Source organism: Leucoraja erinacea, chromosome 20 (genome assembly GCF_028641065.1).
Source record: "Leucoraja erinacea ecotype New England chromosome 20, Leri_hhj_1, whole genome shotgun sequence".
Taxonomy (NCBI): domain Eukaryota; kingdom Metazoa; phylum Chordata; class Chondrichthyes; order Rajiformes; family Rajidae; genus Leucoraja; species Leucoraja erinaceus.
In genome coordinates, this window is record NC_073396.1 from 27,308,913 (window position 1) to 27,452,431 (window position 143,519).

Below are 143,519 nucleotides of genomic sequence, written 5' to 3' on the forward strand. Positions count from 1 at the left end.
CCAGAGCTTGTCCTAGTTGCCTGCATTTGGCCAAAATCCCTCTAATTATTGTCTATACATGCACTTTCCATGTGTTTTAAATGTTGTAATTGCACCCACCTCTACCACTTCCTCTACAGTTCATTCCATGTGGGTGAGAATATAGAAGACATTATTAGTAACGTTACAGATGACACTAAAATGGGTGGTATCATAGCTAATAAAGATGGTCATCATAAATTACATTGGGATCTTGTTCAGTTGGGCAAGTGAGCTGAGGAATAATTAATTGAACCAGGTCCTTCGGTCCACTGAGTCCATGCCAACCATCAATCACCCGTTCACACTAGTTCTGTGTTACCCCACTAGTTCTGTGTTACCCCACTTTTTCATCTGCTCCTTCCCTACATACGAGGGGCAATTTACAGAGGTCAACTAACCGACAATCCCACAAACCTTTGAGATGTGGGAGGAAACTGGAGTGCCTAGAAGAAAGCTATGCAATCACAGAGAGACCATGCAAACTCCACACAAGCAGCACCCAAGGTCAGGATTGAAACCAGATCTCCGGTGCTGTGAGGCAGCAGCGCTACCAGCTGTGCCATTGTGCCATCCAGATGTTGAGAAATAGGTCTTGGCAGAACAGCTGATAAAGGTTTGAATATTTATCTGCAAAGGGGATCTGAAACTGGATCCACTAGTACAGGAACTATCACAATGTTTAAGAAGCAATTGGACAGGTCTATATAACTAAAAGTCTCATCTTAACCACTTCCTGTCTGCGCTGTATATTGATTTTAGAAAAAACGCTACCATATATCGCTATGATTTTTGGCCATCTTACTCACAGTCCTCCTCCGCTGAGGCAGCCCCGAGGATTTTTCCAATCGATGAATCATCACGATGAAGGTAACGCCCCTTCCAGGGGGGCAGGACTATAAAACCCCGGATGCCTGGACGTGAGTCGGTCACTCTGGAAGATCGCGAGGGAGAGTCCACAACTGTGATTCTAAGCTGTGAATTAACTCAACTGTGAGTCTGCAATGTACTTGCAATAAATAGTTTGTTAGCCCTTAATAACAATGCAATGAGTTGTTTGGCAATTTGGTGGCCTGCACTCTGCTTGAAAAGCTATGAAATTGAATTTGGTGGCCTGCACTCAGCTTGGAATGCTATGAAATTGAATTTGGTGGCCTGCACACTGCTTGAAATGGAATTTCAAGGAATTCTGTGAGTGAACTGCCAGCCCGCCAGCCCTGAGTAACTGAGCTGCCAGACCACCAACCCTGAGTGACTGAGCTACCAGCCCACCAGGCCTGAGTGACTGAGCTGTCAGCCCACCAGGCCTGAGTGACTGAGGTGCCAGCCCACCAGGCCTGAGTGACTGAGCTGCCAGCCCACCAGGCCTGAGTGACTGAGCTTCCAGCCCAAGGATCCATTTGGCCCACAATGTCCATATTAGCCCTCTGGAAACCACTCCATTCGGCCCACAACACCCATACTAGCACTCCAGAAAGCCCCCCCCCCCCCCCCCCCCCCCCCCCCCCCCCCCCCCAATAGAATTGGTGTAGAGGTGGAATATTGTTCAGGTTTGAAGGGATATGGGCTAAACGCAGGCAAGTGGTATTAGTGTAGATGGGACATGTTGGTCGGTGTGGACAAATTGGGGCAAAGGGCCTGTTTGCACACTGTATGATTATGACTATGACTCTAACAGTTAATTTTAGTCGTGAGATTGAATGAGCTTTAGTATGCAAAGCTTTTAAAGGATATGAGGAAAAGACAAGGCTATGCAGCTACATTTCAGAACAGCCGTGATCTCTTTGAATGGTGAAGCAGGCTCACAGGGCTAAATAGTCTATCTCCTGTTTGAGAGTTTAAGCAATCATACACTATTTGAATCACTGCTAATGTCCTAAATGTGCCCTGGCTGACATGCTCTCTATTGACTTTGCACTTGCTTAATCAATCCTTAGTCAAACATGCTGACTCTCCCTGGTGCGTTTAAAACATGCTGGGTTTATTCTTGATGTGATATTTTGTGTTTCTGTGGCGAATGTGGATTGTGAATATTTGCATAAAGTGGGATGAAATGAGCTCACCCCTCAGAGACTTGTAAATACCAGTTACGGTACCTGTACGTAGAACCAAGAAACACATCAACACCTTATCTAATGAAAAGGAACTGTAGATGCTGGTTCCTGACCCGAAACATCACCGATCCATGTTCTCCAGAGATACTGGCTGACCCACGGGGTTACTCCAGCATCTTCAACACCTTAACTAACTTACGCTATTCTACAATTAACATTTTATTTCTAGTGTAACAAATATTTGTATTCCCTTTACTTTCAAGCCATTTCAGTTACTGAAAAACATATTAAAATAAACTGAGGGCTTGAGCTATAGTGAGAGGTTGGGCAGGCTAGGATTCTATTCCTTGGAACGCAGGCGAATAAGGGGTGATCTTATAGAGGTGTACAATATCATGAGAGGAATAGATCGGGTAGACGTACAGATTCTCTTGCCCATTTGAGAGTCACAACCTCTCATTTATCCTTGCTTTTTTGACATGATAATTGTGTTTGCTGAGTCAGCAAAGTAAACCTCTCTCTGAAAATGGCCTCCTCGTTGCCATGGTTACAGCTGTCAGTACCCTGCCACTCTGCATTGGAGGAAGTAGAAAGTATGGGGGCTACAGCCTCCTCCTCAGCTGGCAATGTCATTGTTATCCTTGTGCTTTTAGATTTGACTGCTGCTTTTGACACAGTGGATCATGAAATATTGATCTCACGTTTGAAGCAGTGGGTAGGTATCAGGGGCATAGCACTGGAGTGGTTCAGGTCGTACCTGGCTGATCGAACTTTCTGTGTCAGCCTTGGGGACTCTGTATCCTCCTCTGCTCCTCTCTCATGTGGGGTCCCACAGGGCTCAGTTCTTGGCCCTCTCCTCTTCTCTCTCTATTTGCTGCCACTTGGTTCCATACTAAGGAAGCACGGAATTTCATTCCACTTTTATGCAGACGACAGTCAGATTTATGTGCCTCTTAAAAAGAAGGATGAACGCTTTGTCGGACTGTTACTTGAGTGTCTCAACGACATAAAGGCCTGGATGGCTCTGAACTTTTTTAAATTTTAACGATAAAAGGACGGAAGTAATTGTTTTTGGTGGCACCACTGGGGCCCCCCCCTGTAGATCTGGGCTCCCTGGCCCGGTATATCAGACCAAGCATCACAATCCTAGGGGCTAAAGTGGACCCTGAGCTTAAATTTGACAGTCAGATCAAGGCTGTTGTTAAATCAAGCTTTTTCCATTTGAGGCAGCTGGCCAAAATAAAGCCAATTCTGTCAAGGCAGCACTTTGAGACGGTAATCCACGTCTTTGTTACCACTCGGCTGGATTACTGCAATGCACTGTATGTGGGGGTTAGTGGGTCCTCCATCGCCCGTCTCCAGATGGTACAGAATGCAGCTGTACGTCTTTTAACTGGCACACGTAAACATGAGCACATTTTGCACATTTTAGCCTCACTCCACTGGTTGCCTATTCAGTTTAGGATCCATTTAAAAATTATTTTATTTGCTTTTAAATCCCTGAATGGTCTTGCCCCACCCTACCTATCTGAGCTTCTACACCCTTATACACCCGCCCGCTCTCTCAGGTCAGATAATCAGCTGCTCCTGAGTGGGCCTAAAACTAAGCTGAAGCTCAGAGGGGACCGTGCCTTTGCTGTGTCGGCACCCAAATTATGGAACGATCTGCCTCTCCACATTAAACAGGCCTCTTCTCTGTCTGTTTTTAAATCACTTCTTAAAACCCATCTCTTCTCCGTGGCCTTTGATACCCAGTAAGATGTCGACTTTATTTATTTACTTGAGTTAATTTCTTATTTTTTGATTGCTTTTATTCCGTGGTTATTATTTTTACTCATGTTTTATGTCTTTTAATTTATTGTTGTATTTCATATGTAATTTTTGCGCCTCATGTGAGCTGTTATGGTGTTTGTTTATGATGTCTTGTTTATTCTTCTGTACAGCACTTTGGTCAACATTGGCTGTTTTAAAGTGCTTAACAAATAAAGTTGGATTGGATTGGATTCAATAAAATTACAGCAGATTAAAACCCCTGTCCCACGGTACGAGTTCATTGCAAGAGTTCTCCCGAGTTTGCCCTGATTCGAACTCGGAGATTTACGGTAATGGCCACTCATCGGTACTCGGGGCTCTCGTGGACATTTTTCGACATGTTGAAAAATCTTCACCGAGTCTTCCCGTGCTTACCTGCCGTTAGCGAGTCTTCCCGAGTACCTGCCGTTAGCGTTACGAGCCACTAAGAGACATCCCCGAGCTCCGACGTACCCGTTACGTTCATTCTCCGTGCTTACCACGAGTTTGATTTTTTGTAAACTCGGGAGAGCTCTTGGAATGAACTCGTACCGTGGGACAGGGCTTTAATCCTCTATCGTGTTCACCTTCTTGACAGGTCCCCAAGTCCTTTTGGTCACTCAAAGCAGAGTAGTGCAGATTGTAGAACTTGTAGAGTCACCAAACACCCAGGTTCAATCCTGACCTCAGGTGCGATCTGTGACCACGTGGGTTTCCTCCAAGTGCTCCCGTTTCCCCCCACATCTCAAAGATGTGTTAATTGGCCGTGGTAAATTGCCCCTTGTGCGTAGGTGGCTAGTAGAATCTGACAATATGGAGAGAATATCCAGGGAGGCAGAGTGGCGCAGCAGTAGAGTTGCTGCCTTACAGCAGCAGAGACCCGGGTTCGATCCTGACTACAGGTGCTGTCTGTATGGTGTTTGTACATTGTCCCTGTGACCGTGTGGGTTTTCTCCGGGTGCCCCGGTTTTCTCCCACACGCCAAAGACATGCAGATTTGTAGTTTAAGTGGCGCCTGTAAATTGTAAATTGTCCCAAGCATGTAGGATAGTGCTCGTGTACGAGGTGATCGCTGGTTGGTGTGGACTTGGTGGGCCAAAGGGCCTGTTTCCACTCTGCATCTCTACAGTCTAAAGTCTAAAGCAAATAAAATCGGATTAGATTGCAGTAGAATTAGTGTAAATGGGTAGTTGATGGCCAGTGTGCACTCGTTGGACCAAAGGGCCTGTTTCCATGCTATATCCCTGCATTATCTATCATAGTGTTAATAATACATCCATCTTGACCTGGAATATTTCAGTGACTAGAAGCATCTGAGTGAAGGATTTTTTCCTTGTCTCAATCCTATGTAGCTAATGCTTGACCCTCTGTTCAATCGCTGCTCTCTAACACTCCTCTCATCGCCAGCATTAGTTCAGTGATCCTTTGTTGCATTCCTAGCAGGCAAGCACAGCTTTCTTGAGGAAAGGAGACGTTATTCTCAAAAATAGCAAAGTATCGTAAACCCTGTTCGAAAGAATGATTGGGAACCAAAGGGAAGCCATATTTCAATTGGTATGATCAAAGTTTATTCACAGCAGGTTCAAATATTACTTTGAGATAAGGCAGTGAATGTATGGTAAAAAATGCTGTTGCAAAAATAAATAAAGGGCTGTGTTAAGGTCACCTTTATGTTTGAAACCTGTTAGAATCAGCAATCTGAAAGAACAGCAGTGCGGAAAAAAACTTTAAATATTTACCTTTGGGGCGCATTGGGGCCAAAGTCTTATTAAAGGTAAATGCACTGCTACTTTAATTAGCTCCTCATCATAGTCAGCACTTTCATGGTTCAGTAAGTTTAATCCTTAAAAAAGAGACATAGTTTTTCGTTTTTTACGACCTATTTTGGGCCTGCCCAATGCATATTTTGGCATGGAAGATAGACACCAAGTGCTGGAGTCACTCAGCAGCACAGGCAGCATCTTTGGATAGAAAAAAATGGGTGACATTTCAGATCAAGACCCTTCTTCAGACTTAGCTTCAGTTTTGTCGCATGTTATCATTCTAGAAAACCTCCTCCCCAAAGATGAAACAATCCCCCCAAGTGGTGTTACGCTTGGCCACAGTAATCCAAGATTTTGGTGTCACAGATTGTAAAAAGAGCCAAACTGTTGTTGAACTGCGAGGGAAAAAAAGAGTGCCAGAGTACCAAATGAACAATCCAAATAATTGTACCTGGCCTGTACAAAGATAACTAGTTTAGTTTATTGTCACGTGTACCGAAGTGAGTGAAAGCTTTTGATGCATGCTAACCAGTCAGTGGAAAGACTATACATGATTGCAATCAAGCCACCCACAGTGTACACATACATGCTAAAGGGAATAACATTCAGTGTAAGATAAAGTCCAGTAAAGTCCAATTAAAAATAGTCCAAGGGTCTCCATTGAGGTGGATGGTAGCTTAGGGCCATTCTCTTGTTGTTGATAATTGATCAGTGTGAAGTTACTGATGTAAGGAAATACAAATTTGAGTTTGTGTCAGAAGGAACTGCAGATGCTGGTTTACACCGAAGATCGACACAAAATGTTGGAGTAACTCAGGGGGGTCAGGGAGCATCTCTGGAGAGAAGGAATAGGTAAAGTTTTGGGTCGAGACCCTTCGGGAACCTGGCGATATGAAATGGTCCTGACAAAATTAGAGCCAGCAACAATTACTCAGGAAAGGTGGAGCCCACAATGGTCCATTGTTGGCTGTAGAAGAGGTGATAATGAAGGGATACGAACAGTGGACCTAGCAAGACAACCAGCTTGGTATAAATGTAAAAGTTGTCCCTATTCTGTGTAGGATAGTGTTAATGTGCAGGGATCGCTGGTCGGTGTGGACTTGGTGGGCCTAAGGGCCTGTTTCTACCCTGTATCTCTAAACTGGAAAACTAAACAAGAACTTTTTAAGCAGTGAAAATAATTTACTATTCTAAATTAATCAAGCACTCCTTTTGAAACCGCAACCTTGAAAATAAATTAGAGATACGCTAAGAACGTTATAACAGCTTTGAGCTAAATTATATTCAATTTACAAGCATTGCACTCACCTTATTGATTTGTACATGAAAAAAAACATATACAATTTTTCATCTGGCATGTGCCAACCACGAAGAAAGGCAAAAATCAGACGTAAAATTAAAGAGAGAACACTTAAACATAAGAATAATTGTGCAAGTGCCAGCTCCATGGACTGTGTTTTCACAATGATCTTTCCAGCATTTCTTTGACATTAGTAACCTTGACCATTAGCAGGGTGCTTTCCTAACATTGACTGAACTTTATCACTTTATCACAAGAATACTATCAGGGCTGGAGTTTCTGCTAATATAGATGGTTAACCTAAGCACAAATGTTCGGTTGAAAGGGCAGTGCGTAGGAAAGAACTGCCAGACAAAATGTGTAGGAAAGAACTGAAGAAGGGTCTCGACCCGAACCATCACCTATTACTTTTCTCCAGACGTGCTGGCTTACTCCAGTTTTTTGTGTTGGATGAAATAGCTGTGCCTACATTCGTAAAATGGTCTTTTTGACCAGGTGTTACACAAAGGAATCAAAGCAAAATAAACACGTTATTATACAGCACGTTTCTTGTGTTCTGTGACTTTCGGAACATGGGCCAGTTTGGGCTATAACTGGTTCCACAAAATAGCACCAGAGTAGGTAGAGGTGAGGCAGAGGTTCACCTGCACCTCCTCCAACATCATCTACTGCATCCACTGTCATGGGTAACACCTTCTCTACATCGGCTAGACCAAGCGTAAGCTCACCGACCGCTTCGCCCAACACCTCCGCTCTGTCCGTACTAACCAACCTGATCTCCCGGTTGCCCAGCACTTCAACTCCCCCTGCCATTCTGAATCTGGCCTGTCTGTCCTGGGCCTCCTCCATTGCCAGAGTGAGGCCCAGCGTAAATTGGAGGAACAACACCTCATATTTCACTTGGGTAGTTTATACCCCAGCGGTATGAACATCGACTTCTCTAATTTCAGGAAGTCCTTGCTTTCTCCCTCCTTCCCTTCCCCCTTCTCCGCCTCTGCCTTTCTTTTTCCCACCACCCCACCCCCCGACATCAGTCTCAAAAAGGGTCTCGACCCGAAACGTCGCCTACTCCTTTTCTCCATAGATGCTGCCTCACCCGCTGAGTTTCTCCAGCATTTTCTGTCCACCCCAGAGTAAAGAGCAGATCATTTTGTTTTCGTGACAACAGCCGAGGAATACACGTTGACAGGCTTTTATGTGTCGGCCCTACTTTGAAATAATGTCTCTGTAACTTTTATGCCCACATGAAAAACCAAAGGACAGATAGGTATGGTAACAGCACAGTCTTTTACCCAGAGTAAATCTAGAATCAGAGAGCATAGGTTTAGGTGAGAGGGGAAAGATTTAATAGGAACCTGAGGGACAACTTTTTCTATGCAAAGCATGGTGGATACATGGAATGAGCTGCCACTCATATATTAACGTTATTATCCACATCTAAAGATGGCTAAATTGCTTCTGAAAATTACTCACTAGATAACACTTCAACATAACTAAATTTGATATCGCCTTACCTAAAATTGAAGAAGGGTCCTAACCCAAAACATCACCTATCCATGTCCTCCAGAAATGCTGCCTGACCTGCTGAGTTACTTCAGACACTTTTTGTCTGTTTTTCAAACCAGCATCTCCAGTTCCTTGTTTCTCCATTATCTTGAAAAGAGTTGGCGTAAAAAGTGAAGAACGTCACTTTTGAGAGCATCTTCATGGGAAACAAGTCATTGCAACCTTCTCAAGAGCGATCAGGGAGAGATACTAAATTCCAACCTTGCGAATGACACTCAAAACCCATTAATTTAGTGTGGCACAGTGATGAAGTGGTAGAGTTGCTGCCTCACAGCACCAGGGACCCGGGTTCGATCCTGACTACGGGTGCTGTCTGTATGGAGATTGCAGGTTCTCCCTGTGGCCATGTGGGCTTTCTCCGGGTGCTCCGGTTTCCTCCCACACTCCAGAGACATACAGGTTTGTAGGTCAATTGGCTTTGTTAAAACAATTCTAAATTGTCCCTAGTGTGTAGGATAGTGCTAGTGTACGGGGGAATCACCGGTTAGCCTGAGCTCAGTGGGCAAAAAGGCCTGTTTCTGCCCACAAGTCAAAACTAAAGTCTAAAGACAAATTAAAATTAAAAATCATATCAGGTATTATCACCATTGCCGTTATTACAATTTTTTTTTACAACATTCACTTTGGTGACAACTGGAGAGAAAACTGAAAGGTTGCAAAATTATTATGTGCATGCCAGCCACTGGTCTTATCGTTTTAATAAACTGAATGTACCCGACTTAATGAAGAATATTGCTGTGGCAGCAGGCTCCAATGTGGCTGCAAAGTAGCTAAATATTGCCTCATGTGGATGCTCTAAGTCAACACTATTGATTCTGTCCTTACTGTGTGTGTCAGGTATTTACTTTACTGCTGACCTTATTTTGGCTCATTGCCATCTGGCCATCAACACAGTCCACTGATCTGTGGGGGAGGTAAAAAAATTATGTATTAAGGAAAGAATGGGACATTTGGAATGCCATGTTGATCAACCAGTGGTCAGAAGATATCCCATGAAACCGAAGTTGTGTAGAATAATTTCTATTTGCCACTTCCACTATCCCATCTGGACACGAGACGATTCAGAAAATATTCGGTAGAAAAGGCTTCGTAACAAAATGTGCAGACCAGTGGGTAAGATGCTTATTTTGGTTGAAGGGTGGGGGAGGTGGCTAGAGTGGACAATAAGGAAGAGGTTAATCAATAGCAATTACTCAGGACTGCACGGTGGCACAGCGGTAGAGTTGCCAGAGAGACCCGGGTTCAATCCTGACTACGGGTGCTATCTGTACGAAGTCTGTATGTACACCCTGTGACCGCGTGGGGTTTCTCCGGATGCTCCGGTTTCATCCGACCCTCCAGAGACGTACAGGTTTGTAGGTTATTCAGCTTCAATAAAATTGTAAATTGTCCCTAGCGTGTGTGGACATCGCGTGGACTCGGTGGACCTGTGCCTGTTTCCATGCTCTATCTCCAAACTGAACTAAATGACTTGTTTTCAGGGCTATACGGTTACCACCGAGCATTACTTTACTGTGCACGAGTTTTTGTTTTTCTCTTCTATCCAGTGTTTCACAGTATTTGTCAAGGATAAAATTCCCACTGTAACACTGCCTTGTGAAGATCTCAAATGTTTAAAATGAAAGAGAGGGAAAAACTGTTTTTAAAAAAATGCTGTACTATTCACAGTTTAAGAGTCACTTCACAGATTTTTATTTTGACTCTGGAAACCAATTCAAATGAATAATTCCCACAGGAGTCCCACCATTTACTTTGGAGGTGATGCTTTGCTATTTATCTGAAAAAGTCCATCTTTATAAAAACTGTAATTACAAACAGGGTTTTTTAAATAGCCTGTGCAATGCTTTGAAAATGTTTTGGAACATTTCCCATACTTTTAATAAAGCTTTAGAGTATTTTACACGCTTTTACTTTCTGCATAGACTCAGCAAATATGTTTAATTTAGTGAGGTTTAGAGATACAACATGGAAACAGACCCGTCAGTCCACTGAGTCTGTGTCAATCAGCGATCCCCGCACACTTACACTATCCGACACACTCTAGAGCCATTTTACAATTATACCCAGAAAATTAACCTACAAACCTGCACGTCTTTGGAGTGTGAGAGGAAACCATAGCACCCCGCGAAAACCCACGTGCTCACGTGGAGAACGTACAAACTCCATACAGAGAAGCACCCATTGTCAGGATCGAACCCGTCTCTGGTTCTGTAAGGAAGCAACTCTATCGCTGCGCCACCGTGCCATCCCATCAAGGATTATGCATCGAAATATTTGAAATCATAAAACACATAATTTATCTAGTTGTGGTAATCAGTTAGCTTCCAACACGTGAAACTGCACCAGTCACAATATCACCCCATGAACATGTAAACGTAGGAGCCATTCGATGACAACACTATCTCACAGAACAGCAATGAGATGAATAGCCTGTTAATGCTTTACCCTTCAAACTATATTTTTTGATACTAATTCCCAAGATCATGAGATCTTAACATAGAAACATAGAAAATAAGTGTAGGAGGAGGCCACTTGGCCCTTCGAGCCTGCACCGCCATTCATTGTGATCATGGCTGATCCACAATCAGTAACTCGTGCCTGCCTTCTCCCCATATCCCTTGATTCCGCTAGTCCCTAGAGCTCTATCTAACTCTCTTTTAAATTCATCCAGTGAATTGGCCTCAACTGCCTTCTGTGGCAGAGAATTCCCCAAATTCACAACTCTCTGGGTGAAAAGGTTATTTCTCATCTCAGTTTTAAATGGCCTCCCCTTTATTCTTATACTGAGGCCCCTGGTTCTGGACTCCCCCATCATTGGGAACATTTTTTCCTGCATCTTGTGGGTGGCGAAGCTGGTAGAGCTGCTACCTCATAGCACCATAGACCTGGGCTCAATCTTGACCTCGGCTGCTCTGCGTGAAGTTTTGAAAATTCTCCTAGTGGGTTTCCTTCAGTGCTCCGCTTTCCTCCTGCATCTCAAAGTTCTACAGGTTTGTAGGTTGAGTGGCCTCTGTATAATTGCCCCTAGAATGGTTGCAAAATTGGGTTAACAGAGAACTAATGTGAACAGGTGATCAATGGTCGGCACAGACTTGGTGGGCCGAAGGGCCTGTTTCCATGCTGAATCTTTTAATCAATCAATTTAACATCCACCTAAACCGTTTCAATGGGACCTCAAGGATTAAATCAGTGTGTCATTCATTTTTATTACCATTTTTAAGGATCACAATGGCACTGATGGGACAATTTTTAATCTTAAATTGGATTTAATAAATCCAGTAAAGTCTCTTGATTTAAAAAAATATATCAATGGGAACTGAAAAATTAAAATAACTGTGGATTCTGTGGGCTTAAGGACCTGATTCCATGCTGTATCTCTAAAACCAGAATAATTAAGACTAAACCTATTCTTAGGCAGCAGAGTGGTGCAAGGGAGAGTTGTAGCCTTACGCCCCTGTCCCACGATGCGAGTTCACCCAAGAGCTCTCCCGAGTTTTTTAAAAAAATCACTCGTGGTATGTACGTAGCGGGTATGGAGGACCGCGTGGATGTCCCGTAGCGACTCGTAATGCTAAGGGCAGGTACTCGGGAAACGCGGTAACTCGTGAAATTTTTTCAACACTGTGAAAAATGTCCAAGAGTTACCGTGTTTCCTGAGTACCTGCCGTTTGCATTACGAGCCGCTACGGGACATCCACGCGGTCCTACGTACATTCTACGTACTTACCACGAGTTTGATTTTTTATTTTAACTCGGGAGAGCTCTTGGGTGAACTCGCATCGTGGGACAGGCCCTTTACAGCGCCAAAGACCTGAGTTCGATCCTGACTACAGGTCTGTCTGTACAGAGTTCTCCCTGTAACCATGTGGATTTTCTCCGGGTGCTCCAGTTTCCTTTCACATTGAAAGACATGCAGTTTTGTACGGTAAATGGCTTCTGTAAATTATCCTTTGTGTGTAGGATAGTGCTAGTGTGATCGCTGGTCGATGGGCCGAAGGGCCTGTTTCCACGCTGCATCTCTAAACTAAACTAAATAAAAATGCTGTGATTTTCAATTGTGGTATAAATAAGCTCTGTCTTCGAAGGAAAATTATTTTCAAACAGAAATGTTATTATAACTGCCTGATGGTAGTTAATTGTTTGGACATACAGGAAGCATTGTGATGGGAAAAGGTATCTCCAGTGGGACAATCATACCTTACCTGAGGTGAATTCAGAGATAGGTAGTTTAGTTTAGTTCATTGTCACATGTACTGAAGCACAGTGAAAAGCTTTTGTTCCATGGTTACCGCACAACAAAAGCTTTTCACTGTACCTCGGTACAAGAGACAATAAACTAAACTAAACTACCTATCTCTGAATTCATTTTATTGCTTCAGGATGTGTCGCAAGCCAACGTGGTGTTAAAACAACAAGACACATTGCACTATTGTACCTTAGCTGTACAAAGAGAGTTCTCCTGCCCCAGTAAATTTTAGTTTAGAGATACAGCACGGAAACAGGCCATTCGGCCCACTGGGTCCCCGCCGACCAGCGATCACCGCACATTTTAACCATCCTATACACACTAGGGACAATTTACATTTACACCCAGCCAATTAACCTACAAACCTGGACGTCTTTGGAGTGTGGGAGGAAACCGAAGATCTCGGAGAAAACCCACGCAGGTCATTGTAAACTCTATACAGACAGCACCCGTAGTCAGGATCGAACCCAGGTCTCTGGCGCTGCAAGCACTGTAAGGCAGCAACTCTACTGCTGCGCCACCATGACTGCCCTTAATTAGAAGTTCATTGTAAGGTCAATTGTAAGGTTCATTAGAAGGTCAGACAGCATCTCTGGAGAACATGAATAAGTGATGTTTCAAGTTGGGACCCTTATTCATACTGTGAAGAAACCCTTCTTGTGTCTGAAGAAGGGTCCTGACCTAAAACATCTATGTTCACCACAGATGCTGCCTGACCCGCTGAGTTAACCCAGCACTTTATATCTTTATTTGTTAACCAGCATTTGCAGTTCCTTCTATTCCATTGAATTAGTTGAATATTTCATAATTCTACTGGTGAATAGTTATTCTTTATTAATATCTAATGAAGAAGTTAATTATTTGTCTTATTTCAACCAAAGGGAATGAGAATATAAGAAGTTGTACACTCAGTTCACTGAGGTTTACGGGATTTCTTAGTAGCCAATCATTCCAAATCCCCTTCCCATTCTGACCTTTCTGTCCTGGGCCTCCTCCACAGAGAGTGAGGCCACATGCAAATTGGAAGGAACAGCACCTCATATTTCGCTTGGGCAACTTACAACCCAGCGGTATGAATGCTGAATTTGCTAATTTGCTAAGTAACGTCTACCCTGCCCTCTCCCCTCTCCCCCTTCCTCCCCCTAGTCATTTAACTAGTTCCTCAGCTCTCCACATTGTATCCCTCTTCAGATCTTACCTTCCCTGACCAACAATGAGCCCACCAGGGCACCACCCTGCCTGAGGTCATTTGGTTAGTTTAGTTTAGATACAGCGTGGAAACAGGCCCTTCAGCCCACTGAGTCTGCACCAACCAGCGACCCCCGCACATTAACACTATCCTATACACACTAGGGACAATTTTACACATACACCAAGCTAATTAACGTACAAACCTGTACGTCTTTGGAGTGTGGGAGGAAACCGAAGATCTCGGAGAAAACCCACGCGGTCACGGGGAGAATGTACAAATTCCGCACAGACAGCACCCGTAGTCGGGATTGAACCCGGGTCTCCCGCGCTACAAGCGCTGTAAGGCAGCAACTCTACTGCTGTGCCACCGTGCCGCCCTGATCTGTGTAGCTGGTCCTGATCTTTTCTCACCTCTTGCTCTTCACCCCCTCACCCCACCCTCCACCCCCTACGTTCAGTCTGAAGAAGGGTCTCGACCGAAAAAAGTCACCTATCCTTATTCGACAGCGATGTCGCCTGACCCACTGACTGGCTCTAGCACTTGGTGCCTATCTTTGGATGAGAATATAACATTGCATTTTTTTTTTTCAGAAACTTGCTTTGTCTTGGTTATTGCTTGTCTGAGATTCATTTCACCGCTGGGAACAAAATCAGAGTTACTACCAGAGGGGCAAACATATAACGAAAATGTCTCATGTCCTCGAATGTGCACCTGCATTTTTGATGACTACAGTGAAGAATTGAATGTCTATTGCAGTTCTCATAATCTTACCAGCATTCCCAAAGATGTACCGATTAACACCAAAACCATTTGGTTTGATTGCAACAACTTCACAGTTCTTCCATCCCATATGTTCAGAAACATGTCAAATCTGGACTTCCTGAACCTGGAGAAAGGCCATATCGTTACCATCGAGCCACACGCCTTCTACGGCCTGAACCATCTAGTTCACCTCCATTTAGAAAGGAACAAACTGAAAAGTCTGGCACCAAATGTGTTTCTTCACACTCCGTTTCTTGGCTCGCTTAGTCTGAACAACAACAATTTTGGCAAAATCGAGGAAGCATTATTTTCTGTCCTCGCCCATCTCTGGTACCTGAACCTGGGTTGGAATAACCTTGCTGTGCTGCCCACGGCAAGCTTTCATAACTTGTCCCAGTTAAAGGAGCTTATTTTGGCCGGAAATAGGTTGATTTACCTGCAGCCACAACTTTTTAGCAGCTTGACAGAACTGAAGGAACTTGACCTGTCTGGAAACTTGCTGAGGATCATAAAGAGGAACATCTTTGTGAAACTGCAAAAGCTTCAGAAACTTTATTTGAGCTACAATCAAATCAGCACCATCGTGCCCAGAGCTTTCATGGGGATGAAATCTCTCAGGTGGTTGGACTTGTCCCACAATCGCATTGCCATATTACACGAAGAAACATTCTCTGGGCTCCTAAACCTCCATGTGCTTCGAATGCTCAACAATTCCATCACAGGCTTAAAGCACAGGACATTCAAAGAACTCCAGTTTCTGCAGGAACTCCAATTTGGCTCCAACAAGATCAAAAGCCTTCCTGAAAATATATTTGATGGCCTGGTCCATTTGGAGATCCTCACACTGAATAACAATCAGATACAGGAGATTAAACCAGGGGCATTTGTTGGTCTTTGCGATGTAGCTGTACTTAATCTATCGAGCAACTCTCTAAGGAACTTACCAGAATATACCTTTAAAGGTCTGCCTCATCTTCATAGCTTGCATTTAGAAAATAATGCAATCACTAGAATTTTACCAAACACATTTTCTGGATTGATCAGCCTTCGAAGACTCTTCTTGCAAAAGAATCATATTTCAGTTATTGATAACCGGAGCCTCAGTGATCTACGAGAGCTTTTGGAACTGGATTTCAGGTACAATAAACTGATACAGCTCTCCCCCCATGCATTTACAGGAATATCAAAGCTGGAATATCTTCTGTTAAAGAGCAATAAACTTGCACACATTCCCGACGTCACCTTTCAGCCCCTCCAGCAACTCTCCTGGCTTGATTTATCGGAAAACTTTATTGAGTTTTTCTACAATCATACTTTTAAGCCTCTGACCAGGTTAAAATACCTGAACCTCGAGAGCAATTCTCTAAGGAACTTCTCCGTCCAATTTTTGAAACAGTCATCAGAACTCGAACAGTTGCTACTGGATGGAAACAAGTGGCATTGCGACTGCTTGCTGAAGTTTCTCAGGGATTACTGTTTGGAGAACCCCCAAGTGGTACCCCGCTACTTTCAATCAACCATAGAAAAAGATGAAAGTCATACAACGGTGTATACATACAATAACATCTCATGTGCAAGCCCGCAAGCTATTGCTAGTACAGACCTGAGAGACATCAGTGAGGACTATTTTGTTAACTGCTAACGTCAAGTGCACTATGTGAGCCTGCCTACAATTATTACACATATTATTCAAATAGCTATATCATGATTGCTGTATCTCTCACAAGCACATACTATATACTACTACAACAACAATAAATAAAATATTAGTTAAGGAATACATGCCAGACAATTCTGGCCAGTGCAATTTATTATCATGATAATATTTCTTTTTGGCTTGGCTCAGTGAACGAGTAAGTAAATAAGCTTAATATGATTGTTTCTGCAAATAATGTTTAGCTGGCTGGTCTAAAATAACAGTAAATGCACTGACTTGAACATTAAGCAAAATAAAAGAAGTACAAGTGCTACATAGTTTTCACAGTGATTAGGGAAATGATTTTACTTGTTAGGTGAACCAGAAACGGAATTGGAACTGGTGGATGTGTCAGTAGGAATGCAAGAAGAAGTGTTCTGCAAGGATCTGTGATGGGAACTCCGCTGAATAGAAGCATAGAAACATAGAAATTAGATGCAGGAGTAGGCCATTCGGCCCTTCGAGCCTGCACCGCCATTCAATATGATCATGGCTGATCATCCAACTCAGTATCCCGTACCTGCTTCTCTCCATACCCTCTGATCCCCTTGGCCACAAGGGCCACATCTAACTCCTTCTTAAATATAGCCAATGAACTGGCCTCAACTACCCTCTGTGGCAGAGAGTTCCAGAGATTCACCACTCTCTGTGTGAAAAAAGTTCTCCTCATCTCGGTTTAAAGGATTTTCCCCCTTATCCTTAAGTTGTGACCCCTTGTCCTGGACTTCCCCAACATCGGGAACAATCTTCCGGCATCTAGCCTGTCCAACCCCTTAAGAATTTTGTAAGTTTCTATAAGATCCCCTCTCAATCTCCTAAATTCTAGAGAGTATAAACCAAGTCCATCCAGTCTTTCTTCATAAGACAGTCCTGACATCCCAGGAATCAGTCTGGTGAACCTTCTCTGCACTCCCTCTATGGCAATAATGTCCTTCCTTAGATTTGGAGACCAAAACTGTACGCAATACTCCAGGTGTGGTCTCACCAAGACCCTGTACAACTGCAGTAGAAACTCCCTGCTCCTATACTCAAATCCTTTTGCTATGAAAGCCAACATACCATTCGCTTTCTTTGTTAAATATATCTAAATGACCTAGGCGTAAATGAAGATGGGTTTAGTTTAGTAAGTTGAGAGTTGTGCACGATTGTTAAGTATAGAGCGGGATATAGATTAGCTACAAAATGTGCGTAGAAATGGCAGATGGAGTTTAATCCAAGCAAATGCAAAGTATTGCACTTTAGGGGAAATTGTACAGGATAGGATAGGCTTGCAGTGATAGGGACCAAACGCAGGCATGTTGGCCAGTGTAGGCAAGTTGGGCCAGTGTGGGCAAGTATCACTCTATGGCTCAATGACTCAAGTTAAAGGCAAGACCCTTAACTGCATTGGTAAACAAAGGGATTTTGGGGTCCAAGTGCACAACTCCATGAAAGTGGCAACACAAGTAGATAGCGATGTAAAGAAGGCGCATGGCATATTTGCTGTCATAGATCAGGGCATTGAGTACAAGAGGCAGGAAGTCATGTTCCAGCTATATCTATATTACTAAAAGTCTGTTCTTGACCGGTTTTGGCCATCTGTGCTGCGATTTCCGAGAGAACGCCGCCACCTACGGCCGTCATTTTTGGCCACCTTGCTCAGAGCCCCCCTCCGCCGTATGTGTGCCGAGGATTTTTCCCGTCGATGAAAAATGACAGAGATATTAATGATTTTACAAAATTCCCCATTCTCTCTGCTGCCCCTGCTGGCGGCAGGGGGAGGGACTATAAAACCAGGAAGTGGTGTGCCTCCATCAGTGTCTGCAAGCTGGAGGAAGGCAGAGGGTCACGTTTCTCTGAGCTGTGAATAACACTGAACACATGTCTACTCAAATGTAAGTGTCCTTAGTGGTTCTAAAACGCTTGCAGAATGTGTCTATTGGTTCTAAAATGTTTGCAAAAAGTGTTTATTGGTTCTAAAATGTTTGCAAAAAGTGTTCTCTTTTGGTTCTACAATGTTTGCAGAATGTGTCTTTTTTTCTTCTAAAATGTTTTTTTTTTTCTCCCCCCCCTTTCCTCTCCCCCCCCCCCCCCCCTCCTCTCCCTCCCCCCCCCCCCCTCTCCCCCCCCCCTCCTCTCCCCCTCTCCTCCCCCCCCCTCTCCCCCTCCTCTCCCCCTCCTCCCCCCCCCCCCTCCCCCCCTCTCCTCTCCTCCCCTCCCCCCCCCCCCCCCCCCTCCCCTCCCCCCCCCCCCCCCCCCCCCCTCCCCCCCCCCCCCCCCCCCCCCCCCCCCCCCCCCTCCCCCCCCCCCCCCATCCCCCCCCCTCCACACCCCTACCCTCCCCTCCCTCCTCTCACACACCCTCTCTCTCCCCCTCCTCTTCCCCCTCTCTCCTCTGTATAGCTTATTGTGTACAATTATGGTCAGCCCTTACAGGAAGGATGTGGAGGCTTTGGAGAAGGTGCAGAAGAGGTTTTCCAGAATGCTGCCTGGATTCAAGGGTATCAGCTATAAAGAGCTATAAAGAGAGATTGGTCCGGCTTGCACTGTTTTATTCTGCAACATCAGAGGCTGAGGGAAGACTTGGAATGCTCCCAAATTATGGGGCCCCCCTAATCAGCACCCCTTTCCGCTCTCCCCCACTCTCACCCTCTCTCTCTCCTCCCCACCTTTCCCCCCTCACCACCCTCCCTCTTATTCCTGGAAAGTCTCCCCCCCCCTATCCCTCTACAATGCCCCTCTCTCTGTTTAGTCTCTGTCTCTCTCTCTGCCTCTGCCCCTTCTCTCTCTGCCCTCACTCTTTGCTAATTGCTAAATTGTTCTAATTATGAATCAAAATGCGTTACTAGATCAAAATACTGTGAAATACTAGAAACCTTAAATAAAAGGAGGAAGTGTTGGATGTGCTATGCATGTCAGAGAACATTTGTAGAATCATGGAGGCAACACTGCAGGATTTTGCCTTTTATTAACACTGGAAAACCTTAACTAAATGAGTTTTAAGATGCCGAGAAAGTCAAAAGAGTGGGTCAGTGGTAGGATGGCAGACGACTAAAAGAGCAGTATTGAGCAAAGAAAGAAAAGATCCATGGAAGTAATCTATGACATTCCCATGAAGTTGTAAATCAGAAATGAAATCATCGGTGATACTTAAGTTACTCCAAAACTAAACACACCTATTAGTGACACACAAAGGAAATTACACATTATTTCATTTTTAAAAATTCAGTTTTAAGCCTATACTTCCACTAAATCTAAAAGCAAATTTCAGCCGCATTACAAATTTAGATATCAAAATTATTTATTAAGTGGGGTTTTGTGAAAATTTTGAACAGAATTGTTATCTTTCACGTGTATGTGTAAAAAATATGTATGAGATCTTTGCTTTTTGACAAAGGGCCGTGCCGATTGCATTGGTCTTTGCTTCAATTTGGAAACAGAATAAAGCTCAGAATTTAATTAAAATCTAAATTCCCCATCCACTTACTGTTTTGCCTAATTTTTCCCATTTGTCGTCTTTTGGAAGTTCCAGATCGTTTGTAGTCTCATCCTTAACAGAGAGGTCCCAGAAATTAGATTATGGAGTAAGGTTTGAACATACTGAAAAATATACCAATACACCCATGGATCTTAACATCACTGCAACAAAAAAAATCAAGGGATAAGTTAAGAATGAGGAACAGCACATGCTGGCTTATCAAAGAAAGACATAGTGCCAGAGTTACTAAGTGGGTCAGGCAACATCTCTGGAGAATGGATAGATGATGTTTTGGGTCGGGACCCTTCCTCTGACTGATTGCAGAGTATAGGATAAAGTTGGAAGGGCAGTAATAGGGGAACACAGGCGAGGGAAAGGGGGTAGGGGGGTTGATGGACAGATTGTTGAAGGAAAGCCAGAGATTTAAAAAAAACAGATGTGAGCCAAACGGATAGAGTTGCAAATTGTGAAGCTCAAGGATAGAAAAGTTGCAAATTGTGAAGTTGGAGGAAGGAATGGGGAAGGTGGAAGGGGAGGCAGAACCACTACAAGATCATCCAGAGTTCAAGGAAGAGATATAAGGGATAATTTAACCTATTCAAGACCAATATTCTGCAGAAAAATAATAACACATATCTATATTACTAAAAGTCTGATTTTGACCGCTTTTGACTTACCGTGCTGTAATTTCCGAGAGAACGCCGCCATTTACAGCTGTCATTTTTGGCCACCTCACTCAGAGTACCCCTCCGCCGGACTGGACTGGAGAATTTTTCCCATCGATGAAAAATCAGGGAGCTATTAATGTTTTTTTTTTTAAATCGCCATTCTCTCTGCTGCCCCCGCTGGCGGCAGGGGGGAGGAATTATAAAACCCGGAAGTGTCGTGCCTCACTCAGTCTTTGCGAGATGGTGGAAGCGAGAGGGTCACAGCTCTCTGAGCTGCGAATAACACTGAACGCACATTTACTTCACGGTGAGTGCCCTTAATGTGGTTCTAAAATGCTCTGTCCCTGGTGAGTGTGTTTGTTGGACGTTATTTAAAGCACGGTTTTGCTTCATCACCAGCAACCTCTACAGGAGGCTTTAAATATTAATTTTACACACTGTATATTCAACACGTTCTGAAGTTACTTGGCATTTTAGTATTGGGTGAGTGTGGGTGAGTGAATGAGTCTGAGTGAGTGAGTGTGTGTGTGTGTGTGTTTGTGTGTATCTGTGTGTGTCTTTGTCTTTGTGTGCGTGTATCTGTGTCTTTGTGTTTCTGTGTGTGTGTGTGTGTGTGTGTATGTGCGTGTGTGTGCGTGTGAGTCTGTGTGTGTGTGTGTGTGTGTGTGTATGAGTCTGCGTGTGTATGAGTCTGTGCGTGTGTGTGTATGAGTCTGTGCGTGTGTGTGAGTGTGTGCGTGTGTGTGTGTGTGTGTGTTTGAGTGTGTGTGTGTGTGTGCGTGAGGGTGTGTGTGTGTGTGTGTGTGTGTATATGTGTGTGTGTGGAGATGTGTGTGCGTGAAAATGTGTGTGTGTGTGTGTATATTAGTCTGTGTGTGTGTGTGTATGAGTCTATGCGTGTGTGTGTGAATGAGTCTCTGTGTGTGTGACTGAGTCTGTGTGTGTGTGTGAATGACAAGGAGCAGAGTGGGGAGGGGGGGGTGAAGGGAGGAGGGGCGACTGAGTGAACTGCCAGCACACCAGCCGTAAGTGACAACTGCCAGCCCTCCCGTGTGATGCTGGGACCCAACGGGTCCCACTTAGTCTAGTCATTTTTACTTTTTAGTTGCAATCTAATTTCGATGGAAATTTGCATTGGAATTCAATGAGAAAAATCTTGTCTAAAGGGCCTGTCCCACTTTCACGACCTAATTCATGACCTTTGCCGAGTTTGCCCTCGACTCATAATAATAATAATAATAATAATTTTATTTATAGAGCACTTTAAAAACAAACAAAGCTGCAACAAAGTGCTGTACATCACTAATCATTGACAAAAAAGTTAATACACACCAAAAATAACAATCAAAAGAAATAGTAGGAAAAGACATGTAAAATAAAGAAACATCAAAAACACCACAAACAGAAGCAAAGCCTCAGGCATGGTCAAAAGCCAGGGAGTACAAAGGGAGTTTTAACACTGGATTTGAAGATGGACAGTGAGGGGGCCTGTCTGATGTGCAACGGCAGGGTGTTCCAGAGTGCCGGAGCAGCAACAGAGAAGGCTCTATCCCCTCTGAGCCTCCGATTAGACCTTGGTACCTCCAGGAGCAGCTGACCAGCTGACCTGAGGGACCGGGCAGGAGCGTATGGGTGGAGCAGCTCAGAGAGGTAAGGCGGGGCGAGCCCATTCAGAGATTTAAAAACAAATAACAGTATCTTAAAATGAACCCGAAAGTGCACCGGGAGCCAGTGTAGGGAGGCCAGAATTGGCGATATGTGCTCCCTCTTTCGAGTCCCTGTTAAAAGGCGAGCAGCAGCATTCTGAACCAACTGGAGACGAGCCAGTGAAGAACGAGCAACACCAAAATAGAGCGCGTTACAGTAATCCAGCCTAGATGTAATAAAGGCATGGATTACTGTCTCAAAATGCTGCCGCTCGAGAATGGGCTTCACCTTCGCCAGCTTCCTTAGGTGAAAGAAGCTGGACTTAACCACCGCGCATATTTGGCGATCTAATTTAAAGTCACTGTCCATCCTAAAACCCAGGTTCACAACTGTTGGCTTCACGTACCTTGACAATGGACCTAAATCAACAAATGGAGGTTCACGGCAGCCATTGGGATCAAATAAAATCACCTCTGTCTTCTTTTCATTAAATCCAAGAAAGTTTAGGGCCAACCAGGACTTAATGTCATCAAGACAAAACAGAAGCGATTTAACATACTCACAGCATGGTTGTCACGAGGTCGTAGGAGGTCGTAGGTAGGTCGCAACAGGCCCTGATGCTAGCCGTAGGTACTCATGGCATCAAGTAGGTCTGGAAGTTTTTTCGAGCCGGATGAAAAATGTCCTCGAGTAAAAAAGGTTGTGAATTAGGTCGTGAAAGTGGGACAGGCCCTATACACTATTGCAGAATTTCCTTTTTTCCTTGCATCTTAATACTTGGCCTCGATGAAAAATTGTTCCTTTGCTATGTCACCTCCAGTCCTTCTATGGAAGCTCCCCAATCTGCTGAGCATTTCCATCATTTCCTCTTTTTAATTTGAGATACCTCTTTTGTTGCTCAATTTTCATTCTTACTTTTTGCTTCTTCATTCACCGAGACATGAGAATGAATTTCAATGCCAAATCAAAGTTTTCTTCAATCCCACTCGAGGACTGCATAGGCCATTTATTTTCCTTCCTAGGGCGGTACAGTAGAGTTGCTGCTTTACAGCACCAGGGTTCGATCATGCTGTCTGTAAGGAGTTTGTATCTTCTTCCCGTGACTACGTGGGTTTCCTCCCGCACTCCAAACACATACAGGTTTGACATTGGTAAAAATTGTAAATTGTCCTTAATGTGTTGGATAATGCTAGTGCACAGGGATCACTGGTCGGCATGGATTTGGTGGGCTGAAGGGCCTGTTTCTGCACAGTATCTCTAAAATAAATTAAACTTCACTTTCAAATACATTAGCGTAAGTGCAGCAAAATATTCCTTCAAATGAAACCAGTTGAAAATGAGCCATAACTGGAACTCAACCTTCAAATCCTAATCAGTCATTCAGGGAATATGATGCCATAGTAGCTACATCTTCAATTCAATTCCATCACCGTCGATTCTACAGGTGCACCACAGAAAGCATTTTATCAGGATGCATTACAGCATGGTTTGGGAACAGCTCCATCCAAGACCGCAAGAAATTGCAGCAAATTGTAGATGCAGCCCAGACCATTATACAAACCAAAGTCCCTTCCATTGAGTCAATTTATACCTCACGCTGCCTTGGCAAGGCCAGTAGCATAATCAAGGACGAGTCGCACCCTGGCCTTTCCCCCTTCTCCCATCAGGCAAAGGTATAGAAGTGTATAAACGCACCTCCAGATTCAGGGAGTTTCTTCCCAGCTGTTATCAGGCAACTGAATCATCCTATCACAACCAGAGAACAGTCCTGAACTACCATCAATGTCATTGGTGACCCTTGGACTATCCTTGATTGGACTTTGCTGGCTTTACCTTGCACTAAATATTATTCCCTTATCACATATTGATACACTGTAAATGGCTCGATTGTAATCATATATTGCCTCACTTGGAAAGCTTGCTTGGGTCCTTGGATGGAGTCGAGGGAGGAGGTAAAGCGACAAGTGTAGCATTTCCTGTACCGGGGAGGGGGTTATTTGGGTGGGAAGGGATGAATTGACCAGGGAGTTACGGAGGGAGTGGTCTCTGCGGAAAGCCGAAAGGGGAGGAGATGGGAAGATGTGGTCAGTGGTGGGATCTTATTTTTTTTAATAAGAGATATGTACAATGTAGTCTACCAAATAACATGCTATTTTTACATATGCTTCAATCAAGGAAAGTTTTGAATATAGAAAGTGATATTAAATCTAACTTGAAAGCCTATTACGGATGCTCCTCGACAAGAGTTACGTCTCGTGGACCCTTGCGCAAGTCATGTTACGCAAGTCGAAATGGGAGTGGTACAGCGTACGCGTAAATTTACTATTTGTACTGTGTAGGCCCAGTGCAAGACCAAGGGGTGGGAAGAGCTCCGACGTGGAGACCACGATGGGAGCTCCAACACAGAGATCACTGGGGAAGCTCCAACGTGGAGACTACATACGAGTATCCACAAGACTGGCATGCGGAAACAGCTGCATGTGCAGTAGCGTGCTGCTACAGAGACCACCAAGGCACACAACTTGGAAATAAACCAGTGGGCTTAAAGAATTGCTTATGTGAGAGTTTACATTATGTCACCTATTATGTATGTCAGGGAGCGCCTGTAAAATAGAAATCAATTGTCATATAACTTTAATGCCCGATGTTTATATCAATTTAAAAATGCCATTTTGAAAAAGTTCAAATTGCTAGTTGAACCACTGTTCTACGCGATACACCTGATGTTAAAAATATCAGGCCAATTCTGCGCAAGCAGATAACTCCCAGATTTAGCCTCTCGTAGGGCAACACAGCTAAGCCTCGTGCACTTATGTTAGCACCTAGAACAGAATGTCTTGTAGTCTTTACCACAAAGCTCAAGTTACAGATCTTCAAGCATATTCATAAAATTAACTGGGTGCACAGCATTTATTTTTTAATATACATTTTCAGTCAGCATTACAAAGATATTTGTGTTCCAGTATTTATAAAACATATTTCCATTTCTGGAATAAATATTCATCATCATATTGCTATATCCCAGGAATGTTACCACATCCCAGGGAATCCAAATGCTTCTGCTCTCCAATCCTCCATTCATGCTGTCCAATAAAAATTTTACAAAGAACAATATTTGATATTTATTGCTAGTAAGGAATGATTGTATTCCCTGGAAGTTAAGAATGATGAGAAAACATGATTGTTTTCAAGATATTATTGGGGAATTGACCGATGTAGACAGACAAAAACTATTTCTGGTGACTTAAGAGTCAGGGACAGTCTAGAAAATTAAGGCAGTTCTTTCAAGTGTTAAGATATCCTTCTCCACTCAAAATATTATGGAGGTACAAAATCCTCCTCCACAAATGCCAACTGGCGACAAGTCAATTATTGATTTTAAATGCCGTGACAGATTTTGATACATTATCATGAGATTATTATCACGAGATTTTGGGCAAAGACATTAGCTCTCAAGTCAGCGATAGTTTCACTGAACTGTAGAACAAGCTTGAAAGCTTAAATGACAGATTCGTTTCTAGGTTCATGTAAAGACACAAAGTGCTGGAGTAACTCAGTGGGTCAGGCAGTTTATATGGAGAACATGGATAGGTGACGTTTCAGATTGGGATATTTCTTCAGACTGCACTGAAGTATGATGAAGGGTCCCGACCCAAAACGTCACCTATTCATGATCTCCAGAGATGCTGCCTAATCTGCTTGGTTACTCCAGCACTTTGTGTCTTTTTTGTAGTAAACCAGCATCTACAATTCTTTGTGTATTCATGTGTTGTGTGCAGAAAATTCATTATCATTGTTTAAAATCTTTGCCATTATTTTATTAATGGCATCAAAGGCTGCGCTCTTTGGAAAGGCTTGGATAAAATCTCGACCATCTTCCAGACTATGCGTCAGTTGTGGATCGAGAGGAACACACCCTGAGAAGAAGAAAATATATACATTGATATTTTAAGAATAAGAGGACATACATTAAATCAAATTCAATTTCTTCAATAAAGCAACATATACAGACATTGCTATTGACCATGAGAATAGCTGCAAATGAGGAGAGGGCATAGACTCTCCAACTTCAAAATTAAACTTAAAATTAATGGGTTTGAACATCCCGGGTGGGAGCTGCCCGTACAAATCTGAACTCACTAGGTCTTCATGTGATTATGTCCATATTTTTTTTAATGTCTGTTTCCATTAAAAGCTTTGAAATTCCCTGCAATTTCTCTCATCTCTGCATTTGTCTGTCAGTCCTATTCTGACTGAAACTTCTGAATGGTTGCTGGAGTGAAAAAGAAAAAGCAACAGAAACACAAGTGACTGCACGATGCAGTCTGACCCGCCGAGTTCTGATAGCTTTCTCTGGAACGCTGGAGATTGCAGGGGAACTTGATAAAAGTATATAAAATTATGGAGGCATAGAGAGGATAGACAGTCAGAACCTTTTACCTAGGATGGGAAATTCAAATACGAATAGCTTCATGGTGATACATTTAAAGGAGATGTGCAGCACAATTTGTTTTTAAACACACCGATCATGGTGAGTGCCTGTAACGTGCTGCTTGGGGTGGTGATTGAGGCAGATGTGATTGTGGCGTTTAAGAGACTTTTGGATAGGTATGTGGATATGCAGGAAACAGATTATGTGTGGGCAGATAATAGTTGGCCTTGGCATCATACTTGACACATAGTGGGTTGATGGGTCTGTTCTTGAGCTGTACTGTTCTGTGTTGTAATAATTAGACAACATTCTGTTTGGTTTTCCCATTTCTGTGAGTGGAGCACATGATGCAACTTAGATCTGGAAGTTTAGAGCATAAGAGTGATCGTTGCAGTGAACCAGATCATCACAAGGGATTAGTCTTAGAGTCATACAGCACGGAAACAGGCCCCCTCAGTCCGGCTTGCCATGCCGACCAAGGAGCCCCATCAGCACTAGTCCCCACCTGCCTGCGTTTGCCTCATATCCCTCTAAACCTTTCCTATCCATGTACCTGTCTGAATGTTAAGTCAAACCAGGGCAGAATTTAAACTGTAAATCATAGGATCCTGGAAAGGATGGCAAGGCAGAGTCCTAGAGGGATAGATACAAAGTTCCCTGGAAGTAATTGTATAGATAGACAGGGTGGGAAAGATGGTGTTTGGCACACTTGCCTTCATTGGTAAAGCTATTGAGTACAGGAGTTGGAACATCATGTTACAGCTGTAGAACACACCTACATTTTGAATATTATGCAGTTTTGTCACCCTGCTATAGGAAGGATGTCATTGAGCATTAAAAAATTAATTGGGATGTTACCAGTTCTCCACAGCTTGAGTTGTAAGGAGGGGCTGGATGGGCTCGGACTTTTTTTCACTGGAGCGTGGGGGGGCCGAGGAATGACCAAAGGGGTGTTCAAAACCATGAGAGGCACAGATAAAGTGAACAACCATATTCTTTCCCCAGGGTAAGGATGTCCAGAACATGAGGGCATAGGTTTAAGGTGAGAGGGGCAAGGTTTAATTGGAACCTCCAGTAGAAACCTTCTCATGCAGAGGCTGGTGGGTACAGTATATGGAAAAAGCTATCAAATAAAGTTTGAGGCAGGTACAATAACAATTTTAAAAGACATTTGGACAGGTACATGGATAGAAAAGGTTTGGACGAATATGTTCATAAATTCATTAGTCATAGGTGTAGAATTAGGCAATTTGGCCCATCAAGTCTATTCCACCATTCTATCGTGGCTGATCTATCTTCCCCTCTCAACTCCATTCTCCCGTCTTCTTCCCGTGACCTTTGACAATCTTACTAATCAAGAACTTGTCAATCTCTGCTTTAAAAATACCCAATGACTAGGCCTCCATAGCCATTAGTGGCAATGAATTCCACAGATTCACCACCCTCTGGCTAAAGAAATCCTCATCTCCTTTCTAAAGGTTTGTCCTTTTATTCTAATGGGTCAAATGTGAGTAAATGGGACCCGCTTAAATGGAACGTTTGGCCAAAGGGCTGTGTTTCCCGGCAGTATGACTTTATGACTCTATAACTATTAAACAGGTATGACATATGGACCTCAAGTCACAGAGCTCCAACACCCTTGGTTCAATGTGTAAGAAAGAGCTGCAGATGCTGGTTTAAATCAAAGGTAGACACAAAATGCTGGAGTAACTCAGTGGGACAGGCAGCATCTCTGGAGAAGGAACGGGTGATGCTTTGGGTTGAGACCCTTCTTCAGACTGAAGGAGGGTTTCGACCCGAAACGTCATCCGTTCTTTCTCTCCAGAGATGCTGCCTGTCCCACTGATTTACTCAAGCATTTTGTGTCTAACCTTGGTTCAATCTTGACCTTGGATTCTCCCTGTGGCCATGTTTGGGAGGACAGGGGATCAATTGCTGAGTATGCAGAAGAGAATAGGTTACAGGGGAAATAAGCAGCGGTTGCTCTGAGAGCCGGCAGAGACTTAATAGGACAAAATAAATAAGAAAATAAGACAGAAAATCGTATCAATTACAAAATGTATCTCTCTCAATGTTATTCCTTAAATCTATAGAAATTCTGACATGATTTAATTGCAAAGTTCTTAAAATGGATCTTATTTGCAAAGAAATCTACTTTTACATAAATATTATCAAGATAATTGGAGGAGATTAGACAAGAGATTAGACTTTAATGTTCACTTGGAGGCTCACCTAGAAAGGGGACCCCAGACTGCTCAGCAAGTGCTTCTCCACCTCCTTTGGAAAATACATTAGTGCATTCCTGAAAAGTAATTAGTTATTCAGTCAAGAATCTGAAGCAACTAAACAATATCCCTTTACAAGCCATGAAAGAGCAATAAAATAGTAAGATTAATCGAGAACTTACCAGTTTGAAGTTTGATCTGTATTTTACGAGGAGTTATGATGAGGGATTACGTGAGGAACCCGCTCAGCACGCATGCGCTGCATACTTCAAAGCAGCGGTGTGGAATCACAGATAGACACAGTTATTGAAGTAAACATAGTAAAGACAAGGAGACATCAGTTTATCCGTTTGACCCATATTATTGAGGGTGGGAGCGGAGGGCACGTAATCCCTCATCGTAACTCCTCGTAAAATACAGATCAAACTTCAAACTGGTAAGTTCTCGTTTAATCTTACTATTTTACTTCGGAGTCACGCGAGTGATTCCGTGAAGACTTCAAAGCTCTGTGATTTCAAACCGTGTAACAGTTATTACTTCACGCACTGCCGAAGTCCTTGAGGGAGGAAGTGTGTTATCGTAATCAACCAATGAATCTGTTTGTAGAAAAACACAATGGTATTTTTTAACAATAACAACAAAGAAATTAAATTGCTCCCCCGGGCTTAAATTAAATATTTGCAGTCTGTAAAATCTTTCCTGCAAATAAAACAGGTTTTGCCAACGGCTTATTATAAAATTTCTGAATGGTCTTTCCCCCGACCATCCTGCTGTAGCCAGGATGTGGTCTATAGGCAAGTCCATTCTTTTAGCCGTTGACGTGGATGCTGCCCTGGTGGAATAAAATTTGTAAATGTTAGTGTTTATCCAGCAGTTTTAGCACCTGCTTGAGCCATCTCGAAATGGTTTGGCTCGTCGCCCGACCATAAGGTTTTTTATCACTGACCCACAAGGCTTTTCATCTCCCTCGAATATTTTGGTTGTGTCTATGTAGGATAGTAGGTGGGTCATGGCACATAACCGTGGTTCTGGCGGGTAAGCCCGGAATTCCACGACTGGATTAGGTGTTCCTGGTCTGCTCCGTTTGATCAGTCCCTGGATAACGACAGAGATCTGGTCTGGAGCTGTGAGCATGCTGTCCAGTCGCAATAGGTGTAGTGACTGGACCCTCTGTGCAGATACAAGTGCCATCAACATGAGTGTTTTGAGCATAGATTGTTCTAGGTTGAGGGATCTGGCTGGTGGCCATCCCCTGAGGTATGTCAGGACCACACTGACATCCCATGTATGGGTGTACCTTGATCTAGGGGGTTAGAGTTGTAAATACCCTTCATTAGTTTGACCACCAGCGGGTGGGACCCCATGGCCTGTTGTCCTTTGGAATGTAGTTGTTTGGCAGTAACAACTGTTTCCATTTCGAAATGGATATACTCAACAAACATATTTAGTGAAGTCAATGATGATGCGACATCCACCATCTTGTTTGGGTTTAGTGAATATATTGCAAGGGTTCAGGTTTTCCCATGATACCCTTTGTAATTAGTCTCACCAGTTCAGCTTGTCCCTCTCGTTTCTTTAACGGAGAGGGGAAAATACCCTCTGGGGTGAATGTTGACCTGGTGGCAATTTTTCTACTATGAATTGTATTTGTATCCACTAATGCCATTGAGTATATACTTATCACTCACGATAGACTCCCGTGTGTTAGTATTACTCTATATGCTGGTAGGAACCAGACCCACCTACCTCCATGGTTATGGGTATTCTTTTGTTTCCTGCCGGTCCAACGAGTGTTGCACGTCGTCTGACGTGGCGGTGACGTTGAGGGGTCGCACATTTTCCATGGGGTCCGCTCTGGGCCCTGGTCTAAAGAAGACTTTCGGTGATAGAATGCAGACCCCGAGCTTTCATCAGTCCCATATGGTAGACGTCGACTGATGGACGCGATGGGGTGCTGCTGCTTATTGTTTTTGGTTATGCTCGTTCTCATGAGACCGAAAGCTTGTTAAGGCCTCACCATATCCTTCATGTGCTTTGTGAGGTTTTTGCCAGAGAGCAGTGGGTCTGGCTCAGTGGCTGGGGTTTTGCACAACCCCGCAAATTTAAGATTTTACGGCAGGTCTTATGATCTCCATATTGGTCCACGGAACAAGCAGACGATGTGATGGCTGACGTCATGAGCCTGAGGACCGCTGCAGTTTTAGCTCCTGGTTCCGAATGTTTGCCCCAACGTGCCCCCACTTTTGGCTGTTTACAGCCGGCACTTTAAGGGATTCACAGTTCTCTGGAGCTGTATACCTCATTGACCACCTCTCCTGTAGGGCCTTGAACTGCCTCCTGCACGTGGGGTTGCCACGTAGCGGTCCACCACACCTAGCAGCTCTTCCTGTTCCTGCACCCCTTGCATACTCCCGAGATCTTCAGCCTTCACCAGCCCAGTCCTGGTCACCAAAGCTACCCTCGGGTAAAGAGGAAGCAATGGACAGTGCAGAAGGCACTGTGGAGGGAGTGCCTGAACTCCCCCCTGCGAGAGCGCCCCTCACGAAGCGCGTCTCGCTGGAGCTCCTGTTCCAGGAGCCGCTCCAGCGGCTGTCTCTCCCCCGGGCGGGTGGAGAGACGTCCCCGTCCGACAAGTCGGAAGCCACCGGCCGGTCGCCTCTTCCATGGGTTTACTTCCAGCCCGTTGCTCAGGCGCTAGCGGGCTGGGCTCGGACGCGGTGTCGGAGAATCGCGGATCGCCCGGTAAACGGTCCTACCGCCTTGTTGCTGTCCCCCCCAGATGGAACGCTCCTCCGTGGAGTCGAGCGGGGGGCAAGTTTGACCAAGAGCATTTCTTCTCTGCCTGAAAGCAGAAGGCTCCCTGTGAAAGAAAAACCCGACCTCAGCTTACCTGACGGTCCGTTCTTTCACCTCCGTAGCGGGAGCGCCTGACTCCCGCTGCGCCGCTGTTGCTCTGCTGAATGTAATGCCGCGCATGCGTGCTGAGCGGGTTCTTCAAGGAATCACTCACGTGACTCCGAAGTAAAATTATCAACATATGTCATCTCTGCATCGTGATGTAAAGAGAATATTGGGGATTTCTACACGTTTCATAATCTAACTAGAAAATTGTGTCATTAACTCAACACTCTTCCCAGACAGTCATTGTTTTCCTTCCTTCCCTAAAGCAATTAAGGAGAATCAATTGAAAGGAAGAAACTGTCTGGCTTTCACAAACTATTCTTGATGGAAGGCATCTTCAAACTGTAATCATTTATTGCACAATTTTCTAAAGTGGTTCAAGTCCATTATTAGTGCGAGACAAACTTTGGTCCTAAAACATATTGTTTATGGGGTTGGAAGTCCTTCATGAACATATTAGAAGGTAACACATTTTAAAATGCTTTTTTCCCCCAAACATTGTGTGATATTTAAGCTACCATTTGAACCCTATAGGTTTTGTCTTTATTTTGCATTCTGTAAAATGTTTAAACTATCACAGTAGTAAAAGACAATGTTGCTTTCTTTCAGTCGAAGAAAATTACTGTAACATGACACAAATGGTTGTTCAACCAGCTTAATGGCAGCACTGATGCAGGATACCAAAGATTCTGTTAAAGCAATGACTGGCATTAAAGAATATTAGCAAAGAGAAATCCACAATGCAGAATTTGTTAACTCCTCGTGCCCAGCTTTGTTTGTTCCTTTCTGCTCACTGCAAAATTCAGGCCATCATCATTATTCAACATACAAGATCACAAAACGTGATCAATGTGGTATAATAAACCCACAGTTTCAATCTGAGCTCATACTCACAGAACAGTTTGGGCAGACAAAGCCACTCATGTTTTCAATTATTCCTATGACAGGTAAGCCAGTCTTCTTGCAGAATGTCAGTTCCCTTCTTACATCTCCTATGGACACTGCCTGTTAATGAAACAGAAACACTTCGAGAACATGGTAATATATAGTTTTGCACATAAAATAAAACATTATTTTTGGTCAATATTCATCACCAAAGTACTGATATGAATAAACCACATGATAAATACAGATTTATCACTGGTTATTGAATCACAATACAGGATGAACAGAATGTGTTTTTCCCCAACCAAATGAACTAGGTTAAAAAAAAAAGTTCATGATTAATTGGAACCAATCTTTCCAATTGGAAGTCTCCAGGTTTTAAGTAGGAGAGGGATTTCATTGCTTTAGGATTCTGTGAAGAAACAAACTAAGGAATGAAACTATGGTGCAAAAGTATGTGTCATGGAGAGTCTAATGAGGCATATTTAAAGCTGAGAGGTAATGCCTGAGGAGTACATGTTAGGTTAGATTTATCAAACTATGAGATATGTACTAAAATTATAATAACAAAGGCACAGAAGCGTGGAATTAAAAATGTGCATTAGTTCTAAGGGGCAGAAAAGGGTAGGTTCATTTCTGGGGTCAATTTAGCAGCACCAATTTTGAATTCATAAAAATTAGGAATAGAAACAACGTTGAATTGAAAGACTTGATCTCAATGTCAAATGTCACAGCCCTTAATGGAGGAAATTGAAATGATATTCCACACCATGTCATGATTCAATTATACTTTACTGTCACATGTACCTAGGTACAATGAAATGCTTTGTTTTGCATACAATCATGTAGTTGACCTCATCTAGACAGCACACAAGCATTGCCATGTTTTGGCACCGACAAAGTTCATCACTGAGAACTATCTACTACCATGCACCGCATGTAGCAAACCTCCCCCTCCCCCTCTGACGAGGGTAAATTGAAGGGAATGAGCCTTTCAATACTGGGTAAAATAACTTAACTTCCTACAAAAACTGTTACTGGAGAGAACGGAAAAACAGATATTGAATGTTTGCCCTGAATAGATTAAATTGCAAGACCAGATATGAGTGGAACTGATTTTATCAAATGAAAGGTAGTAAATCCAATACTGTAGTATTAAATTAGATGAAATTGGGATAGGTGACATTTCGAGTCACCTATCCATGTTCTCCAGTTATGCTGCCTGACGTGCTGTCTTACTCCAGCACATGGTGCCTTTTTCGAAATAGCACCAGCTTTGTGGAATTGTTATCATAATCATTGATGACACTAGAGGGCAGTTTCAGCAAAAACTGGAACCAAGGAGGTGCTGAGCGCCCGGTGAATCCCATTTAACAAATACACCCGATTACAGTGATACTCGGAAAAGTCCCAAATTCCTCAATGTCATAATCACTGATGAAGATGAAACACCATTGCATTATGTCACTTCAGTATATAATACAGGTTTAATTGCATAAATTGGAGAAAGACATAGGAAAACCCCAGAATAAAGAAGAAATTAGGATATTTCTGAAACAAGCAGCTAGCTTCAAACTAGAAAATGCTACATTTCCATGTTAATCGCACTACAATGGAAAACTAATTTTGACTATAATGCAGCCGTTTTTGGTTTATCTGGGGCGGCACAGTGGTAGAGTTGCTACCTTACAGTGCCAGAGACCCGGGTTTGATCCTGACTAACCTGATCCTAATCTAGCTCAAAGAGGAGAAACAGCTTGTGAAAGAGAATGGTTAAATCCCTTAATAAATTCACCTGAGGTGTCGTAACCAAGAGAGCTCCATCAGGTTTATGCTGGCGAAGGGCCTCCACCACCGAGATATGTTCATCAGAGGTTCCAGGAGGAGTGTCTACAATCAGATAGTCAAGTTCGCCCCATGCCACATCCGAAATAAATTGCTTGATAAGAGCTAAATGGAACAATCACACAATTATTTATACATTTAGAGGACATTCAAAGCAGCTCAATTAGTCCTATGTTCTATCCAGCATTAATCTTCCAATCATTTCACATTCCATTACAATGCAGGTGACCATTCGCCCATCAGCTCTCGAGCAATCCCATTTCCCAATTATTTCCAAGTAATCCCATTTCCCAATATTTTCTTGTAACCTTCTCACACAGGCCCATTAACACCACCCATTCTCCTACCACCCACATACACTAGGAGCCATTTACAGTGGCCAATTAATTTAACACCTTTCACATCTTTGTTTAAAGTTTAAAGATATAGCGTAGAACAGGCCCCTTGGCTCATCAAGTCCAGGCTGAACATTGATCAACATAGTTCTGATTTATCCAACTTTCTGCCCCATTCCCTACACTTCAGAGGCAATTTACATAGTTCAATTAATCTGCAAACCCGCACATCATTGGGATGTGGGAGGAAACCGGAGCAAAACCACACGGTCATTGAGACAACGTGCAAACTCCACACAGGCAGCACACGAGGTCAGGATGGAACTCGGGACTACGGCGCTGTGAGGCAGCAGTTCTACCAACGGCACCACTGTGTTGTTGCCCTTCGTGATGTGGGAGAAAACAGCTGGTAGCAGAATCGAATGTAGGTCGCAGGAGCTGAGAGAGGTAATCACATACCACCTACCGTACCACTGAGGCCAGGCTTCAGCGTCTGCAGTCACTTGTGTCTACAGAATTTCAATATTTCTCTGCATTTCTCATAATAAATTTTAATATGTTGCAATTTAGTAATAAGATCATAACAGCAAACAATTCATTATGCATTGCGTTACTGAGTTACAGCTTCATTAAACTTGGATAATTTTATGTCTGTACAGAACACAAGATCTATAAAGGGTTACTTGCTCTTGAACACAATTTGTGAGCTGGCAAGCATTTATGAATTGCTGGCTCTCGGTCAAAAAAGTAAAGTTATGAATTAATCCTTTACAGACTGAATACTCTCAAGTGCTACGTTTGAAGTGCAACTGTAGATCTCTCATTTAAACATCTAATAATGGAAATGTCAGTTTGAAGAGATGCTTTGATTGAATTCCAAGTATTGAGATCCTTGATTGAATTCTATTCCAGTCATTTCATGACACAGGTCCGCCACCGATTTTCCGGCATCCTTGATACCAGAGCCTTGGGGGATTTATCTGCTTTGCCGGACCCGCAGAGGCTACGGCCTTCGTGGGCTGAGATACCGGCCCACAAAGTCGACTATGGGAACAGATCTGCCAGCTCCGGTGAGGTCAGAGTTCCAGAGCCCTGACTGAAGGGGGCAAATTCAACCTGACGATTGGCTGCCTTATCTGGCCTAAGAGACACGTTTTCAAGGGGACCACTGGGGGGGGGGGGGGGTAATTCTGTCCAGATAAAAGCTGCCGGACCACCAGTTGCCGGAAAATCGGTGGTGGTCCTGTATTACCTGTATGACCAAAAAATTAATTTCTAATCAAAATCAATGGTGTACTGATCAAAAAGGTCATAGCCGTAGATGTATACAGCATGGAAACAAGCCCATTTGGCCAACCGAGTCCACGCTGATCATCAATCACCCCTTTAATCCTGCGCTAATCTAATACAACTTTATTGTTTCCAGATTTACATAAATTTCCTCCAGATTCTACCATTCATCTACCACAAGGGGCAATGAGATGTGTGGGGATCCCGAACACCTGGTGGAAACCCACACGGTCAAAGGAAAAACATGCAAGTTCCACACAGATAGCACAATGGGCTAAGAGTTCGGCTGGCGACCGGAAGGTAGCCGGTTCAAATCCCGCTTGGAGTGCATACTGTCGTTGTGTCCTTGGGCAAGACACTTCACCCACCTTTGCCTGTGTGTAATGGAATGTAATTACGGCGGCAGGCGCGGGCACACCGCGACGCCCTGTGTCTCCCTTTCAAGGGAGATGCTAAAAATGCATTTCGTTGTCTCTGTACTGTACACTGACAATGACAATTAATTGAATCATTTCAATCACATGGTTAAGATTGAAGTTGGGTCTCTGGCGCTGTGAGGTAGTGGCTCTGCCAGCTGTGTCGCAGGTCTGACAGCTTCCACTCAGCATGGTATCAACTTGCTGAGGGAAAGTTCCAAACAGGTATAAATCACTTCTAAGTAATCATTGATTACTGGGCCACAGACCAAGATTGTTTTGTTATGTTGCAATGTAATACGAGATCACCTGTTTTCTTTGGCCCTCTCCAAATCACAGCATCATCTGGACTCTCCAAGAGAAAGCCTATTGACATCAAGCACATTGTTTTATCGCTGTCTACGTAAACTGGTACCCATCCAGCATCACATTGGTGCACGGCACTATGGAGAACATTCAGCATCCGCGGGATGCTGGGACCACATAGATCAATGTCCAGAATTCCAACCTACAATAAAACACAATCAACAAAATTTAAATGAGAAACTGAGAGAACTTGGAAACGCTGATTAATTAAACTAAAGATTTCAGGTTGTAAATTTATGCAAGATTTCTGGTTAAAAACTGTTTCTGATTCAGATCTGGCTCAGAATAAAAAGACGGCAGTTGTGCCTCCCTCCTCCCATCACCAAAGAAAACGAATTTTACAAGTATTTGAAAATGGAAACTTATATAAATAATTAGATCTAATCTACCAACATTTTTTTTTTAAAATGACTTGGCTTCAGTCATCTGGAAGTATTTCATGTCAGAAAACTATCCAGTCGCACAGTGGAATCCAGGAACAAAGAGTAGCCTTAAATGCCCTGTTCAACAGTGAAGTCCTTGTTTCAATCAAACTGGCCATGAGATGTGCAGTAGTTTTGCTTATGCACTGGCAGATTGTTCAAGAGCATCACAAATAAATTTTTGAGAACCAGTTGTCTGCCAACTGGCTATAGAATAAAGAATAAAAAGAGGAGAGGACCACACATTATTTAAGCATATTCTATCATTCAATAAGGTACAGATTACCTCTGAGTAACTCGGGTCTGAAGATGAATCCTGACCCGAAACATCACCCATCCTTTTTCTTCAGATATGCTGCCTGACCTGCTGAGTTACTCCTGCACTTTGTGTCTATCTTAGGTGCAGATTAGCCTTCTACCTCAACTTGACCTTCCCAGATATCCCAATATCCTCTAATTCCCTTAGCATTCAATTATTTATATTTGATTGAATATATTCAAAAGCTGAGCAAAATAGAACTTTCATGGCATTGGCCATTCAGCCTATCGAGTCGATACTGAATCTTTGTAGAACAACCCTATTCCCTTCATTCTGTTTCCATCAATTGTAAGACTTTCGGAGTATAAATATTTTTCATATATTGTCCCTTGTTATCTCTTGCTCTAAATTTTAAACCTGTTCTAGAACCATCTGGCAATAGGAAGTAGTTTCCCTAAAAAAGCTTTGGAATTCCCCTAATTTCACGTGTGTGAGATCCAGTAAAAAGATTTTTGAAAGTTACCTTTTACTGACACTTAATCAACTGATCAACTTAAGACATGGTATTATGACCGTTTTTAGCTCTGTAAAAACGCTCTCAATTGCAAATCTTAAAAATGTATCGACATATAAGAAATGTAAGAAATTTAAAGTAACTGCATTCCAAGAATCAACATTTAGGTCGGTTCATGGAGAGGGCATGGAGACATGAAATCTCACAAAAAGGGTGCAATTTAATTAAAAAAGAAAGCATACAAATAACATACAATTAGACATAAAAAGAAAATGCTGTAAACACTTAGCAAGTCAGGCAACATTAATGGAAAGAGAAAGAGTTAATATTTCAGGTCAGCGATCCTTCGTCAGAACCATGAAGCAAAAATACATTAAACTTTAAGATCAAGATGGGTGAGGGATGAGATGTGGATGGGGGATGAGAGGAGGGGGAGGTGGAGGGGAGAAGGTGGGGGGGTGAGGGAGGAGAAAAGGGGGGGGAAGAACACAAATAAATGAACATGCTATTTTTCCTTACCTTCTTCCCTGCATGCCTCAACGCCAGGGCCAATTCTGTTGTTATGGTGCTTTTTCCTACTCCTCCTTTGCCAGATAGAACCAGCAGAATATGATCAACAGAAGCCAGATTATCTTTGCAAAAAAAAGTAAAGTCCTTAAAGATTGCAGAAACCTAAACAATCAAGACAGTCCAGTTTGCAGGACAAACTGTCTGCAATAAATCGAGTGTCTTACAAACATTTAGCCCCAAGCATAAAGTGCCACACTTTAACTAAGGAATCTCCCTCTTCTCAGTGAAAACTTGCATAGATCTATATCCCAATATATTCATTAAATATGTAGTGTAGAGCCTAATGTTGTATCTTGATGTTTAAGAAGGAACTGCAGATGCTGGAAAATCGAAGATAGACAAAAGTGCTGGAGAAACTGAGCGGGTGCGGCAGCATCTATGGAGTGAAGGAAATAGGCAACGTTTCGGGCTGAAGAAGGGTTTCGCCCAAAATGTTGCCTATTTCCTTCGCTCCATAGATGCTGCCGTACCCGCTCAGTTTCTCCAGCACTTTTGTCTACCTTGTATCTTGATGTTCAGCTGACAATTTGCCAATGTACAAGATAGCGACTGTCATAACAGAATTTTTATAATTCAACGATATAAAGGTTTGTATAAAGGAATATGAAATGGGGTAATCCAAGGCTTTGAATTTGTCGTCTAAATCAAAGCCCCGCATTGCCTTAAGGAGTTTGGCAAAATACGAATAGTAAAACTAAAACTCCAATGATTACTTCCAATACATTGTTTCTATGAGATGATTTTGGTGTCAATGTAATTTTTGGTTTTCTTCCTTTCCAAACAATATTACACTGAAGAACAGTTCCAATCCAAAATGTCACTGATCCATGTCGTCCACAGATACTGCCTAACCCGCTGAGTTACTCCTGCACTTTTTGTTTTCCTCAAGATTCCACCATCTGTAATTCCTTGCCTCGCCATTAGTAATTAATCTACCTTTTAAAATAAAGATTGTGCACCTTTAAATGGTAAAAGAAAATTATGATTAAATGATTCTTTTCTGACCACTTTAGATTATCTCTAAGTTGCTGACTGCATCATTCCCTTGCAGAACTCAATTAACTTCAACAAACTTTTCTAGATTCACATAATTTCAGCAAGAGAATGACTAGTCAACAATCAAAACACGGAAAGTAGATCCCATCTATTTCCCTGTCAAGGAGAGTGGGTGCGGCTGAAGTGCTCTCTGCCCCAACGGAGATCAGTGCAACTCAGACGATCTTCTGACATCTTAAACAATCAAAGTAGAAAATGATGGGAAATATTGCCAGATTCACAATAACTGTTTTTTCCCACAGAGAGTGGTGAATCTCTGGAACTCTCTGCCACAGAGGGTAGTTGAGGCCAGTTCATTGGCTATATTTAAGAGGGAGTTAGATGTGGCCCTTGTGGCTAAGGGGATCAGGGGGTATGGAGAGAAGGCAGGTACGGGATACTGAGTTGGATGATCAGCCATGATCATATTGAAAGGGCGGTGCAGGCTCGAAGGGCCGAATGGCCTACTCCTGCACCTAATTTCTATGTTTCTATGTTTTCTAACTGTAGACTCTTGAATAAAAATCGACCATACCTCCATAACATTTAAAATAATACAGATGAACATGCCCTATATCAGCAACACAAATGATGGGATAGGATAGGATAGGGTTAAAAAAACAGATATTTCAAACCATGTGAGAAGTTAATGGGCAAGATTGCACGGGATAGTGTGAGGAATATAGATCTTCCGGAGTAATCCAGCCTCAACAGGGCTAAAGAAATGTGCAGGATAGTGATAGCAAGTGGGGATCAGTGGTTGGTGTGGAATTGGTAGTCCAAAGGGCCTTTTTGGGCACTGTATCGCTAAACTATACTAAATACATGGATGCTAGAATCTGAAACAAATACACTGGAACAACAGCCAGTCAAGCAGCAGAAATGTGTAGGAAGGAACTGCAGATGCTGGTTTAAACCAAAGACAGACACAAAAAGCTGGAGTAACTCAGCAGGACAGACCCTTCTTCAGTGATGTACACTCACTGACCATGTCAACATTTGATCTAAATCCAACAATAAAATTTTCATGGTGATTTTATAGGACAACAGTGTGGATTAGAAAACACTACAGCACTTCTTCTTGAAAAGAAAATGAGATTACCATCAAATTACTAAATTAAGCTTTCAATTGTTCAGGAGTTCAATTGCCACTAATCTTGAAAGATGATGTGAGCCTCTTTGTTGCAGCACAAAAGGAATTGGAATTGTATTTGAGAGGAGTAGAGACAAAGTTCAAGCTATTTTGCACTATGGCCTCAGGTACACACAATTCCACGATCAGGACACGGCCTTAAGTTGCACGCTTAACTGGCCAGAAATTCCCAAACTACAGCGTACATTTCTCATTTTGCTTAGCCCAATGCATACACAATTTTACATTCAGTTGTAATCCATAGAAACAGGTGAAGGGTGGCACTGACTTGTATTATATAGCTACTAAGTCTGTATAGGAAGGAACTGCAGATGCTGGTTACACACCGAAGATAGACACAAAATGCTGGAGCAACTCAGTAGGACAGGAAGCATCTCTGGAGAGAAGGAATGGGTGATAATAGACAATAGGTGCAGGAGTAGGCCATTCAGCCCTTCGAGCCAGCACCGCCATTTAATGTGATCAGGGCTGATCATCCCCAATCAGTACCCCATTCCTGCCTTCTCCCCATATCCCCTGACTCCGCTATTTTTAAGAGCCCTATCTAGCTCTCTCTTGAAAGCATTCAGAGGACCCGCCTCCACTGCCCTCTGAGGCAGAGAATTCCACAGACTCACCACTCTCTGTGAGAAAAAATGTTTCCGTTCCGTTCTAAATGGCTTACTCCTTATTCTTAAACTGTGGCCCCTGGTTCTGGACTCCCCCAACATTGGGAACATGTTTCCTGCCTCTAGCGTATCCAAGCCCTTAACAGTCGCATATGTTTCAATGAGATTCCCTCTCATCCTTCTTAACTCCAGAGTGTACAAGCCCAGCTACTCCATTCTCTCAGCATATGACAATCCCGCAATCCCGGGAATTAACCTTGTAAACCTACGCTGCACTCCCTCAATAGCAAGAATGTCCTTCCTCAAATTAGGGGACCAAAACTGCACACAATACTCCAGATGTGGTCTCACTAGGGCTCTGTCTAACTACAGAGCCCTACGTGATGTTTCGGGTCAAGTCCTTTCTTCAAACATGTTCAGTTTTTAGTGCTGATGTCTTATGATTACAATTAAAATACAAAGTACTTGTGCTATAAACGTTCAACCAAAAAAACAAAAGCTGTACTGCTCTGAACTGCTTAAACACACCTATGCTAATGACAACATCTAACTACTTATGGAATAATAACCTCTCCTCCTCTCAATTGCTGCAGCCATTCACTTCAAGACCTGGTTATGCTGCCAAGTATACCGACCCTGAGAAAGTCTAGTCTTACATCCTGACAAAATATGCCTCAACGTTGCCACCTCTGAACACAGGGACACGTCAGGTCTCCACCTACCCACTGTTTGAGGTTCTGTGGTGATGGTAGCATCATCATAAATAGTGCCTATAAGGGAACTTACATGACCCACCTACATGCACCAAAGGTCCCTCCAGCTAAATATCCTCTTATCTACTTTCCCTGTTCATCCACTGTCCTTGCTTGACCTGAGCCACTACACTGTCTTTAGATAGTCTAAATAAGATTTTTTTTTACATCAACCAATGTAAAATTGCTTAAAAAGATTGAGTTCCCATTTTGACAACCATCACGTTGGTCTGCGTGTGTATGTATGCACATGGGTCTTCACTCACCCATTCATGTTCATAAGTTACAGGAGCAGAATTAGGCCATTTTGGCCACTCGAGTCGACTCCACCATTCAATCATGGCTGATCTCAACCCCATTCTCCTGCCTTCACCCCATAACCCCTGACATAACCACCATTGCAGCAGAGCAAAAAGCTTGCAAGGGGTCACGTAGTATGGAAACAGGCCTTTCGGCCCACGTCCATGCTGACCAAGATACCCAAATGTAGTTCCACCCCCCACCACGTTCGACCCACTAACCCCTCTTAGCCAGTCGACAACAATGATCAAACGCAACACGTCTCCCTTTTTTTCTGTCAGTGACCTGCAGTCTCTCATATGCAGATAGATAAAGTGCTGGAGTAACTCAGTGGGTCAGTCAGCATCTCTGGAGAGAAGGAACGGGTAAAGTTTCGCTGCCTAGCCCGCTGACTTACTCCACGATTGTGTGTCTATCTTCGGTGTTAACCAGCATCTGCAGTTCCTTCCTACACGTCTCTCCCCTGACCTTGAATCCCCCCTCCCTCCTCCTCACGACGCCGGGCCGAAGGGACGAGGTTTCTCTTTACCTTCCGCCATCTCCATGTCGCCCGCTTGCTCAGCGCGACGACGGGAACGTGCGCGGTCCCGACGGACCCGTACGTCACAGCGTGCGCGGGCGCGGCCCCAACGGCCCATGGACGTCATCACGCGGCTGCGTGCGTTCGCCACCTCCTCCTCAAAACCCAACCCGACGGTCCACCAACGTCATCACGCGCTGGCGTGCACGTTCACGCGTCACCCCCCCACCCCCAACCCAACGGTCTGTCCACGTCACGAGCGCGCGCGCTGGCCCGCAACGTCACGGCGCCGGCGTCAAAACCGGCAACTGGACGCCCGTCGGCGCCGGGGATGGGCGGGTCCCTGAGTGATTGACGCGCCTGCCGTCCACTCACAGGGCGGGGCGCTGTGACGTCGGGCCCTGACGGACGTATCGGAGGGCGGCTGGGCGCGTGACCGGGGCGGGCGTTGAAGTTGGGTTGAGAAGCTTCGCTCGGTGCACAATAAACAAACACAGCGGCCCCGACCCGACAATACGACCCCCGCCCTTAGCGGCTGCTGCAATATTAATTCCACATTCGCAAGGCGGCGAAAGTTCACCTCCTTGACCCAGGTGGGTGAGTCAGTCAGTCAGTCACGGGCGGCTGCTGGGGGAAGTTTGTGGTGATGGCGGTGCTTCGGGCCTGCGGATCCGGGGCCGCCCCTCCTCTCACCTCCGCCCCGCACCCCCGGGTGCATCTCCCACTCATCGCCTTTCCGCGGCCACCCGTCGCACTACCCTCCCCCCAGCTCTCCCTCCAGTCTCCACCCATCGCCTCCCCAACACCACTCCCCGTCCCGCGTTTCCACTTCACCACCTAAAACGACCCCTCCTTCTCCCCCATCCCCACATCCCCATCGCCCGGCTATCCCTCTCACGTCCGCTTGTCCTTCTTTCCTGCGGCCAGCCAGCTGCTTGTCACAACGTCCCCGTCCCCCTCTTCCACTCCACAACCCACGGCAGCTTCATACAAGCTGCAGTCATTGGGATTCACCCTCCTGATCAACTCGGGATAAATGCACCGCCCACCATTTAATTTGGAGGAGAGAAAGAGAGGTGTTTGGATCCTTTGCTGAGTTTTTGTTTACAAGGCAGAGTCAGTCACCAGTGAACAAATGCATAATGAACTTGCGCAACGTAATTGTAATAATGGATACTTGGCCTTTCTAATCGAATGCTTGGAGGCAGAGTGTTGTCCTTATTTTTTAGTCTCTAAATAATGATCAAAAAACCACCGATCTCCCTTTTTACTTTAAATTACAATAGCTGCACATTTCATGTCTTCATAATGTAGCGAGGACTTGTCCCAACCCTGCTAGGTGACGAGGGCACGGCAATAGTTGGTGAAGATTGCCCTTTTTTTTTGTTTCAGATGAGCAGCATCCTTATTTTGCCAATATGTTTGTGAAGTTGATGATAATGGTTCAAATAAAACGCAGATCTGTTTATCAGCTTGAGGGTGTAATTCAGAATTTTCTTGAATTTCATTGTACTACATAACATATAAGCAACTGATGGCAAACATGGTCTTTATCTAGATATGATTTTTATTTTGCTTTTGAACTTTTATTATTCCCTTCTTTGTGAAGTTATATCACTAAAATGAAACACTACTTGGTCTTCTGACCCTTCATGATATTATTCTCCATCAAATCTCCTTGCAGCTTCCTCTATTCCAATTTCATCTGCCACTTATTTATTACTATCCACCTTGCAATTTATTGCATCATATTTCATTATGCATTCATTTTTCATCTATAAATTTGAACCCTGTATACTCAAGTACAAATTATTAACATGTAAGGAGACCACTAATTGAGGAGACATAAAGAAAATAGGAAGCTATAAATCATATCAATGGAATATAATGTGGAAATATTTGGTGCATAGAATGGAAGGTGGATTATATTGCTAAATGGTTAGTTTTTGGGTAATGTTTGGATGATGTTCAAAGGGGCTTACTTGTTCTTGTACACAAAAAGACGTTTGGACAACAAGCAAAAAGAAAAAAAATGCTGGTTTGAACATTATTATTGAATATTTGACTATCTCGCTGTAATGAATTTCAGAACAAAGGGCCAAATAGCCTTCTATTTCTTATGTAAGCCTGGCACCTGTAGTAGGAAATTTCTGCAATCTATTAAAATTATTACCTTGGCAATAAACAATTGGATAAGTTAATTTGGACGTGTGGGCCTTTAAATTAGACCTTCAACAAGTTGCTACAGGTATTGGGTTGGACTGCACATTGTCAGGGTATTCTATAAATTGTGGGTTGAGGATTAGTTAAAGGACATTTGGAATAATGTGATATTTTTAGATTGGCTGTGATTAATAGGGTGTTGCAGGGCTTGATGCTGGGCCCTCATCTGTTCACAATGTGTTTCAGTGATTGCGATATAGAGGTCAAATGTAATATATCCAACATTGTTGCTGGTACAAAGCTAATGGTAGCGTGGGCTGTGAAGGAAATGCAGAGCAGCTTCAAGGCATATAGATGGCTTAAAGGAATGGGAGAGGTTATGACGTGGAAAATTAATGTCATTAATTTTGGAAGGACAAAATAGAAGTGCAAGTATTTTTAAATGATGAGTGATTGAAAAGTTTTGCTGTACCCAAGACACTGAAGGATAACGTGTGGAAAGGATCTGTATATGCTAGTTTGTACTGAAGATGGACACAAAGTTCTGGAGTAACTCAGCAGGTCAGGCAAGCATTCCTGGAGAAAGAAGATGGGTGACATCTCTGGTTGGGACCCTTCTTCAGACAACCCATGAACGTTTACATACAGATAAAGTTTTTAGAAAGTCTAAACAGTGTATTGTCCTTATTTCAAACTTTAAGAGATCTGGTAAGTCCAAGGATATCTACACTGCACTTCTTATCTAGTCTGATGATACAATCCTAATATTCCCTGTATTTGACCGATGTGTTTAATCCTTTTATTCCAACACATTAGATCTTGAAGTCGACTTCATTTTGTGTCGCCTTTATCAAAATGCCTTTTTGGAAGTCCATACACAATCTGCATTTCTCTCTAACTCATTGTAACTGCATTAAAAAATAAAATTAAAGTGTGATGGAATACTCTCCAATTGCCTGGATAAGTTCAGCCTCAACAAGACAAGGAGCTTGACAACATACAGAACTTGGAAGCTGCTTGATATAGGTACTCTGTCCACAACCATTCGCTTAGTCATAGCGGTTTGTACCGTCTACAGGATGCACTGAATTCATTTGTCACTGGGTAAATTTTGCCTTGGAGCTCCCTCTTCAACACCAATTGGGTATACTCACAGCTGAAGGACTGCAACGGTTCAAAAAAGCATATCACCACCTTCTCAAGGGCAATTAGGGATGTACAATGAAAGGCTGGCTCAGCCTGCACCACCCACATCCCTTGAATGAATAAATGATCCATTGACAAATCTATGCTGGCATCTCCAATAAATCAACACTTGGTTAAAGTGACCTCTAATTCTGTCCCTGACTATTCCTTTAAGAACGTTTCCCACCATTGGAGGCAAACTTGCTAATATGTAGTTAAAGGTTCATCCATAAACTCTTATGTTTTTGCCAGATTTCCAGTCCTGAAATATTACCACTGAATCTGCAGATGTAAAGAAGATTATGGCCAGAGTGTCTGTTCCTTACTTCCCTCAATGTATCTACACTGTGGATGGCTCAATTGTAATTGTATATTGTCTTTACGCTGACTGGTTAGCGTGCAGCAAAAGGAAGGGGAGGGCTGGTCCCCCAATGCAATATTCCACCTCTCCACCAATTCCAATATTGGTGGCCAGTGGGGTGGTGGCTTTCTGGAGCGCTAGTATGGGCGTTGTGGGTTGAAGGGACTGGTTTCCAAAGGACTAGTATGGACATTGTGGGTCAAATGGATTCATGGGGTGGCAGCTTAGTCACTCAAGCCTGATGTGGGCTGGTCACGGCTGGTGGGCTGGCAGTTGACTCACGGCTATTCCTTAAAATTCCATTTCAAGCAGGGTGCAAGGCCACCAAATTCAAGTGCAGTTTCATACCACTTCAAGCAGTGTGCATGGCCACTGAATTTAAGTGCAGTTTCATACCACTTCAAGCAGGGTGCAAGGCCAACAAATTCAAGTGTAGTTTCAGTAGTTTCATACCACTTCAAGCAGGGTGCAAGCCCAACAAATTCAAGTGCAGCTTCGTACCACTCCAAGCAGGGTGCAAGGCCACCAAATTCAAATGCAGTTTCATACCATTTCATGCAGGGTGCAAGGTCACTAAATTCAAATGCAGTTTCAGACCATTTCATGCCGGGTGCAAGGCCACTAAATTCAAATGCAGTTTCAGACCATTTCATGCCAGGTGCAAGGCCACCACATTCAAATGCAGTTTCATACCATTTCATGCCGGGTGAAACCACCATAAAACCACCCAAAACACCACATAAACACCACACTCACAGTTCAGTAGACATTCAGTGTGTTCAGTTGATTCACAGCTCAGACAGAGTCGTGACCGCTCCCTCCCCCATCTTGCAGAGACTGAGCCACACCCATACTTCCGGGTTTTATAATCCTTCCACGGGAAGGGGTGTGGCCTTCATGGCATGATTGACAGGAGAGAGATTCTCAACATTTTTTAAACACTAATAGCACTTATTTTTCATTGATGGGAAGAATCCTCTGCACCTCATGAGCGGAGGGCGACTGAGTAAGATGGCCAAAAATCACAGCCGTAAGTGGTATTCGGGGCTCTTGTGGACATTTATCGACATGTTGAAAAGTCTTCCCGAGCTTACCTCGTTTCCCGAGTACCTGCCATTAGCGTTATGAACCGCTAAGAGACCTTCCGAGCTCTGACAAACCCGTTATGTACATTGTGGCTGCCTTGCAGCTGCGGCTCGCCTGCAGTCCGTTTGTCTTTTCTGTTTTTTGTTTTCTTTTGTTCCGTTTTTACAGTTTATTTTGGTTTATTTGTTTGTGTATGTGTTGGGGGATGGGTGTAACATGTTTTATGACTCTTCCTTCGATGGGGGGTGGGGTGCGACCTTTCCTGCCGTATCCCCCGTCTCCGTGTCCGTCTGCGCTGAGGCCTATCGCGGAGCTGGCGGCCTCCAACTGCGACCGACCGACCTCGAGGCTGCGGAGGCAGAGCCAGGACTTACCAACGCGAGGCTGGCCAACTTCGGGGCTGTAGTGGTGGCGGTGACCCGACTTTGGAGGCTCGGTTGTGGGCCAGTGGACGACATCATCGGGAGCTCGAATTTTCCGGAGCTCCCGCAACTACAGCTGCGTCCTCTGGACTGGAGGATGGCAGCTTCGACCGCCCCGGGCCGCAGAGTTTGAACCGGCCCGTTTGCTGAGCTCGGATTCAGCCGCGGGACTTACCATCACTCGGCGGGGTCACAACATCGGAGGCTTGGATTGCCTCAGCGCAGAAGGAGGGCAAGGAGGGAAGAGACAATGACTTTGGGACTTTAAACTGTGTTGAGTGTTTGTTATTTATTCTATGTTATGACTGCAGGCTAAACCATTTTGTTGCACTGAAAAGTGCAATGACAATAAATTGAATCAAACCAAATCTACGTGCTTACCACGAGTTTTTTTTTTTTTTTAACTCAGGAGAGCCCTTGAATGAGCTTCTACAATGGGACAGCCCCATATCTGGCCCATAATGCCTTGGCTTCTCCCTGTCTTGTTTCATGTTTCTCCTTCAAATCTAAACTTCATCCCCAAAACACTAGCACATAGCTTAGTGACATCAGTTACCTGAATACTTAAGATGTCAATTTTAATGTCAGGATACATTGGTGGATATTGTTAACCTTAATCTTTTGATGTACTGATATCAGCTTGTTTACATAGTTTTATTTATCGTTCTTGGTTTCTTGGTCCTCCAAAATATTCCACATGGAATTTAAATTGGAGGTGGTGGAGGGAGGACTTCAGCCTGAAAGGGTTATTGGGAAGAAAGAGCTACCTTAAAGTTAGTTGCATCTGGTTAGGTAACTATAGTAGGGTGGAGATTATTCCATGCTTTAATTGTGCGGGGGAAGAACGAATTGCAGTACACATCTGCAATGGTAGCTGGAATCACAAATTGGATCGAATGCAATCGTTGAAATACCATGAAACGATGAATCTTGTCATATGATCTTAAAGACACAAATTAGATATGCAATGCATTATGAAGGCGTTATTACATAGAAGGTTAATATTTTGTTCTTTCATTTAACTTTTATTCAAAATCTGAACAATGTTTTAAACAATTTACTATTATTTGGTGAAATGCCTTGATTTGTTTTGGGATCAGACCCTAATTGGATCTATCCCAGGTTTTGAGAGAGGCAAGAAAGGAGATTGAGGGAGCACTGAGAAGATCTTTGTAACCTCTCTAGCCACAGGCGAGGTCCTGGACAATGACCAATATTTATTTGTTTAAGGGAAGTAGAGATAATCTGGGGAATTATAGGCTGGTAAACCTCATGTCGGCGATAGGGATGCCATGGAGAGCTATTCTTCGAGAGGTGATTTACTTGCACTTCAGAGAAAATGGGATCGTTATGGTCAGCCAGCATGGCTTTGCCCAAGGCATTCCGTGTCATACTAACTTAATTGAGGTTTTTCAGAAGGAGAAAATAGTGATTGATGGGCAGTGAATGCTGTATATGGGGATTATAGTAAGGCATTTGATGGTCCCTCATGGTAGGCCAGAAGATTTAAATACATGGGATGGACAGTAATTTGGTAGTTTGGATTCTGAACTGGCTTACCCATGGAACAGGGGTCTCCAAACTATGGCCCGCGGGCCACATCTGGCCCACCATGAGATTTTATCCGGCCCGCAGCAAGCTCTTAACACGTTCCGTGCTGCGGGCTATTTAGCGGGTTCTGTGGTAGCGCAGGTTTAGAGATACAGCGTGGAAACAGGCCCTTCGGCCCATCGAAGCGATGCCCTTACGCACTAGCACTATGTTGCACACACTCGGGACAAACTCAATTAACCTGCAAACGTGGAGTAGGAGGAATCCATAGCACCCGGAGAAAACCTACGCAGGTACAAACTCTGTACAGACAGCATCCGTAGTCAGGATGGAACCTGGGTTTCTGGCACTGTGAGGCAGTGGCTTTGAATTGTAATTGTACCCTAACTTCTGCTCCGTGTACAGTGGCAACAGAAAGTATTTCATCAAAACAGCACAATTGGATGGTTTTAGAAACAAGAAACTGCACTTGCTGGTTTACAAAAAGGGACACAAATTACTGAAGTAATTCAGCGGGTCAGGCAGTATTTTTGGCAAACATGGACAGGTAACATTTCGGGTACCCCCCTTACAATCAGTCTGAAGAGTCCCGATCCGAAACGTTGCTTATCAATGTTCTCCAGAGATGCTGTCCAACGTGCTGACTTTTTCCACCATCTTGTGTCCACAATTGGATGGTTGTTTACCTTGACATTTTTTAAAAAATTTACTTTTTTGAAATGCATAAAAACTGTCCAGCACTTGGCTAACCTATTGTACATTTCTCATTACAGAGCAAATTTTAAGAAAACATGTCACGGAGTAACAGAAATAATCGTGCCTGGCGGTATGTGTACAGTGGTGTTCGAGAAGCTGATACTGTGGCAGTGGTATTGCCCGAAGGTTCAGCAGGTCCTAACCCTGGCTATGACTCGGATGGTCAGGTAAGTCAATAAAATACAATCTTGTTCCCTGTTTCCCATCAGTATGCAGCAGATGTTGGAAATCTGAAATAGCAGCAAAATGCTGGAGATTCTCAACATGTCACGCAATCAATGGGGAGAAAGAAGGCATTGTATTCTTGTCCAGAAAGAAACTAAAATGACACGTGTACCTTGACCGGAAATAGACTAGTAGTATTGAATATCATCATTTTGGTCTCGGTTAATTTTGGTTTTGTGGTACCAAATCACGGTGCAACACATATAATTAAAAAATATATTTTTGCCCTTTGCAAATTTCAGATGTTTCTGTAATGGGTGTAATTAAGAGGTGCCTTATTTATCAACTGGAGCAATGAAAAGCATAGTAAAAATTATTTCATTCAATCTATATTTAATATTTTTATGCCTTTTTTTTCTTTTGTGCCCATCTTTTGAACATTAGTAGTAAAGTAAGTAAAGTAAAGTATCCTTTATTGTCATTCAGACCTTCCGATCTGAAGTAAATTTTGTGCCTTGCAGTCATACTTATAATAAAATAACAAAAACCCCAAATAAACACAAATTTAACATCCACCACAGTGTTCACCAGGCACCTCCTCACTGTGCTGGAAGACAAAAGTCTTAAAGTCTTTGTCTCTTCCCTCCTTGTTCTCCCTCTGCTCGGAGGCGATCCAGGCTTCTGATGCTGTGACCCCGCCGGGTGATGGTTAGTAAAGATTTATTTATTGAAATCATATTCTATGTCGCTCTTCCAGGGAGATGCTAACTGCATTTCGTTGTCTCTGTACTGTACACTGACATTGACAATTAAAGTTGAATCTGAATCTGAAGTCAGTCCCGCGGCTGAATCCGAGCTCCGCGAACGGGCCGGTTCAAAATCCACGGCCTGGGGCGGTCTAAGCTGCCACCCTCCAGTTTAGCGGACGAAGTTGTTGGCGCGGGAGCTCCGGAAAAACAGTTCATCAACCTGTGACCTGCGAGCTCCCGACGATGTCGTCCACTGGGCCCGCGGCTGATCCTCCGAGGCGCCGAAGTTGGGCCGCCGCCGCCACAGCCTCGAAGTCGGGTCGCCAACGCCGCCACAGCCCCAAAGCCGGAATTCTACCACAGTCTCGAAGTCGGTCAGCCTCGCGCTGATAAGTCCCAGCTGGCTCTGCCTCCGGAGCCTCGAGGTCGGTCCCAGTTGGAGGCCGCCAGTTCCGCCATTAGGTCTCAGCGCAGACGGAGACGGGTGATACGACAAGAAAAGGTTGCATTCCCCCGAAGGAAGAGACTAAAACAAGTTTCTCCCACCCCCTCCCCGCACACACATACACAACCTAATAAACTAAAATTTACTAACTAAAACAAGACAAGAAAAACAACAAAAAAAGAAAAAAACAGACGGACTACAGGCAAGCCGCAGCTGCTAGGGCAGCGCCGCCACTTCCGGGCGATTAGTCTATTAGTTTAGACAAGTTCAGTCTGTAGATTAGTGCGCAAGAGCTGATCATCGCAGTAATATACAAGTTGTTCATTTCAATATTGTAGAACAACACTGAGAAGCCTGGGCTGCATTTTTCAAATTGTGTATTCTTGGTCAAAAAATTATTTTTCAGTTGCCCTCTTGATTCTACTCCTTTGAAGCTAAGCTTTTGTTTTTGCAAGTGAGCAATTCATTTTGTTTTACAATGTTGTTTGAAGTGGATTTTTATTTTCATCTCTTAAAGCACAGTGATTCTGATTCTGAGCCAGAATTCCACTTGCCGCCATCAATACCAACAGCATTACCGGTGACAGGGGAATCGTACTGTGGCTGTGTAAGCCAAAATGACACCAGATACTGCAGGAGCATGCGCAGTTTTCATCGTATGAAAGATTGTCACTGTGGAGAAAAAGATGAATGTAAGTTTCATTTGCTGTCATCTCTTTTGTTGGATTGCAGATTATTTAAGGATGCATAGTAAAAACTGATAATCCAGCACTTCAGGGTTTTCGGTTCTAGACTAGCAGATTCTTTGGACTACAGGTCCTCCCAGGATACCACTTGCTTCCATCCATAAGAAATATTCACAACAGAAGATACCTGCAGAGATGGGTTGTTCCGTTGGACTCTTTTTTTACTTCACTCTATCAGTTGTACTTGAGTTTGGCTTGGTTATATTTATGTATAGTATCATCTGATTTACTCAGATAGCATGCTAAGCTTTTCCCTGTACCTCATTACAAGCAACATTAATAAACCTACATCCTAAGATACACTTTAAATCTCATTTAGCTATTGTTAATAATAAAGCTGATAACAAATAGCCTGAATTTGTCTTGGGCTAATAATGATATTTTAAAAGAGTACACTTCAGTCATTGATGTAAAAGGTTTTGAAAGGACTCTGATGCTGGTCTGTATGTGTGTTTTTTTACTCTGCAAGCTTTTTGCCCTTGTACATTTTCACCATCTTTCCTGTGTTATTGTGCAAGAAATCTAAATTTATTGCCATTTATTTTTGCTCTGTTTACTTTATTAGCCATTTATAAGATCTGCACAATCTTATTATGCCTTAATTGCACTCAAACTGAAGAACCTGCAATGATTTAGAAACTAAATTGTAGAAACACGGAATTGAAGATGCTGGTTTACACAAAATGTCAGAACGTGTTGGAGAAACTCCAAGGGTCAGGCAGCATGGTGCTGGAGTAACTCAGCAAGTCTGAAGAAGTGTCCTGACCCAAAAAACCACCTATCCATGTTCTTCAGAGGTGCCGTCTGACCCGCTGAGTTACTCCTGCAATAATTGTTATATAGCCACCGTAGGTTTTTCATATTTAAATCAAAAGAATGCAAATGAAGAATTGTGTGGTAATTTAAAAGAACTTAAATGTTGTTCTATTATCTGCGCCACCCTAAATGGCACAGTGGTAGAGCTGCCGTCTCACAGCATCGGACGGAGGTTCGATCATGACTATGGATGCAATTTGTGCGTTCTCCCTGTGTCCACGTGTGTTTTCTTCAGGTGCACCAGTTTCTTCCCTCATTCCCAAGACGTACATGTTTGTTGGTTAATTGGCTTCTAGTTGCTCCTAGTGTGTAGAATGCGAAAGTGGGACAACATAGAACTAGTGTACAGGTGGTCGATGGTCGGCATGAACTCGATGGGCAGAAGGAACTCTTTCCATGCTGCACCTCTAACCTAAACTAAAATAACTCTTGATTATTTTCTAGCTGTGGGGAACTACATGCATCACATCTATTGTATATCTTTATTGTCATTTCCTGAGTATTCACATACCCAGAGGAAACAAAAAAACGTTGCTCAACCAGTGTCCATTCAGTGTGCATTAAAAATAAATAGAAATAAAAATACATATATCATGAACAAATTAACACTCTACTAAACATCAACAGGCGTTCCGATCGGCAGCGGCACGACAGTGGCTCTGCTGCAGTGTGTCCAGGTTGGTGGTTGGTGCGCGATACTTTGGCAGGGGGCAAAGTCCGTTTAGCAGTCTTATAGCCTGCGGGAAGAAGTTGAGGAACATCCTGCTGGTTTTGTAGCTAATGCTCCTGTACCTCTTCCCAGATGGCAGGATGGAGAATATGTGATGCGATGGGTGGTAGGGATCTTTGATGATGGAGATGGCTCTGCTGATACATCTCTTCCTGTATATGTCCAGCAGGAAAGGGAGTGGAGCACCAATAATCCTGCTGGCGGTCTTCACAATCCTGTCTAGTTGGTGCCGTTCGTACGCCTTGCAGCTCCCGAACCAGGAAGTGATGCCGTAGGTTAATGTGCTCTCGATTGACCCCCTATAAAAAGTTCGTAGGTGTGTAGTGGGGAGACCTGCTTTACGTAGTCTTCGGAGAGGGTGTAGTCGCTGCTGGGCTCTCTTGACCAGTGCTGTGATGTTGGTCGTGGACGTCAGGTCATCTGACAGGTGGAGTCCTAGGAACTTCACGCTGCTGACCCTTTCCACATCAGCTCCATCGATGTGCAGAGGTGTATGGTGTTGTTAGGCTTTCAACAGGTTCTTCAGCATGAGCGTAATCAAATCATTAATAGATCTCACTGAACCTCTTTGTGTGTATTGTAACAAAGGCAAATGTGGGTAAACGGGTCTGATTTGCTGCAAGTAATGTCAGCTCCAGTAAAATATGACTGTTATTTGTTATCTTAAGTTTAAAAACAAGTCCTCCCTGCAGATTTTGAATGGATGTGGGATGATTCAACCAAGTCTTCTAACACACTGTTGAGCTGTGAGAACAGGGAAGTGAATTTCCACATGGATTACAGTTGTGGAACTGCAGCTGTTCGTGGAGACAAGGAAATGAGTGAGGGACAGCACTTTTGGGAAATAAAAATGACCTCTCCAGTATATGGTACAGACATGGTAGGTATAGTAAAATGGCTATAATGGGATGAGGTGTGTGTTGGTATGTGTATATATAGTAAGCCCCCTCTATAACGGACCTCTATATAGCAGATCTCGGTTATAGTGGACCGAGGCTCCTGTTGCACCCGACCTCGACGAGTTGGCGTCACGTGGCGTACTTCCTGTTGCGGGAACGGAGAGAGTGAGCAGCATGAAGGCGCGTGAGTAACAGACCCATCCCTGGAGCACCGCTTGTGGGCTCTGCAGCTCCCGGACCTTTGAATTCCTGCTTGTTTAAACCCCACCCATTACGTTGCTTATCTGTCCTCCCGGCCTTGTGTTAAACTTTACCCCCCTCACTTGGTTATAGCTCACAATCAGCAATAACATCATCGTCTTCTCTCTCTCCCCCCCTGTGATCTGTTATTGTGAGGGTTTACTGTGTATGTGTGTGTGTGTGTGTGTTTATTGGCACAGTACCCTCCATAATGTTTGGGACAAAGACCCATCATTTATTTATTTGCCTCTACTCCACAATTTGAGATTTGTAATAGAAAAAAATCACATGTGGTTAAAGTGCACATTGTCAGAATTTAATAAAGGACATTTTTAAACATTTTGGTTTCACCATGCAGAAATTACAGTAGTGTTTATACATAGTCTCCCCATTTCAGGGCACCATAATGTTTGGGACACTGCAATGTCATGTGAATGAAAGTAGTCATGTTTAGTATTTTGTTGCATATCCTTTGCATGCAATGACTGCTTGAAGTCTGCGATTCATGGATATCACCAGTTACTGAATGTCTTCTCTGGTGATGCTCTGCCAGGCCTGTATTGCAGCCATCTTTAGCTTATGCTTGTTTTGGGGGCTAGTCCCCTTCAGTTTTCTCTTCAGCATATAAAAGGCATGCTCAATTGGGTTCAGATCAGGTGATTGACTTTGGCCACTCAAGAATTTACCATTTTTTAAGTTTTGAAAAACTCTTTTGTTGTTTCAGCAGTATGTTTGGGATCGTTGTCTTGCTGTAGAATGAACCGCCAGCCAATTAGTTTTTTTGTTTGAACTTGAGCAGATAGAATAGGATACACTTCAGAATTAATTAAGCTACTACCTTCAGCAGCCACACATGCCCAGGCCATAACACCTCCACCACCGTGTTTCACAGATGAGGTGGTATGCTTTGCATCTTGGGCAGTTCTTCTCTCCTCCATACTTTGCTCTTGCCATCCCTCTGATATAAGTTAATCTTTGGCTCATCTGTCCACAAGATCTTTTTCCAAAGCAGTCGTTGCTCTTTTAAGTACTTCTTGGCAAACTGTAACCCGGCCATCCTATTTTTGTGGCTAATCAGTGGTTTTCATCTGGCAGTGTAGCCTCTGTATTTCTGTTCATGAAGTCTTCTGCAGACATTGACAAATCCACACCTGACTCCTGAAGAGTGTTTCTGATCTGTCGGACAGGTGTTTGGGGATTTTTCTTTATTATAGAGATAATTCGTCTGTCATCAGCTGTGGAGGTCTTCCTTGGCCTGCCAGTCCCTTTGTGCTTGATTGCAGTTGATTTTGGTAAGCCTAAGGTTTGGATGATGTATCCAACAGTTTTATTCTTGTTTCTTAGTCTCATATTTACTTCTTTGACTTTCATTGGCACAACTTTGGTCCTCATGTTGATAAACAGCGATAAAAGTTTCCAAGGTGATTGAAAGACTGGAGGAAGGACAAGTTGCAGAGAGCTCTCTTATACCTCCATTAAGGAGGCAATTAAACACACCTGAGTAATTACAAACACCTATGAAGCCATGTGTCCCAAACATGGTGCCATGAAATGGGGGACTATGTATAAACACAGCTGTGAAACCACAGCTGTTCATGGTGAAACCAAAATGTATAAAAAATGGCCTTTAATAAAATGTGACAATGTGCACTTAAACCACATGTGATTCTTTTCTATTACAAATCTCAAATTGTGGAGTACAGAGGCAAATAAATAAATGATGGGTCTTTGTCCCAAACATTATGGAGGGCACTGTATGTGTGTATATAAATATATATTTTAATCAAATTGTAATAATATTTGCATCAGTCTTGACATTAGTTATCATAATATAGTTAGTTAAAATGAATGTTCAATTTCAACTTGTAAGCTAAAGTTCTATATTGCACGGCCAATTTATCAACATCAGAAGGTTATAATATTCTACCTTCAGTCCAAGATTTATCAGAACTGAATTTAACACTGAATTAGTGTTGAAAGGTCTTTGGCTGCCCAGTAATACACATTTGGTCAAATAAAACAATCCAATTTGAACTTAAATCTGGAATCTACTCAAATAATTGAATATATTTGTAAGCAGTGAGAGATATCAAGTTGTTATTTAACATTTGTGGAAAACTAACATCAAGTTGAAATGTTTTTGATATTGAGTGACTCAACTTGGATCTTTAAGGTTCAATAAAATGTTAATTTAAAAAAAGTGAATCTAAAGTTCCATTGATGTTAATGTTATTCTCTTGATGTTTTGGCTGCCTTTTATTAAGTTTTTATTAAGCCTTTGCACATAAGAAATTTTAAGGGAATTTTCTGCAATTAATCCCTGTTCATGTTTGTCATTTGTCTGAATTTCCCCTCTTTATCCCGACTCTGAAAGTAGCTGCATTTTAGCTTTTCCACCCCAAGTTGTTCGTTAAAATCGACCTCCTCTAATCAAGCCTTTGGTCAATTTTTAATATTGTCAAATGTTTGCGTGTGTTAAGATTGTAATATTTGGTTGCAATAAATTTGTTTGCAATTGTTATTGTATCAAATAAATTATGGTTTCTGTTAAAGAAAGATGCAGGAAAATGATGTTTTAATGATTGCTGTGACAATGTTTTCAATTGCATTCTTTGAGTACCTCCAACCATAGCAACTTGAATATTTGTTAGTTTGCCTAACCTCTCATTTTTGTGCACCATTTAGATGGTAGGAATAGGAACAACTGATGTCAAACTGGACAAATTTCGCCACACCTTTTGCAGCTTATTGGGAAAGGATGAAAATAGTTGGGGTCTCTCCTATACAGGTACTATTATGATCAGTCTGACGAAGGGTCTCTGCCCCAAACGTCACCCATTCCTTCTCTCCAGAGATGCTGCCTGTCCCGCTGAGTTACTCTAGCATTTTGTCTACCTACTGTTATGGAAAACTTTGTCCGTTTTCAAATGGAGAATACCAGTCCCCCATTTTATATTTAAAATGGCGTATCTTTAGAGAATTAGAATACACACTGGTGTTGACTCATTGACATGTTAACTCTTACCTGTGCCTACTGTTACAAAGCCATATAGGTTATTGCTCTTCAAGTGCTAAAGCAGTTGTCATTTAAATGTGATGACCTTTTCAGGCAGAATTGTTAAACCGTTTTTAATAATATTTTAATTATTAATATTTTAAATTAAAAACATTTCAATTGGCACTGTTCCGTCTAATTATTATATAAATTATGGATGGGCAACATGGGATAATTAGCAAGGAGCTATTTCTCATAGATGAGTAGTGAATCACTCAGGCTATCCCTCGGTGATTCACTAACTACTCTTTAGACTTTAGAGAGGCAGCGTGGGAACAAGCGTTTCAGAGCACCCAAGTCCGCGCTGACCAGCGATCACCCTATATACTAGCGCTATCCTACATTCTAGGGACAATTTATCATTTTTCCGAAGCCATTTAACCTACATACCTGTACGTCTTTGGAGTGTGGGTGGAAGCCATAGCACCCGGAGAAAACTCATGTGGTCATAGGGAGAACATGCAAACTGTGTACAGACAGCACCCGTAGACAGTATTAAACCCGGGTCTCTGGCACAGTAAAGCAGCAGCTCTACCGCTGCGCCATCGTGCCACCACTACTCATCTGTGGGGGGAAAGATCCTTGCTATTTACATCATATTAGCCACATCATCTTATGCCTTGATTATATCTCCTTTATTATTGTAATTAACGAACACCAGCTTAGACTAAACGCTTTTTAAATTTGCCAACATCTTGCAACCATCTCTTTCTGTTTGTGATACTATAATCAAAACAAATGTAATTAAGTAAAATAGTTCATTATTTGATATCAGCGTGACCTCCCTACGGTTATTCCAATGTCCCTTTTGATAAAGCATCCTGTAACTTGCCTGAAGCCATCAATGTCATCCATTAGCCCTGCCTTCTAAAGAGATTTGCCAACATGTACATCTCTTGTTTTCGGTTCCTTGATAAGTCTCAGTTTCAAATCATGTGCGATGTATTCTTTCAACATACTTGCCCTAACCAGATGCCTTTTCTTCAGGTTTGAATTCCATTTGTTGCTCACCTGACTAATCTATTTCAATCTTCTAGTTGTGCAAATTGTTTCCACTGTCAGCACACTCGGAGTCCAACTGTGAAAGGAATCATCTGAGCACTGATAAAGCTATATTCTAAGAATAGTGTTCTTTTGACAAAACTCACATTTGAGATTACAATGAATTGGAATCGTGCTCTTACAAGATAAATTATCTGCCCAAAATATGTATGTCCCCATTCTCTGGTAACTCTTAAACATCCTTGAGAAAAGGACCAAATTTTCTTATATCGAACCCACACTAAAGAAAATCTGAAACCTCTACATTTTGAGCATAGTTAAGATCCACAGGTTTTTTTTAAATGCCGCGAATTATCATTGCAATATATTACGTGTAATATTTATTTAACCATCTTGTGTTTGATCATTTTGAAAAATATCTAAGCTTCTTGGATTTTTAAAAAAACATGTACATTTTTTTGTAGGTGTTCTACATCACAAAGGTGCTAAGAGTCACTTCTCAACAAGATTCGGTCAGGGCTCCATCATAGGTATTCATCTGGATACGTGGCATGGTGTCTTGACGTTCTTCAAAAACAGGAAATGCATAGGTATGACCTAGCTTTATGTAGCTTAATTTTACATGGCCTGAATCTTAAATGAAATAATAAATACTGGTGTAGGAAAGAACTGCAGATGCTGGTTTAAATCGAAGGTAGACACAAAATGCTGGAGTAACTCAGCGGGACAGTCAGCTTCTCTGGAGAGAAGGAATGGATAACGTTTCGGGTCGAGACCCTTCTTCAGACGGATAAATGCTGACGAGTAAATACTGGTGTTATCTATTGTTATTATCAGGTGCTCTAGGATGCTGACCTATTGGAATGGTTGATCAAAAACATAAATTTTGATTCAAAAATGTAAAATAATGAAGTACTTGCCGTTAGAGATTTAAATTATATACTCTGTAATCGCCAAAGGCAACAGGAATGAGATAGGCTTTGATACATTTGTTTCTGTAATATACAATCCAAGTGGCCTGGATAACTGATGAACTTGCAAAAGATTAAATGTTCACATGGAATCCCTTATATTGCTGGAGACCTGAAAACAAACCAACTGAACAGCTTTGACAATTGCACTTTAAAATGTAATGTATGGTGAAAACAATAAATTGGTGGGTGGTACCACTTTAGATACTTCCAAAAGTGCAGCTCTCCATATTAAAAAAAAAATAAAATTAAGTTTTCTAAATGTATGTATTATGTAAAGGACGATAGTTTTTTCAGATTTTGGGAGTAAATGTTCAGTTTTGCTTGCAGATTTTTAAAGTTTTGAAAACATTTTTGATCACATGTTATTTCTTTATTCTGTTGAAAATCTTATTTATCCTTTCAAAGTTTCATATTATGTGGCAAACTGCCTGATTGTTTATGGAGAAAATTATGAATTTGGCAATATTTGCATTTTTTTTTTTTTTAATTTGGAGACTTCCTGGCAAAATCTTAACTGCGAGCATTTCAATGACTTGCACTTTCAGTAATCTCAAATATTTGATGTATTGTTAAATATTGTATAATAATAGTATCTGTGCACTTAGCTGGCATTAATAGATTTTTTTCTCTTTATAAAGGAATGGCAGCCACCAAACTGCAAAACAAAAAGTTTTTTCCAATGGTTTGTTCAACTGCAGCAAGAAGTAGTATGAAGGTGATACGTTCATGTTTCTCCCCGACTTCTCTCCAGTATCTTTGCTGTCTGCGGCTCCAACAGCTCGTGCCTGAACACATTGACAAATTGGAGGTTCTTCCGCTACCCCCAGGTCTGAAGCGCATGCTCCGCAATCAGTTGGGTTGGGTTCTCTCAATGAATCAAGAAAGCAGTGGCAATGAGACTGCAAACAACTCATCGGGAAGCGATTCTGACAGCTCTTCCACAGCAGACGCGGAAACTTGCCAACGGAAAAAATGTCGATGGACTTAACACATCTGGGTTGATTCCTTTTTAAATCATGACTATTGCATGTATGGCAGTTCAAATTGTATTTAGTGTGGACCTGGACCATTGCTGCTATACATGAGATGTGTAAAGTTCCCAACTTCATTTTCAATTGTTCTAGCTCCTTGCAGCAAACTAACGAGGACTGTGTTACTTGTGAACTCAGATTGGCAGACGTGTAAGATGATGGTTTAAGATGCTGTTCTTCTCAATAAAGTTACCTGTGTACAAATTTTATTTCCTCAATCTGCACTCTTTTTGTAGGGTATTTCGTGCTTTCACTTAAAAATATTAAATGATCATCTTGTCCAAAATATTTCTAGCATCTCTATCTTATTTCTTTTAAAAAAATCTCTACCTCGTTGGTTGAGTCTTTATCCAAGTGGACCAGGTAGATCATTTGGTTGTTGCTTCTGTGCTGCTTGTTCTTGGCTTGGACAAAGCATGCTCTGTCAATCATGTTAAACTTGCATCAGGCGAGGGGAAAAATGCATTGATTATCATTTGCAATAAAGAAGCAATGCTTAAAATATATATAAATATGTGAGGATCAGGTCAAGTTATTGGACAAACGACAGTAGTTTGGGGTTGCACTTGTTATAACATAGATGATCTGAAGTAAGTCGTATTGTTCTGAAACTGACCCTTCAGGATAGAGTGAGATGAAATGGATACTATTGTAAATGTTATATTAGTAGAAAATAGTTGTCAATGTCAATTTTAGATCTGATCTAAACCTATTTTTTGTATTATAGAAACAGATATACTTGTGTTTGTTGATACATGCAATAGATGTGTCTACTATCCAAGCAACCTAAAATCATTAATTGAGTAAACAAGTATGTTAATGGCTTTCATGTGAGGTTTAACATTTATAAACACAGAACGTTTTCCTATTTCAGGCATCTGCAGTTCCTTCCTACACATTTTGGCTGCTCCACTGCAAAGTCTCCTCAAGATATGCCTATTTTGAAGAAGTTCTCCTCTCTAAGTTCTGCAACACCCTCACCCACTGCTCCCCCTCTGTGCATATCTTTAGTTTCCCTCTCCCCTGACTCAGTCTGAAGAAGGGTCATGGCCCAAAACATCACATATTCCTTTTCTCCAGAGTTGCTGCCTGACCTACTGAGCTACTCCAACATTTTGTGTCTTTCTTTGGGCAGATTTCTAATGTTAGTTGGTATTTTATTATGTTAAATTTGCATGCAGAATGCTTATCAACTGTGTGACATACTTGATATTAGTTAGTGGTCACTAAAGATATAATCATGCAAGTAATTGCTGGCAACCTCCAGTTCCATTTGAATAGTTGGCCTTGCATTCTGAATTGTTCCTTTGAATCCTATCCCAACATCGGTACACATTTGGCTTTGGAGACACAGGAACTACAGGTGATGGAAGCTTTGGCTTTAGTGGGTTATTTGGTTGTAAGAATCCACTTTGCCTAAAATAGAAATGAGCACACCTATTGCACAATCTGCTCTACTTTATCCCCATTAAAATGTATAAACAAATCTGGAAGGATGCACATTCAAATATCCATTCTGCGTGTGCTAGGAACACAAGTATGTTATGTTTCCCGACTATAGTCTTTTCTGCCTTCTTGGTGCAAGATGGATTGAATGGTAATTGAAGTGTGTGTGTGTGTGCTTTTAAAATGGGATTTTGATATTAGTAAGAAAAATGACATGTATATTAAAATCTATACTTCACAGAAGCTGTGCCATATTCTACCTTTTCTGAACAAATTAATTTAGGTGATTTTGTTTCCTAGCTTTATAATCTCTGTGTCTCACAGTCTAGCATCCTGTCCTTGTGTTTTATAATGACTTGCTTAAAAGTGAGATTTTTGATTGCTTGATTGAAAGATACAGCATGAGGACAGGCCCTTTGGCCCACTAAGTCCACACCAACCATCCATTCCCACTAGTTCTATGTTATTTTTGCATCCACAATAGGACACAAGAAACAATAAGAGCAATTTACAGATGCCAATTAACCTACAAACCCGCTCTTTGTCAGGATGTGGAAGGAAACCGGACCACCCGGAGGAAACCCAGTCAGTCGCAGGAGAACATGCAAGCAGCACCCGTGGTCAGGATTACGCCCGGATCTCTGACGCTGTGAGGCAGCAGCTCTACCAGATGCACCACTGTATGTGCACTGTAAATGTAACTACACTTTCTTCACAGTCAGGCTGTGATATCTATAACTCAGAGATTCTGGCATAGCAATGAAGCAAACATGGCATCATGTGGCAACTTAAACCTTGTTTTGTACCCGATCCCCTAATAATATTTGAATTGATGCAACACGTTGCACATCACATAACTCTTTATTTGGCCACATCCAATAATACAAAGATAATACATTTTGTCAAGCTATCACAAATCTTAATCTCATTTTTTCAAGTTTACAATGATATGCTACAAACTTTTGTCAGTACAGAGTAATAACCATTTTGTGCTCTCGGATGGATTTTAGTAGTTAAAACCATGTAAAAGCATTCTGTGTAATGCCTTAGACTCTGATTTGTGCTTCTCAAGCTTGTTTGTAATGTACCTTCTGTCTGTTCCGCTGTGTGACACTCAATTCTTCCTTGTGCTTAGCCTAAAATTGATACTCTAACTGTAAGTCCGGTGTGTAATATTTTATCAAAGCTGAATGTTTGTTCAATGTGAAATCTTTATATAATCAAAGTTATAATAATAATTAAAGGTATATAATAATACCTTTAATCTTGAAGTGGTAGTTGTAATTTAGTGACAATCTAATCTGTCCATCTTTAGCGGAATCTGCAAGTTATTTTTTATTGTCCCAATTTATTTTTTTCTGAGACAAAGAATTTGATTTTATTCTCCTTGATTGTATTAGTTAACTATCACTATCAAGTTTCCATTACCTCTTTCTGGTACTAATATCAATCAAAATACTTTAAAGTATAAGATTTGCTATAATTGCTAGAAATCGCCTTTTTTTCTCATTCTAGGAAACATTCTTCCAGCATATGTTGCAAAATATCTTTAACTCGATTACACCTTGACTATTCTAAATCAGTTCATCGACTCATCACACACATATTTGATTGTTATGCATACAAATACGAACTGGTCAAATGTAAAATAAAATAATATACATTTCATAGAAATATCACACAATATTGAAAATATGGTATCATGTCACTAAATGGCAGTTTAACACCAGTCAAAATGTCCTATACTATTAGCAAACTTTCTGGCGTCTTGTAGCTATAGGGTTTGTCTGTGATAATTTTAGTATTAAACAATTCCTGTAATTTGTTTAGGTCAGAGTAAATTATAGATGGAGGCTGAAAGACATTCACAACACCTGAACATTTTACCCTCTAAGAAACCTGGCACCTTTAAAAATGAGGATTTCCTCATTTTTTTCATTAATCGTTCACTTTTCTCTGAGCTATCTATTTTCTTGGAACAATCTTTAAAGGTAATTTTTTTTCAATTAATATCAGTGGGATTTGTTGTACTTCATAAAGTTTCCACTTTGTCTTTTTTGTTCCCTCCAGTTCATGCTTTAAATCATGAGGAACTGGGTTCTTCACTTGAATTTTATTTATAACCTTCTCAGCTGTTATCATTCCTTCCCGGGACCCCAATGTTTCATAAATCCCAAGAATTGAGACTGGCCGCTTAACCAGACCTGCTTCAGATTATGTCTTGGGTTCAGGTCAAGTTGATAGAACAGACAAAAAAATGAAGTCAAATTCATTGACTGGCTGTGTTTGGTATGGATCAGAGTTAATTTTAAACCCAAATAAATCTAAACTAAAAACAGTTTTGAGATTAACATCATGGTTTGTTTTTCTCTCATCGCATTGCCTGTGTGTATACTTGATCCTGGTCTATTTAAAACCTATAGCTATTTATTAGCACTCCACAGTAAGCAGCTCAATTTTAAAATAATTGTTAGCACATCTTTAAACAACTACCAATCAACTGGTACCTGAATTGTCCTTTGACTTCTAGTCTCCTTTGTTGGGATGAAAATGAATACATCGCTGAATGTCATTGTAACTTTTATAACTCGTCCTTCCTAACAAACAATTCCATGCTGATTCACCTCCATCACATGTAATCCTTATTTTTTAATCCTTATCCAAATTTGGTTTTCCAAGCCTAACTGAAGTATTTGGACAGCAATTTAGTTAATGAATCAGTAGAGTAGAAGTAGGCCATTTGACCCAATTGTTATTCTATAGACAAATGTGTTTAGTCAAGTTTGTTCTCCTATTCATTTTTTTTTTTTAATTTAATTTACTCTTTTAAACTTTAAATCTGAGGACATGATTTTTCACTCTGTCTAAACCACTAGTCTATGAGATTAAATTATGTTTAAAACTACACATAGTTTATCAATTTACCTTTGAGGGGTTTTACAGAAGTGCTTAGTTTAAGTTTTTAACATGGTGTCGTATAATTTCCATGGAGGATTAAAGTTTTTTTTTTACTGAAAAGTATTGTCCATGTATCTATCAAGACCTCCAGTTATTAACTTTGTGATGATTCTTTGCTACTTTTGCTACCTGCTAGTGACTTACAATTTATAGTTGATTAGCTTTCCCCTCCCTTGTGCTCTACTGGGTGGTAATAAAGCAACTTCCTTGTATACTTTGACTTGGAAGAATTCAAAGATGCCGTCCAATGATTCCTTACATGTTTCATAAGCATAAATCTCATCTGCAATTCAAATTCATCAACTTTGTCCTGCCCCCACCTCTCTTTTTCCCCGCCATAATCAGTCTGAAGAAGGGTCCTGATCTGAAACTTTGCCAATCCATTCCCTCCACAAATGCTACTTGACTCGCTGCGTTACTCCGGCATTTTGTGTTTTGTTCGTGGGTCCTATTTGTTGGTAATTAGCTACTGAATAAGTACTTTGCATGATGCATTAGCAAGGTTAACCTGGCTGTGTTTTGTGTTCAGGCTAGTGAGCTGTTCCCCGGAACTGTTGCAATCCTCGTAAGGGTACTTCCATGGCACTACAGGGAATGAGCCCTGGACTGAAAGGAACAGTGATGGCTCCATCACTGGAACGGAGACGAGGAAACACTTTTTCTCACAGAGAGTGGTGAGTCTGTGGAATTCTCTGCCTCAGAGGACAGTGGAGGCGGGTTCGCTGGACGCTTTCAAGAGAGAGCTAGATAATGCCCCTGTCCCACTTAGGAAACCTGAACGGTAACATCTGGAGACTTTGCGCCCCACCCAAGGTTTCCGTGAGGTTCCCGGAGGTTGCAGGTGGTTTCCAGAGGTTGCAGGTAGTGGAAGCAGGTAGGGTGACTGACAAAAATCTCCGGGAACCGCACGGAAACCTTGGGTGGGGCGCAAAGTCTCCAGAGGTTTCCGTTCAAGTTTCTTAAGTGGGACAGGGGCATAAGGCTCTTAAAAATAGCGGAGTCAGGGGATATGGGGAGAAGGCAGGAACGGGGTACTGATTGGGGATGATCAGCCATGATCACATTGAAGGGCCTAAGGGCCTGGACCTATTGTCTATTGTCCATGTTGGGATTGTGTGTGACTTTGATCTTTCAGGAATTTTCCACATACCTTTGCAGGCAAAAGGTTTCAGGTAAAGGTCGTACATTTGGCAGTAGCCTGGGTGAGTGACTGAAGTGTATTTTTGTGTTAAATGTAGAAGAAATGAATATTTGTGGTGTTGGAATTGGCTACAGAAATTCCAGATTGCTGTGTTGTAGATGGTGCTGGGCTGACTGTGTTTCTGATGTTGCACTCCTCCAGACAGGTGGCAAAATGATGTCACACCACTGACGTGCTTCATAGGAAGACTTTGTGGTGTCACAAGGTGAATTGCTTCTGCAGGATACCCAGCCTCGTATAGCCATGGTATTTATACCTACGTCACCTGGTTTTCAACAACCTTTCAGACTCTGAAGGGTTTCGGCCCAAAACGCTGCCTATTTCCTTCGCTCCATAGATGCTGCTGCACCTGCTGAGTTTCTCCAACACTTTTGCCTACCTCAGACTCTTTCTATACCCAGCTTCTGACATGCTCTGGTAGCCATATTACATTCATAAGTCACAGGAGAATTACCCGTCGAGCATACTCTGCCATTCGATAACGGCTTCATTCAATCATGGGTGATCTCTTTTTCCGTCTCAACCCCATTCTCCTGCCTTCTCCCTGTAGCCTTTGACACTCTTACTAATCAAGAACTTGTCAATCTCCACTTCAAAAATACCCAATGGCCTCCACAGCAACCTGTGGCAATGAATTCCACAGATTTACCACTGTGGCTAAAGAAATTCTCCCTCGTCTCCTTTCTAAAGGTATGTATTTTCTATTCTGAGGTTGTGCCTCTAAACTGCAGCAAGTACAGGCCCTGAGCCATCAGTTGTCCACCATACGTTAAGCCAATTGCACCCCAGGACCATTCTCATGAACCACCTCTGGACCCTCTCCAATGCCAGCACATCCTTATTCGGTTTAGCTTATTCAACTGACTTTATGATGACTTTCCTCCCCCCCCCCCCCCCTTTTCCTCCCCATCGCTTCAGATGTTAGGAGAACTTGGCACTCTTTATGGCATTGAATGTCAAGAGTAAGTGGGTAGACTCTTGTTGGAGGTAGTCATTGCCTAATGTGAATGCTACTTGCCACTGTTGAGCCCATGGCTGAATGTTACCTCCGTTAAACTGCACACAATCTGGAAATGCGTCAGTAGCTGAAGGTGAAGAGTTGCAAATAAAAATGAACAGTGTGTAAGCATTTGGTGAATATCCCTACATCGGACCCTTTGATGGAAAAGATGAGCTGCTGAAAATGGTTGAACCTACACACTGATCTAAGGAACATTGATATTGTGAGCCTGGAATAATCACAACCTTCAATGTGCGCTGGCTAATTTATAAATGATCATTGCAAATGACCCATTCGATCAAACTGCAACGTTTGGCTGCATCATGTCACCATTCTGCTCATTTCCTATTAAAGACTTTTGATCACAGTGTTTCAATGGTATTCTATTTATCTACCATAAATTTTGACTTTTCTAATCATTTAACTGGCAATTATTTTATCCTTATCACATTCTGCTGAACCTGAACTTTGTGAAAATACAGTAAACCCTTGTTATTGCAGACCTCTTCATAACGGATTTCAGTTCTAGTGGGTGGTGCATCTCCACAATAATCAGACACCGCTGTCTCTTTGAGAAAGCAGGTTGCTGGTTACAATGCAATGATGAATGACACAACGTGCTGGAGTCATTCAGCGGGCTCGGCAGCATCTCTGGAGAGTATGGATAGGTGGCGTTTCAGATTCGGACCCACCGCTGGATTGCGCCGTGCACCTGGCTGCCACAATACCCCAGACCCGCAGCGGCACTCGGAGACGCAGTGCCAACATTCACCTGGTCTCTCTGAGGCCAGGACCACCGAAGCTGGCGCCAATCCTCACCCCCGCCCCAGCTGCTTCCAGACCAGTCCCACCAACCTTCACAGCCAGGTTGGACTGCCGAAGCCAAACCCGGCCCGCACTGCCTCCCCGCCGCCTCCCAGGCCGGACCTACTGACGCCACTGCCGGCCCACTCAGCCTCCTCGGCCGCTTCCAGGCCACGCTTACCGCTGCCACCACCACTGCCAACCCACACCTGTCCGGCTGCCCACACCCCGCGACCAATGACTCCGCCGATCCTCACTTCTCCCTCGGCCGCCAGCTCACTGAGAGTCTGAACAAGGGTCTCGACGTGAAACATCACCTATCCATGTTCTCTAGAGACAGTGCCTGACCTGCTGAGTTAATCCACTACTCCAGCGCTTTTGTGTATTAACCAGCATCTGCAGTTTTTTGTTTCTAGTTCTCGTGCAATGATACTCTTGCTCGGTAATCCTTTACTCTGTTATAGCGGTCAATCGGCAGTAACGGACACCATCCCCCCCTCCCCATGGTCAGTTATAACGAGGGTTTACCATATTATTCGAGAGTTGTAACTTACTTTAAAATACAACGTATTTTCTTTCCATTATATAATCTTGCATGTGGCCATTTGTGTTTGGAATATAGAATGAGCAGAAAAACCTGATTGTTTTAAAAACTGGTTAGTGTTGACATCCTGCTCATAGTTGTTAACCCATTACATGAAATAGTGAATTAAGACTAATTTTGGTTTAATAACAATCAGTTCCGAGCTCACACAAACTGTAACAGCAACTCTGACGCTGAACTGTTTCAAATTCAGCCAAACTTTGTTCATGTGTGTTTCTTTGTGTTAAATCATAAAGGCAAATGGTAAAATGTCGCAAGTTTTCATCTCAGTTTACCCACTTTTATCCAAGACTATGTCAGCATTTTCTGAAGTCATGAAAATATACAACCTGCGAGATATGTCTGGTCCAACGCGTCGATCCACACGTTTTCCTCCAGCTTGTACTTTCACCTCTGATAGCAGATTCTGCTTCTCCCACTCTGTCGTACAATGTCTATAAGCCTTAAAATGCAGAATGTTAAGGCACGTCTGTGAATGTTTGCTTTTTGGACAGCAGTAATAGCTGCTTTTCAGCTTTATTCACACGTTACAATTAAAAATGATGGGTCACAAAAGTGATTGTAAAACAAACAGTTTATATGCTTGGGGGAAGGAACAGGGGGACTGTTCAAGGTTAACAAGGAATTAAGAAACAGCAGGACTAAAATAATGGGTGACGAGCTATCTAATGAGTTAATGGATGCAGCTAAATGTGATGGAATGTTTCCCGTCCAAGAATGCTTGCTATCTTCAAATATTTGCTTTTTGTTTCACACCACTGTTTCTTCTTATTCTAGAAGTGTGTGACATGAGCATTGAAATATCCAACATTGTGATTGTGGATAAATGGCCTTGCTATTTGTTTAATTAGAAACACTCAATGAGTGAACTAAAATTAAATGCCACTGAACAAATCAGTGAATCCTGATTATTCTCTATGCAAGTAAATGTATTCTTTAAAGTTGAGAAAAGTTAAAATTGAGAAAATCATTTTTTACACAGAGAGTGGTGAATCTGTGGAATTCTCTGCCACAGAAGGTAGTTGAGGCCAGTTCATTGGCTACATTTAAGAGGGAGTTAGATGTGGCCCTTGTGGCTAAAGGGATCAGGGGGTATGGAGAGAAGGCAGGGATGGGATACTGAGTTGGATGATCAGCCATGATCATATTGAATGACAGTGCAGGCTCGAATGCACCTATTTTCTATGTTTCTATATTTCTATGTAAGTGTGCTAAAAAAGATCAATAAAGATTTGGAACAAATTTGCAATAGGCTGGCAGCATTTCAAAGACAATGGCAAAAGTTCCCAATTATGGCTGTAATTACAGCAACAAAAAAAGCAAGTAGATTTTTGAAGAAAGTGTCTTGAGATCAGTGGTGTGTGGATGTGGAACTCTAACTCTTCATAGGAGGTCGGGTGAATTTTCCAGTAGCCTTTACCCTGAATTAGATTCTGATTTTTCTGTTTCATTTCTTTGGTTTTCTCTATTTGTGTACTTTATCGTGGACCCCGAACATTCAATGGTTTTGGGGACTGAGAGTTCAAGCTGCCGGCGCTATGAATCAACGATTGATTTGATAATTTTCTGTTTGTTTTGTATTACTGTTGAAACTCCTGAAGTAAACGCAAATTTCCTTTGATCAGTATGACATTTAGAACGGGAGAGACTCAACACATATTGAGGGAAAGCTGGATAAAAATAGGTCTTTCAGAACTTCAGACAGGTTCCGACCCCGAAACGTCACCTAGTCCTTTTCTCCATAAATCTTACTCTTGGAGCAGTTTAAGGATCAAACTGAAACTATTGTGTTTAGAGAGAAGACTTGGCTGGGTAGAGCATGATGCATTTTCATAATTGCAAAGAGAAGATTGGGATATTGTGTTTGTCAATGCAGTATATTGTTATTCACTGTATCCCTTACAAGAAATAATGAGAGAAGAAACTAGGGAATGATATTCGGTTATTATTTCCCTCCGAGAACTTGCACAGATTCAGTGGGTTGAGTGGCAAAAAGGATATATGTTTCCCCCCCAAGTCACCCTGCAGTAAATGGGTTCCTTTCTGTGCTAATGGATCAACTTCTCCCGTTACATCTGATGCACTGACAAAGTAAAACAAGGTATTAATTATAGCAGAAGCGTCCACGTCACAGGGCTGGAAACTGGAAGTATCCTGAGCTGATTCTGCTACCACCACCATCTTTTGCAATAAGTGATGGCTCCCACTGAATGTCGCCGGTAGCTTGCGTCCTTTTCAGGATGGACAATGACAGCGATGTCAACATTTGAAACGTGGAAGATGGACACCAAAGAAGAAGAATTGCTTGTATTTTAAAACTAACGCTAATTCCATTTGCACACCACCTCCACTATCGCAAAACATACTAAAACATTTCACAGTAGTAGTAAAAAAAATTAATTAAAATGAGGTATGTATGGAGATATTAAAAGAGACATTTTATAAGCAAAGTCACTGAGGAAAGTGAAGTTAAAGAAATAGAAGGGAATTCCTGATCTTCAGACATAGGTAGCTGAAGACACTACTAAGGAAGTTATTGGGATGCTTCACAGCATGGGTTTGGAAACAGCTCCACCCAAGATCGCAAGAAATTGCAGTGAATTCTGGACGCATCCCAAGACCATCATGCAACCAACTTCCCTTCCATTGACTCCATCTGCACTTCACGCTGCCTCGGCAAGGCCAGCAGCATAATCAAGGACGGTCATCCTGGTCACCCCCTCTTCTCCCATCAGGCAAGAGTACAGAAGTGTGAGAGCTTAGTTCTGGATTGTGGGACAGTTTCTTCCCAGCTGTTATCATGCATGAAAACCATCCTGTCACCAACCAGAGAGCAATCCTGAACTACATCATTGGAGATTCTCGGACTATATTTAATCGGACTTTGCTGGTCTTTATCCTGCACTTAAAGTTATTCCCTTTATCCTGCATCTGTAGTCTGTGGACAGCTTGATTGTAATCATGTATAGTCTCTCTGCTGACTGGATAGGACAAAACAAAAAAGCTGTTTGCTGTACACGTGACATTAAACTAAACTAAACTAAAAAAAAGTGGTTACAGCCGATAGAACCCAGAAGCAGAGCAGCATTGATATGAGAGTTACATAAAGATATATCTGAAAATTGAGGTAAAGAGGAAGAACACAAAGGAAATTTAAAGTAAGGATGAGAGTTGAACAACGGGGTATTTCTTAACTTAAAGCTAATAAAGTCAGCAAAGTGAAACTGGGCGACCAGAATTTCATGTGCATTTGAAGTAAGAGGCAAGCGATTTGGATGACTGCTTTTTTGAAGCATTGTTATTGAAGCTTGCAAAGCAGACACAGTAGAACCTCGATTATCCCCCTAAAAAGACAATGTCCCAAATGAATGAGGGAGTATTTGCCCGGAAAAATGCCACGGCTGCCCACGTCCCTTTCTATTATCAATCCCACACCACCATGGCCACACACTCATTTCATTCCTGCCATCAGGAAGAAGGTAGCCGGATAACTGTAACATGTAGGTTCAAGAACAGCTGCTTCCCTACAACCAGTGGCGGACTGGCCAGGGTGTCAGCTTGCCCGATGGCAAGTGGGTCCCCTATATCAAGTGGGCCCCTGATGAAGTGGGCCCCCTTTGTCTCCTGGCAACCAATATTTTCAGACATTTGGGGACATTTGCTTTGTTTTTTTACACTATTATTGTTTGTTTATTTTTATGTATATGTATATGTGTGTGTATATCTATTTATTTTATATATATATATATATATATATATATACACACACTTATCAATTATTATATTGTTTACAGAGTACCATGTTTGCATATTCTGTTGTACTTAATTTAATTGGGACTCATGACAATTAAACTCTTCACTCTTGAGATATATTGCGATAATAATTGAACTGTTAACTAATCCTTGAGAAACAATTAAAATGCAAATGGATTCAAGTCCCCTTAGCCCCAGCTTAGTTTCTATTTTATGATTTATCTTTTTTTAATCTTATCCACTTTCTAGTATGTTTAGATGTCAACACTTCATTTTTTTTTAATGATACATTCTAAGGTATTTGCTTCCTGCCAATTCCTTGTTAGTTTTTTAAGTTAAACACAGGGGAAGCATGGAAATTTAGCAGCTATCTGGCTGGCTGAAGGAAGAACCCAATGACCAAGAGGGAACCAGTTTTTTTTTAACTTAATGTTTTGGCTACAAGTCTTGCTGGTCACCTGGTTTGCATGGAAACCGTGGCAGGTGATAAAAAGACTACAGATAATCAAGGTTTCACTGTTTGTTAATGACACAGCAAGATGAATAGTGGAATCTATTAAGATGGATGGAAAGTGTCAGCGTAGATGTGAATGAGAACAAATGGCAGATATGTACAGGTAGCTGCCATTACCCGCTGGAGGAGCTGTGGTGTGGGGTAGGCTTGTGCTATTGCCATGGCCACTGGCTGGGTGATCCTGTTGAGTTGCTGGAGCTGCTTTTTCCACAATTTCAGGAGCCCCTTTCCATCCTTATCCACTTTCACACCAGTGGACCATGTTCCATCAGGGCAGAAGGAGAAGGTCATTCTCTCACTTTGCTTTCTAAACAGAATTATTTTCACAAGAACGTCTTGTCAAAAGAAGGTTCGTTTTTTTTTGGCTTTGTAAACACATTCCTTCAATCACCATCTTAGACATGCAAAGGCCAATGCCAAATGCTGTGCACCTTGAATAAATAGTATAAATAAGTATCTTGTATGAAGAATTGAAATAATGTCAAGCCATGAACACAATGTATTGTGACCATGGAAGACAATGGTTCACCCAGCCAAACGCATGCAAGATGCAACCCCACCGATGCTTATTATCCGGTCTCGTAGGAAAACTGAATTGGTTGTGTTGCTGCATTAACGGTTATCAGGAGGAATACTTTATTCAATCAACTGCAGAATGTTATGGAAGTAAACCAGGATTCATGTATCGATATAAACCAAACAAGGGTTAACGTTGCATGTATAAGACTGACGTGTGTACATTTCCTCCCTCAGAGTATTGCAGTCAGACTAAAGATTCCACTAAAGACATGTGATGTCGTAGTAGTAAGGCTGTCTAAAAGAAAAACCCACCAGAGCCAACTCTATAACAGTGAATTGATGGCTATCTAACCAATCTATGGCTTTGGAGATAAACCTTACAGTAACATCACCTCATAAATGAAAATGAGTTGTAGCAGGCATTTGCTAAAAAAAAATGTACTATATCAGGTTTTAATTTGTACCCGACAGGAAAAAATTAATTTTCTGGATCAATTTTTAAAAGTTCATTTTTCTGCTGCATGGGTATGCACTGTAGTTTGACTTACTTGAACGGGGATCGAGCTATTGCCTTTGTAAGAGTTGCAATGTGATCAGCAAATTGTTGCCAGTTCTCCAAGAACCAAACTGTTGTGTGTGTTTGCAGCTGCAACGCAACCTGGACCTGGACACAAACCAGCAAGAAGTGAGCCGGAGCCAGAGTAAGACAGTACAACCTGCTGACATTTACCAATTCTATCCACTGAAGTAACATGCACTGGGAAATTGCACATGCTTTGCAAATGTAAACGCCTCTATTTACCTCTGGAGGACTGATTCATTTAAGTAGCAAGGCCTCCAGAATGTAAAAGATAGAAACAAAATGCAAAATGGAACTGATTGTGGATGGTCAGCCATGATCCTATTGAATGGCGGTGCTGGCTCAAAGGGCTGAATGGCCCACTCCATCATCTATTTTCTATGTTACTCAGCGGGTCAGGCAGCATCTCTGGAGAAAAGGAATAGGTGACGTTTCAGGTCGGGGGGGTGGCGGTGGGAACTAGATGTATGAGAAAGGTTTTGACCCGAAACGTCACCTATTCCTTTCCTCCAGAAATGCTGCCTGATCCGCTGCGTTACTCCAGTATTTTGTGTCTATCCTTGGTGTAAACCGGCATCTGTATGTTTCTTACTCCAGAATATAAATCTACTTTTTATTCAAGAAAAGGGCTGGTCATAGAATCTTAGAATTGTTAAGGCACCAAATGGAGGCCATTTAGCCCCATGAGCCTGCCTCACTTTTACCAGTCCAATCTCATCAGTCTCATTCCCCATAGGCTTATCCAGGTCCGTTTTGAAGGCACTGGTTGATTCAGCCACCGCCGGTAAATCTAAGAACACAAAAGGACAAAGTGCTGGAGTAACTCAGCGGGCCAGGCAGCATTAATGGAGAACACGGATCGGTGATGTTTCAGGATGGGAACCTTCTTCATTCTCCCACTTATGACTTTTGCCCAAAATACTTATTCTTCAAAGTGGATTGTCAACCAAGTTTGAAGCTCAGAGAAACCAACTAATAGAGAAAAGCAACACAGACCTCGTCCAAATCTGCACAGGTCAAGCCAAGCTCTTTGCTAACCCATGACTCAGAATCTTCATCCCTGGTGTTTTCTGAATTCAGCTGTCGTTTCACTGGACTATAAAGCCCTTTCTCCCTAAATGATTTAAGGAGACAATTACCTTTCTTCGTAAAGGACCAAAACAATGAATATGCACAATTCACATGAAAATTGATACCAGTGGTGGTTTTAGCATCACATCAATTCAATGTGCTTGATATCTTCAAAATATACTCAGCCAGCAAAACATGGTGAAAATAACATTTTCTATGGAAAAGGAATGCCTCCTTATTGCCATAGTAAGAAAAGCCCCAAACCTTTAGTGTTCCACCAGTGGTGGTTTTAGCATCACATCATTTCAAGGATTCAAAGACACTTTAGGGCTTGTCCCACTTTTGGGCGACTACAGGCGACTGCCGCAACATTTTCAACATGTTGAAAACTTTTCGTCGACAGTGGCGACAGTTTTTGCTGTCGTACGTTGACGCCAGGTGTCGCGGGTGAATTCCATTAAAACTAGTTCCTGGCAGTCGCCTAAAGAGTCACCAAAGTGGGACAGGTCCTTTACAATGAATCAATGGGGTGCGGTAATGTTTCTATCCACTGGAGAGGAAAACAGACAACATCAACCTTTATCTCACTAATTATACAAGTGGAAGTTGAAGAAGTTACAAAGAGGTTCTCAACATTTCTGATCACCACATCTATTCTGGTGTAAGACTGAAATGAGACCAGGACTCTGGCAAATACCAGCAATAAAACCAAGAGCTCACACTCACCTTGTGTAAGTATCCAATCCAATGACAGCCAATGTAGCTTTTCTGTAAAACTGCTTGCCCAGAACTCTCATTATAAAACTGTCAAAGTTTTCACAAATGTCTTCCATGAAAACGCCTTTCATTTTCTGTCAAGCAAAGAAATAATTTAAACTGATGCCATTGATTTGCTAACATAGGAGTCATAGAATCATATAGCATAGATACAGGCCCTATGGCCCATCATACGTTCATAAGTCATGGGAGCAGAATTAGGCCATTCAGCCCATTGAGTCTACTCCACCACTCAAGCATGGCTGATCTATCTTTTCCTCTCAACCCCATTCTCCCGACTTTTCCCCACAACCCTTAACACTCTTATTGATCAAGAACCTATCAATCTATGCCTTAAAAATACCCAACGACTTGGCCTCCACAGCCATCTGTGGCAATGAATTGCATAGATTCAGCACTCTCTGACTAAAGAAATTCCTCTTTGTCTCTTTTCTACAGGTACATCCTTTTATTCTGAGAATAAAAGAATTACAACAGAGCCCACCATGTCTATTCTGACCATAATTATCCATCTATTACTTGTCCCATTTATCCACACTTGGTCTGAAGCATTTCCATGGTAATCCATGTGCACAACTTCAATGTTCTGAGAGTATCATAAGAGATTTTTGTTTTTTTTAATTAATAGGGAGGGAGAGAGTTAGGGAGGGAAATACACAAAAAAAAGGAATCCCAAAAGATTGGTCTGCTTCCTAAACACAAGCAGTAAAACAAATAAAAAGGCAAAGAAAGAATGAGAGGAGAAAGGGAACCCCTGGTTCAGGTGGAAAGGATTTGCAGCTTTTCACAAGAGAGATACCAGGAGGATGGAGCCGGCAACAGCGCTGGACGTGACGGGTGAGGAGTGAGGCCGGTAGGAGAGGAGACAGAACCGGGGTCTGGCCTACCCCCACCCTCGAGGTCGGTCGGCTGTGGGGGGCTCCCTCAGGACACAAAGGTGGAGGGGCGAGGAGAAGAACATCACTTGTCAAAGAAGGCAATGGCTGGAGGCCCCGCAACAGCTGGAGGCCCCACAACAGCTGGAGGTCCTGCAACAGCCGGAGGCCCTGCAACAGCTGGAGGGCCCACAACAGCTGGAGGCCCTGCAACAGCTGGAGGTCCTGCAACAGCCGGAGGTCCTGCAACAGCTGGAGGCCCCGCAACAGCTGGAGGCCCTGCAACAGCTGGAGGCCCCGCAACAGCTGGAGGCCCCGCAACAGCCGGAGGCCCCGCAACAGCTGGAGGCCCCGCAACAGCTGGAGGCCCCGCAACAGCTGGAGGCCCTGCAACAGCTGGAGGCCCTGCAACAGCTGGAGGGCCCGCAACAGCCGGAGGCCCCGCAACAGCCGGAGGCCCTGCAACAGCTGGAGGCCCTGCAACAGCTGGAGGCCCCGCAACAGCTGGAGGCCCCGCAACAGCTGGAGGCCCCGCAACAGCTGGAGGCCCCGCAACAGCTGGAGGCCCCGCAACAGCTGGAGGCCCCGCAACAGCTGGAGGCCCCGCAACAGCTGGAGGCCCCGCAACAGCTGGAGGGCCCGCAACAGCCGGAGGCCCCGCAACAGCCTGGAGGCCCCGCAACAGCTGGAGGCCCCTGCAACAGCTGGAGGCCCTGCAACAGCTGGAGGCCCCTGGGGCTGGTGCAGATCATCATCGCTCAATAAGATCTTTGTTGATCTTTGACCTCAGCACCACTTTCCATCACTAACCCCCATCCCTTGCTTCCCTTAATATCTGAAACATGTTGGCTAAATATTCTGCTCTTTGCCAGTCCAGTGCATGGTTTTTCCTATATGTCCATGTTAGTTTCTTCCCTTCCCTCCCCCATCTCCACCTCCCCCCTCCGCACCAATCCCTCAACTACTCTCCCTCCCTCCCTCCTCTCTATCCACTAAGCAAAATATCATGCAGGCCAAACACCTGAGGTTGATCGTTACCTGTTTATGCAACCACACCATGTTAAGGAAATAATTTGGTGAAAGTAGCACCAGAATTTGATTTTCTTCCTTAGATTTGTATAAATGTTTACTCTGAAAGCACAAATCAATATTAACAAATAAACAGCATTTCAAATACAACGAAATGATGCATCAATTGGCTAATTATTTCAGGCTTTCAAGTTTTTTCTAATTTCTTACCTCGACGGAGATCCGATTTTTTTCCGTATCGTATCTCCATCCTCACTGCGGCCTAACATCGAGGAGTTGGCGCGTTTGCTGGAGACCGCCTTCGAGAAGCTCCACCGCGGAGCTTGCGGACTTACCATCGCGGATCGACCTCGGAGCTCCAACCGTGGGTGGTTGTGGACTTTAACATCACGGAGCCCGTGGTCTCTGCTCAGAGACCGACTTCGGGGACTCCAAGCCGCAGGAGCTTCCATTGGCCTAACACGGGAGCTTCGACCGCCGGCTGCGGGAGCTTCGATCGCCCCGGCGGATGGTTGGACTGCCCCGACCGCGGCAGAATAACGAGGAAGAAGATTGGACTTTTTTGCCTTCCATCACAGTGAGGAATGTGGGGAATCCACAGTGGTAGATGTTTATGTGAACTTTTATGGAGGTGTGTCTAGTTGCTTTTTTTCCGTATGGCTGTATGGTAATTTGCATATCACTGTACCTTAATTGGTACATGTGACAATAAAAGACCTTTGAAACCTTTGAAATACACTTGAGTTTGGCTTGATTGTAATTATAGAGTCATACAGCATGGAAACAGGCCCTTCAGCACCACCGACCAATATGCCCCACTAGTCCCACCTGCCATGTATGGCCCATATCCTCCTAACCCTATCCTATCCATGTACCTGTCCAAATGTTTTTTAATTGTTATGATAGTACCTGCCTCAATTACCTCCTCTGGAAGCTCGTTCCATATACCCACCGCCTATTGGGAAAAAAGGTTGCCCCTCAGGTTCATATTAAATCTTTTCCCCCTTCACCTTAAATCAATGTCCTCTGGTTCTGGATTCCCCTACTCTGGATAATAAATTCTGTGAGTGTACCCTATCAATTCCTCTCATGATCTTATACACGTCTATAAGATCACCGCTTGTCCACCTCCTCTGCTCCAAGGAATAAAGTCCAACCCTACTCAGCCTCTCCCAATGGCTCAGACCGTTCGAGTTCTGGCAACATTCTCGTAAGTTCTCTGCACCCTTTCCAGCTTAATCTTTCCCATAACCGAGTGGCCCCAACTGAATACAATACTCTATATGTGGTCTCACCAATGTCTTGTACAACTGTAGCTTAACCTCCCAACTTCTATTGTCAATAGGACCGATCAAGGCCAATGTTCTGTAAGCCACTTTCAAGGCTTCACACTTTCCTCCACTTCCTCATCCACGGACCACAGTCTGCTCGAATTGGCAGAAATACTTCATCTTCAGTAACAATCAGTATGGTAGCACCTCAAGGCTGCGTGCTCAGCCCCCTGCTATAGTCACTCTATACCCATGACTGTGCAGCCGGACACAGTGCGAACACCATCATCAAGTTCACCGATGACACCACTGTTGTTGGACAAATTACAGATGGTGATGAGTCAGAGTATCGAAGTGAGATCGACTGATTGACCAAATGGTGCCAGCACAACAACCTGGCTCTCAACACCAGTAAAACCGAGGAACTGATTGTGGACTTTGGAAGGGGAAGGATGAGGACTCACAATCCTGTTTATATCAACGGATCGATGGTGGAGAGGGTCAAGAGCTTCAAATTCCTGGATGTGCATATTTCCGAAGATCTTTCCTGGACCCAGCACACTGATGCAATTATAAAGAAGGCACATCAGCGCCTCTACTTCCTGAGAAGATGACGGAGATTCAGTATGTCAAAGAGGATTCTCTTGAGCTTCTACAGGTGCACAGTAGAGCACACAGACTGGTTGCATCGTGGCCTGGTTCAGCAACTTGAACGTCCAGGAGTGGAAAAGACTGCAGAAAGTTGTGACCACTGCCCAGTTCATCACCGGCTCTGACCTCCCCACCACCGAAGGGATCTATCGAAGTCGCTGCCTCAAAAAGGCAGCCAACATCAGCAAAGACCCACACCATCCTGGCCACACACTCAATTCACCATTGCCATCGGGAAGAAGGTACAGGAGTCTGAAAACTGTAACGTCCAGGTTCAGGAACAGCTTCTTCCCTACAGCCAACAGCCAAACACAACAACAAATAAGCTCTGAACTACAACAGATTATTATTATTATTGCACTATATTTGTCTATCTATTGAGTATGTGTGCATGTGCATACATACACACACTGAACTTTTTTTCTCGCGTTATGTAATATGTTTACATATTCTGTTGTACTGCAGTGAGTAAGAATTTGATTGTTCTATCTGAGACATATGACAATAAAACACTCTTGACTCTTGACTTGAAATGCATAGTATTATGTAGAGCATTATCTGATCTGCTTGGATAACATGCAGAACAAAGCTTTTCACTTGTCACATTACAATAATAAACCTAAAGATATTTCTGAACCTAAACCAATGTCCCTGTGCCCTCTGAGCACAGATTCATCCAAACTCCGCACATGCAGCACCCGTGTAAGGATAGAACCCGTGTCTCAGGTGCTCGGAGGCAGCAGCTCTTGTGTAGAAAGGAACTATAGATGCTGGCAAAGGTAGACACAAAGTGCTGATGTAGTTCAGCGGGTCAGGCAACATTTCTCGAGAGAGAGGATGGGTGACGTGTCGGGCTGGAACTGAAAGTAGAGGGGAAGGAACTTGAGGTCAGAAAAAGGCCAGGACAGCTCTGTTGCTGCGCTTTTGTGCTGCCCCTAAAATCCAAAATAATAAAGCTGTACTCCAGAGATCGATGGAAAGAGAGAACTCATCCCATCTGCCTACCTCCTCAGAAAGCTGGTCCAAGATGACCTGAGGCAGTTGTCTTCTCCATGTAATGGTGGAGGGGACTGACTGCGGCTCAATGCTATATTCCGATTCCAACGAGTTCAAAACGTCCAGCAGCACATATCCACCGGGCTCCTGCAGAATAGCTGGGGAAGGATCAATGCAAGATCAGGTCAATGCAGAATTCACCCATCCACAACCGGGGGCATGTAAAACAATACACAAACAGTTTCAGTAAAGTCTCACCACATGAAAAATCTGTCACAAAAAACTGCAACTTATTGATTGCTTCCAAAAGTAAACCTTATCTACTACATCCTGTTATGACACCAAGTGCTGGAGTAACTCAGCGGGTCAGGCAGATCTCTGGAGAAGGACACAAGGTGCTGGAGTAACTCAGCGGGTCAGGCAGCATCCTTTTTCTCCACAGATGCTGCCAGACCCGCTGAGTTACTCCAGCACTTTGTGTCTATCTTTGGTATAAACCAGCATCTGCATTTCTTTGTTTCTACAGATCTCTGGAGAACATGGATAGGAGATCTTTCAGGGTGATGCCCTTCTTCAGGCTTGATCTGTGACATTTTGGGTTGAGACCATTCTTCAGACAACCTGCTGTGCTGCTGCTGTAAGTAAGAATGTCATTGTTCTGTTGCAGGCATATGACAATAAAACACTCTTAAATTGACTCTTGACTCTCTCGAACTCTCTCCAGAATTTGCAAGCCCCATACACTCTTACACAAAGTAACCCTCTACTTTGAAACTCATAAAGTTATCGAACAAAAGTAAAACAATGGAAGTAAAAGGTACTACAGATGCTGGGATCTTGAGCAAAACACAAAGTGGTGGAGTAACTCAGCATGTCAGGCAGCATCTCTGGAGAACATAGATAGGTGACGTAGAGGGTCGGGACCCTTCTTCATGCTGTGGTAGGAAAAGGTCAGATAATATTTAGAGTGGAGATCTCTCCACTAAAGCAAAACGCTGTCAATATGAAACAGCAACACAGCTAAACCTCCCGTTGGAACTTTCCTCCTGGAGAGTTGTTTCTCTCTCCACAGGTGCTGCCCGACCTGTTGAGTATTTCCAGCTTTCTCAGTCTTTGTTATAGTGTCTGACCTCGTGTGTGTGTGTGTTTGAATTTTTTGGCCAAATGAAAGAGCTGTAGAAACAAAGAACAAAACTTAATGTACAAAAGGACACAAAGTGTTGGAGTAACTCAGCAAGTCAGGCAGCATCGCTGGAGAACATGGATACATATTTCACATGGGCAGCTTATAACCCAGTGGTATGAATATTGATTTCTCTAACTTCAAGCACCCCTGCATTCCTTCTCTCTCTCCATCCCTCCCCCACCCGAGTCATACCAGCTTCAAAGTGGTCCTGTTGAATCTCATTGTCTGTAACTCGTTCTCATCAAACACAAAGTTCGCAACGGCCTGTTTCCTTTATCATCGTTACATTTTTTTGCATATTTTTCATTCATTTGTTCAATAACTCTCTACATCATCGTCTATATCTCTCTCATTTCACTTTCCTCTGAAGAAGGATCTCGACCCTAAAACGCCACCTATTCCTTCTCTCCACAGATGCTGCCTGTCCCGCTGTTACTCCAGCTTTTTTACGTCTATCTACGGTTTAAACCAGCGTCTGCGGTTCCTTCCTGCTAGAGTCTGGACCCTATCCGTGTTCTCCAGAGATGCTGCCTGACCTGCTGAGTTACAGCAGCACTTTGTGATAAGGTCATAAGGAATAAGAGTAGAATTAGGCCATTCGGCCCATTCGGCCCATTCCAGATTGTGTCCTCAGATGTCAGAGCTTACCTGTATCCACACACACTCTGATGTACTTCAGGCAGTGGTCAGCGCGGATGTATTTGAGGGCGATGTCAGCCGCCAGTCGCTCCAGTCTATCTTGCATCTCCACCTCCCTGGCAGTTTCCCTGTCGCGTTGGAGGATCTCGGAGCCCCATCTGGCCAGGTGTACTTGCTCCGGCCCGCTGCCTGCCCTCTTGCCGGGGCTGGAGTCGGGGCTGGAGCCGGGGCCGGGGCTTGCTGCTCCGCTGCTCCCCGCGGCTGCCGAGCCCAGCTCGCCCCGGCTGCCCTGCTGTGGAGGTACCTGGACGATGGGCAAGAGAGGGGCAAGGAGCGGCCCGCTGCCGGCCTCGGAGCTGTACAGCTCCAACTCACCCAGGGGGGCCTTCCAAGCCACGGGAGCCCAGTAGAAAGACCCCAGCGCCGGGTACATGTTCCCCTCTCTCTGTCCCAGCCCGGGACAGCACAGCGCTGGATCCGAGCGATCAATGCAACGGTGCTCCTGGATGGCGAGATTGTGGATTGTGAATAACAAACATTGCGGGAGAACGGAATCAATCCCAGGCTGGGCACAAAGCTCTTCTGCTGAGCTGCGAGCCCTGCCCCATCGCTGGAGACAAAGAACACGGGCTCTATTCCAGCCTGTGGCTCGAATAGCTCAAGCCATTTCCATGCAGCCCCTTTTGCCAGGGCTCCACACCCCGAGCTGTCCCGCTCCGCCTTCAATCCGACCAGGTAGCCGAGCCCCAGACAAACAATTCCCTCTGCTGCTGAGACCAGACAAACACTGCACTCGCCTCGGCGTTAGCTGCAGCAGCGTAACCCAGTCGCTCGTAAACCACCCTTCAAATTCCAGTACGAAATATGGGACCAATTTCTCTAGCGGGCGGCGCAATTAATCCCTTTCCTTTCCTCATTTCCCCAATTTCACTGCTTCACCTTGTTTTTGGTTTAAACCAAAAAAATAGATTTAATCAAGTATTTACAATAATATTTGCAATACGAAATAATTCAAAACAAACCCACCACCACAATACAATAAGTAAAACAAATTTTCCTTAAACAACCATTTTCCCCATCCTTATTAATACTTTGATATCAAAAACAGGAAGGCAGATTACTATCTAAATGGTGTCAAGTTGGGGAAAGGGGAAGTACAACGGGATCTGGGGGTCCTTGTTCATCAGTCTATGAAAGTAAGCATGCAGGTACAGCAGGCAGTGAAGGAAGCGAATGGCATGTGGGCCTTTATAACAAGAGGAGTCGAGTATAGGAGCAAAGAGGTCCATCTGCAGTTGTACAGGACCCTGGTGAGACCACACCTGGAGTATTGTGTGCAGTTTTGGTCCCCTAATTTGAGGAAGGACATTCTTGCTATTGAGAGAGTGCAGCGTAGATTTACAAGGTTAATTCCCGGGATGGCGGGACTGTCATATGCTGAGAGAATGGAGCGGCTGGGCTTGTACACTATGGAGTTTCGAAGGATGAGAGGATATCTTATTGAAACATATAAGATTGTTAAGGCTTTGGGCACGCTAGAGGCAGAGAACATGTTCCCGATGTTGGGGGAGTCCAGAACCAGGGGCCACAGTTTAAGAATAAGGGGTAAGCCATTTAGAACTGCGACAAGGAAACACTTTTTCTCACAGAGAGTGAGTGTGGAATTCTCTGCCTCAGAGGGCAGTGGAGGCTGGTTCTCTGGATGCTTTCAATAGAGAGCTAGACAGAGCTCTTAAAGATAGCTGAGTCAGGGGATACGGGGGAAGGCAAGAACGGGGTACTGATTGAGGATGATCAGCCATGCACATTGAATGGCGGTGCTGGCTCATAGGGCCAAATGGCCTAGTCCTGCACATATTGTCTAAAACATGAATTATGCATAATTTACACTGAAAATTTCTCAAAGAAAGACGATTGTGCGAATAAACAAAATATTCGTGCAAAAACGCTATTTAAAATAAAATAATCTAACAGTTCCATTATCTGTGTCAGAAGGAACTGCAGATGCTGGATAACATTGAAGATAGACACACAAAATGATGGAGTAACTCAGCGGGTCAGGCAGCATCTCTGGGAGGAAAGCGTGACGTTTCAGGTCAAGACCCTTCTTTAGACTCAGAGTTGATGTTTCAGGTGGAGACCCATCTTCACTTCCATTACCTGACTGGGCATATCACCGTGCTATAATGAATTATAACCCAACACCATTACTAACGAAGAATCTGTCCATCTCTGCCTCCACCACCGTCTGTGGCAATGAATACATACAGATTCACCACTCTCTTGCTGAAGAAATTCCCCCGCATCTCCTTTCGAAATGTATATCCTTTTATTCTGAGGCTGGACCCTCTGTTCCAGGTTTGTAGGTCAATTGGCTCCTGTAAATTGTAAATTGTCCCTAGTGTGTAGGATAGTGCTAGTGTACGGGGTGATCACTGGTTGGCGCTGACTCGGTGGGAGGTAGGGCTTGCTTCCAACGCTGTATCTCTAAAGTGTAAAGTCTAAAGACATCATGTGGGATAAAAGTTATTTGTGTCCATTTTGAAAACTTATACTTTTCATATCTTGACAAAAGAGAACTTGATACATATATATACATCATTTTATTCAGTACAACATAATTTACATGTGACAGGCAAAGATATGTATTCCCACCATCTGGCAAATAAATGGGCATTTATTTCTCAAAATTTAACGATACATGTATATGGAGCAAAAGTAAGTAAAATGCAGAATGTGGTATGAAACTGACATCAGCAGATTCAGTCAAAGGAAAACAAGCATTACAATTACTATTTAATAATTAAAATATTATTCAGTATACCATTCTACTAATATTTTAGCATGAAAATTAATTGAACATTTGTTTAGACATTCAGATCAAGCATAATAAAATATTTAGTGATGTATTAGTACATTTATCACATGTTGCTGTTATTTTCATATTTGTATTTATTTTAATGAGACAGTTGGCAGCTGGTTGCTCTAGATAGATAGAAATATTTAGGCTGTATCTTATAACTGCATCTGTATGGAGCATTTCCTTTTCACTGTGTAAAATTTAGGTCAGAAATGGAAGCAGACTTTTCAAAAATCTCATGGTCAAATATCAGTGAAATACTGGCTGGTTTAATATGTTCTCTGTCGGTCACTGATTTGGAGGAAAAAGTTTCAAGGAAGGCTTTCAGGTTGACTAGTTTAGATATATCTGGCATTCGGATGACATATCACACCATTTTTATTATCAGCCCCATTGGGTGTTGCAAATGTCACTTACAAAATGTTTGACCTCTACAATGCCATTTCCTTTACTTTATTTCAATGGGATAGTCAGTAGCCGATGGCGCAAGAAAGAAAATATATAGGATGTATATTTCAAGACAGACACAAAATTGTTGGAACTTGCGGTACAGATTTCATCGGAAATTCGACCTGCACATAACACGGGAATGTTGAATTGTTACATATATAGATATTTATGTCTTCAATGTGTCTTACCATGATATTTGGATGACTCTTTAAAGACATATTGACATATTTAAAGCATCATATAATTAAGCAGCAGTTTTTTTCCTCTAGCTTTATAGCAAATATTCACATGTTAAAATCATGACAGTTAACAAACAGGGCGAATAAAGAAAAGGACAACACTTGTTGGATTGACACGAAAACTGTGTGTGTGGTTTGAAGTCAGAAAGGCAACGAGCTGCTTGTCAAAAACATTATAGATATTGTACCCAAGAGAACAGTCCTCAATGTGCAGAGGAGATAAGCTCAATGTGAAGGATCTGGCTTCGCCCAGATCAGCCGTGTTGAGGTAGGCGAGAGCAAATTGTCCATGAGATAGCTTCCTCTTCCACAGTTGGAAATCTTGATCCTACAAGTAAGAGTTAAGGCTTTAAATCAACTTTCACTATTAAAAGGCACAGGGTTAGAACAATACAATAAAAAAAACAGATAATTCTGGCCAGAGAGTGAAAGGCATTGGTTTGCTGTACAAATCTTCACAGAGCTGGTCCATGGTCTCATGGGTCATGACTAAAGTAGGTGAGAAGGGGGAATATAGTTGTCTTTAGTCAGAGGGTGGTGAATCTGTGGAATCCATTGCCACAGACGTCTCCGGAGGCCAAGTCAATGGATATATTTGTGAAGATTGACAGATTCTTGATTAGTAAGGGTGTCGGGGGTTATGGGGAGAAGGCAGGAGAATGGGGTTGAGAGGGAAAGATAGATCAGCCATGATTGAATGGCGGAGTAGACTTGATGGGCCAAATTACCTAATTCTGCTTCTCAAATTTATATGAATTTATGAGATAAACTACAGGATAATTAATCTTCCTCACTTCCTAAAGGCAAGGGTGGCAAGGTCAGGTTGTTTGCTAAATTTCCCAACAAGGAATGATGGGATAAAAGATGAGGAGATAGTGGGAACAACCTGGCTGGAACATATGAATGAATTAGATCAGTGGAAAATTTGAGTCATTAGATGAATTGTGATGAATTACGATCATAAGCATGGTTAATGTATAACAGTTCCACCATTGAGGTTTACTGTGCTTTGTCCATATTTATTATTATTTTTTTTTAACTCAACATTTATTGACATAACAAAATACATATACAGACCAAACAAAAAGACACACAAAGGACAATCGCAAAATGACAAAATACAAATCACCTAACCTCTATTAGCATCGCATCAGATCCTCTTAACATTCTATCATAAAAGCATCTTATTCACAGGCACCAGAGCAAGCTCATCAATTCATATCTTTAATCAATCTTGGCATTTGTAATTGTACCGGTTTCCATATAATATTAAAGGCATCAGTCCCCAACTGGAGTTTAGCCGTTATACTTTCCATCAAGTATACATTTTTCAATCTTTCCCTCCACTATTGGACATTTGGTGGCATTTCCTTTCTCCATAGCACTGTTATCATCTTTTTAGCACTCAACAGCATCACCCCAAGCAGATATTTCTGATTTTGAATATCTGTCGCTGCTGGAGTATCTCCTAATGTGAAACAAGCTGGTTCCAAAGGTAGATCCACTCCCAGAATTAATTGAATCTCTACCTGGATGTCTCTCCAGTATTGGTACAATTTGGGATAATCCCCCAAAATATGTGTGTTATTATTGGAAGGACTTGATAACCTGGTTTCACATTTCCTTCATGTGGCCAAATTTTATCTAACGACTAATAACGATAGCTTTGTATAATTTATTCTCAGGGGCCTTCCACCTCAAACAAATCTCAATTCATCATTCTCATTGCCATTTTCAATCCCTGAATTCAACTAGAATACTGCCTGGATTAGAGGGTTTCACCAGCAGGGAGAGGTAGATTATATGAAATAGTATTGTGATTCCCCCTTTACCACAAGCTTCTTAACATATAAATGGAAACAAAATTATGGTTACCTTCTTAATTCTAACACCCTGTTGTCCTAGTTTGTCCTGATCTATATGGATGAGCAACTTGTTTTGCAGAAGGGTCCTGGCATCATCAGAGATTGTACGAAGATCATTGCTCATAAAAAATGGTGCCGCCAATATAGCCCAGATGGCTAGCTGTGCTTTAGACTGGTCTTGACTCAGGCCAAAGTTACCAACTATCAACTGTAAACAACAAAATCATTAAAGGTCAGTCAGGCATGTTGAAATGTTAGATCTAAATCCATATCCTCAATCGCTCAATCAGTTATCCATATCCCCATGAGGCCTCTTTGCATCCTCTACCATATTCACAAACCCACCGAGCTTTCCATCATTAGTGTATTTTGTTACACTAGAAATAAGCTATTTGTTCCTCTCAGCAAAGCCTGAAGAATAACTGGGGCCCAGGCACTAATTCCTAATATACCCAGATTATTCATCACCTGCCAAACTAAAATGGATTTCTTTATTCAATTCAATTTTCTCTCCGATAGCCAATTCTCAGTACATGACAGTATATAACCCCCTATTTAATTTAGTTTAGTTTAGTTTATAGATTCAGCATGGAAAAAGGCCCTTTGGCCTACTGAATCCTCGCTGACCATCAATCACCCATTCACACCAGTTCTACGTTAGCCGACTTTCTCATCCGTTCCCTACGCACTATCCACAATTTTACTGAGGCCAATTGACCTTCAAGCCCGCATGTCCTTGAGAGGTGGGAGAAAACTGGAGTGCCTGGAAGAAATCTATGCATGCACAGAAAGAACATGCAAACTCCACAGAGGCAGCACTCGAGGTCAGGATCAAACCTGGGTCTCTGGCATTGTGAGGGAGCAGCTCTACCAGCTTCACCACTGTGTCGGCCATTTCCTTGTGTTCTAAGCTTGTTGATGAACCTCCATTGTGGGACCTCATCGAATGCCTTCCAAAATAATTTACACATACCTCTTTCTGTCCCCACACTAATCACATTCTAAAAGAATATCAAAGATTTCTCAAAGCATATTGGTTAAACGTGACCTTCCTTTCACGTCCATGTTCACTCTGCTGAATCATCTTATTCTACTGCACCTTATTTACAAATACCCCCTGCCTGCCACTGAATTAATTCTTATTGTAGTAGGTTGCATCGGTAACATTTTGTAGCCATGTAATGTTGACTTATACAGTGGCTTGCAAAAGTTTTCATACCCCTTGAACTTTTCCACAATTTGTCACGTTACAACCACAAACATAAATGTATTTTATTGGGATTTTATGTGATAGACCAACACAAAGTGGCGCATAATTGTGAAGTGGAAGGAAAATGATACATGGTTTTCAAATTTTTTTACAAATAAAAAACTGAAAAGTGTGGCGTGCAAAAGTATTCAGCCCCCTTTACTCTTATACCCCTAAATAAAATCCAGTGCAACCAATTGCCTTCAGAAGTCACCTAATTAGTAAATAGAGTCCACTTGTGTGTAATCTAATCTCAGTATAAATACAGCTGTTCTGTGATGGCCTCAGAGGTTTGTTAGAGAACATTAGTGAGCAAACAGCATCATGAAGCCCAAGGATCACACCAGACAGGTCAGGGATAAAGTTGTGGAGAAGTTTAAAGCAGGGTTAGGTTATAACAAAATATCCCAAGCTTTGAACATCTCACGGAGCACTGTTAAATCCATCATCCGAAAATAGAAAGAGTATGGCACAACTGCCAACCTACCAAGACATGGCCATCCACCTAAACTGACAGGCCGGGCAAGGAGAGCATTGATCAAAGAAGCAGCCAAGAGGCCCATGGTAACTCTGGAAGAGCTGCAGAGATCCACAGATCAGGTGGGAGAATCTGTCCACAGGACAACTATTAGTTGTGCACTCCACAAATCTGGACTTTCTGGAAGAGTGGCAAGAAGAAAGCCATTGTTGAAAAAAAGCCATAAGAGGTCCTGTTTGTAGTTTGCCACAAGCCATGTGGGGGACACAGCAAACATGTGGAGGAAGGTGCTCTGGTCAGATGAGACCAAAATTGAAGTTTTTGGCGTAAATGCAAAACTAACACTGCACATCACCCTGAACACACCATCCCCATTGTGAAACATGGTGGGGGCAGCATCATGCTGTGGGGATGCTTTTCTTCAGCAGGGACAGGGAAGCTGGTCAGAGTTGATGGGAAGATGGATGGAGCCAAATACAGGGCAATCTTGGAAGACAACCTGTTAGAGTCTGCAAAAGACTTGAGACTGGGGCGGAGGTTCACCTTCCAGCAGGACAACAACCCTAAACATACAGCTAGAGCTACAATGGAATGGTTTAGATCAAAGCATATTCATGTGTTAGAATGGCCCAGTCAAAGTCCAGACCTAAATCCAATTGAGAATCTCTGGCAAGACTTGAAAATTGCTGTTCACAGACGCTCTCCATCCAATCTGACTGAGTTTGAGCTATTTTGCAAAGAAGAATGGGCAGAATTTTCATTCTCTAGATGTGCAAAGCTGGTAGAGACATACCCCAAAAGACTTGCAGCTGTAATTGCAGCGAAAGGTGGTTCTACAAAGTATTGACTCAGGGGGGCTGAATACTTTTGCACGCCACTCTTTTCAGTTTTTTATTTGTAAAAAAAATTTGAAAACCATGTATCATTTTCCTTCCACTTCACAATTATGCACCACTTTGTGTTGGTCTATCACATAAAATCCCAATAAAATACATTTACGTTTGTGGTCGTAACGTGACAAAATGTGGAAAAGTTCAAGGGGTATGAAAACTTTTGCAAGCCACTGTAGTAAGCCCCTCTCTTGCGCAATTGTCCACTGTGTTCCACTTGCCACAAACAGTGATACCCCAACAGATGTGCAGGAAGGAACTGCAGATGCTGGTTTAAACCAAAGATAGACACAAAAAGCTGGCGTAACTCAGCGGGACAGACTGCATCTTTGGAGAGAAGGAATAGGTGACGATGGAAGGTCTCGGCCCGAAACGTCACTTATTCCTTTTTCGCCAGAGATGCTGCCTGTCCCGTTGAGCTACTCCAGCTTTTTGTGTCTATACCACAACAGATGACAGATAGCTAAATTGTAGCAAAATGTGCATGTATGTTGTACCATATCTGGATCATTCCATCTTCCTGGACCTGCAGCTGGTTGCAAATCTTCCTGGTGGTCTCCAAACCAATTTATAATGGCCTTCACTTTATCCCACGAGTCATTGATATCATCATAATTTCTCCAAAGGTTGCAGAGTTGCCCAATTAGAGTGTAATTCACCTGAAGGGAAGTAGTATACAAAAATCATGGTATATGTATCATGGTATATGGCCACATTTATCTGTTTTGTAGTAAATGCCTACTATTTTCTGTGTGCTTAAGCAAAGCAAGAATTTCATTGTCCTATACAGGGACACATGACAATAAACTCACTTGAACTTGAACTTGAACTTGAAAATATTTAGCATATAATATATATTTAGTATATAATATATTATTTATATAATGTATTATAATATAAAATAATAATATAAAATAATAGTATAAATATATTATGATATAATATATAATGTAAAAGGATATTTGGTGTATCATTATATATTATGATATCATGTTTTTTAATACATTTTATAACATGTTTTATAATACAATATATTTATAGATATAATATAATATATTATATATGTTATTATAACATAATACATGATTATATAGCATATGATATTGCATATAGTATATATAATTATATACTAAATTATATATTATATTCATTATTATTATTATAATATAGTATATAATTTAGCATATAATTATATATTATTTAGTATGTATTGATATAGTGTATAAGGAAAAGTGTTTAGCACAATAATAAGTAGTTAACAGCAACACAACTATGGAAGCTTTAGTGTAAAATCAAACGTAAATTCTTTGAAGCAAAGGAGAAATATAGAAACAGTGCGGCTACGGGTCAGAAATTGAGAGCTAGAGACCAACACAACGTGAGGCAGGGATGTGCTTGTGGAGTGAGACATGCCGGAGATGTGCAAGAGGCTGTACAGATTATGGCAACTGGGAAGTGTGAAGCCGTGGAGTGACTTCCAAACAAGAAACAAGCAGACTATTGCCAGACCAGCAACCAATGCAGACTCATGGGCACTGGGTGACGGGTGAAGGGGGCTGGGTTTAAATAAAGACACAAGCTGCAAGTCAACGTAGTTGATGGGACATTTCCTACCATTGCATCACAATGCAGATTTGCCTCTGGAATTAGGAGACATTATGAACAGCACAACAATGCTGCACAGAAGATAAACGCCTGGAAATTCCTCCTTCTCTAACCCTCACCCCCCCCCCCCCCCCCCCCCCCCCCCCCCCCCCCCCCCCCCCCCCCACCCCCCCCCCCCCCACCCCCCCCCCCCCCCCCCCCCCCACCACCCACCTTCTGTAGAATTGAAGGCTACGTGTTACAGTCTAATTCTCATTGTACTAACTTATTCCACTGATATCGTCTGAAGAAGGATCTCGACCCAAAACATCACCCATTCCTTCACTCCAGAGATGCTGCCTGTCCCGCTGAGTTACTCCAGCATTTTGTGTCGATCGATGGCATGAATATTGGAGGACACTTGCGATATGCTCTAGTTATTATATAATAGCACCATCTATCTGGAGCAAAGTACGAGGCGATTAACGCTAATGGTGGCACGGTGGCACAGCGATAGAGTTGCTGCCTTACAGCGCCAGAAACCCAGGTTCAATCCTGACTACAGGTGCTGTCTGTACGGAGTTTGCACGTTCTCCCCGTAACCATGTGGGTTTTCTCTGTGTGCTCTCGTTTCCTCCCACACTCTACAGATGTACAGGTTTGTAGGTTAATTGGCTTCGGTAAAATTGTAAATTGTCCCTGGTATGTAAGATAGTGCTAGTGTTACGTGGTGGTCGCTGGTCAGCGCGGACTCGATGGGCTGAAGGGCCTGTTTCGGCACTTTATCTCTAAACTAAACTAAACTAAACTAAAAGGCCTCATGACTGCTAATTAAAAGAGCCTAAAACTTGAGCACTAAATCGTTGTGAAGATGAGATGCCCCAAAGCTCACTGAGTTTGGGATATTTTAAACAATGTGAGAAAGAAGGTGAAATATAGACACACAGTGCTGTAGTGACTCAGCAGGTCAGGGAGCATCTCTGGAGAACATGGAAAGGCGATGTTTCAGGTTGGGACCTTTCTTCAGCACGCTGTGTCTTTTTTTGTAAGCCAGCAACTGCAGTTCCATGTGTCTGAAACGTAGGCACATTTGACAGCTAAATGGATAAGCATCTGGGTATTTTTCACTTGACTCTGCACCATCTTCAATTACTCTAAGTGGCCCAATTATATGCTCAAGCATCGCAAAAATCACATATGCGCTCGTCTGAAAATGTTTGATACTTATGTGAAAGTGATAGGTCGCCAAGGTTAGCTGCCTTTTTTTCACTTCATTTGAATTATTAAGGTCATAAGGCATAGGAGTAAAATTAGGCCATTCGGCCCATCAATACTCCGCCATTCAATCGTGGCTGATCTAACTCTCCCTCCTAACCCATTCTCCTGCCTTCTCCCCATAACCTCTCACAACCGTACTAATCAAGAATCTATCCATCTCTGCCTTGAAAAATCCACTGACGTTCCACAGCCTTGTGTGGCAAAGATTCTCCACCCTCTGACTAAAATATTCCTCCTCATCACCTTCCTAAAATAATTATTGTTTTATTTTTTTTAATTTAGTTTCAAGCATGAAGTGAAAGCAATAGACTACAGACAGAATGGTGTCAGATGCTACTGTGCAACACTGAGGCAAATCGTTAAAGTGTCACACTCATATGGTCAAAAATACATTCAGATTGCGTTTTGTAAAAATGCTTAGAAAAGGAAATTAAAAGCTTCTTTCTACAACCTTTGGGGGTAAACCATCTTCATAAGCTGGCCAGCTGCAGGAATACAAGATTGCTCTTCCTGTGGAATTGAGTGCACGGCTCATCTTGGGATAACCTTGGAAATAGAATATGGACGTTAGCTTTAATGAACCAAAAATAGTGGTAATGTCAGTGACAGAGGGAGGAGCCGGCAGTGGGCCTTGGGGGGGGGGGGGGGGGGGGGGGGGGGGGGGGGGGAGGGGGGCGCCGAGCATGGAGGGAGGACCGAGGGTGGGGGGGGCTGGTGGGGGGGCTGCTGCCATGTGCGACGGCAGGCAGAAGATAGGACTGTTCGGTGAACTTTTGTAACTGTCGAAACCAGAAACATGGCAAACTCTTGTGTACTGCCAAGGTGAGGACTGCTGTATGAATTTAGCAGGTTATATGCAAAACAAGGCATTTCACAGTACCCTGGTACAAGTGACAATAAAGTATCATTGAATCATTGAATCAGTTAAACTCCTTTCACATCATTTGCAATGTAATCACAACTTATGTGTTTTTTATTTTGGTGACAGACATTCACCAGACATCGACAGATAGACAAAGGAATTTAAATGTTATTTAAATGTAATAAATTACTTTAGGACAAATGTAACTAATTTAACAAAAATGTATATTCCAATGTTAATGGGGTGGCACAATGCAGCTGGTCGAGCTGCTGCCTCACAGTGCCACAGTGCTAATTCAATCCTGACCTCAGATGCTGTCTGTGTGGAGTTTGCACGTTCTCCCTGAGACCGCATGCGTTTCCTCTGGCTATTCTGGTTTCCTCCCACATCCCAAATAAGGGCAGGTTTGTAGGTTAATTGCCTGCTGTAAATTGCCCTGAGTGTGTAGAGAGTGAATGCACAAGGAGGGATAACATTGAACTAGTTGGAATGGGGGGATCGATGGTCGGCGTGGATTCAGTGGGCAGAAGATGCCATGTGCATGCTGCAGCTCAAAACTAAACTGAATGTTTACAAACTGAAACATAATAAAATATTGACTTATTCAATTATTAGGAATTTAGGGCACAACTAACTCAAGTCTTTGAGAATGGAAATCATTCAGTTATCCTTGTAAAGGTGGACTCAACGATCTTGAAACAAAAGCATCTTCCATTAAATCGGAGAAGTAGATTAATTGCTACGTTATCACTGCAAAGTCTCAGAGAGGTACCTATTGATCTTTCAGTGGAGTTGGAATTGCATCCGTCAAGCTTCACCATATCTACTTCCCATTCTGCAAATGTATTCGCATCGATGTCAATGGTTTCCGGTAAGGTACCAAGATAGCCACCACAGGTTGAGTGACCCAGGTCACCGTAAATCCCCAGCTTCAGTCCTTTGGAATGAATCTAGCATAAATACAGATCAGGAAATGATTAAAGCTTAAACATCTATAAAGCAATAAGAATTTCATTGCCCCCACTCTGGGACATACAACAATCAGACACTTTTGACAGTGTTTAAGAGGGAACTGCAGATGCTGGAGAATCGAAGGTTACACAAAAAAGCTGGAGAAACTCAGCGGGTGCAGCAGCATCTATGGAGCGAAGGAAATAGGTAACGTTTCGGACCGAAACCCTTCTTCAGACTAATCGGGGGCGGGGGTGGGTGGGGACAAGAAAGGGAAAAGGAGGAGTAGCCAGAAGGCTGGGGGATGGGAGGAGACAGCAGGGGGACTGAGGAAGGGGAGGAGAGAGCAAGGACTAACAAAATTGGGAGAATTCGATGTTCATGCCCCCGGGGTGCAGACTCCCCAAACGGAATATGAGGTGCTGTTCCTCCAATTTCCGGTGCTGCTCGCTGTGGCCATGGAGGAGACCCAGGACAGAGAGGTCGGAGGCGGAGTGGGAGGGGGAGTTGAAGTGCTGAGCCACCGGGAGGTCAGCTTGGTTATTGCGGACTTTTGACATATGTCTTTCATTTTCTCATTATAAAGCCGTATGTCAAAAGTGTGACCTTGTGGGTTTTTTCCAGGTGCCCCAGTTTCCTCCCTCTTTCCCAAGATGTACAGGTTTGTAGGCTAATTGGCTTGGTAAAATTGTAAATTGTCCCTTGTGTGTTATAGGATGGTGTTAAGGTGCGGGGATCGCTGGTCAGCGCAGACTCGGTGGGCCGAAGGAGTTGTTTCCGCAATGTATCTAAACTAAATCTCCACCCTGGTATTTGAAATACAGTTCCAATGACATCACCCATTATATTCTTTGCGATTTCATTCTTCTTTGGAACATATATCAGACCTGTGGTGAGAGTCATAGATTATATTGGCTCCAGGATAATTCTCAACACCGGTAATTCTCTCGAAAGCATTCTCAGCCCCTTACTATACTCCCTATACACTCACAACTGTATGGCCTAATTCTATCCTAGCTCCATTTACAATAGACAATAGGCAATAGGTGCAGGAGTAGGCCATTTGGCCCTTCGAGCCAGCACCGCCATTCAATGTGATCATGGCTGATCATCCCCAATCAGTATCCCGTTCCTGCCTTCTCCACTTATCCCCTGACTCCACTATTTTTAAGAACCCTATCTAGCTCTCTCTTGAAAGCATCCAGAGAACCTGCCTCCATCACCCTCTGAGGCAGAGAATTCCACAGACTCACCACTCTCGGTGAGAAAAAGTGTTTCGTCGTCTCAGTTCCAAATGGCTTACTCCTTATTCTTAAACTGTGGCCCCTGGTTCTGGACTCCCCCAACATCGGGAACATGTTTCCTGCCTCTAGTGTGTCCAAGCCCTTAGCAATCTTATATGTTTCAATAAGATGCCCTCTCATCCTTCTAAATTCCAGAGTGTACAAGCCCAGCTCCTCCATTCTCTCAGCATGTGACAGTCCCGCGTTCCCGGGAATTAACCTTGTAAACCTATGCTGCACTCCCTCAATAGCAAGAATGTCCTTCCTCCGGGCTCTGTACAACTGCAGAAGGACCTCTTTGCTCCTATATTCGATTCCTCTTGTTATAAAGGCTAGCATGCCATTCGCTTTCCTCACCGCCTGCTGTACTTGCATGCTTACTTTCATAGACTGATGTACAAGGGCCCCCAGATCCCATTGTACTTCCCCTTTTCCCAACTTGACGCCATTTAGATAGTAATCTGCCTTCCTGTTTTTGCTATCAAAGTGGATACCCTCACATTTATCTGCATTAAACTTCATCTGCCATGCCATGCATCTGCCCACTCCTCCAACCTGTCCAAGTCACCCTGCATTCTCATAGCATCCTCCTCAGTCCACACTGCGACCCAGCTTTGTGCCATCTGCAAATTTGCTAATGTTACTTTGAATCCCTTCATCCAAATCATTGATGTAAAATTGTAAATAGCTACCAGCACCGAGCCTTGCGGAAGTCACTGCCTGCCATTCTGACACTAACCACCCCCCCCCCCCCCCCCCCCCCCCCCCCCCCCACCAAAATGCCCCTTTTTTTCCCCAATCCTGCCCTGCCATTCCTGACTGCCCCTATGTTCCAATAAGCTGACTTCATCCCCCCCCCACTTCTCCCTCTGCTATCCCTATCTTTTTTATTTCCTGTCTGCCATCCCTCTGTCAGCACTCTACGAATGCCATACCATATGCCCTAATTTTGCCCCCCTAATCTCCTGCCATTACTACTCTGAAAGCCAGTACCAGGTATCCACTACTCCCTATCCACTAGGTCCCCCAGTCCACCTGCAGACTCCTGCATCTTCCTGTCCCATGAGTCCATTTGTCTTTCTCTCTTCTCCCCTCTTTCTCCCCAATCCTATCTTCTCTCTCTCTCTTTCTTCTCTTTGCTTCCCCCCCTCCCCCCCCCACCGCCCCCCCTCTTCCTCTCTCTCCCCCCCTCGTCCCTCATTTTTCCCCATCCCTGAAGGGACCCCCCCTTTTAATCCCTCCTTTCTCTTCCTTCCCCTCTTCCCCCCCCCCCTTTCCAACCACTTTCTCCCTCTCCCCTTCTCCCCATTTAGTCCTTCCTCCTCTCATTCCTCTACTCCCCTTGTTACCTCTCTTCTTCTTCCCCCCCCGCCCCGCCCCCTTACAGATTCAATAAAAACTGAATTACCCAAGCATGATTTGCTCTCTCTCTCCCCCCTTTCCCTTTTGTTTCCTGTCTGAAATTTCCACGAATCCATGCTGACTCCAGCACTGATCCCCACCCCCTTACTGCTATCAAATGTGCAAATTATAATTCCTCTCCCCACCTTCCTCCCCGCCACTCGAAGGGGGACCCTTTTTCTCTATTCCAAGTTCCCCCCCCCCCTCCCCCCTGCCCGCTCCTCTCTCCTGGGCAAGTAATCATTCACAAAAGCACACCCCACCATCCTGGCCCACACACTTGTCATCTCCTGCTACCTTTCCAGGTGTAAGAAAGGTCCCCTGGAAGCCCTTAAGAACCTTGCAAACCACCCCAGGTTTTCCCCAACCCCTCCCCCGTTCTCCCGTCCCTGCTTCCCCCCTGGTGTGATAAAATATCCCTCTTTTTCCCTCCACCTCCCCACCACCGATGTCAGGCTGCCTCATTTCTCTCTCTCCCTCCTTTCTTAAAAAGTGGGATAAACATTTAGTTACTCCTTCCTGCAGAGCAGGCTGACCGGTTGCATCGTGGCTTGGTTCGGCAATTTGAGCGCCCTGGAGAGAAAAGACTACAAAAAGACACCCCACTAGTCACTGCTTGCCATTCTGAAAGGGACCCGTTAATCCCTATTCTTTATTTCCTGTCTGCCAACCACTTCTCTATCCATGTCAGCACTCTACCCCCAATACCATATGCCCTAATTTTGCCCACTAATCTCCTATGTGGGACCTTATCAAATGCTTTCTGAAAGTCCAGGTACACTACATCCACTACTCCCTTGTCCATTTTCTGAGTTACATTCAAAAAATTCCAGATGATTAGCCAAGCATGATTTCCCCTTTGTAAATCCATGCTGACTCCGACCGATCCTGTTACTGCTATTCAAATGTGCGGCTATCTCATCTTTTCTAATTGCCTCCAGCATCTTCCCCACCACCGATGTCAGGCTAACTGGTCTATAATTCCCCATTTTCTCTCTCCCGCCTTTCTTAAAAAGTGGGATAACATTAGTTACTCCTTCCTGCAGAGCAGGCTGACCGGTTGCATCGTGGCTTGGTTCGGCAATTTGAGCGCCCTGGAGAGAAAAAAAGACTACAAAAAGTAGCAAACACTGCCCAGTCCATCATCGGCTCTGACCTTCCTTCCATCGAGGGGATTTATCACAGTCGCTGCCTCAAAAAGGCTGGCAGTATCATCAAAGACCCACACCATCCTGGCCACACACTCATCTCCCTGCTACCTTCAGGTAGAAGGTACAGGAGCCTGAAGACTGCAACAACCAGGTTCAGGAATAGCTATTTCCCCACAGCCATCAGGCTATTAAACCTGGCTCGGACAAAACTCTGATTATTAATAACCCATTTTCTGTTATTTGCACTTTATCAGTTTATTTATTCATGTGCGTATATATTTATATCATGGTATATGGACACACTTATCTGTTTTGTAGTAAATGCCTACTATGTTCTGTGTGCTGAAGCAAAGCAAGAATTTCATTGTCCTATACAGGGACACATGACAATAAATTCACTTCAACTTGAACTTGAACTTGAACCCTCCAATCCACATGAACTGATCCTGAGTCATTAGAACATTGGAAAATTATCACCAATGCATCCACGATTTCTCGAGCCACTTCCTTAAGTACCCTGGGATGCAGACCATCAGACCCTGGGGATTTATCAGCCTTCAGTCCCATCAGTCTATCCAACAACATTTCCTGTCTAATGTGGATTTCCTTCAGTTCCTCTGTCACCCCAGATCAGGAAGATTGTTTGTGTCCTCCTTAGTGAAGACAGATCCAAAGTACCTGTTCAACTAATCTGCCATATCTTTGTTCCCCATAATAAATTGACCTTTTTTGGTCTTCAAGGGTCCAACTTTGGTCTTAACTAATTTTTTCCTCTTCACATACCTAAAGAAGCTTTTACTATCCTGCTTTATATTCTTGGCTAGCTTACCTTCGTACCTCATCTTTTCTCCCCGTATTGTCTTTTTATATTTTTGTTATCTTCTGTTGTTCTTTAAACATTACCCAATCCTCTTGCTTCCCGCTCATCTTTGCTAAGTTGTACTTTGTCGCTTTAATTTTTATACTGTCCCTGACGTCCCTTGTCAGCCATGGTCGTCCCTTTCTCCCCTTGGAATCTTTCTTCCTCCTAGGAATGAACTGATCCTGCACCTTCTGTATTATTCCTAGAAATACCTGCCATGTTTGTTCCACAGTCATCCCTGCTAGTGTATCTTTCCAGTCAACTTTGGCCAGCTCTTCCCTCATGGCCCCATAGTCCCCTTTATTCAACTGCAACGTGACACCTCCGATCTACTCTTCTCCCTCTACAATTGTAGATTAAACCTGACCAGTTTCCAGGAGACACCACTGTAGTGGTCCATATCTCAAACAATGACAAGAAGGAGTACAGGAAGGAGATAGAGAGTTTAGTAACATGGTGTCAAGACAACAACCTCTCCCTCAATGCCAATAAGAGCTAGTTATGGATCTTCCAACCTACCGCATTGCTGCCGTTAGACTTTTTCCATCTGCACTTTCTCTCTTGCTGTAACACTATAACGATGGAACACTGTGCTCTGTGCTCTGATATGTTTTTCTGTTTGCACTACCTGTTCTACTTGTACAAGGCTTGCATGTACTCATGTATGGTATGATTTGACTAGATAGCACACATAGTCTTTCACTGCATGTCAGTATATGTGACAATAATAAACCAATGCCAATAGCAATAGCAATAAGGCAAGGTAATAAAATGTTGCGATAAAAGCCTGTGACCACAGGAACTAGAAGAGATGTTACTCACATATTCAGCCAGTTTCTTAATACCATTTGGGAATCGGTCTTGGTCTGCTTGAAGCTTTCCATTGACGTCCCTCACCAGCGCAGACCAGCAGTCGTCAATGTTGACGTATTGATATCCCAGTTCTTTCCAGCCATCTTCTACAAGCTTGTCTGCCATCGCCATGAACAAGTCTTCACTGTTAGGGAGGAAAAGCCAAGAGGATATAAATTGATTTATTTATAGTATGAGCATGATGTAGGTGTTGCCAGCTAGGCCAGTCCCCATCCTTAAATAAGTTAGGCACAAAAAGCTGGAGTAACTCAGCGGGTCAGGCAGCATCTCTCATTACTGGTCCCTTCCCTCACTGTGAACCTAACGCATCTTGGATTCTCAGTGAGCACGTTGCTTTGATGAGATATAAAGGAAAACATCTGGGCATTTACACACTGACCACAATCTGCAAACTGGAGGGAAAATCACCCTCAAAGGCGTGGATAGACACAAAAGGCTGGATCCCCCTAACTCAGTGGGACAGGCAGCATCTCTGGAGAAAAGGAATAGGTGACGTTTCGGGTCGGGACCCTTCTTCAGATCCAAAACATCACCTATTCCTTTTCTCCAGAGATGCTGCCTGACCCGTTGAGTTACTCCAGCATTTTATGTCTATCTTCAGTGTAAACCAGCATCTGCAGTTCCTTTCTACACATATTCCTCATCACTAATTGCCCTGGAGAAGGTGGTAGTCGGCTACCTTCATGAGCCACCCGATGGCTTAATTTTAATTTGTTGGCACATATACAGAAGTACAGTGGAATTCCTTTTCTTGCGTAGGGTTCAGCAGGAATATTATGATAGATGCACAGTTTTAGTTAAGTACAAGTGTATAGGAGGAGAGAAGGAATGGGTGACATTTCGTGTCGAGACCCTTCTTCAGACACGAAGTCACAGGAAAGAGAAGATGATGAAGAGATGCTGCCTGTCCTGCTGAGTTATGGGTCTGTCCCACTGTACAAGTTTACCCAAGAGCTCTCCCGAGTTCAAAAAAAAATTCAAACTCGTGGTAAGCACGTAGAATGTACGTAGCAGGTACGTCGGAGCTTGGGACGTCTCTTAGCGGCTTGTAACGCTAACGGCAGGCACTCGGGAAACGCGGTAAGCTCGGGAAGACTCGTGAAGATTATTCAACATGTACCTATGAGCGGCTATTACCGTAATTCTCCGAGTTCGAATTAGGGGAAACTCGGGGGAGATCTTGAATTAGCTCGTACAGTGGGACAGCCCCATTACTCCAGCTTTTTGTGTCAATCTTCGGATTAAACCAGTATCTGCAGTTCCTTCCCACACATACTATTCCTATACACCTGTACTTAACTAAAATTGTGCTCATCTATTGTAATACACCTACTGAACTGTGTCCAAAAAAGGAATTTCACTGTATCTGTAGTTCTGTACTTGATACAGTGTACAAGAGTTGCCATTTTATCAAGATTATTGTGAAAGTTGTTATTAATGTTGAGTTCTCCTGTTGTGTGGGGACTTCCAGTGATGGTGAACGAGTGAAGATTCCAGGTCAGGATGGTGTGGAGGGTGGATGGGGAACTAGAGATAATGGTGTTCCTCTGTGATTGCAGCCCTTGGCTTACCGCTGTGCCACCTTCCGGGGCGCTACGGTGGGGCAGTGGTAGAGTTGCTGCCTCACAACGCCGGAGACCCGGGTTCAATCCCGACTATGGGTGCTGTCTGCACGGAGTTTGTACGTTCTCCCCGTGACTGCGTGGGTTTTCTCCGATATCTTCGGTTTCCTCCCAAACTCCAAAAACGTACAGGTTTGTAGGTTAATTGGCTTGGTATAAGTATAAGTCAAGTCAAGTCAAGTCAAGTCAAGTCAAGTCAAGTCAAGTTTATTTGTCACATACACATACGAGATGTGCAGTGAAATGAAAGTGGCAATGCTCGCGGAACAACAAAACAACCAAACAAATTATAAACACAATCATAACACACATATTATTTTACATAATAAATAATAGAAGGAAAAACGTTCTGTACAGTTAGTCCCTGGTGAGAAAGGCGTTTACAGTCCGAATTGCTTCTGGGAAGAAACTCCTTCTCAACCTCTCCGTTCTCACTGGATGGCAACGGAGGCGTTTGCCTGACCGTAGCGGCTAGAACAGTCCGTTGCAGGGGTGGAAGAGGTCTCTCATGATTTTGTTTGCTCTGGAGTTGCACCTCCTGTTGTATAGTTCCTGCAGGGGGGTGAATGAAGTTCCCATAGTGCGTTCGGCCGAACGCACTACTCTCTGCAGAGCCTTCTTGTCCTTGGCAGAGCAATTCCAAATTGTCCCTAGTATGTGTAGGGTGGTGTTAATGTCCGGGGATCACTGGTCGGTGCGGACTCGGTGGGCCGAAGGCCCTGTTTCTGCGTTGTATCTCTAAACTAAACTGAACTGATCTAAACTAATGTTAGATATTGAAGAGATGCTGTAAGAGCAGCCTTGTCAAGTAACTGCAGTGCATTTTCTTGGTGGTACCTAGTGCCATGCATGGTAGAAGGAACTGATATTCAGCGTCAAACCAATGGGTTCATTAAGATGGACACAAAATGCTGGAGTAACTCAGCGGGACAGGCAGCATTTCTGGAGAAAAGGAATAGGTGACGTTTCAGGTTGAGAGCCTTCTTCAGACCCACAATCAACCCGAAACTTCACCTGCTCCTTTTCTCCAGAGATGCTGCCTGACCCACTGAATTACTCCAGTTCTTTTGTGTCTATCTCTGGTGTAAACCAGCATCTGCAGTTCCTTCCTATACAAATGGTTTGCTTTATCTTGGATAGTATTAAGGTTCTTGAGTATATTAGGAATTGCACATCCTAGCAAGTAAGCAATACTCCATCACGCTCTTGACTTGTGTCTGTACCTGCAGAAGTATTCACCCATGTATTTGTTCTTCTTCTTGCGTATGGCGACTAAAGTTGTAGGACAACTTGTTCTATTTGGTCTTATTTGATTGTGCACGCCAGGTTGATTGCATTTGTCGAAACAGGGCGGACCACGTGAAGGTTGCAATCTCCCACCCCATGTATTTGGCAGAATGTGCAAACTTTCTCCGATGAAATATTGGAGGCAGCCTCAACGTACTATTCTTGGTGTGCACATGCAAAAAATACAACAACATTCCTAGAATTAACCCAATCCTGAGACATGAGCCTTTCCTGGAAACTGTTAAATATTTCCAGCGCTACATCAAGCGAGAGATAGCTTGATCTTTAGACTCGCTTCAAAATTTTAAATAAAGATCAACCCTTCAAACTCCCCATCACAGCACCAGAAGCCCAGGTTTGATCCTCGGGGTGCTCCAGTTTCCTCCCGCAGTTTCCTCCCACATCCCAAGGAAGTGCGGGTTTGTAGATTAATTGGCCTCTGTAAATTGTACCTGGTGTGTAGGCAGTGGATGAGAAAGTGGGATAACATGGAACTAGTGAAAACGGGTGATCGATGGTCGGTGTAGACTCAGTAGGCCAAGGGGCCAGTATCCATGCTTTTTCTCCAAACTAGACTAACCATTCAGTATCCATCTGACAAACAGGGGCGCGAGTGAACATTTAAAAAATGCAGATGCTGAAATTCTAAAGTAAAGCCAGAAAATGTGGGAAATATTCAGCAAGACAAGCAGCATCTGCGGCAAGAGAAGGATCTTTAACCTGAAATATTAACTCTGTTTCTCACTGAAATGCTGAGCAATTCCAGTATTTTCTGTTTTTAAATGAGGGAGAAAGAAAGATAATGATAATTCACTTGGGGATCTGAGAATCACATTTTGGCTCACAAACCAAATCTGTATAAATCTGCTTTGTTTCATGTGAAATACATAGAGTTAGAGTCATATAGCACAGTAACTGGCCCTTCGGCCCACCAGGTCCATGCTGACTATCAACCATCCATCTGAACCAATCCTACATTTTAATTCTCCCCACATTCTCATGAATTCCCTCAGATTCCACCCCTCACCCACACACTGGGGACAATATACCGCAGCCAATTAGCCGACTACGCAATCTCCCAGTTGCTAAACATTTTAAAGGGCCTGCCCACTTTCATGACCTAATTCACGACCTTTTTCACTCGTGGACATTTTTCAACAGGCTAGAAAAAACGCCCCGACCTACTTGATGCCACGAGTGCCTACGACTAGCATCACGACCTACCTACGATCTACCTACGACCTCGTGACGACCATTTTGCGAGTATGAGTCAAGGGCAAACTCGGCAGAGGTCGTGAATTAGGTCGTGAAAGTGGGACAGGCCCTTTAAGGGCCCTTCCCAGTCCCACACTGACCTTTCTGTACTGGGCCTCCTCCACTATCAGAGTGAGGTCACATGCAAATTGGAGGAACAGCACCTCAAATGTTGTTTGGGCAGCTTACAACCCCAGAGGTATGAAAATTGATTTCTCTAACTTCAAGTAAACTGTCCTGATTAATTTTACTGTTCTTTTATGCCTCGTTGTCACCTTCCTCTCAACTAACAATGAACCATTCTACATTCCCTTGATCAACTTCTGCTTTGATCTGTTGTTTTCACACTTTACATTCCCTTTGTACCCTTCCATATCTCGAGTTTCCCCCTTCCCTGACTCCCAGTCTGAAGAAGCGTCTCGACCCGAAACGTCACCCATCCCTCCTCTCCAGTGAGGCTGCCTGAGCCGCTGAGTTACTCCAGCACTTTGTGTCTATCTTCGGTGCATCTGCAGTTCCTTCCTACACAACCTATCGAACTGCAGATCTTTGGGATGTGGAAGGAAACCAGAACAACAGGGAGAAACCCAGCAGGTTACAGGGAGAACGTGCAAACTCTTTAAAACATCTTAAAAGACAAGCCACAGAGTTCATTTGTGTCCAGATGCTGCTTAAAGTACCTACCTAATGCAGTTGTCAGGGTACACATTGCAATCTGTCGTGCATCTGAAGCGCTCCCAGGCTATCCACCCCATGGGGGGAGATTTAGCCAAGCCATTGTCCAGCAGCTCACATGGCCCAACTAGTGTCAGGAAGAGGGATATGAAGAGGACAAGTATTCCACAATGCATTAAGACCCTCTCTGGAAAAAAATAATGGTGCTTATTCAGCATGCATTTCATTCAACACATTGCCATAATTGTTTATCAACAGACTCAATGACCAGCAGAAAGCGTATAAGACAGATGGGCAATCTGAATAGGACATAGGCATTGAGTCACAGAACACAGAAACAGCCATTCGGCCCAACTTGCCCAAGATGCCCCATCTACACTGGTCCCACCTGCCCATTTGGCCACTTTTGGCCCATATCCCTCCAAACCTTTCCTATCCACGTACGTCCAAATTTATTTTATATATTTATATATATTTAATGTGTGTATTTGTGTATACCTGTATATGAATACACAGTGTGTGTGTGTGTGTGTGTTTTTTTTTAATGTTGTTATAGTATTGGCCTCAACTACCCCCTCTGGCAGCTCATTCCACATACCCACCATAAAAATTATAAAAAATGATTTATTAAAAGTCATTTTACATTCTTCCAATGATCACTGATTTTGCGTGCATGCCTGAAGTCCCACTCCACCATGTTCAAGAACAGTTGCTTTCCTACAGCCATCAGATTCTTCAGACAACCAATACAACCTTAATTGAAGGAACTACGGATGTTGGTTTTCCTTCCTACACATTTTGTATGCTCCTCTGCGAAATCACCTCAAGGTATGCCTACTCCGCTGTTCCCTCGCTGCCCCCCTGTGATTCCTCCTGCTCACCGGCTCATCGTTGCTTCTTGCATATCTTTCATTCATTTGTTCCATATAGCTTCAACATCTCTCGTTTCCCTCTCCACTGTATCTCGGTCTGAAGAAAGGTCTCGACCCGAAACATCACCTATTCCTTCTCTCCCGAGATGCTGCCTGACCCACTGAGTTACTCCAGCATTTTGTGTCAACCTTAATTCTACCTCAGCAATGGAAATTAATGCATAAAAATATGAGGTTACATTTTGGGAATTCTAACATGGGCAGGACCTACACAGTGAATGCTAGGGCTCTGGGGAGTGTTGTAGAGCAGAGGGATCTAGGAGTGCAGGTGCATAGTTACCTGAAGGTGGAGTCGCAGGTGGATTGGGTGGTCAAAAAGGCTTCATCATCAGCCAGAGTATTGAGTATAGAGGTTGGGTGGTCATGTTGCAGTTGCATAAGACGTTGGTGAGGCCACATTTAGAGTATTGTGTTCAGTTCTGGGCACCGTGTTATAGGAATGATGTTGTCAAGCTGGAAAGGGTACAGAGAAGATTTATGAGGATGTTGGCAGGACTAGAGAGTCTGAGCTATAGGCAGAGGTTGAATAGGCTGGGACTATATTCCTTGGAGCGCAGGAGGATGAGGGGTGATCTTATAGACGTGTATAAGATCATGAGAGGAATAGATCAGGTAAATGCACAGAGTCTTTTGCCCTGAGTAGGGGAATCGAGGACCAGAGGACATAGGTTTAAGGTGAAGGGGAAAAGATTTAATAGGAATCTGAGGGGTAACTTTTTCACACAAAGATTGGTAGATGTATGGAACAAGCTGCCTGAGGAGGTAGTTGAGGCTGGGCCTATCCCAATATTTAAGCAGCAGTTAGACGGGTAAAAGGATTGGACAAGTCTGGAGAGATATGGACCAAATGCTGGCAGTTGGGAGTAGTGTCGCTGGGACATGTTGGCTGGTGAGGGCAAGTTGGGCCTAAGAGCCGTTTTTCACACTGTATCAAGCTATGACTCTATGAGAACACTCTGGACCACCTCTTGCACCTTTATGGCATTGTTTCTAATTGTGTATTTTTGCACTAATGTCTTTTTTTGCACAGTCGTTTTCTTTTCACTGTCTTGTATAATTTCTGTATGATATATGTTTTTGTAGGTTGTCCATGTGTATGTGCACACGATTTTCAATGTACATGTACCTCACTGTTCTTGCATACGTGATAATAAACCCAATTTGGCCTTGAGATCTAAAGGTCCCTGGTTCAATCCGGGTTTCGGCAGGGGTCGGGAAACACTTATAAGGGGCGGCACGGTGGCGCCGCGTTAGAGACGCTGCCTTACAGCGCCAGAGACCCGGGTTCGATCCTGACTACGGGTGCTATCCGTATGGAGTTTGTACATTCTCCCTGTGGCCGCGTGGGTTTTCACCGGGTGCTCTGGTTTCCTCCCACACTCCAAAGACGTACAGGTTTGTACAAGATTTGCCAAATTAGCTTGTTAAATTGTAAAATGTCCCTAGTGTGTGTGGGATAGGGTCAGTATGTGGGGATCGCTGGTCGGCACAGACTCGGTGGGCCGAAGGGCCTGTTTCCGCGCTGTTTCCGTATCTCTAAACTAAACTAAACTTAACGATGTCTGAAGAAGGGTCTCGACTCTCGACCCTGTTCCTTCTCTCCAGGGATGCTGCCCGACCCGCTGAGTAACTCCAGGTTTTTGTGTCTAACTTAAACTAAACGGATGCACTGTGACTATGCAGTTAACCCTCACCTGCTGCAAAACTCGCTCAACTCTCAGGAAGTAAATTCCCCTTCAGCCCCCACATCTCTAGTCAAAGGGATGGCGTGGGTGAAGTCAACTCGCTTTAGCTTTAATGTGGAGGGAGTGGGGGGCTGGGAGAACAGAAGTCAAGAGAGACGACCAGGTGATGTCATGTGGCCATTGTGATGTGCTGACTTTGTAATCCCATTGTTTCGGAGCTGGAGATCAGTGTCAAACTAAACCAAACCGTGGCCCGTTCCTTTCCCTCGCTCCCAGTCGCTGCATTTAATACACACACTCGCTAGAAGCAGGTTTCTTCGCTTTCACTGTTTGCGTCCGGCAGCTGTGGGTTATGGATTCATGTAACATATTCTCTAAATAAATAAATCCATCACACTAGATCAAGACCCCGAAAGCAACGACGGGGGAAAAACGTGCCTTTTACACAGGGCGTTGCTGTACGGTGTTACTGGAAGGACACAAACAAAGTGCTGGGGTAACTCAGCGGGTCAGTCAGGCAGCATCTCCGTTGAGTTACTCCAGCACTTTGTGTAAGACCAGCATCTGCAGTTGCTCGCTTCCACAGTGACACTGGAGTCTATTCGCCGTGTTTCGCGGTCACTTGCCTGGCTCGCAGCAAACTCTGGCTCCACGCACTCTAAGGGTTTTCGTGCAACATCGCTTCCACAGTCTCAATTCTGAACAGAATCACAACCGTAGCCTACAAGCAGAACCACGACTATTGCCCCCGGACCCGAGGAGCCGAACGGCCTGATTCTCCTCCTATATCTTCTGATCTTCAACAGAGCTAAAAAGCAAACTGCGAGAGGCGAATAACATAGACCGCGGAATCAAACTAATTGTCCTCATTTGCCATTTCTAACTGCAGGGCAGTAACACAGACGAGCTTCCAGCAGCAAACCAGGCCGCTTGTGGGTGCCCACTCCATTGAAGTGGTGGCCTGCCCGGGTTAAGACCAGGTGATGTGACGGGCAGTAACTAGTGGTGACACTCCTTGAGATCACGGCGATGTAATGTGATGTCAGGGTCTTCTGGACTGTGCGAGTATCGAGCGCCTGGTCGCGTCTGCTGCTCGGCTGACACTGACACTGACACTGACACTGACAGCGTCCCGGCTGAGAACACTGACCCTAACGGTAACGGAACCGTCCCCATTCCGTTTGGCTGTCTGGTCCTCACAATGGAACGACAGCGAACGAGAGCAAGGAGACTGAGGGCTGGAGATTGATCAGTAAGGTTATGGGGAGAAAGCAAGAGAATGGGGGTTGAGTGGGAAAGATAGATGGGCCACGATTGAATGACGGAGTAGACTTGGTTGGGCCAAATGGCCTCATTCTGCTCCTAGAACTTATGAACTTATGAGACTTGTCACATATGCCGGAGAGGGAAGCTACATTGTGGTGCAGCCCCAGCCATCACCTCAGAGCAGGGCTAGTCTGAAGAAGGGTCTCCACTCGAAAACATCACCTATCCATGTTCGCCACAGATGCTGCCTGACCTATTCCAGCACTTTGTGTCCTTTTGGTTGCATTGCCAGTATCAGTACAAAGGGAGGGTCTTTGCATTCTAAGAAGGTCCCTGCCTTTTAACAAGATGGAGCTGGGTGTTTTCAATATCAGTTTGTTATATGTATGAATACAATACTGGCATGAGTGCATCATGACTTCCTGACCTCCAGGGCAGCTCCCAGGCTCTGGAACTCCATCCCCCAACTGATCCGCAATTCCGTGTCCCTCACCATCTTCCAGTCCCGTCTCAAGACCCATCTCTTCACCTCTGCCTATCCTTAGCCCCACGTCCCCCTCCCTTTTCATATGTGCATTAATTGCCTCATATTGTGTTTTGTATTGAATTCTGTCTTTACTTTGTGTACTAGTCATGTCTCTACTATTTATTTCATTCCCCTTACATGTTTTTCCTCTACCTGCTAAATTTTTGTCAGGTGTCCTTGAGACTCTTGAAAGGCGCCCATAAATAAAATGTATTATTATTATTATTATAACTAGAGTTGCTGCCTCACAGCGCCAGAGGCTCAGGTTCGATCCTGACATCGGGTGCTGTCTGTATGGAGTTTGTATGTTCTCCTCGTGACTTGCGTGAGTTTTCTCTGGGAGCTTCAGTTTCCTCCCACGTACAGGTTTGTAGGCTAATTGGTTTGGTATAAATGTAAATTGTCCATCGTGTGTAAGATGGTGTTAGCGAGAGGGGATCACTGGTCGGCACGGACTCGGCGGGCTGAAGGGCCTGTTCCACACTGTATCTCTAAACATACTCATTGCCTCAAGCAATGAAGCCAAGTATATCATACACGACTAACTAATGACTGCATTGTGCCTTCTCAACTGATGTATCTCAGCATTTTTGTCATCTCAAAATATAACTGATACGTTGCTTTAAAATGCCAAAACATTGGTAGTATATTATACAAAATATTCGGTTGCTAGGGTGTGGCACTTTAAATCTGGGCGCTCCATTAAAAATCATATAACTTTCATGATGGAAATTGTTAGCTGTCAATGGATTACATTCAAGGCTCTGAGTCAGACAGTCCTGGGTTCATGAGTTAAAACATAGCAATGTAGAGGTGTATTGATGTGGAGTGCTTCAGAGGCCTCACTAAATCGGTGCCATGTCACCTTGCATAGTTGGGTTCGTACAATTCCATGACACCATTTGAAGAATGGTTGAAATCTTCTAATGTTTTGCCTAATATTTTATTTTCAACCAACACCAAGTGGATTTGTTGGTTAATGCTTTGAATGGTGCAGATTTGAGGCTGCATTTGCCTTGGTCACACTGATGACTGAAGGTCTAACCACTGTTAGGTAAGTTTGAGGTATTTCGAGGACCTGAAACAGCATTGAGTGCATATCAGGTCTTTCTGTCCTGAAATAATTTGTGGAGTTAATCGGCCTTCACATATGCAAGAAGTACCTTGTAATATTAGTTGTAAATGCTGGCGGGTGATGTAAATGCTAGATTTCACTTAAGTTTCTGTGTACCTTTCCTGGTGCCATCTTTGGGACAGCATAAAAAAAAGATAAAGGGAAAACAACCTTTCTTAAAACAATCTTTCTTAAATAGATGTAGGCCTCCTCCTGCATCTATTGTCTATTGACTATTGTTGGTGTAATTCAGCAGGTCAGGCAGCATTCCTGTGGAACATGGACAGATGATGTTTCAGGTCGGGACACTTGGTAAATCAGCATCTGTGGTTCCTTGTTTCTACTTTCTTAAATTGTGTCATGATTATATGAAGTTACAAAGTAATCAGGTTTGACTCACTTTTGAGTTTCAAACTTGTTAAAAAATGTAGTCTTCCAGAAATCAACACTGATGGCCAAACATGTAATCCCTGTAAAGTAATTTGAGGTATTTTGAGGATCTGAAGTAATGTATGAATGTACCGTCTTTCTGCCATAAAGGACAATGTGAGGACTCTGCAAATGTTATTGCGTCAGAATACATTGCAGCTTTGAATAAGATTGTCAGTGGTGGATTGCATCTATGATTCACCCAGGATTTTGAGATTGTTTTGTACCCGAGAAAAGTTATCTGAGTCTATGATATAATTGCTTTAGAAATTGAACAATATAGGGGGCTGTGATCCAAAATAAGACATAAAACATAAGATTTCTTAACAGTCTGGCAATGGAAAATAGCTCACGCTGGGCTGACTGTTTCCTTGTGGAAATCAGATTGCATCGGTAGCTTTCTCATTACAAAAGGGACAATTATTTTATTTTATTTTGTTGGTGTGTATTAAAGGCAAGTGGGAAACATTATTAGGTCTGGAGTAATTGATGATTAGTTCCCTCCTTATTTTTCAACTTCGTAAAGTCTATTGTGTTGTGTTTATAAATAGGTTTTCAGATATAAGCTGCTGAAACTCTTCCAGTATAAAGCTGAAATTGGAGCTAAACGTCCTTTCCACGTCCACTCTACATAGGCCTTTCATTATCCGGTAGGCTTCAATGAGATCCCCCCCCTCATCCTTCTAACCTCCAACGAGTTACAGGGTAAGAGTCTTCAAACACTCCTCGTACATTAACCCAACCATCCCCAGGATGATTTTCATAAACTTCCTTTGAACCTTCCCAAACCCAACACATCCTTCCTCAGATATGGGGCCCAAAACGGCTTACAATATTCGTCAAGTCAAGTCAAGTCAAGTCAAGTCAAGAGAGTTTATTGCCATGTGTACCAGATAGGACAATGAAATTCTTGTTTGATGCAGCACAGCAGAATATTGTAGGCATGAATACATATCAGATCAGTGTGTCCATATACCATAGAATATATATATATATATATATACACACACATAAATAAACAGATAAAGTGCAATAGGCTGTTATAGTTCAGAGTTTGTTTGACGTTGTGTTTTATAGTCTGATGGCTGTGGTGAAGAAGCTGTTCCTGAACCTGGATGTTGCAGATTTCAGGCTCCTGTACCTTCCACCTGATGGCAGCGGAGAGATGAGTGTGTGGCCAGGATGGTTTGGGTCCTTGATGATGCTGGCAGCCTTTTTGAGGCAGCGACTGCGATAGATCCCTTCGATGGTAGGGAGGTCAGAGCCAATGATGGACTGGGCAGTGTTTACAACTTTTTGCAGCATTTTCAGCTCCTGGACGCTCAGGTTGCCGAACCAAGCCACGATGCAACCGGTCAGCATGCTCTCTAGTGTGTACCTGTAGAAGTTTGAGAGAGTCCTCCTTGACATACTGACTTTCCATAATTTTCTCAGGAAGTAGAGGCGCTGATGTGCTTTCTTTATGATTGCATCAGTGTGCTGGGACCAGGAAAGATCTTCGGAAATATGCACGCCCAGGAATTTGAAGTTCTTGACCCCTTCCACCATCGTCCCGTTGATATAAACGGGACTGTGGGTCCCCATCCTACCCCTTCTGAAGTCCACAATCAGTTTCTTGGTTTTGCTGGTGTTGAGAGCCAGGTTATTGTGCTGGCACCATTTGGTCAATCAGTCGATCTCACTTCTATACTCTGACTCGTCCCCATCAGTGATATGTCCCACAACAGTGGTGTCGTCGGCAAACTTGATGATGGAGTTCGCACAATGTCCGGCTACGCAGTCATGAGTATAGAGTGAGTAAAGCAAGGGGCTGAGCACGCAGCCTTGAAGTGCTCCCGTGCTGATTGTTATCGAGGATGACACATTTCCACCAATATGGACAGATTGTGGTCTGTGAATGAGGAAGTCAAGGATCCAATTGCAGAGGGATGCGCAGAGACCCAGATCTGAGAGCTTGGTAACCAGCTTGGAGGGGATGATGGTATTAAATGCCGAGCTGTAGTCAATGAATAACAGCCTGACATATGAGTTTTTGTTGTCCAAGTGGTCCAGAGCGGAATGGAGAGCCAGCGAGATCGCATCCACCGTTGATCTGTTGTGGTGGTTCTACTGTTGATCTGTTGATCTGTTCTACTCCTGCACCTACTGTCTATTGTCTATTGATAACATTCTCTGCTGTGATTTAGGAGGCAGCATAAGTCTACCTTGCATAAGACATCTACAATAAATTAAAATAAACGGTTCTTCTAAAAACTCAGTAAAAAGATCATTAAAAATTAAATATCCGTCATCAATCAGGCAGAGGTAATCCAGCATTTGGGTTCAGTTTTGATTAATCAACCTTTGCCTTAGTGTTAGTATTCTACCAGCTCTCAATGACTTGGAATACACAAATACCTCACCTGTATCCACATATCACCTGCCAGGCTTTCCCCTACCCATGCCACTTTTCCAGCTTCCTCTCCCCTACTACAATTAGTCTGAAGAAGGGTCCCGACCTGAAACATCATCTTCTCATGTCTTCCACAGTTGCTGCCTAATCCACTCAGTTACTCCAGACTGTTTTCGATTGACCCTGCATATTCACATTGATCATTTGTCATATGTTAATTTAAAATTACTGAACTGTGTAAATCATGAATGGGAGCCTAAACATCAATGGGGAAAGCTTGCTTGGATGTGACTATTGCTCCAGGTCAAGAAAATAAACTGGTTTTAAGAGTCAATGGGCAATTTTAAAACAACATAGAATCAATTCAGGACACAAAGTGCTGGAGTAAATCGCAGGTCAGGCAGCTTCTCTGGATAGGTGACGTTTTGGGTCGGGACCCTTCTTCAGACCCTTGTCCCAACTCGAAACGTCATCTATCCATGTTCTCCAGAGATGCTGCCTGACCCGTTGAGTTACACCAGCACTTTGTGTCCTTTTGTCTAAACAAGCATTATCAGTTCTTGTTTCTACATAGAATCAATTAAAATGCATACATAATGCAGAAACATTGTGTGTATTGAATGAATGCTGTTTACCCACGAGAGAAGAAACGTTCAGCATCGAATTCTGCCAGAATCTGTGAATAGATTTCAACCTTCCATGGAATGGAACTGTGTGGTGTTTGCACATTCAACCTAGAACGTAGGGGGTTCTTCCTGCTGCTCTGGTTTTCCTCTGGATGGGATTGTAGGAAGAATGAGCTACAGGGAAAATTCGTGTGGAGGTTTTCCCTGAAAGTTGGCTAGATTTGTTGGGCTGTGTCGTAAGGAATTATGAACAATACAGATTCTACACACCTGTCTTTGTAAATAAAGTGAAGGCAGACACAAGGTGCTGGAGAAACTCGGTGGGTTGGGCAGCATCTCTGGAGAGACTCAGTGGGTCGGGCAGCATCTCTGGAGAAAAGGAATGAATGACGTTTCGGGTCAAAACCCCCCTTCAGACTGAAGAAGGGTTCTGACCTGAAATGTCACTCCTTCTTTTTCTCTAGAGATGCTACCTGACCATCTGCTGAGTTACTCCAGCACTTTATGTCATTCTTTGGTCTAAACCAGGATCTGCAGTTCCTCCCTACACATTTTGTAAATAAAGCATTAGGTTCCTAGTTGTATGTTACATATTTCCCCCCTAACTTTTGTACTGATTGTGTTTGATTTTTGGCATCAGTACTCTGGCAATCTATTTTAACCCACACTCCTACCCAATTCAACAGTTCATGTTTTCAGCAGTATTGAGCCCTATAAAGTGCAGTTATTGGAACTATTTATGTGGTGCTGTAACTCACATAGACAATAGACAGGCAGCAACGAGCACAGGAAGGATGATGTGAGAGGGATAAAAGAATACACAAAAGAGGGAGAAAGAGGAAGATAAACAGGAAATAGGTAGTGGAAGGCAGAAGGAAGAGGATATGAATTGGTAGAGAAAGGGAATGAGGGGATAACAGGTGGGTGATGAAACATAGACCAAATGATGGATGCAGGAGAGGAAGATGGCTGCGGGAGAGGAAGATGGCTGCGGGAGAGGAAGAGAGGAAGTTATCAGTGGCCACTTTTTTGTGGAAAATGCCGCAGTAAGCATTTGGGCAAGGTTAGAGGGAAGATAGCAATAGTTGACTTTCTTCTCCTATTCCACAGTGTGTAAGCTGTGAGCATTGCCAAATGCAATTGGAGAACTACCATTAAGCAATGTGGTGGGATGGCAAGGAATCACCCTCGGTTAATCAGGAGAATTGGGGGTGAATGGATGTGTACGCCAGGCACTGGGAAGTCAGTGGAAAAGGACTGGTTGGGTTTAAATAGATGGAGAATGGAAGGAGAAGAAGCAACAATCTCTCACTCAATGCCAGCAGGACAAAGGAAATTGTGATTGATTTCAATCGACTTCAGGAAGCGAAGTGGTACACATACTCCTGGATACATTGATGGCGGCAAAGTAGAGATGGTTGAAGGCTTCAAGTTCCTAGGAGTAAATATCACCTGGACTGGCAACATCAAAGTAATGGCCGAGAAAGCACACCAACACCTCTACTTTCTTACAATGCTTAGGAAGGTCAGCATGTCCTCAATAACTCTTAATAACTTCTACATATGCACTGTAGAAAGTATTTTATTGGGATGCATCACAGCACAGTTTGGGAACAGTTCCATCCAAGACTGCAAGAAATGGGTGAGAATTGTGTGCACAGCCCAGACCATCACGCAAACCAACCTCCCTTCCATTGACTGCATCTGTGTGCTTCACGCTGCCTTGGCAAAGCCAGCAGCATGATCAAGGACGCGTCTCATCCCGGTCAATCCCTCTTCTCCCCTCTCCCATCAGGCAAGAGGTGAGGAAGTGTGAAAACACATACTTCCAGTTTCAGGGACACTTGCTTCCCAGCTGTTATCAGGCAAATGAACCAATCTATCACCAACTTGAGAGTGGTCCTGACTTACCATCTACCACATTGGAGAGCCTTGGATTATCTTTACCTGCACCTATTGTCCATTGTCTACGGGGATTGCTGGCCAGTGCGGATCCGGTGGGCCAAAGGGCCTGTTTCCATGCTGTATCTCTACACCAAAGTAAAAAAGTTGAGTATATATTTTAATTATTTCTATTATAATTTGTTTGTGTATTTATATATATAAAATATTAAATCTGTGAGACAGAATAAACAAACAAACAATAATAGTGCATAGACAAAATAATGCCCCGATGTGCATGCAGTTCGGAGCTTATATGGTGCTTGTAGAATTTACCAGCCTGATAGTTGTTGGGAAGAAGCTGTTCCTGAACCTGGACGTTAAGAGTTTGCAGGCTCCCATACCTTCTTCCAGAATGCAGGACTGAAATGCCACCGTGGTGTGCGTTCCTGATGATGCTGGCTGCCTTTTTGAGGCAGGGCTTCGATGGTGGGAAGCAAAGATCCTGGTGGGGAGGTCAGTACCAAATGTCCTATAGCAAGCTTGTTGTAGGATCTTTGGTCAGTACCCGTGATGGACTGGACATCCCAATATCCAATCTACCTGGGACTTTTTTTAATCTCTATGCTCTACGTTGATGAAAAGTCAACGTATGGAAGAGTAATTGTTCCACTCTTCGCAGCTGACTGCCTCGGCTTCAAAGGTACTCAAAACTGCTGGAGAAACTCAGCGGGTGCAGCAGCATCTATGGAGCGAAGGAAATAGGCAACGTTTCGTGCCGAAACGTTGCCTATTTCCTTCGCTCCATAGTTGCTGCTGCACCCGCTGAGTTTCTCCAGCAGTTTTGTGTACCTTCGATTTTCCAGCATCTGCAGTTCCTTCTTAAACGCCTCGGCTTCAAAATGTTTTTTTTGTTTTATTTTAAATACTAATTATTTTAATTATTGTGATTATCCACCTGAGAGATCATAAGGTAAACCGGAAAACCAACGCAAATGATAATGCAAAGCATTCTGAACATCCATTTCGCAATGATTTGAGAAGTTTTCCAATGTTGAGTAGTGCGATTTTGTTTTGCCTTTGTCTGGTGAGCTTGTTTTTTTGTCGCAAATAAAGCAAAGCGGAAGATAGACGGGGATAAATCCCCCGCATTATGTAATTCTGCAATGTCGTGTGTGTGTGGGGGCAACGTGTGTCTGCAACTGTGTGAGAATTCCCAACATTTTATGCTGTAACCGGTTTAAGAGACAACTGCGGAGATTGGTATATACTTGCATCCGTTCCTTTGCATGTGTGTGTGTGTTGTTATAATTTGCTAACTGGGGTAGAATTTGTCGCAAAGTATCCCCTCCTCGCCGTGCATTCGCACCGGAGGTCGCATATATTTCTCTGCACGATTGCAACAACGAAATAGCGTGCACGCATTTTGCACAATGCGGACCAACAGCAGCGTACGTGACCTGCCAGCCTTGCATTGCAATTGCGTGCAACTAGAAAGGCACCGGGTTTTAAGTGCAAGCATGTTTTTATTTTGTCGTTTTATGCTGCAAAGCAGAGGCTATTAGCGAGTCAAGAGGTCGGGTTGGAGAAAGTTTGGTCAATATTTTGCCTTGTGCAAAAAAAAAAAAAAAAAAAAAAAATCCGTCGCATCTCTGCTTGCGACGCCGCAAAATCTCGTCTCTTCGGACGCAGCGAAAGTGCGCCGGCCCTCCGGAGTGCAAATGCAACTTAAAAGAGTCGCCATCTTAAGCCCCGGTGTTGCAAGGTGAGGGTTCTGCATGAAGACAACACAATTAGAAAGCGCTAGAGTTGCGCACAATCGGCGCCCGGCTGCTCGGAATGGCGCAAGAGGAAGCCTTCCGTCGCCGCAAGCTGAACTTCAACGAGGAGGAGACAGAAATCCTCATCCGTGAAGTGACACTGAACCAGGGGCAGCTCTTTGGCAGAGGAGACATCAAGATCCCACCAGGGGCCAAAAATACAATCTGGCATTCAATTCTGGCCAAGGTCAATGCCGTGTCTAAGTGCACCAGGGATATAGGTGACATTAAGAAGAGGTGGTACGACATGTGCCACCGAACCAAGGACAAAGTGATCAGACTGGCACGAGAGGCCATGCAGAGTGAGAGTGTGGGCGAACCCCTGCAGCAGGAGCCCAGTGTGGCCAGCTACGATGATGCCGGCTGGCTGAGTACCAGCAATGATAGCGAGCCCAGCACCAGTGGTGCCAGCTGGGATGGCAGCACCAGCCGAGCCGGCAACAAGCCAGCCGCGGGCAACCGGCGGGGGCAGCCCGGCAAGGAGACTTGGCAAGCCAAGCGAGTACCAGTGCAGTCGTTGCCAGACCAAGCGGTGCAGTGGCCACCGGTCCTGCTCTTCACAGTGGGCCAGAATGCTTCAGAGGAGAGCAAACTGGAGTCTCAAGGGTATCAAGCCAATGTAGACTTTCATGGTGAGTTCGCCACTCTACACTCCCCTGTTGAACCATTCATGCCGCCGAATTTCCATCTTGGCCTAACCAGCGGAGTAACCTAAGGTAGACACATAATGCTGAATTAACTCAGCGGGACAGGCAGCATCACTGGAGAGAAGGAATGGGTGATGTTTCAGGTCGAGACTCTTCTTCAGCCAGGGATTAACCTACATGTTCCATTCCCCAATGGAATACAATGAAAAGTCATCCCAAGCCTCTGGAGGATAGGGATTGTGTTGATTAGAGATAGAAACATAGAAAATAGGTGCAGGAGTAGCCATTCGGCCCTTTGAACTGCAGCTGATCATGGCTCATGGCTGATCATCCAAAATCAGTACCCGTTCTGGCTTTTCCCCCATATCCCTTGATTCCCACAGCCCTAAGAGCTATATCTAACCCTCTCTTGTAAACATCTAGTGAATTGGCTTCCACTGCCTTCTGCGGCAGAGAATTCCACAGATTCACAACTCTGGGTGAAAAGGTTTTCCTCATCTCAGTCCTAAATGGCTTACCCTTTATTCTTAAACTGTGACACCAGGTTCTGGACCCCCCCAATATCGGGAACATTTTTTCTGCATCTACCCTGTCCAATCCTCTAGAATGTTATATGTTTCTATAAGAGTCCCTCTCATCCTTCTAAATTCCAGCAAATACAAGCCCAGTCGACCCATTCTTTCATCATATATCAGTCCCACCATCCCGGGAATTCACCTGCTGCACTCCCTCAATAGCAATAAAGTCCTTCCTCAAATTAGAAGACCAAATTGGAAAATACAGTAATACTCCAGGTGCGGTCTCACCAGGGCGCTGTACAATTGCAGTAGGACCTCCTTGCTCCTAAACTCAAATCCACTCGCTATGAAGGCCAACATGCCATTAGCTTTCTTCACTGCCTGCAGTACCTGCATGCTTACTTTCAGACGATTAATGAGAAGATAGACACAAAGTGCTGGAGTAACACAGGGGGCCAGGCAGCATCTCTGGAGAAAAGGAATAGGTGATGGTTTGGCTCGAGACCCTTCTTCAATTGCTGCAGCATTTTGTGAGTCTGAAGAAGGGTTCTGACCTGAAATGTCATCCATCTTTTTTCTCCAGAGATGCTGCCTGACCCTCTGTTATTGCAGCATTTGATGTCTACAGTATAAACCAGCATCTGCAGTTCCTTCCTACACATAGTTAATGAGAACTTTGCTGCCCATTCTCAAGCAGAAGACTTTTCTGAATTTGCTTGGTCTATCTTTTGGTCCTTCTGCTTGAGGGTTTCAAAAGATTTTCCACCATCTCTTTACATTCTCTTCCCTCCTTCTGTCCATCAGAAACAATAGCCAGGCAACGCAATTTCACCGCCCGTGCCATTGCCTGTTCTCTACGAGCTTTGACATGGTGTAGTTGAAGTTTGGAACTTCACTCTGGGGAAATTGCAAATAGATATGTTCTGGGGTCCATTTCAGATTTCCCTTCACTTCCAGTGTGCTGTATCGTGTGGATTGAGAAGAGGGTCACTCCTTCTTCTCCCCTCTCCCATCAAGCAAAAGGTACAGAAGTTTGAAAACGCATACCTCCAGTTTCAGAGGCGGTTTCTTCCCAGCTGTATCAGACAACTGAACCGTCCTCTCACCAGTTAGAGAGTGATACTGACCTCCCACCTCTTTAAAGACCATCGAACTATCATTAATCAGACTTTACTGGATATTATTTTGCACAAAACATAAAACCCATCATCCTGTATGTGTACACAATGGACGGCTTGACTGCAATCATGTGTAGTCCTTGCGGCAAAGAGCTTTTCATTGTTCCTCTTTGCACGTGACAATCATAAACTATACTGTCGCTCTGTAATACTAACCTTGTGCACATCCCACTGCTCTTGCATTTCTCATTACTCAAGTCAGTTTGAAACAAAACACCACCTCATTCAGCTGGATTTTCTTTGTAAGTACAACTTTCAATATACTTTACAATGCGGTCTTACCAAAGCAATCAAAACTCATGTTTGAAGTAAGGTTTGAAATTTAAAGTTTTAACTTATGGTTCACTTCAAGAGCATGTCGTCAGTTATAATTGGAGTAAGCCCTCGCAGTAACGGACCACGGGGGGGAAGGTGTTAGTGAAAAAGTTAGTTATTAATTGATTGGTGTCATATTTAAGCTTTCCTGTTGTAAAAAGCCAATTGTAATGCATGATGGGATTTGGGCAACTCCCATCATGCAAATGTTTTTTTTTACTGAAGTTGAATAGTTCACAGCTCACAAGGTTTTTTAATGTAAGTTGAAGAGGTTAATCAGATAAGAAGGGGCCAGAGGATGCCATTGGGGTGACTGGCTTTTGGCAAAGAGTGAAAAACAACTCCATATTTGGAGGTGGCTGATGGTTTCTTGTACATTACCTCATGCAATTGGTTTTATGTCTGTAGGTATATAAACTTCGGGTTTCTGGTATTTCTTTGTGTGTGCAGCCGGAGATTCGGACGTAAAACTCTTGCCTCTGGGTCTTTAGTTCCACACCCGTCAGACGTTAAATTAAAGCTTTGTATGGTCTTAAGAATTTGGACTTTGTCTATCTTTTTAAGTGAACTTTTACATTAGTTATTACTGATTGTCCTCTATAACGGAGTGAGGGGGGTCAAGTTTAACCCAAGGTGGTGAGGGAAGAAACACGGTGTTGGGGGAATAAACCAGTGGGAATTCACAGGCTGGGGAGCTGCAGAGCTCCCGGTACTCACACCACCTTCATGCTGCTCGCTCTCTCCACTCCCGCAACCAGAAGTACATCACGAGGCGCCATCTGAATGTGGATGGCTCCAGACTCCAGCAATGTAAGAAGTCAAACTTAAGTGCTTTTACATAACGTCATTCCCTTTCTGTAAAAATTTTCCCTTAACATGTATCTGTACACTGTGCTTAAGAAGGAGCTGCAGATGCTGAAAAATCGGAGGTAGACGAAACGTTGCCTATTTCCTTCGCTCCATAGATGCTGCCTCACCCGCTGAGTTTCTCCAGCAATTTTGTCTATCTTCTGTACACTGTGGATGGCTTGATTGTAATCATGTACAATCTTTCTGCTGACTGGTTAGCACACAACAAAAGATTTTCACTGAACCTCGGTGCATGTGAGAATAAACTAAACTAAACTAACTGGTGGAAGTGGAGGGGTGGTGTTCATTATTATCGGTGCGTCTTTGGCACGGAAGCATAATTGTTACAATTGAAGATTAACAAAAAACTGGATAAACAAAATTAATTAGGTGAAAGTCGACAATCAAATGGTTTGTTTCCACTGTCGAAATGAATGACATTTGATATAGAATATAAGGTCCTACATTTACAAAGGTAAATTTCCTTTAATTATGTGAAAATTGTTCATTCAAAATCAGTGCATCTTTGGCACTGAGGCATATTTGTTAAAATTGTGGATTCATTATTTTAATTTAAAAATGTTGCAAATACTATATAAGTTAAGAAAATACATTTAAATTTATCCTTTACCCTCATTTATATAATTAAATCTTTCTTTCCCCTATACAATATCTCCTGCTGGGACCTACTCTCTCTCTCTCTCTCTCAACCCTTCTTTCTCTGTCTTTCCATACACACAATTACAGCAGTTAATTCTCATTACTTGGATGAGGAGATATCTGTACTCAGTCCAGATACCAGCTTTCTTCACTAAGATGTAACCAGGTCACATTTGCAGCCACCTGTGACAGGTATTTTTGCCACAGGAACTTGAAACAGGTACAATGGAAGACCTTGATAGATATCCTTCTGCAAAATCTGGGTCATTCATAAATATTGTAAATTGTTTGTGAAAAAACAGTGGAGCTAGCTGAGGCAGGTACTATAACAGCATTTAAAAGACATATGGACAGATACATGGATAGGAAAGGTTTAGAGGGATATGGGCCAAACACAGGCAGGTGGGACTAGTGTAGAAGAGGCACCTATTTGGCATGAGCAAGTTGGGTCGAAGGGTCTGTTTCCGTGCTCTATGACTCTCTCACTCTATAACTTGAACCCATGCAATCATGTAGTAATAAAAATACTGTATTTACTGCAGCTGAGGGCGTGCTAACAACGCAGTAAGAAAAGCAAGGCTTCTGATACCTGATTCGACTGACGTGCATCTTTGTCTGTGGTTGGGGTTATTGTCTTTTCATGATTGCTTTACCGGCATGGGTAAGTTGGGCCGAAGGGCCTGTTTCCATGCTGTATGACTCTATGTCTCTGTTATATGTCCAACAGAGACGATTGTTGAAGTTAAACGGGAAGACCTTGGATCAGACATTGATGTGGATTATTCTTCACCAGAACATGGATCTCCGCCCATCTCGCGAGAAGAAAGTCCGCTGCTGCTGCAAAGAAAGAGGTCACATAAGCAGATTTCCAAAGAAGAGTTGTTAGGTATCCAGGAACAACACAATATATTACTGGGGATTGGCAATGATGAGTTGCATGGTATCAGGCAGGAACTAAGAGAGCTGCGAGGTGATATTCAAGCCTTGGCCACGACGATAAGGCAGCCCCTGAATCGTCTAGCAGAGTGTTTGCAGACTCTGCTTCCACTGTTGCAGCACCCTCCCGCATCTCAAACGTCGGAGACGACTGACTCTTTCACACAGCACGACGACAAAGACACCTCTGAATCGAACGAGTTAAAATCTCACGGCCGTAGGACTGGGCGAAAAAGAGCAAAGCTGAATGTGTAACAAAAACAGGACAGGCTGGAAACACACGGCAGTTCAGACAACAATTGTGGAAAGGGGATTCGTGTTTTGGCTTTGGGACCCATTCATTGGAACTGGGAAAACGAGGAGAACAATTTATTTTCTAATGGAAGCTTCTCTTTCAGGAATACCAATCTCAACGATTGTGTTCAGTTCTGGGCACCATGTTACAGGAAAGATGTTGTCAAGTTGGAAAGGTTACAGAGAAGATTTACAAGGATGTTGCCAGGTCCAGAGGGTCTGAGCTATAGGGAGAGGTTGAGCAGGCTGGGACCATTCCTTGGAGCGCAGGATGAGTGGTGATCTTATAGAGGTGAATAAGATCGTGAGAGGAATAGATCGGGTAGATGCACAGTCTCTTGCCCAGAATAGGGGAATCGAGAACCAGAGGACATAGGTTTAGGTTGAAGGGAGAAAGATTTAATAGGAACCTGAGGGATAACCATTTCACACAAAGGGTGGTGGGTGTATGGAATGAGTTGCCAGAGGAGGTAGTTGAGGCAGGGACTCTTGCAATATTTAAGAAACAATTAAATACATGGATAGGACAGGTTTAGAGGGATATGGGCCAAATGTAGGCAGGTGGGACTAGTGTACAGTAGATGGGACATGTTGGTCGGTGTGGGCATGTTGGCCTGTTTCCATGCTGTATGAGATGACGCTGTTCTCCTTTACTCTCCAGCCAGACAGATACTCAGACCTGAAACTTACACTTTCTTTATCCACAGATGCTGCCTGACCTGCTGAGTGTTTCCTGCATTTTCAGTTTTTATTTCAGATGTCCAGCATCTGCAGTGTTTGATTTTCATTTTCATTTGAATGTATAAAGTTGGGTAAGATTGATGGATTTTTTTGCTAAATCAATTTTCATCTTCGACTGGCTTTACTTGATTGCAAAACCATTTTTAGCAATCCATGAAAATAAATGTAAAACTGCTTTCAGCTTGGCTCAGTTTATGCAACACTATCACCAGGATTTTATAAATGTGTAGTTTAAGATTGTGGATTTTTGAAACTACACTTGAACTGTAAAACACGACATTACAGCTCATTGCCACTAATTTATCTGCACTTGGTGTACATGAAGTATTTTGAACGGATGATTTAGATGCTTGATCAGATATTTTTGTAGTGTGAACAAATGGATTAAGTTCACCACAAAAGAAGGATATTGATATAGAAGCATTTTTGATAATGTGTATTTTCCTATGTTGGTGCTAATATACAAAATATGACAAGACAGAATAAAATGCTATTGATTCCGAGCAAACTTTAAGACTGTTTTATGAAGATAGTTCATCCAAAACCTTCATAGTGGAAGAAATAGCTGTGTGAATGTTTCTCAAATGAGTAACTTGAAACTGAGAGAGAGAGAGAGAAGGAATATATTAAAATACATATCCCTCCAACCTTGCCTATCCATACCTTGGAAATGATCACAGAAGAAAAGTAACGATTTTGCATCCACTGAAAGACACCACTAACTGTGGACGCATGTGAGGTGAGGTGATAACAAAGTGATATGAACTAGCAGGACTACTAGGGTGGGATGAGGAGACAGAGGGATTACAGGGGTTAGTTGAAGTTAGAGAAATTGGAAACTAGTTTCAATGTTCACAACCCTGTATCCCTTCGAAGGTAGACAAAAGTGCTGGAGAAACTATGGAGCAAAGGAAATAGGCAACGTTTCGGGCCAAAACCCTTCTTCAGACAGATGCAGGGTGGGGGGGGAAGAGGAAAGGAAGTGGAGGAGCCAGAGGGCTGAGGGAGAGCGGGGAAGGGGAGGAAACGACAAGGGCTACCGGAAATTGGAGAAGTCAATGTTCAAGCTGCTGGGGTGCAGACTGCCCAAGGTGCTGCTCCTCCAATTTCCGGTGGTGCTCACTCTGACCATGGAGGAGGCCCATGGAGTCGAGGGGGGAGGTAAAGCGCCAAGTGTAGCATCTCCTGTGGTTGCAAGGGAAAGTGTCCAGGGAGGCGGTGGTGCGGGTGGGAAGGGAAGGATTGACCAGAGAGTTACGGAGGGAGCGGTCTTTGCGGAAAGACCGGGGGGGAGATGGGAAGATGCGGCGAGTGGCGTTATCTTCCCTCACCCTTCTTTGGTCATCTGGGGCTGGCCTTTTCCAACCTCTAGTTATATAAACCAGCATCTGCAGTTCCTTCGTACACATGTGTTGTGCCTCTTCTGGTTGCATGGGGCAGGGAGGAGCGGGTGGGGTTTGAGGAGCAGACGAGGAGTCACAAAGGGAGTGGTCTCTGCAAAATGCAGATAAGGGAGGAGAGGGGAAGTTGTGACAGCTGGTGGGGTTACAGTAGAACTGATGTAAATGACCAATGGTAATATGTTGAGTGTAAATGCTGGAGGGGTGGAAATGAATTCAGGTGACCATGCACCTTGTTCCTGGGAAGATGGAGGTGAGGGACGAAGTGTGGGGAATGGAGGCAATGGGGTTGCGAGCTCCATCCAGGAAAAGCCACGTTTCAGGAAAATGGGGAATATTTCAGAAGCGGCAACATAACAGTGAGCATAATCAGAATGAACATTACAGCGAGAGAAAACAAAGGTCAACACTGTCTCAGTGGGGCATTGAGCCTAATTCTGTGCTGTATCACATCCTCTCTGACCTCTTTACTCATCAATGGATAACTTGCTTTTATATACTTGCACCATTATTTGTTTTTTATATTCTCTATCTTTTTTTATAGCAAATGATTGGATACTATTTAATATTAACAGCAATATTCCAACTCTGCAATAGTGTGAATAAATGTAGCCAAATTTTGTCTTTGCATGCTGTAACTAATTGATTAAAGCGATTCCATCTCATTTAGTTAAGAAGAACAAGTAAAATTCATGAACTGGAACTTGCTGGCCGAGCTCATTGCTTGAACCTGTCAGGGAGCATAAAGCAAATTCAGCCCGTTACTCATCTGGGCATTAGGCAGTGAGCTGGTCTCATTGACTCCCACACCTTGGTTGGGAGGACAAGTTTGTTTAGCTTAGAGATACAGCATGGAAACAGGCCCTTCGGCTCACCAGGTCCACATCAACCATCTACCACCCATTCGCACTAGTTGTATGTTATTCCGCTTCACATCCACTCCCTATTTAGGGGCAATTTACTGTGGCCAATTAATCTACACACCCGCAAGTCTTTGGTACATGGGAGGAAACCCACACGGTCACATGTCGAAGCAGCAAACGCCACACAGACAGCATCAGAGGTCAGGATCAAACCCAGGTGTCTAGTACTGTGAGGTAGCAGCTTTACCAGCTGTGCCATAGTGCTGCCCTAGGCAATAGAGTCACAGTCTTAGAATAAAGTGGAGGTCATTTAAGACTGAGGTGAGAAAAAACTTTTTCACCCTGAGAGTTGTGAATTTATGGAATTCCCTGCCACAGAGGGCAGTGGAGGCCAAGTTACTGGATGGATTTAAGAGAGAGTTAGATAGAGCTCTAGGGGCTAGTGGAGTCAAGGGATATGGGGAGAAGGCAGGCATGTGTTATTGATAGGGGATGATCAGCCATGATCATAATGAATGGCGGTGCTGGCTCGAAGGGCCGAATGGCCTCCTCCTGCACCTATTTTCTATGTTTCTAATAGAGTCAAGAGTGCTTAATTGTCATGTACCGAAAGGAAACAATGAAGTTGTTACTTGCAGCAACACAACAGGGTTGTAAACACAGAACTCCATAGATAATATAGCAAACAGAAAAAATAAGTAAATACCCAATAAAGTGCACAAAACAAAACAAAGCCCAAAGTACCTGGTGGAACCACGGGAGTTCATATTTCGGAGTTTAGTAGGAGTTCACAGTGTTCAATACCTTGATAGTTATTGGGGAGAAGCCCTGTCCTGAATCTGGACGTCACAGCTTTCAGGCTCCTATACCTGCTTTGCGATGGCAAGAGTGAAATGAGAGGTGGTGTGGGTCCTTGTTGATGCTGACTGCCTCTTGGAGTCAGCGTCTCCTATAGACCCCTTCTATAGAGGAGAGGTCAGTACCCATGATAGATTGGGCAGTGTTCACCACTTTTTTGGAATTTCCTTAATTCCTGGCCATTCCAGTTGCTAAGCCAGGCTGAGTGGGGTTGAAGATTGCAACCTTCACGTGGTCCGCCCTGTTTCGACGAATGCAATCAACCTGGCGTGCACAATCAAGTAAGATCAAATAGAACAAGTTGTCCTACAACTTTAGGCTGTGCATGCCATACGCAAGAAGAAGGAGAAGCCAGGCTGTCATGCAACTGTATGCTCTCTACCGTACACCTGTAGAAGTTCAAGAGAGACATTCCAAATCTCCTCAATCTTCTAAGGAAGTATAGGTGTTGATTGTCTTTCCTATTGATTGATTCAGTGTGCTGGGCCCAGGCAGATCTTCAGTCGTCTGCACACCCAGCAACTTGAAGTTGTTGCCTCTCTTCACCATCAACCCATTGATGATGACAGGTTTGTGGAATCTCAATCTTCTTGCCTCAGAATAGAGGACAAATCTGGGATGAAGCTTGTGTCAACTTACATACCCTACAAATGTTTTAAACAATATTTTAAACATATATTAAAATCTTATTTTAAACATACTCGGGAACCTGACAGCTAAATCAAACTTTGCAACTCCAAATTGCAAACACCAAATTAGACACCTTTGAAGAGGTTGATACTGTGGCTTCTAACTAAACAGGGTCTTACAATGAAATAAAGGTTTTGAAATGCTTCATTGGAGGAAAATAATAACTTACCTTCAAGAGTTATTGGTAATTAATTGTCATATGGGCCAACTTTAGAACAATGAAATTCTTACTTAACAGGTCTGTATGTGGACTGTTTCAATTGTGGACATATCTTGGCTATCACTGCTATAACCATTCAAGGATTTCTGTGGAAAATCATATAACCATTCAAGGATTTCATTTTTGAGCAACGAGATAGTGGGATTTGAATCCATTGCAATAAGGAGTCTCTACTATAAGAAGGGTTTACGTTAATCCATTTCATGTTGCAAGGAACTCCACAAACTGACTAGAAATGAAAAAAGAGCAGGGGATAACTTCCCTCTTCAAATTTCAGGCTCCCTCTTCAGAATGTCATCATTGTAATCTGTGAGTAAAGGTTCTTTCCCATCAGGCAAGAGGTACAGAAGTGTGAAAATGCACACCTCCAGAATCTGGGACAGTTTCTTCCCAGCTATTATCAGGCAACTGAACCATCCTCTCACCAACTAGAAAGTGGTCCTGACCAAAGATCCTATAGCAGAGCAAGATAGACCACTCCTGCTAAATGCAATGGGCTGACGTGTGGTACGCAACGGAGTGGAACGTGGGCCTCTTTATCATCCATTACAGTAACCCGACTCGACCCGACCCGACTCGCAGTGTAATCAACGTTGCGGGGGAACAGTTTGTGTTAATAAATTATAATTCTGAAAATGAGAAGAAGATTTTTACCAAAGAACTTTTATTTTTACGAGGATGTTTCCGTAACCGGTTTCCGTCTCCGCAATAATATCTTTGCTCCGCTATGGGATCTTTGGTGCGGAGACGGAAGCCGGTTACGGAAATGGGGCCGAAAAAAATTACCCATGAATCTGCCCATGAACTTACTACGTCTTTTTCGTTGAGTGGGCTATCTTGCTTGCTATAGGATCGTTGGTCCTGACCTCCCATCTACCTCATTGGAGACCTTCGAAATATCTTTAATCGGACTTTACTGGACTTTATCTTGCACTAAACGTTATAATCTTTATCCTGTATCTGTACATTGTTGACGGCTTGATTGTAATCATGTATAGTCTTTTTGCTGACTGGATAGCACGCAACAAAAATGCTTTTCACTGTACCACGGTACATGTGACAATAATAAACTAAACTAATAATGCTATCAATTTGTAATTTTATGGTTAAATGTATATACCAAGTTTGATACCAGAACCTATCCCTCTATTTTCCTTTGATGTAAATATTTGAGTTACTTTGTTTCAACTACTGTGTTTTTCTGGACATTAACCTTCATGTAAGTCGAAATGTCACTGTATTTGGTGGTTTGTGTTTGTGTTCCAAGGCTGCAACAAACCTATGTAATGACATTAATTGCCAGCCTGTGATTTTCCTTTTACTGCATCAGGAACCACGTTTTCTTCTGATTTATAACCATTGCACCATGAATCATCGTGCGCTTTGCAAAATTTTAATGTAGTCACCAAGGCAGAAGACAAAATTGAAATTAAAGAGCTAAATGTTTCAGTCTGAAATTTTAATTGGCTTCAGCGAAAATTGTAAATTATCCCCAGTGTGTAGGATAGTGCCAGTGTAAGGGGGTAGCTGGTTGGATCGGAGGTGGGCCGAAGGGCCTGTTTCCGTGGTATCCCTAAACTAAACTAAATGCTGTCAGTTCTCTGGAAACTTCATTCGCAGGATTTTCTTCTGTGTTAACATATTTCAGTTGCATAACGTTAGTAGCTCTCAATGCTCTTTCCATTGGCAGATCGTCTTTGTCCAAATCCAACTCTCTGGTTTCTTTGGCTCTATCATCTAGCGGAAATGCTTTCACAATTGTCGCTGTTCCACTTGGAAAGTGCGAATCCTCCCTTATTGCAAAGAGAAGTCAGATGTTCTACTGGTAGAATTGCTTCCTGCTCAGTAGACATGGATTTTAAGCAATCATCCTTGTAGAAATTATTCTTTAAAGAGATTCTTCTTTCATGAAATTTACTATTCTAGCCAAACCCGAGTTTAAATTCTGGGTACGTTGCTCTGCCATACGACGATTATCCGGCAGATTAACACTTTCTTGTTTGAAGGGTAATGACAAGACTGCCTCGATCGAGGCTGTTGCCTTACTTCAGGGACCGGCCGATCATCGCCAAATACGAAGGGCTGAAGGCCCTGCTGCTCCACACTTTCGGTCTCAGTCGCAGAGACATAGCGGAGAAGATACTGCACATGGACAGTGTTGGTGATCAGCGGCCATCCACCATCATGGCCAAGATGTTGGCCCTGATGGTCGGGCACCGCCCATGTCTGCTCTTCAAACAGGCGTTCCTGGAGCAGATACCTGACGAAGTCCAACTAATGCTCGCCGGAGCTGATTTTCCGCCCGAAAAGCCCGAAGATGCCGGAGCCTCTGCTCGTTTCACGGAAATTCCTCGGCTGATCGTCCATAGAGGCGAACGCGATCAGCCCAAATGAACGCCTCTACGTCCGTGATAGCCACTCCGGCCACCGTTTCCTGGTGGACTCCGGTGCCATTGCCAGCATCCTGCCTCCGAGTACCCAAGATACTCGCGTCGATAAGGTAGGTCCCGTCCTCCCGGTTGTTAACGGGAGCGACATTTGCACTTACGGTACGCGGACACTGGACTTAAATTTAGACTCCCACCCGTACAGGTGGAAGTTCACCGTTGCTGAAGTCGCCCAACCGATCCTGGGGGCCGATTTCTTGCGCGCGTTCTCCCCGTTAGTCGATGTGCGAGGCGGGCGCATAGTTCCAGTGTCAGACCTGTGCCCTGCCAAGCCGCGTAATTCGTCCACGCCCCTACAGCAACTTGACGAGGTAGCTGAGATCCAGCAACTTTTCGCAGCCCTGCTCACCGAATTCCCAGGGTTGCTCACGCCCTGGTTCGACGGGGCCGCGTCCCGTCACGGCGCGGTCCACCACATTGCCACCGAGGGTCCATCAGTACAGCCCGTGCACGCCGCCTCCCGCCCGATAAACTGCACATGGCATGAGACAAGTTCCAGCTTATGTAAGACATGGGGATTGTCTGGCGGTCGGATAGCCCTTGGGCTTCCCCGCTGCACATGGTGCCCAAAGTGTCCGGGGGTTGGAGACCTTGCGGTGATTACAGACGTTTAAACGCGGTAACCACAGCTGATCGTTACCCAGTCCCGAACATCCAGGATTTCTCGACTCATCTGGAGGGCGCAACCTTTTTCTCGACGGTCGACCTTATTCGCGGGTATAATCAAATTCCAGTCCATCCCGACGAGGTCCCTAAGACGGCCACCATCACCCCTTTCGGCCTTTTCAAATGGCTAAGAATGCCTTTTGGCCCGAAGAACGCTGCTCAGGCGTTTCAACGGCTAATGGATCAGGTCGGTCGGGGTTTGCCGTTCATATTAATCTACCTCGATGATATTCTGGTGGCCAGCAGCTCGCAGGCAGAGCACGTTAGGGACCTCCGCCTGCTTTTCGAATGGCTGCGCGGTGATCAACCCCGTGAAGTGCCAGTTCGGATTGCGTTCCATTTCCTTTTTGGGTCACAGCATCACCTGCCACGGTGCACAGCTGCTGCCCGAGAAGGTCAACCCTATCCGTTGCTTCCCGAGGCCTCTATCTGTCAAGGGCCTACAAAAGTTTATTGGAATGGTTAATTTCTACCGCCGATTCGTCCCATCAGCAGCCGCTATCGTGCGGCCATTGTTCCAGTGTCTGGCCGGTAAGGCTAAGGACCTGATTTGGTCCAAGGAGGCGGAGAAGGTGTTCGAGGGGGCTAAGACAGCATTGGTCAACGCCACTATGCTGGAACACCCAAGGGCATCAGCCCAAACGGCCCACACCATCGACGCATCCGACGTTGCGGTAGGTGCCGTCCTCGAACAACGAGCAGGTAGCCGCTGGGTGCCACTAGCATTTTTCAGCAGGCAGCAGCAAGCCCCCGAATTTAAGTATATCAGGAACTGCTCACGCTCTACCTAGCGATCCGCCATTTCCGTTACTTCCTAGAGGGGCGCGCGTGAACCACATTCACGGACCACAATCCGCTCACGTTCGCCTTGATCAAGGTGTCCGATCCCTGGTCTGCCAGGCAACAGAGGCACCTCGCCTACATTTCCACATTCACATCTGATATTCGGCATGTGGCAGGGAAGCTGAACGTTGTGGCTGACACGTTGTCCCGTCCGGCAGCACCCAATGTCTCCGCTTTAAGTCTAGGCGTGGATTATGAGGAGCTGGCCGCTGCCCAAAAGGTAGATGCTGGTATGGAGGTTTACCGCAATGCTGAATCAGGACTTAAACTGGCTAAGGTGCCCTGTGGCGCCGCCGGCGTGCGGGTCCTTTGCGATGTCTCCACGGGCAAAGCCTGCCCCATTGTCCCGGTTGCCTGGAGGCGTTGGATTTTCGACACCATCCACAGCCTAGTGCACCCGTCCATTCGCGCAACCTCTGCCTTGGTCATGGCCAAGTTTGTCTGGCATGGGTTACGGAAGCAGGTTGCTGCATGGGCCCTTCTTGCATCCCCTGCCAGACTTCCAAGGTACAGAGACATGTGCGCCCGCCCGTGCAGGATTTCGCTGTCCCGGACGGCAGGTTCCTGCACATCCATGTCGACGTGGTGGGTCCCTTGCCATGTTCGCGAGGGGCTACTCGCCTACTGACTATCGTGGACATGTTTACCAGGCGGGTGGAGGCAATACTGTTAACGGACATCTGACATTGGATCGCTCGTTTCGGGGTTCCTTCCGATATCACAACTGATCGAGGGGCCCAGTTCACGTCTTCCCTGTGGAGTGGTATAGCGCAGCTGTATGGTGAGAAGCTGCACCAGACCACCGCGTATCACCCAGTGTCCACCGGTTTGGTTGAGCATTTCCACAGGCATTCAGATTCAGATTCAGATTCATATTCAATTTTAATTGTCACTAGACCACTGTCATTGTCAGTGTACAGTACAGAGACAACGAAATGCATTTAGCATCTCCCTGGAAGAGCGACATAGCAAACGATTTGAATAAATAATAATAAGTGTCCGGGGGGGGGGGGTGGTGATTGGCAGTCACCGAGGTACGTTGTTGAGTAGAGTGACAGCCGCCGGAAAGAAGCTGTTCCTCGACCTGCTGGTTCGGCAACGGAGAGACCTGTAGCGCCTCCCGGATGGTAGGAGGGTAAACAGTCCATGGTTGGGGTGAGAGCAGTCCTTGGCGATGCTGAGCGCCCTCCGCAGACAGCGCTTGCTTTGGACAGACTCAATGGAGGGGAGCGAGGAACCGGTGATGCGTTGGGCAATTTTCACCACCCTCTGCAATGCCTTCCGGTCGGAGACAGAGCAGTTGCCATACCATACTGTGATTCAGTTGGTAAGGATGCTCTCGATGGTGCAGCGGTAGAAGTTCACCAGGATCTGAGGAGACAGATGGACCTTCTTCAGTCTCCTCAGGAAGAAGAGACGCTGATGAGCCTTCTTGATCATAGTAGAGGTATTGTGGGTCCAAGAGAGGTCATCGGAGATGTTGACTCCCAGGAACCTGAAGCTAGAAACACGTTCCACCTCCGTCCCGTTAATGTGGATGGGGGTGTGCGTGCCGCCTCTGGACTTCCTGAAGTCTACAATGAGCTCCTTGGTCTTCTTGGAGTTAAGGGCCAGGTTGTTGTCAGCGCACCATGCTGCTAAGTGCTGGACCTCCTCCCTGTAGGCCAGCTCATCGTTGTTGCTGATGAGGCCAATCACCGTTGTATCTTCTGCATACTTGATGATGGTGTTAGTACCATGTACAGGTGTGCAGTCATAGGTGAAGAGGGAGTAGAGGAGGGGGCTCAGCACACAGCCCTGTGGAACGCCGGTGTTCAGGGTGAGGGTTGAAGAGGTGTGCTTGTCTAACCTCACAGACTGGGGTCTGTTGGTTAGAAAGTCCAGTATCCAGTTGCAGAGGGAGGGGTCGATGCCCAGGTTACCGAGTTTGGTGATCAGTTTTGATGGTATAATGGTGTTGAATGCTGAGCTGTAATCGATGAACAGCATTCTTACGTAAGTGTCTCTGTTGTCGAGGTGGGAGAGGGCGGAGTGAAGTGCCGTTGAGATGGTATCCTCCGTACTCCTGTTCTTGCGGTAGGCAAACTGATAGGGATCCAGTGTGGGGGGTAGGCAGCTTTTGAGGTGTGCCAGGACCAGCCTTTCGAAGCACTTGGTGATGATGGGGGTAAGTGCAACTGGGCGGAAGTCGTTGAGGCTTGCCGCAGTGGAGTGTTTTGGCATTGGCACGATGGAGGTGGTTTTAAGGCAAGTGGGCACAACTGCTTGGGCAAGTGACAGGTTGAAGATGTCAGTCCAGACGTCTGTCAGCTGCGCAGCACAGGCCCTGAGCACGCGCCCGGGGATGCCGTCAGGGCCAGCAGCCTTACGTGCATTAGTCCTACTCAGTGCCACGTACACGTCGTAGGGGGTGAGTGTGAGGGGTTGGTGATCGGCAGGTAGCACAGCCTTGATGGCTGTCTCTAGATTGTCCCTGTCGAAGCGGCCATAGAAATGATTAAGCTCCTCAAGGAAGGAGGCGTCGCTGGATGTGGGGGTGATGTTGGAGGGTCTGTAGTCCGTGATGGCCTGGATGCCTTGCCACATGCGTCGGGGGTCGGAGTTGTTGTTGAAGTGCTCCTCAATCCTGAGCTTATGGCAGTGCTTGGCCTTCCTGATGCCCCTCTTCAGGTTAGCCCTGGATGAACTGTAGGCTCGAGCATCGCCTGACCTGAAAGCGGTGTCCCGTGCTTTCAGCAGTAGCCTGACCTCGCTGTTCATCCATGGCTTCTGATTCGGGTATATGGTCACCTGTTTGAGGGAGGTGACACTATTGATGGTGGAGTTTATAAAGTCCAGAACAGAGGATGTGTAGGAATCAATGTCCGTGTGAGAGTCAAGGGTGGCCTGGGCTGCAAACGCCTTCCAGTCAGTGTTTCCAAAACACTGCTGAAGTGTGAAGTCCGCTTCCTCTGACCAGACTTTAACTGTCCTCACAGTTGGTTTAACCCATCTCAAGTCGGCGTTGAAAGCTCGACTCACTGGCCCAGATTGGGTCGACCAGTTGCCTTGGGGTGCCTAGGTATCAGAACCACGCCTTTGGAGGACCTCAACGCCTCCTCAGCTGAGCTGGTTTACGGCTCGGTTTTGCGAGTACCTGGGGATTTTCTGCCCGTTCCCGGGATCAGGATGTCCTGGCTTGGGCAGTGTTAGCTGACCTTTGCGAGTGGGCGCGCGCTTTGGTCCCGGCATGGTTCGTCCGCGGTGCATGTGCCTACTATGTTACGGGATTGTGCTTATGTTTTCCTTTGTAGGGATGCTCACCGCTCGCCGTTACAGCGGGTGTACGCAGGTCCGTACAGGGTGCTGAGGACTGGTGCCTCGATGTTTACGTTGGACATGGGTGGCGAGGAGGAGTTCGTCTCCGTGAGCCGCCTTAAGCCAACACACGTCGACGAGGATAGCCCGGTGGCGGTGGCCACTCCGCGGCGTAGAGGATGTCCACCGGCCATTGTGCCGCCCTCTGCACCTGTTATCCCCGGTTATGTTTCACCGGTGCCCTCTGTTATGCCCATCCCTCGTTCACGTTCTTCGCACCCCTCCGATTCTGTTTCGCCGGCCCCCACTGTTATGCTCGCCTCGGACCACGCGTTCCGGTCGAACCATCCGCTTACCCGTGCGTTTCCGTATCGCGGATTCTGGGGGGGGAGCATGTAGCAGCGCCTGCTGGCACCGCAGGAATCGAACCCGGCGTTCAGAAGCCGCGGTCATGTGACTCGGGAGGGGCTGCTAATTTTCGTGCGGTTTTGGTTTTGCGCGGCAGTTCAGTGCTGACCACCATTGGGGCCAGACGTGTTGTGAGAGCCTGTGAACTGATTTTCTGAATAAAAATATGTTTGAAAACTCAGTTGTCTTTCTTGCGACTACTAAAAGTTGTTGTTTCGGTTCGAGACCCTTCTTCGGACTGATGTGGTGGGGGGGGAGTGGGGGGCAGGGAGAAGTAAGGAAGAGGCGGAGACAGTAGGCTGTGGGAGAGCTAGGAAGGGGAGGGGAAGGAGGGAAAAAGCAAGGACTACCTGAAATTGGAGAAGTCAATGTTCATCGCGCTGGGGTGTAAACTACCCAAGCGAAATATGAGGTGCTGCTCCTCCAATTTGCGGTGAGACTCACTCTGGCCATGGAGGAGACCCAGGAGAGAAAGGTCGTTCATTTGCCCTATCTAGTTCTCTCATGATCTTTCTATGCCTCTACAAGATCACCCTCAGCCTCCCGTTCACTAAGAATTAAAGTCCAAACCAGCTCAACCTCTCGCAAAAGCTCAGGCCCTCGAATCCTGGCAACATCCTGGTAAATCTCTGCATCCTTTCTAACTTTCCTCTGCCTTACTGCTGCATCTTTTTTACTGACAAACACTCTCCATCGTTACTATTCCAACTCAGATAGCCACTATTTTCCTCAAATGTGCGTAATGTTTACGCCTCCTCTTTACCATTCTCCCTGAATATTTTTTAACAATCGAGCATCCGACAAATATATCACCTCCCTCAACAGGAGCAACGCTATTCCTAACTCCGTTCCTATTAAAGCACATGGTTCTTCACGGCCAATACTAAATAAATGATAGGTTGTTTGTGGGCTACGCCTTGAAACTGATAAACAAATACAAACTCAAGTTGAAATAGATCCCAGACAGCAATTAAATTATACTGGTAGTCTAAAATAATTTCTGATCTTAAAGACGCAGGTTATTTTTTAACATAGTTTATAGGCAAGATACTAGCTCCTCTATTATCTTTAGTTTATAGTCTACCTTAACAGCAGAATTTTTTTTTTCATCGCGAGTCTTGTGATTATGAAATTTATGATCAACAAGCATTTTAATGTGCTGTTTGCAATGTAATATCATGGATGTAAGGTGTTTTTTTGTCTCTTGAGACCATTTTATGATTTTTAGATCTTAATAATTTACCCATTGAAAAAGATTCTGAGCGTGTATTACGAATTGAAAGCGAAGATTTTACGACGAGCTGCTTGCCTGAAGGCGCGACTGGCACGATTTCAGGAAACAACGATGGAAACTTGTTGTAGAGGTAATTTCATGTGTATGTTTCCGTCTACGGTTTAAATTACAAGCTGAGAAGGAGGAGAATTAATGTTGGCTCCCGGTTTCGATTTGCCTCTTTTATTTGTCCAATGTTACTTGCATGTTTTGAGCTCTCTATCGCTCTGTAGGTGGCAGTTGTTAACCGACAACGAAGCAAGGGGGAACGGACGACACATTTCTGATTTTAGGAGAGAAAAGAAAGAAAATAAGGTGCATGGAGAAAGCAGGGCTGCATGATCCACAGTGAGGACAAAAGACCTGAGACTGTGAACAGGCAAGTGCATTCTTATATCACTGTTAATAGAAAGAAAGGGGTCAAATTGGGCGTGTTTGTGCGGCACCGGGTAGTTTTATTTTTGCATTGAAAGAAATAGAGAGAAAGGGAGGGTTTAAAAAAACAAAAGTTTGTGGCTGCAAAGAGGTGGCCTGGGGAAGTTGCAGCGGGTGCTGGTCCAGGAGAGGGTCGCTCATTCACTCACTCCTTAATGGGCCTGAAAGATTCCTCCACACTCCCCGCCGAAAAGCTGGAGCCTAATTTTATTTTAAAAGAGAGAAAGGCCGTGGGTGAGCAGGGAGCCTGGGCCTCGGGTTGTGGGATGCGGTGGGTGTCGGGGAGAGAGGTGCCTGGTGCCGCTGCTCCAAGGCCCATGGGCTGGAACAACATGTATAATATATCAATATGTATTTGTGAGTGTGTTTGTGTGTGTATACACGAACACACTGAACTTTTTTGTTCTCTCCCGTCTATTATATTGTTTACAGAGTACTATGTTTACATATTCTGTTGTGCTGCTGTAAGTAAGAATGTCATTGTTCTATCTGGAACATATGACAATAAAACACTCTTGACCACAGATATGGAACTCCGCTCTAATATCTTTGCCCTTGATTCTCGACACTTGCCCAGCCACCGACTGCTGTGCAATCCAGTGACATTGCCGCTGAACTCGGTTAAAATATACATTTTAACCTGTGCATATTTACATTTTGCTCCTTAAAAAAAAAATGAAGACGCAAGTCCCCCCCACACACACACACAAAACAAGAAATGCAAATTCGCGTTTTTGCATCTTGTGTTTGTTGCTTAAATGTGATTTGGAGTGAACCCCAACCGTGGCTTTTTAAAGCAGTTCATTTTTTGTAGGTAATGACTGAATAAGCCTGTGGGATAGGATGTGGGAGTGTGGTATATCTAGATTTTCAAGACACACTTAATAAACAATCAGCACAAGGTGCCACCTCGTGACAACAGGGTGGGGGTAATATATAGACGGAACGTTAAACATAGATGTAAGATTGATTAGTAAAAGCAGAAGAGGAATGGATGGTGTACAAGTTGGCAGAGAGTGGTGCCACAGGGGTGTACTGGATCCTGGACCATTCACAGAGTAATTTTAATGACTGATGCTAAGGCAGGGTATACGGAGTTGTTGCACTATATGTTTTCATTTCAGTTTGTGACAATACAGAGTTGGGTGGGAAAGAGGTGATGTAAAGAGATATTGACAGTGGCTAGAAAGCAGTCGATGGAACATTGTAGAGGTAGGAAGAATGGCAAAAACGATTTTTAGAAACATGGTATGAAGCTTGTAAATACTATTGCTTGATGGGCTAGCAAATTATATGGATCAAATTAACATTTGGGTCCAGCAATAGAACCAGAAAATATTGGAAATGCTCAGTAGGTTTGGTGGTGTCTGCAGAACATGAACAGTATAGCGTGCAGCTGGGAATGCAAATTGTAGAATGACCTTTACTGCAAGACTGTAAGAAGGTCATGCTGCAATGGTTACAGGACTATTTTTTGAGAGCATACTTCAGTGCTATGAATTTCTTCCTCAAGAAGGATTAATTTGCCTTGATGATAGTGCAGCTAGTGCAGTCGAATGATTGTTGGGATGACAGAACTGGAGTGATTCAAGGGGTTGGTCGGTATTAGAAGAATGGTCTCATTGAGATGTCCAAGATTCAGAATTTACCTTGTGACTAGTGGTGTGCCTCAGGGTTCAGTGCTGGGCCCATTATTGATTGTCATCTAGATCAATGATTTGGATGAGGACGTACAAGGCATGATTAGTAAGTTTGTAGATTACGCTAAAGTGGGTGGTAGTGTAGATAGTGAAGATGGTTGTCAAAATTTGCAGCAGGATCTTGATCGGCTGAGCAGGTGGGCTGAGGAATGGTTGATGTAGTTTAATACAGAGAAGTGCGAGGTGTTGCATTTTGGGAAGTCTAACATGGGCAGGACCTACACAGTGAATGGCAGGGCTCTGGGGAGTGTGGCAGAGCAGAGGGATCTGGGAGTGTAGGTACATAGTTCCTTGTGGCCTTTCTTGAAGGTGGCATCACAGGTAGACAGGGTAGTGAAGAATGTTTTTGGCACATTGGCCAGCATCAAGCAGTGAATAGAGTTTAGAAATGGGATGTTATGGTTGTACACATCGGTGAGCTCACATTTAGTATATTGTGTTCACATTTGAATTTATGTCTCACCTATATGTGATAAATGTCAACATTTAGAAGCTACGTTATCGCACATGTTTACAAACTGTACAAAAATTAAAAAATTTTGGGTAAATATTTTTAGTATAATTTCCAAAGTAACCAACACACAACTGGAACCAAACTCAAAATTAATAATACTCGGAATATTAGAATTAAATCAAACACTTAGAATAACACAAAGAGATACAGTTTATAACAGGAAAAAAATTTCCTAAAATTTTGACCCTACCCCAAATCAAAATGGATTATAGGTGACGGATAAACATGAAAGAATCAGAGGTTGGAGAAAGGAATATCGTTCCAGGTCTCTTTTATTGACTTTGCCAAATGATACGGGAACCTGACTAGCACCCGACTAAAGATTGGATGAAATGCTATACTTCGAAATGTACAACAGAATGATACCAAAGTTTTTTCCATTCTTCTTCAATTACCTCTTTCACTCCTCTTCCTTTTTTTTTATTTTAGTTTTCTTTTTCCTTCTTCCCTCTCTCTATTTCATCTATCCCTTTAGCCCTATCTAGTTATAAAAAAAAAATGAAATAAAAATCCAAAAAATATTGGAAAAAATGTAATAATAACTCACAATAATATAAATTTAAAAAAGATTAATAATAAAAAAATTAAATAAAAAATAAATAAATAAATAAAAAAATAAAAATAAAAAAAAAAGAAAAGAATTTATGCCTGAGCCACGTGATAGATAAAGAGGTAGATTTTAAAGACCACCCCAAAGGAGGGTGGGATAGTGAGTCACAGGTTGAGAAAATATATTCCAGACTCTATGACTTTGCCAAATGATACGGGGCCAGAAACTAAGAGCAAAGGTACCAAAGTATTGTAAGCCAGGAGGTGGTTAGTGAGAAAGGGAAGGTGAGGTCAATCAATGGTACTTTATTTTTGCATGTACTGAAGTACAGTGAAATTCATTTTTGTACACAGTTCAGTACAAGTATCACTATACATTAGCACTGAGCTACTTCTTGGATAAGCATCTCAGAGACAGTACAAGTGTATGGCAGTATTTCATTGAGACAGTATACAGAGTCGCCAGATTTGGCACCATTTTCAAGTCCCAGTTGTTACAGGTATAGAGTTCTTAATCTGACCATGAAGGCCTGTTGTCCTGGTGGTGTTGCAGGGTCTACCTGGCCAAGCATAGCCATTGGTGTTCTACACTACCGCTCTGTGCCTTTGCAGCCCGTGTCTGGTCCACATTCTAAGCCTCTTGGAGGGGTGCCCGGTCCAGCCGAGCCTGAGGCCTGCCCCTCCATAGAGGCACTGCATTGCCTCCCACACCAGGTCTGTTTAATGGCCCTCTGTCCAACTCTGACTCCCTCCTCTCTGGTCCATGGAGTGAGCATTGAAAACCAGGATGAGAAATGTGGCATTGGTTTGTGGGTCAGTGTTCACAGGAGCATTGAATGAACACAACTTGGTGCAAGTTTGGCTACAGACACTGGAACTTCTAGGAGCTCAAACGTATTAGTGATGCAAGATGTATCCTGCATCAGTGTGGCACTTTAGCATTAATAATAGTTATAGCAGGTGTGCTTTAAATTAATTCAATTCCTGTCTGCTTTCATCCTGACAGGATGTTAATGTTATCTTGCAATCAAACATTTATCCTTGATGTTTGTTCAGAGAAGTGTATGTTTTTTATAAGCCTTTATTCCTTTACTGTATAATTACAAAATGCCGGTGCAGAATATAGTGTTGCAGCTATAGAGAAAGTGAAGATAAACCAAGTGCAAAGGCTGTAACGAGGTAGATTGGAAGAGTAATTCTCATACCAAGCAATGATGCATCCCAATAGGGTGCTTTCTATAGTGAATGTGCAAAAACCTGTGTGTGCTGACTTTCCTGATGTATCATACCATACATGTGTACAACTGGTAGTGCAAAATAGGGTAAGGATACGGTGCAGAATATAGTGTTGCAGCTATAGAGAAAGTGAAGATAAACCAAGTGCAAAGGCTGTAACGAGGTAGATTGGAAGAGTAATTCTCATATCAAGCAATGATGCATACCAATAGGGTGCTTTCTATAGTGAATGTGGAGAAACTGATGTCGTTGAAGACATGCTGACTTTCCTTAGTCTGATGTACAGAAAGGCCACATCAAAACTTTAATAGATGAGGTTGGAGGTGCATGCAAGCCTCTGTGTCACCTGGATGGGCTGATGGGATCCCTGAATGGAGATGACAGAGGAGATGTAGGGATAGTGCATCTGAATTTCTGCAGTTTTAAAGGCAAAGTGCCTTACTGTGAGGGTAGGTGTATCCCTCAGAGTGAACCACCCTGAATCCCCATTTATACTGATGGAGTGTACGTCTCAGTTGAAAGTCCAGATCAGAAAGGGGTGAGGCATGGTGCTAGATATGTGACATGTCTGTCAGGAATTTTGGATAATTAATTGAATTGGAGCTGAACTGGCACGGTGTGTAAGGGAGTACAATAGTAAGGGGGCGATCCTGTGCTCAGAGGGACTTCGAATTCTCCATATTGACTACCTGGGGTTTGCCGGTGGAGTCCAGAGGCACACAGGGGGGTGGATGGTTTCCGGTAGTCTGGTGGGGACTATCAGTTGAAGTGATCGCTGGAATCGATGCAGTCCTCGCTTCGTAGGGCTGTCGGTATTTCGATAGTCAGCAGACCTGGAGTGTGTTGCTCTCGAAACGAAAAGGAGGTGAAAATCTCCAGTTCCACTTGTGTCGAATAGTAATGGCCACGTTTTGCATTGTGAATCATGAGCCGTTATGATTTAAAGAGATGATGATGTC

At 43.7% G+C, this 143,519-nt stretch overlaps 7 protein-coding genes across 13 annotated transcripts in view; 4 read left to right on the plus strand and 3 right to left on the minus strand.

Moving 5' to 3' along the window:
- Positions 1–7,973: 7,973 nt before the first annotated feature.
- On the plus strand, positions 7,974–16,447 carry igfals (insulin-like growth factor binding protein, acid labile subunit). Its single transcript, XM_055651716.1, has 2 exons — positions 7,974–9,605; positions 14,521–16,447. The coding sequence occupies exons 1-2, from the start codon at positions 9,590–9,592 to the stop codon at positions 16,332–16,334; spliced, it is 1,830 nt and encodes a 609-aa protein (XP_055507691.1). The 5' UTR covers positions 7,974–9,589; the 3' UTR covers positions 16,335–16,447.
- An 8,599-nt stretch (positions 16,448–25,046) lies between these two features.
- On the minus strand, positions 25,047–43,130 carry nubp2 (nucleotide binding protein 2 (MinD homolog, E. coli)). Of its 3 annotated transcripts, none has more exons than XM_055651721.1 (8): positions 42,998–43,130; positions 38,570–38,682; positions 36,799–36,997; positions 34,399–34,553; positions 32,613–32,723; positions 28,825–28,894; positions 25,927–26,077; positions 25,047–25,700 (listed from the first exon to the last, which is right to left on the minus strand). In XM_055651721.1, the coding sequence occupies exons 1-8, from the start codon at positions 43,113–43,115 to the stop codon at positions 25,613–25,615; spliced, it is 1,005 nt and encodes a 334-aa protein (XP_055507696.1). In that variant the 5' UTR covers positions 43,116–43,130; the 3' UTR covers positions 25,047–25,612. The 3 variants fall into 3 exon arrangements, with proteins under 3 accessions (XP_055507696.1, XP_055507698.1, XP_055507697.1); XM_055651723.1 differs by having other exon boundaries at positions 25,917–26,077; XM_055651722.1 differs by having other exon boundaries at positions 25,047–26,077.
- Positions 43,131–43,418: 288 nt separating this feature from the next.
- On the plus strand, positions 43,419–61,650 carry LOC129707008 (SPRY domain-containing SOCS box protein 3-like). 2 transcript variants are annotated; one of them, XM_055651719.1, is made up of 7 exons: positions 43,419–43,585; positions 50,530–50,679; positions 52,389–52,563; positions 54,856–55,043; positions 57,988–58,090; positions 59,824–59,949; positions 60,972–61,650. In XM_055651719.1, exons 2-7 carry the CDS (start codon positions 50,548–50,550, stop codon positions 61,319–61,321), a joined length of 1,074 nt encoding a protein of 357 aa, XP_055507694.1. In that variant the 5' UTR covers positions 43,419–43,585; positions 50,530–50,547; the 3' UTR covers positions 61,322–61,650. The 2 variants fall into 2 exon arrangements, with proteins under 2 accessions (XP_055507694.1, XP_055507693.1); XM_055651718.1 differs by having other exon boundaries at positions 43,420–43,581.
- A 6,215-nt stretch (positions 61,651–67,865) lies between these two features.
- Positions 67,866–84,498, minus strand: LOC129707007 (probable crossover junction endonuclease EME2). Its single transcript, XM_055651717.1, has 8 exons — positions 83,248–84,498; positions 81,423–81,571; positions 78,505–78,597; positions 76,541–76,665; positions 75,740–75,857; positions 74,712–74,827; positions 73,762–73,951; positions 67,866–69,819 (listed from the first exon to the last, which is right to left on the minus strand). The coding sequence occupies exons 1-8, from the start codon at positions 83,669–83,671 to the stop codon at positions 69,649–69,651; spliced, it is 1,386 nt and encodes a 461-aa protein (XP_055507692.1). The 5' UTR covers positions 83,672–84,498; the 3' UTR covers positions 67,866–69,648.
- A 705-nt stretch (positions 84,499–85,203) lies between these two features.
- On the minus strand, positions 85,204–110,019 carry LOC129707010 (alpha-N-acetylgalactosaminidase-like). 2 transcript variants are annotated; one of them, XM_055651725.1, is made up of 8 exons: positions 108,979–109,135; positions 106,362–106,539; positions 101,464–101,638; positions 95,766–95,943; positions 94,583–94,677; positions 91,767–91,928; positions 88,663–88,860; positions 85,204–87,115 (listed from the first exon to the last, which is right to left on the minus strand). In XM_055651725.1, exons 2-8 carry the CDS (start codon positions 106,526–106,528, stop codon positions 86,855–86,857), a joined length of 1,236 nt encoding a protein of 411 aa, XP_055507700.1. In that variant the 5' UTR covers positions 106,529–106,539; positions 108,979–109,135; the 3' UTR covers positions 85,204–86,854. The 2 variants fall into 2 exon arrangements, with proteins under 2 accessions (XP_055507700.1, XP_055507699.1); XM_055651724.1 differs by lacking the exon at positions 108,979–109,135 and adding an exon at positions 109,596–110,019 and having other exon boundaries at positions 85,206–87,115.
- Positions 110,020–118,125: 8,106 nt separating this feature from the next.
- Positions 118,126–125,804, plus strand: LOC129707011 (myb-related transcription factor, partner of profilin-like). Its single transcript, XM_055651726.1, has 2 exons — positions 118,126–119,655; positions 123,918–125,804. The coding sequence occupies exons 1-2, from the start codon at positions 119,043–119,045 to the stop codon at positions 124,379–124,381; spliced, it is 1,077 nt and encodes a 358-aa protein (XP_055507701.1). The 5' UTR covers positions 118,126–119,042; the 3' UTR covers positions 124,382–125,804.
- Positions 125,805–138,048: 12,244 nt separating this feature from the next.
- Positions 138,049–143,519, plus strand: part of zc3h7a (zinc finger CCCH-type containing 7A) — a 71,073-nt gene continuing 65,602 nt past the window's right edge. Inside the window, exons 1-2 of one of the 3 annotated variants that reach the window (XM_055651729.1) lie at positions 138,049–138,217; positions 138,360–138,505. Coding sequence is in view for 1 of the 3 variants with exons in the window: in XM_055651727.1 (XP_055507702.1) it covers positions 138,717–138,795 (79 nt within the window). In the remaining 2 variants the exon portion in view is untranslated. Of the gene's footprint in view, positions 138,218–138,240; positions 138,506–138,626; positions 138,796–143,519 lie in introns of those variants that run through there. The other 2 variants (XM_055651728.1, XM_055651727.1) reach the window with 2 other exon arrangements.

What these genes read in the sequence shown, in the direction of transcription:
- nubp2 (XM_055651721.1), bottom strand. Translation starts at nt 43,115, where the DNA reads ATGACGTCCATGGGCCGTTGGGGCCGCGCCCGCGCACGCTGTGACGTA. An exon ending in GAGAGGGCCAAAGAAAACAG is followed by an intron (nt 34,554 to 36,798) that starts GTGATCTCGTAT and finishes TGTTCCATTTAG; the next exon opens with CTCTTATCAAGCAATTTATT. An exon ending in GTCTGGGGTCCCCTTTCTAG is followed by an intron (nt 26,078 to 28,824) that starts GTGAGCCTCCAA and finishes TCTTCTTCTCAG; the next exon opens with GGTGTGTTCCTCTCGATCCA.
- LOC129707008 (XM_055651719.1), top strand. Translation starts at nt 50,548, where the DNA reads ATGTCACGGAGTAACAGAAATAATCGTGCCTGGCGGTATGTGTACAGT. An exon ending in TTGGGGTCTCTCCTATACAG is followed by an intron (nt 58,091 to 59,823) that starts GTACTATTATGA and finishes ATTTTTTTGTAG; the next exon opens with GTGTTCTACATCACAAAGGT. An exon ending in CAAAAACAGGAAATGCATAG is followed by an intron (nt 59,950 to 60,971) that starts GTATGACCTAGC and finishes CTCTTTATAAAG; the next exon opens with GAATGGCAGCCACCAAACTG.
- LOC129707007 (XM_055651717.1), bottom strand. Translation starts at nt 83,671, where the DNA reads ATGTACCCGGCGCTGGGGTCTTTCTACTGGGCTCCCGTGGCTTGGAAG. An exon ending in GGATTGGATACTTACACAAG is followed by an intron (nt 75,858 to 76,540) that starts GTGAGTGTGAGC and finishes TAAATCATTTAG; the next exon opens with GGAGAAAGGGCTTTATAGTC. An exon ending in ATAGCTCGATCCCCGTTCAA is followed by an intron (nt 73,952 to 74,711) that starts GTAAGTCAAACT and finishes AATTCTGTTTAG; the next exon opens with AAAGCAAAGTGAGAGAATGA.
- LOC129707010 (XM_055651725.1), bottom strand. Translation starts at nt 106,528, where the DNA reads ATGCATTGTGGAATACTTGTCCTCTTCATATCCCTCTTCCTGACACTA. An exon ending in CTCCACTGAAAGATCAATAG is followed by an intron (nt 94,678 to 95,765) that starts GTACCTCTCTGA and finishes TCTATTTCCAAG; the next exon opens with GTTATCCCAAGATGAGCCGT. An exon ending in AGGGTGTTAGAATTAAGAAG is followed by an intron (nt 87,116 to 88,662) that starts GTAACCATAATT and finishes TCTTACTTGTAG; the next exon opens with GATCAAGATTTCCAACTGTG.
- LOC129707011 (XM_055651726.1), top strand. Translation starts at nt 119,043, where the DNA reads ATGGCGCAAGAGGAAGCCTTCCGTCGCCGCAAGCTGAACTTCAACGAG. An exon ending in AGCCAATGTAGACTTTCATG is followed by an intron (nt 119,656 to 123,917) that starts GTGAGTTCGCCA and finishes TATGTCCAACAG; the next exon opens with AGACGATTGTTGAAGTTAAA.